This window comes from Eleutherodactylus coqui, chromosome 8 (assembly GCF_035609145.1).
Source record: "Eleutherodactylus coqui strain aEleCoq1 chromosome 8, aEleCoq1.hap1, whole genome shotgun sequence".
NCBI classification, from domain to species: domain Eukaryota; kingdom Metazoa; phylum Chordata; class Amphibia; order Anura; family Eleutherodactylidae; genus Eleutherodactylus; species Eleutherodactylus coqui.
Window position 1 is genome coordinate 178,126,295 of NC_089844.1, and position 144,179 is coordinate 178,270,473.

A 144,179-nucleotide genomic window follows, 5' to 3' on the forward strand; every position below is an offset into this window, starting at 1 on the left:
TGATATACAAAAATGCTTGAGTTGCCCATTGACTTCAATGGGGTTCGTTACTAGAAATGAACTCTCGAGCATCGCAGAAAGTTTGACTCGAGCAATGAGCACCCGAGCATTTTGGTGCTCGCTCATCTCTAATCAGGATCATATATAAATCCAGAATTTTTCTTTTTACTCCGAAATTTTTACGTTGAAGTCGTTTTTCATTGCGTGGATCATATCTGGAAACAGTGGCTCAATTAACATGTGGATGGGCCTGGACATATTTTGCTGCAGCATCTTGATGAACCTTAGGATTTGACCCAGTGTACTTTTTAACACAGGCTCTATTTACATCAGGGTGTTGTTTGGTGTATTTAGCAACTGCCTTCATATTTACATCAGGGTGTTGTTGGGTGTATTTAGCAACTGCCTTCCTATTTACATCAGGGTGTTGTTGGGTGTATTTAGCTACTGCCTTCACGTGTACATCAGGGTGTTGTTGGGTGTATTTAGCTGCTGCCTTCACGTGTACATCAGGGTGTTGCTGGGTGTATTTAGCTGCTGCCATCACATGTACATCAGGGTGTTGTTGGTTGTATTTAGGACCTGGGTCTCTATGAGCTTGTGGATTTTTTTCAGTGTACTTTGCTACAGATTTGCAATGGACTTCTGGGTGAGTTTTTGCATATTTTGATGCAGCGTCTCGTTGCTGTTTTTTCCTGGAAGCACCTGAAAATTTCCCTTTGTACCTTTGACATTTTAGTTTAAGGGACCTGTCTTCATCTGAACTGTTTTCATGACCTGTTCTCATGTTTACTTTATATTTTTGTGTCTTAGCAGGTGTTGCCACACTTAGTGTGTGTTCTTTGACAGTTTCAGGTAAGGCTACAACTTCTTCATAAACGTCAAAGTGACCATTGCTAAACTCCTCACCGCTGAATCGAAGTCTTTTGACAGGCCTCCCTTCTTGACCAAAAGCATGACACAGTTTGTTTTTATTGTAATAAATTTCAAAGTAAAAAGGAAATATTTCTCCTGCTGCCACCAACTTGCAAGCACAACCATAGGTAGTGGGTTTTAGCATTTCCTCCCTATAATCTTCTTCTGTAAAATACTTACTACCTCTCCCATCATCCGTCCAGACTTTTAACCTCTGCCAACAGCACAGTACATGGTTGACAATAAGACAGTGGATGTAGTTGCTTCAAGATAAAGCGTGTAAAAGACATGAACCATCCGGAGGAATATTTACCACTTTGTGTGGGGTAGCATGCCCATCAACAATAATGAATTCAATAGACATTTTGTTTACAAATAAATTCAGATAAGATAGAATTAATAGTTTAATGGGTAATAAATTACATTTTTTTCAAGATTCACAATTTTATTGTAAATTATCCTGGTTGGACAATGAGTTTCTCAAAAGCGCCTGACTATTACCTGAAGTTAAAGGCCTAAAGGTAGCGTGTGTGCCAAAAAGAACTTACCTAGGCTTTATATATTTTTGAAAATAAACCCTCTCTCATAAATTGTATTTCTTGCTGATTTTCAGCACATAGGCAGATAGAAGAGAGATTTTTTTCATTACATACAGGCCAATTAGATTCTTTCAGTGTATAGGCAGATAGAAGAGAGATTTTTCTCAAACTGTATGTAAAAATTTCCCTCCACAAAATGTGCCACCTCTCACACGCTGCTCATAACACACAGATCAGATAGATTTCTCTCAGTGTATAGTCAGATAGGAGAGAGATTTATCTCAGACTGTATGTGATAATGTCACCCCACAGAATGTGCCACCTCTCACACTCTTCTCATTTTTACCCTGGAAGGTAACGCCCCTTTTTATTCAAATTTCCTACTCAGACTGAAGGTTGCAGCCACTTGTTATACTTAAAGGCATACTCCATCCCAGCAGTCCATGTCCACTTCCTTTTGTACTTTACAGCCTTCCAATACATACGACAGTCAGTTTTATTCCTGTCAGTATATACTCATATTTCTAAATGCATTTTGTTTTGCTGAGAAGATAACTGTCTCATATATTACAGGGTACAGATATGTTATTAGTTACATAACATAGGAATGGTCATGCCAAATTTCACGTTTGTGCAGTACAGATGTGTGTTATTAGTTACATTACATAGGGGGTCACTTACTTTTATGCATAGGATTGAATAATCAAGTTGCAACCCTTTAAATTTCCAATATTTAGTACGCAAAGAATGGTCATGGCAAATATCACAATTGTGCAATAAAAATTTGTGTCATTATTTGTTGCATCGGGAAGTGAGAGAATTAGATTCCGTATGTAAAATTTGGATGCTAATTCTTTTGCGCTAGAATTGAATTAAACACCATTACCAAATTAACACGGGCCAAGTCGGGTATATCAGCTAGTCTATATATATAAAGACGAAAGCCCTTACTGACTTACTTACTCACTGACTGACTGACGGACTCGCCACTAATTCTCCAACTTCTCAATGTCGTGGAAAGAGGAAATTTGGTTTGAGCATAGATTATGTCCAAAATAGAAAAAGCTAATGGGTCCCAACTAGAGATGAGCGAACGTGTTCGGCCCCGCCCCTTTTCGCCCGAACACCGAACTTTGCGAGGACTTCCGTGCTCGGGCGAAAAAAGTTCGGGGGTCGCCGTGGCAGCGCGGGGGGTTGCGGTGGGGAGTGGGGGGGGGGGGAGGGAGAGAGAGAGGGCTCCCCCCTGTTCCCCGCTGCTGCCGCCCGCGCCGCCGCGCCTCTCCCCGCCCCCCGGCGCCCCCCGAATCTTTACGCGAGAACACTGAAGTCCTCGGAAAAGCCGGTGTTCGGGTGCGTAAGTCCTCGTTAAGAACACGTTCGCTCATCTCTAGTCCCAACTCGATTATTCAGTTCTAGTGTAAAAGAACTGGCGTCCAAATTTTGCGTACGGAATCTAATTCTCTCACTTCCCACTGTCATAGAAACTTGAAATTTGGCGCGGGCATTGATTATGTCATAAATAGGAAAAGCTAATGGGTCCCAACTCAATTATTAAATTGTAAGCGCAATAGAATTAGCGTCCAAATTTTATGTACGGAATCTAATTCTCTCACTTCCCAATGTTATAGAAATTTGAAATTTGGCACGGTCATTGATCATGTCATAAATAGGAAAAGCTAATGGGTCCCACCTCGATTATTCAATTCTAAGCGCAAAAGAACTAGCGTCCAAATTTTACATACAGAATATAATTCACTTTCTAATGTTAAAGAAATTTGAAATTTGTCACGAGCATTGATTATGTCATAATTAGGAAAAGCTAATGGGTCCCAACTCGATTATCCAATTCAAAGCACAAAAGAACCAGCGTCCAAGTTTTACATACAGAATCTAATTCTCTCACTTTCCAATGTTATAGAAATTTGAAATTTGGCAAGGGCATTGATTATTTCATAAATTGGAAAAGCTAATGGGTCCCAATCCGATTATTCAATTCTAAGCGCAAAATAATTAGCATCCTAATTTTACGTACGTAATTTAATCCTCTCACTTCCTGATGTAAAAAAAAACTTGAAATTTGGCACGGGCATTATTTCATAAATAGGAAAAGCTCATTGGTCCCAACTCAATTATTCAATTGTAAGCGCAAAAGAATTAGCATTCAAATTTTACGTACGTAATCTAATTCTCACACTTACTGATGTTATAGAAACTTGAAATTGGGCACGATCATTGGTTATGTCATAAATAGGAAAAGCTAATGGGTCCCAATTCGATTATTCAATTCTAGCGCAAAAAAACTAGCGTCCAAATTTTATGTACAGAATCTAATTTACTTTCTGATGTCATAGAATCTTGAAAATTGACACGAGCATTGATTATGTCATAAATAGGAAAAGCTAATGGGTCCCAACTCGATTATTCATTTCAAAGCGCAAAAGAATTAGCGTCCAAATTTTACGTACGGAATGTAATTCTCTCACTTCCGATGTCATAGAAACTTGAAATTTGGCACAAGCATTGATTATTTCATAAATAGGAAAAGCTAATGGGTCCCAACTCAATTATTCAATTCTAAGCGCCAAAGAATTAGCGTCCAAATTTTACGTATGGAAACTAATTCTCTCACTTCCCAATGTCATAGAAACCTGAAATTTGGCAAGAGCATTGATTATGTCATAAATAGGAAAAGCTAATGGGTCCCAACTCGATTATTCAATTCCAAGCGCAAAAGAATTAGCGTCCGAATTTTATGTATGGAATCTAATTCTCTCACTTAACAATGTCATAGAAATTTGAAATTTGGCACGGGCATTGATTATGTCATAAATAGGAAAAGCTAATGGGTCCCAACTCGATTATTTAATTCTAAGCACAAAAGAATTAGCGTCCACATTTTACATACGGAATTTAATTCTCTCACTTGAAATTTGGCACGAGCATTGATTATGTCATAAATAGGAAAAGCTAATGGGTCCCAACTCGATTATTTAATTCTAAGCACAAAAGAATTAGCGTCCACATTTTACGTACATAATCTAATTCTCTCACTTCCCGATGCAACAAATAATTACACAAATTTTTACCGCACAAATGTGAAATTTGCCATGACCATTCTTTGCGTACTAAATATTGGAAATGTAAAGTGTTGGAACTTGATTATTCAATCCTATGCATAAAAGTAAGTGACCCCCTATGTAATGTAACTAATAACACACATCTGTACTGCACAAACGTGAAATTTGGCATGACCATTCCTATGTTATGTAACTAATAACATATCTGTACCTAACAATATATATGAGACAGTTATCTTCTCAGCAAAACAAAACGCATTTATCTAAAGTAACCACAACTTCATATGATTTTCAGTGTGAACACCAGATAAACGCCAGTACCAAATTAACTCGGGCCAAGTCGGGTATATCAGCTAGTAAATTATATATATATATATATATATATATATATATATATATATATATATATATATATATATATATATATATATATATATATATATAAAAGCACTCTTCAATCTCTATTTACATGGTAATCGATCTCCTCTCTCTGTATAGTTATGTGGTCACACTTCTTACTATAAATAGTTTTGGGATTGTTCTTTTCTGCATATATATAGTTATGAGATTGCTGTACTCTCTATATTTAGTTAGGGGATCACTCTCCTCTCTACATATCGTTATGGGTTCACTCTCTCCTATCTATACATAGCTAGGGGATCACTCTCCTCTAGAGATGAGCGAGCACCAATATGCTCAGGTGCTCGGTAGTCAAGTTGAACTTTTCGTAATGCTCGAGAGCTCGTTTTGAGAACCCCATTGAAGTCAATAGGAGACTCGGGAATTTTTCAAGGAGACCGATGCTCTGCATGGGGGAGGTTGTGTGAATCTCCTGAAAACATGAGAAAGTGATGGAAACACCACAGAAACAGATAGAAAACGTCAGGGGCAGCATGCATGGATGCATCTGAGGCTCCCAGGTCGCATTTGTTAGCCAAATTGGGGGCAAAAGCCTGGTGGTCACCCCTCTAACAATTTACTTGGGACAAACCCTCATTAGCAGGGCACAAGCGCTGGCATATTTTAGCTAAGCCCCACACTACCTGCAACCAAGGCCAATCACCCATTTTGGGTGACACCGCTGCCTCTTCTCCTGGGTTACATGTTGGCATTGCTGTTCAACCCCCCGCACGACCCTGCATTCACAGCGCACAAACAATTTTTCCTGCTCAGCGTTCAGCTGCCCTCATGCCACACGCTGACTTGATAGCCACAACACCCTCATGTCGATTTATAAGTGCGTCTGCGATGAAGAAGAACCGGAAACACACTGCAGAGGGTTGGCAGGGCCAGGCAGCAACCCTCTTTGAAAGTGTGGGCAATAGTCCACAATGCTGTTGAGAATTGATGATAATTCGAATCCTATGCCACCTTCGTCACAAAATTGTCAGGAGCCGCAAACATGGGCATAAAGTGGACTCAGATGCCAGTACTTCTACACATCACCACAATGCAGCAGCAAATACTAACACTAAAGATTGGTTTGAAGAAGGAGGTGTCGCAAACATAGCCACCACAGCTATACAGTGACCCTGTGAAAGTCTCATGAAATCAGTTTTGCTTCCTGTAAACGCTCCAATCCAGTATCTCGGATAACTGTGGTAATTTGTAGCATGAGAGGTAATACATGCCGACCAACGCTGATCCCCAGACCCCAAGGAGGAGGTGGCATAATAAGCCTGAGAATTCGTGATGGAGGTAGGACCCACAATACTCTGTGTGGGAAGCACTTGAGCGGGCCCAGGGTCAGGCTCGGTCCCAGTCTCCACCTTGTTTGACCCAAGGTGCAATGAGTTACATAGCTATGGGAAATCTACGTGTCCCCACACAATTCATTCTGTGTATGTGTCAGATAGCTGAACAACGCAATGGGAAAGCCGTCTGCACTCTGCACCCTACCCAAGTAATTCAGTATATTTGTGCCAGATAGCTAAAACACTGCAATGGGAAATCTTTGTGCACCCACAGTATAGGTGAATCTCTGAAACATTTCTATAGCAAGAGTATAGGCAAACCCCTCAAAACTTTCTGTAGCAAGAGTATAGGCGAACCCCTGAAACATTTCTGTAGCAAGAGTACAGGCGAACCCCTGAAACATTGGTGTACCTAGAGTATAGGCCAGTGGTGGTGAACCTATGGTACGCATGCCAGAGGCGGCACGCATAGCCCTCCCTACTGGCACGCGCCCCATCGGCCGCTCACCACTTGTGAATACTAGCAGGGGCCGCGGCTTCCCTGTCGGCATTCACAAACGGGACTGCTAGCCGCGCTGATCCCGGCACACACTGACTACAGTGTGCAGCTGGAATCCCCCTCCCCCCTGCCCTGACGTCTTTTACTACTTGGTTCCGCAGGGAGGGAGGAGGCGTCCGGCAGCACACTGAAGTCAGAGTGTGTGCCTGGAGCATATTAACTCTTTCTTCCCCACTTCTGCCGCAATCAGCAATTCCCAGAAACCTCATTGGTTGTTTGGGTTGGCTGATTCACCAAGCAACCAATCAGGTTGCTGGGAATTACCTATTGAGGCAGAAGTGGGTAAAAAAAAGTTAATATGCATGCCGGGACCAGCGCTGACCAGAAGAGGAGCTGAGCTTCCAGGAGGAGGAGGTAAGTATGTGGGTCTTGGGAGGGGCACTGTGGGGTGTCACTACTGCACTGGGGGCCGCTGTGGGGTGTCACTACTGCACTGGGGGCCGCTGAGGGGTGTCACTGCTGCACTGGGGGGTGTCACTACTAAACTGGGGGCCCCTGGGGGTGTCCCTAATGCACTGGGGGCTGCTGTGAAGTGGGGGGTCACTATTACCGCTGGGGCCGCTGTGGGGTGTCCCTAATGCACTGGGGGCCGCTGTGGGGTGGGGTCACTATTATCTCTGGGGCCGATGTGGGGGTCACTATTATCTCTGGGACCGCTGTGGGGTGGGGGGTCACTATTACCTCTGGTGCCGCTGTGGCGTAGGGGTCACTATTACCTCTGGGGCCGCTGTGGGGTGGGGGTCAAAATTACCTCTTGGGCCGCTGTGGGGGTCACTATTACCGCTGGGGCCGCTGTGGGGTGGGGGTCACTATTACTGCTGGGCCGCTGTGGGGTGGGGGTCACTATTACCTCTGGGGCCGCTGTGGGGTGGGGGTCTCTATTACCTCTGGGGCCACTGTGGGGTGGGGGTCACTATTGCCACTGGGGCCGCTGTGGGGTGGGGGTAACTATTACCGTTGGGGCTGCTGTGGCATGGGTGTCACTATCACTGCTGGGGCCGCTGTGGGGGGTGTCACTATCACCGCTGGGGCCGCTGTGGGGGTGTCACTATCACTGTTGGGGCCGCTGTGGGGGTCATTATTACCGCTGGGGCGCTGTGATGTGGGGGTCACTATTATCGCTGGGGGTCACTATTATTGCTGGGTGGGGGTCACTATTATCGCTGGGGCTGCTGGGGGGGGTGTCACTATTACCGCTGGGGGGTGGGGGTTACTATTACCGCTGGGGCTGCTGTGTGTTGGAGGTCACTATTATCGCTGTGGGGGGTCACTATTACTACTGGGGCCGCTGTGGGGTGGGGGTCACTATTATCGCTGTGGTGGGGCACTATTACCGCTGGGGCCGCTGTGATGTGAGGGTCACTATTACCGCTGGGGCTTCTGGGGGGGGTTTCACTATTACCGCTGGGGTATATTTACAGGTGGCTGAAATGGGCAGGGCTGTTTCAAAATAGACAGGTTGCAGATTTTGACTACTTTTTGGATGCAGAAATGCTGCAGAATTTTCCACAGTATTTTCCGCTGAGGACATTCTGCAGTATTTCCGCATTCAAAAAGCACTCACAATGTGCTCCCTGTCTTTTTTGAAGCAGCCCTATCCTTTTTAGAACGACGGGGGTAAAATCATAGGTCGTGATAAGCCCCGCCCCCTGACGTGTTGGCACTTTGCGATAAATAAGTGGGTTTTAGGTTGCAGTTTGGGCACTCGGTCTCTAAAAGGTTTGCCATCACTGGTATAGGCAGACCCCTGAAAAAATTGGTGTACCAAGAGTACAAGTGTACTTTACTCCGAGGGCAGGTGGAACCAATAAACATTTTTTTAAAGATACAGGTCGTTGTTGCTTAATTTCTAACAGAGCCTGGAGGCAGCCCTCCGAATAATTGTTTTTTTTAGAGCCTTTTGGCCCGCAGAAAAATTGGCAGTTCAGCGTGATGACTTGCTGTTTTAGGAGGAGGAGGAGGAGGAGTAAGATCCGAGAGGGATAGACCAAGCTACTTCTCCCCTTTTTTGGGGTTAGGGAGTGAATGCATATTTCTCCTGTTGCAGCTAAAAGAATCCTTATAATCCGCTGCTTTCCACCTGTGGAGAAGAGTCTGGAAAGAGAAGTCTGGAAAATCCAGCATTTGTTCATCTTAATCAGTGTAAGCATGCAGGCACTTCTTAATTGAGAGGTGAAGGTGGCGGAGGAGGAGGAGGGGGAGTTTTGGAGGAGGTGGCATAATACAAGGCAGAAACCATCACCGAGGCAGGACCCGCTATCCTCGGTGTGGGTAGTATGTGAGTGGTCCCAGGGTCTGACTCGGTCCCAGCCTCCACCAAGTTCACCCAATGTGCCGTCAGGGAGATGTAGTGGCCCTGCCCGCCAGCACTTGTGCACGTGTCCGTTGTTAAGTGGACCTTCCCGTGAGGGCACGGTTTATTTTGCGGGAGACGTGTTGCTGTAGGGTGGGGGCGGCGCACGGGGAAAAATAGTGGCAACTGGGGAATGAGTAGCAAGGGACTGCTGCTGCCATCATGTTTTTGAAAGCCTCTGTTTCCACTAGTCTGTATGGCAGCATCTACAGGCTCAGTAATTTGGCAATGTGCACGTTTAAAGATTGTACATGTGGGTGGCAGCGTATTTCCGCTGTCGCTCCAATGCTTGTGTTAGTGACAGCTAAACGATGCACTGAGAGACATTGCTGGAGGCAGTGGAGGACCGTGGAGGCAATGGTGTGCGTGCAGGCCAGGAGGCACTCGTGCCTGCATCCTGGGAGGGGGATTGGATCTATGTGGCTGGTTGTGGCACAGGCGAAGAGGAAGTGGTGTGACCTGGAGGCGGTGAATGGCCTTCTTCCATATCGTGGGGTGCTTGGCCATCATATACCTGCCCATGCTGGTGGTGAGGCTGGTAGTGGTGGCTCCCCGGCTAATCTTGGTGCGGCACAGGTTGCACACCACTGTTCGTCGGTCGTCCACGCTCTCACTAAAATATCCACACCTTTGAACACCTGGCCCTCTGCACGGAGGCTTGCTACGAGGGGGTGCTGTGGGAAACAGTTGGGGGATTCTTTGCTCTGGCCCTGCCTCTACCCCTGGCCACCCTACTGCCTCTTCCAACCTGTCCTGCTGCTGCACTTGCCTCCCCGTCTGAAGCCCTGTCTTCAGTAGGCCTAGCAAGCCAGGTGGGGTCAGTCACCTCATCTTCCAGCAGCTCTTCCTCCGAATCCTCTGTGCGCTCCTCCCTCGGACTTCCTGCTCTTACAACGACCTCACTGAGAGACAACTCTGTCTCACCATCGTCATCCACAAAAAGCTGTTGAGACAGTTACCAGAAGTCCCCAGCCTCATCACCCGGACTCTAGAAACTTTCCAAATATTGGGCATCGGTCACGCCAAACTCCTCAGGTGAGAGAGGGACCATTTTTTTCCACTCAGGGCAGGGACACGAGAACAGTTCCTGGGAGTCTGCCTGCTCAGAATCTGTCATTTTCATGGAGTGAGGAGGGTGGGAGGAAGGAGGAGCAGCCAGAGGATTCAGGAGTGGTGGACTGCGTAGAAGACTGGGGGTTCGATACATTGCTGGATGCGTTATCTGCGATCCACGACAGGACTTGCTCGCACTGCTCTGCTTGTAATAAAGGTCTACCACGCGGTCCCGTAAATTGTGATATGAAGCTGGGGAGCGTAGAGACTTGGCGCTTTCCTTATCCTCAGCACCCGGCTGTGATTCACCCTGCCCAGGAACTCGGCCTGTGCCCACACCCTCACTTGGACGTCCGTGTCCACGACCATTACCCCTACTCCTCATCATGTGGGATTAAGGATAGAGCAGGGCCCAAATAAATTACCCCACTGTATAGCGCTGAGAACTTACAAGTCTCTGTGCGCTAATTCCCCACGCACAGAGACTTGTAGATACCAGATGCTCTATGCTGTGACAGGAAAAAATTAAACCGCTGTCTTGCGCTGATACCTAGGGGTAATTTACCGCTCACAGAGATTTGTAGATAAGAGAGGCTGTATGGAGTGGCAGAAAACTATAAAGCCAGTGGATAGTGCTGATAACTGCGGCTATCTCAACCCCCCCCCCATCCCTAGGAAAGTGTATTGTGAGATGCTCTGCAGAGGGGCAGAAAATTATAAAGCCAGTGGATAGTGCTGATAACTGCCGCTACCTCCGACTCCCCCCTAGGAAAGGGTATTGTGAGATTCTCTGCAGAGGGGCAGAAAACTATAAAGCCAGTGGATAGTGCTGATAACTGTGGCTACCTCATCCCCCACCAGAGAAAGGGTATTGTGAGACACTCTTCACAGGGGCAGAAAACTATAAAGCCAGTGGGTAGTGCTAATAACTGCGGCTACTTCACTGCACCCAAGGAAAGGGTATTGTGAGATGCTCTGCACAGGGACAGAAAACTATAAAGCCAGTGGGTAGTGCTAATAACTGCGGCTACTTCCTCGCACCCGAGGAAAGGTTATTGTTAGATGCTCTGCACAGGGGCAGAAAACTATAAAGCCAGTGGATAGTGCTAATAACTGTGGCTACTTCACTACATCCAAGGAAAGAGTATTGTGAGATGCTCTGCACAAGGGCACAAAACTATAAAGCCAGTGGGTAGTGCTAATAACTGCAGCTACTTCACTGCACCCAAGGAAAGGGTATTGTGATACGCTCTGCACAGGGGCAGAAAACTATAAAGCCAGTGGATAGTGCTGATAACTGCGGCTACTCCAACCCCTCCAAGGAAAGGGTATTGTGAGATGCTCTGCACAGGGGCAGATAAATATAAAGCCAGAGGATAGTGCTAATAACTGCGGCTACTTCACCGCACCCAAGGAAAGGGTATTGTGAGATGCTCTGCACAGGAGCAGAAAACTATAAAGCCAGTGGATAGTGCTGATAACTGTGGCTGCCTCACCGCACCCAAGGAAAGCTTATTGTGAGACGCTCTGCACAGGGGCAGAAAATTATAAAGCCAGTGGATAGTGCTGATAACTGCCGCTACCTCAACCTCCCCCCCTAGGAAAGGGTATTGTGAGATGCTCTGCACAGGGGCAGAAAACTATAAAGCCAGTGGATAGTGCTGATAACTGCGGCTACTTCAAACCCCGCAAGAAAAAGGTATTGTGAGACGCTCTGCACAGGGGTAGAAAATTATAAAGCCAATGGATAGTGCTGATAAGCGCGGCTACTTCGCCCAACACAGAGAATGGCTGCTGTGAAATGCTCTGCATGGGCCCAGGAAATATTAGCATACTGTTTAGTGATGAGAACTCTACCTAATGCACTGCACACAGAGAATGGTAGCTGTGAAATGCTCTGTACAGGCCTAGATGCTTGGAAATAAAAATTGGAGCACCCAGCCAGCCACAACAGTGATGCACACAATAAGGAGTACGCTAACACTTTCCCTATATCAGCAGCAGCGCTTTCCCTAACCGCTTCCAGCATGCGTCTGAAGCGAGCCACGGGCGATTCCAGTTTAAGTACTCGGCGGTCACCTGATCCCGCCAGCGACTCACTGCTGTTGGCGTGCAGAGGGCTGGCACGTCTCAGCAGGAAGTGGTAATGCCTTCCCCACATGTTTATTGGCTAAAAATGGCACTAAACATGCGGGGAAGGGAAATGAAAGTGGCTCAAGTACCGCATGTTGCTCGACTTGAGTAACAAGCATCTCGAGTAGCCTAATACTCGAACGAGCATCAAAGCTCGGACAAGTGTACTCACTCATCTCTACTCTCCTCTCTATATATAGCTATGGGATCGCTCTCTTTTCTACATACAGTTATGGGATCACTCTCCTCTCTATATACAGTTATGTTATCTATATAGTTGTGGGATCACTCTTCTCTCTCTCTATATAGTTATGGTATCACATATATATATATATATATATATATATATATATATATATATATATATATATATATATATATGCACTCTTCACTCCCTATTTACATGGTTGTGTGATCGATCTCCTCTTTGTATAGTTATGTGATCCCATTTCTTACTATATATAGTTTTGGGATTGCTCTTTTCTGCATATATACAGTTATAGGATCATTCTGCTCTCTATATACAGTTATGAAGTCACTTTCTCCTCTCTGTATATAGTTATGAGATCACTCTTTTCTGTATAGATAGATAAATACATGGATAATGTTATCGCTTGTTTCTCTCTCTATATGAAAACTACAGGAAAAAAAAAACTATAGACCTGCGCTACTTTATATAAAAGATCAATAATGCATGTCTCAATAACCAATGTTTAGATAGAGACAGAAAAAAGTTTTTTATTTGATTCCGCAAGTATTATTTTACTACTATATGAGGCTGAGACCTCCCTCTTTTATTTGTATAAATAAAAAAAAATTTTCTGTCTCTATCTAAACATTGGTTATTGAGACATGCATTATTGATCTTTTATATAAAGTAGCGCAGGTCTATAGTTTTTTTCCTGTAGTTTTCTTTTGATTCTATCCGACCTCTGATTAGGAACGGAGCTTTGCTGTGACCTGCAGCTCTCCAGCAAGTTGGATTTTATCGTTTATTTGATTCTGGTATATCCTGGATAAAGCAACTGCTACGAGCACACCAGGATGTTGGGTGCAGGCATAATCACCTCAGGGTGATATGCCTTGCACCAGGTGAGTTACCACACGACTATTATTGTGGTCTACGTATAAAGTGTTTGGCGCTCTCCGTGACCCCTATTTTTTCTCTCTCTATATATAATTATGAGACTCACATCAGAATCACTATTTGAAGCCTCCTGCTCAGATCCATCACAAAATCCTGAAGAAAATAGTACAACATGAAGGTTCTGCTGCTCAACAACAGGCCTAAGATTTGAAGTAAGTTACAATTCTGTGTGCTCTGGTGTAGAAGTATTTTAATATTTAGTGTTATACAGCGTATTCGTTTTTATTTTTCCACAAATTAGCTCATAAATGCCTCATTTCCAAATTCAATTCACTGTAGCTGCATTCTCCATACGCATCACTGGAGAAGAAATTGCATTTACAGTATTTTCAGACTTTCCTCTCATCAGCTACAACTAACTTCTTACAAAATGCGACATGAGCCGGACTTCTCTTTCCTCATTTCTTCGTCTCTCCTATTTATTTCCTCTATTCTCCATTGTTTCTCTTTCTTCTCCTGGTCAGCATTGTATATGTACTCGAGCAAGAACTTCTTCTGTTGCACCCTGTCATCCACTGAGTTTCTTTTCTCTCGCAGGCGGGATCTGACCTCTTCTAGGGCCTTGTGGATAATTGTCAGGATTTTTTCTGTCTTCCCCTGAGTTTTGTCATGGTCTTCCATGGTGAAGTTCTCTATGGGTATAATAACCTTGGATCCCATGAGATTAAACATCTTTTTGATATTTTTGACAACTCCGCTCTCCTTTTTGCTGATGACAATGATGGGAAATATTCCTACAAAAGACACAGAGGCGATCAGCTGTCATATCAGTAACATGTTTGATACAAGCTCACAACTTACTGTCATTTATCACATGAACTGCAGCACTTCAAATGATGAATACTTTATACATCCAAGGACAAAGCTTGAGCGAAAGCGAACGATAACACAGGTCTGCGATGAAAAAATTGTATCATATTTAATTAGTGGGTTTAACAGTATTTTTTGTGCTGATTACGGTAAAAATAGTGAAAAAATTCCATCACCCCTAGATAAGTCACAAATTTCACCTGAAATTTTCTTATTTTCAGGGTTTTTCCGGTTCGGTACGCGTACGACAACGAATCTAAACTGTCTGCTAGGCGTGACCTTGACTGCAGTCAGTGACTCAGTGTGGAGCCAGCCACTGTGGTGTACGCATCAAACAGTTTTGTGATACGGTATTTAGAAGAAATGGCTACTAGAAGATGTGTCAACTCTCCTAACTGTTTCTGTTATATTTGTGGGTCTTATACCGTCAAGAAGCAACAAAGGAACATTTCTAATTTTGTTCAGAAGGTGTATTTTGCATACTTTGGTATGAAATTAGGGGACCAAGATAAATCTTGGGCTCCCCATATAGTGTGTTCTGTGTGTGTTGAAGAACTGAGACAATGGTTTCAAGGTAAGAAGAAATCATTTCGTTTTGGAGTACCCATGGTTTGGAGAGAGCCTAAAAATCACAGTGATGACTGCTATTTTTTTTCTTGTTCAGTGCAAGGTTTCAATTTAAAAAACAGGAAGGACATTTCATACCCAACCAACATACGTTCGGCTATTCGCCCTGTTCCTCATGGACCTGACTTGCCTATTCCTTCACCTCCGGATACCCTGGACAATATTTTAGACGATTTAGACCAAATGTCACATAGTAGCAGCGATAATGATGACAGCTATGATCCAGGTACCAATGACCCTGAACGTTTCTCTCAATCAGACTTGAACGATTTAGTACGAGATCTGGGCCTACCAAAGGATTCAGCGGAAGTGTTAGGGTCTAGACCCCCACCGCCCCCCCAGTATTTGCTCAGACGAGTATGCAGTTACTCGAGAAGAGTGATGCTCACTCGAATAACTGCCTTATCCTAGCATGCTCGCTCATCTCTAAATATTTTCCCTTAAATAGGTAAAATTGGCTTCTATCTCATTGTAGTTTTTTTTCCCTTCCTCTGGATCAGCATTAGGCTGAACTGGATGGACATGTGTCCTTTTTCGGCCTAATATACTATGTTACTGGTGGTAGAGATCTCCATATTATCCCCTGATGCATTTATACATAGTTATTAGAGCGCCCCCTTGTTACAGTCCTGGGTATAAATAGATGATGAGAGAGATCTCTGTATTGACTTCAGATATCTCTATACATAGTTATTACAGCGCCCCCTTTTTAACATCCTGAGAATAAGTAGATGATGGGAAAGGTCCCTTACTGTCCCCTGATATATTTATACATAGTTATTAGAGTGCCCTCTTGCTACAGTCCTGGGAATAAATGGCAACAAGATGCAACAACCTAGATGCACACCCCATGCTATATATGGTATAAGTATGTTCAGTTATTTAGCATTGTAACATGTGACAGCTATTATTATATTTTGATATGATGCTTATTATACATTGTAACACACATATGGGACATCAACCATTATGCTAATGCATATCTGACTGATGGTGTACTGTTTTTGTATGAAGGCTGCACTCTCTTGTGAAACTTGCAAATTTTAAATAGAAATATTTTAATATGATTGGTAAATAAATATATTTTTATATATTCCTTATCTGTGTATTGAGACTTTCTTTTTGGGGTTTATATGATAATATATATAGCTGTACACATATGTATGCCCATTGTTATTTTGGAGTACAGTCCTGGGTATAAATAGATGATGGGAGAGCTCCCTGTAGTGACCCCTGATATATTTATACATAGTTATTAGAACGCTCCCTTGTTACAGTCCTGAGTATTAATAGATGATGGGAGAGATCTCTCTATTGTGCCCTGATATATTTATACATAGTTATTAGAGTGCCACTGAGATGTTTTTTCTAAACTATATAACCCTAGGTTTGCTAACCTCTCTGGGCATTATAGTCCACATATTCCATTTATTACTTTTGTTGCCCCCTTTGTACCCGCTCAAGCTCTGATATGACCTACTTGAGTACCGGTGCCCAAAACTGTCCACAATATTCCATGTGTGGTCTGACCAGTGACTTGTAAACAGGAAGAACAATGTTCTCATCATGCGCCCCTAGAGCTCTTCTGATGCATCTCATGATCATATTTGCCTTGGCAGCAGCTGCCTGACATGGTTTGCTCCAGTTAAGCTTACAGTTAATTAAAATCCTTTTCCATGTTGTTGTTTGTTTCTTAATATATTTATATTAAATAATCCCAATTTTGGTAACCTCTTTGGATATTGTAGTCCACCCATTCTCTTTTCTTACTCTAATTACCCACCTTTGTAATCGCTCAAGCTCTGATATGTTCTTTTTGAATACCGTTGACAAAAACTGTTCACAATATTCTATATGTTGTCTGACCAGTGTCTTGTAAAGAGGAAGTGCAATGTCCTTGTCATGTGCTCCTAGACCAGTTTGGATACACCCCATGATCCTATTTGCCTTGCCAGCAGCTAACTGACACTGGTTGCTCCAGTTAAGCTTACAGTTAATTAAAATCCCCAATTTCTTTTCCATGTCACTGTTCCCCAATGGTTTCCCATCTAGTGTGTAATGGTGACATGTTTTTTTCTCTGCCCATGTGCAGAACCTAACATTTATCAGTGCTAAACCTCATTTGTCACTCCTCTACCCAAGCCCCAACTTACCTAAATCTACTTGTAACCCGCATTCTGTCCTCTCTTGTTGTAATTACTTTATATGGTTGGGTAGCAACTGTAAATATTTATATTTTATTATACAATACTTCTACCAGCTCCTTAACAAATATATTAAAAAGAACAGGGCCTAATATTTCCCCTGTGGTATCCAACTAATAACAGTGTCAATTGATAATAGCCCTCTGTTTTCTTTCACTGAGCCAGTTACTTACCCACTTGCACACACTCTCACCCAGACCAAACATTCTCATTTTATACCAACCTTTTACGTGGCACATTATCTAGAACTTACCACCTCATAGAAGATGATCGTATTGGTTTGGAGCGACCCCTTATAAGCCCATGCTGATACTAAGTTATACAACTATTTTCCTTGCGGTACTCCAGGATAGCATCTCTTAGAAACCCTTTAAATATTTTACCCCAAAAGGAAGTAAGCCATACCGCCTGCAGTTTCCAGGTTCACTTTTTTACCCCTTTTTGAATATCAGTACCACATTGGCTATGCACCAATCCAGTGGGACAGACTCCATCACTATTGAGTCCTTAAATATAAGAAACAAGGATCAGTCTATCACACTACTTAACTATCTTAGAACCCAGGGAAGTATGCCATTGGGACCCAGCAATTTGTCTATTTTAAACTTTTTAAGGCAGCTCTGCACTTTCTCCTGGTTTAGACTGATGACATTTAGTGGAGAGTTTACTTTATTACTCTGAATCTCATCTGACATTTTATTTTCCTCTGTAAATACACTGGAGAAGAAACTTTTTTAACAGATTAGTTTTCTCCTCATCACCCTCTACAATATTTCCTACATTATTAAATTAAAGGGTTAGTAATAGCTTTCATCCAACCAGGTCTATGTTACTCTTGCTTTGTCGTGTTTTTCCTCAGACATTAACCCTTTCCAATCCACTGTCTGACCTCTGAAGACTTTATGATTTAAAGCTGTACAGCTCCGATGTTGGAAGACATCCAGCGGGGTTCTCTTACTGTATATTGCCAGCCTTTCTGCTGTTGGAGCCTATCCAATGCGTCTCCTAATGCAGTACTGGCTTTGGCCAGCATATAGTGCCGTTATATAACAGCAGAAAAAGAGTAAGCCCCCTAGGAAAACCAGGATACAAATTGGATTGGAAGGGGTTAATACTTCCATTTTGACAACCTTATTGGTCATACTTCTAGGATTAGTCACCATACAGTTTAGAAAGTTTTGGTTAATATTTATTTTAAGTGTATCCCTATTAACTATTCTGTCTGTTCTAACTGTACTAACCCCTCCCACCACTCCACCATATTCCCATTATTTAGTCCCAGGTCACTGTCTATACTGTTTTCCCCCTATCTTTCTGGTTTCCCTTTCCCCAAGTCCCTAGTTTTAACACTCCTCCAACCTTCTAACCATCTTCTCCCTCAGCACAGTTGTACCCTCCCTATTGAGATGCAGCCCATCCTTATGGTAGAAGCTGTAGCCAACAGCAAAGTAGGCCCAGTACTCCAGGAACCCAAACCCCTTCTTCCTATACCAACTCGGAAGTCACCTGTTTACCTCCCTAATCCACTGCTGCCTTTCTGCTGTGGCATGTGGTACAGGTAGTATTTCAGAAAATACTACTTTGGAGGTCCTCGCCCTAAGCTTACATCCAAGTTCCCTTAAATCATTTTTAAGGACCTTCCACCTGCCTGTAACTTTGTCATTGCTGCCAATGTGTAACATGACCACTGGATCCTCACCAGCCCCTCCCAGTAACCTGTCAACCTGATCCACTATGTGTTAAACTCGAGCACCAGGAAGACAACACATTGTTTGACAATTCTAGTCTTTGTGGCAGATTGCCCTATATGTCCCTCTAATAATTGAGTATCCCACTACCAGAACCTGTCTAGCCTGCCCTGTGCTTATATTCCCCTTCTTACTAGAGCAGACATCCCCCTTGTGGTCAGAGGGCATGTTGTGCTGCAGCATTGTGAATCCTGTAACGGCATCCCCCTCATCTGCCAACTTTGCATACTTGTTGGGGTGTGCCAGTTCAGGACTAGCCTCCCTGGATCTCTTCCCTTTACCCCTCCTGTCACCCAGTCATCTGCCTGCTCATCCTGCTCCCCATATTACCATCTACCATTGCAAAAAATGAAATGAGAATGTACCCATTGAAATCAATGAATTCTATTCTTTGCATATAGCACGCATAAATTTTACATGTGCAAATACGCCTGTATGAAGTAGCCCTTATTGTGAGTTCAGAATTCAAACATGGATTTAGGTAAGTGAAAAAACACAATCTCATTTATAGAGTGTCTAACTAAGAGGGAACAGTGTCTCCCACACCCCCAGTCCCTGCTGTCCTACCCAAAAAATAATATTTTATGCTATAACTTTATAATATGGCGGCCTTAAAGGGGTTTTCCGGTTTTTACAAGTTATGCCCTATCCATTAGGTAGGAAATAACTAGCTGATTGGTGGGGATCCAACCACTGTGATCACAGCAATGGGGTCCTGTTAAGACTGCCGAAGATTTCTGAGTGCTTGACTAGGGAATCTTCAAGGCTCTCACTGAATTGAATGGAGTGCAGCGTGTCTGTCCAACCTGCACTTCATTCATTCCAAGTCTCACCAAGACCTCATTCAGTGGGGTCCAAGTGTTCAGACTCCTACTGATTATCTAGTTCTCCTCTATCCTGTGGATAGGAGGTAACTAATAATAACTAGAGATGAGCGAGCACCAAAATGCCCAGGTGCTCGTTACTCAAGCCGAACTTTTTGTAATGCTCGAGAGCTCGGTTCAAGTAACAAACCCCAGTGAAGTCAATGGGAAACTCAAGCATTTTTCAAGGTGACTCATGCTCTGCATAGGGGAGGTTGTGTGATTCACCTGAAAACATCTGAAAGTCATGGAAACACCACAGAAACGGATAGGGAACAGCAGGGGCAGCATGCATGGGTGCATCTGAGGCTCTCAGGTCGCTATATTAAGCCAAACTGTGAGCAAGAGCCTGGCAGTCACCCCCCTAAGAATTTACTTGGGCCAGTCCATAATCAGCAAGGCACATGAGCTGGCACATCTTAGCCAAGCACCACACTAGGTGGAAAGGAGGATTATCACCACCTGTGGGAGACACCACTGCCTCTTCTCCTGTGTTACATGCTGGCATCGCTGTCCACATTTCCCCAGGATGCAGGCACAAGTCTGCATCCACAGCGTACTGAAATTTTTTCTCAGCGAAACGTCCAGCTGTCTCCAGCGTGTGTGTGTGTATATATATGTATGTATGTATGTATGTATGTATGTATGTATATTTATTTATTTATTTTTTTTTTTTTGCACGGGACCCACCTCTCCTGTCTTGTATGTATGTGTACATTGCACGGTACCCCTTCTCCTGTAGCCGTACATTGTCCTCCGTTGCATTGATTATATTTAGAGATAAGCAAGCACTAAAATGCTGAGGTGCTCGTTGCTCGAGTTGAACTTTTCGTGATGCTCGGGAGCACGTTTCGAGTAACGAACCCCATTGAAGTCAATGGGCCACTCGAGCATTTTTGTATAGGACCGATGCTCCGCATAGCTGATGACTTGTGAAACACCAGAAAACATCCGAAAGTCATGGAAACACCACAGAAACGGATAGGGGCAAGAGTCTGGCATCACCCCCCTACCAATTTTTACTTCCGACAAACTCTCATTAGCAAGGCACACCTTAGCTAAGCACCACACTACCTGCAACCAAGGACAATCCCTGCCTGTGGGTGAGACCCCTGCCTCTTCTCCTGGGTTACATGCTGCCCAACCCCCCGCACGGCCCTGCGTCCACAGCGCACACAAAAGTTTTCTTGTGCAGCGTTCAGCTGCCCTCATGCCACACGCTTGCTTCATAGCCACACCACCCTCATGTCTATTTCTAAGTGCATCTGCGATGAGGAGGAACCGGAGGCACACACTGCAGAGGGTTGGCAGGGCCAAGCAGCGACCCTCTTTGAAAGGGGCGGGGCGATAGCCCACAATGCTGTTGAGAATTGATGATAAATTGACGTACGATCATAATTCCAATCCCGTGACACCTCCATCACAAAATTGTCAGGAGCCGCAAACGTGGGCATAAAGGGGACTAAGGTGCCAGCCCAGTACTTCTACACATCTCCACAATGCAGCAATACCCGGGTCAGGCTCGGTCCCAGCCTCCATCTTGTGTGACCCAAGGTGCTGAGAGTCACATAGCAATAGGAAATCCATGTGTCCCCACACTTTATTCTGTGTAGGTGTTAGATAGCTCAACACCGCAATGGGAAGTCTTTGAGTTCCTTGGGCTCGCCTATGCTGTCGGTGCACAAAGATGGTATTACACAAGAAGAAATCAGAGTGCCCAAACATGGCAGAGTTTCACCCTGCGAAGGGCCTCGGCCTACTTTTCTGCCCTAGTCAGTCAGTGTATTAGTGTCAAACAGGTAAAACACCGCTATGGGAAGTCTTTGTGCACTGACAGCATAGGCAAGCCAAAGGAAACCAAGGAAAGTATTAAACATGAACACGTAATCCTGACTCTTTTGGAGTTTGTTCTCACTAAGAGTTACTTCGTATTTGGTGGTAGATATTACAGACAGTGCCAGGGGACCGCCATGGGGGCCAATATGGCACTGAGTTATGCCAACATATACATGGGCATCTTTGAAGATCAGCACGTGTATACTTCGGCGTATTGGCCCCTGGCGGTCTCCTGGCTTCGCTACATCGACGATATTTTTGTTGTCTGGTCTGGCATGGTTGATGAACTGAATCTCTTTCATCATGAATTAAACAGTATAAGACCAGAGCTACAATTCACTTTGAAATATTCCAACAGTAGCATTGAATTTTTGGATGTGGTAGTTACTAAAACTAGAACAGGATTTTCCACCGACCTATACACCAAACCAACCGATCGCAATAACCTATTGGATTACATGAGTTTTCACCCTCAAACTACTATTAACTCCTTACCATGGAGTCAGTTCTTGAGGGTGAGACGCATCATCAATGATGAGAAAGTGGGGGAGCGCTTCACCCAGATGTGTCAAAAATTCCTCAGTAGGGGTTATCCTAAAAGATTGGTCTTTGAGAAAATGGAACAAGCAAAAAACGCTCGCACGAGATACACTCTTAACACCACAAAATAGAGGGGCTAAAAAGGAACGTATACCTTTTATACCTACATATACTCCTGTTAGTAGACATATATCATCTATTCTACATACACATTGGCCAATCCTACAGCTAGCTTCAAAGGTGAAAGATTTTTGTGAACAACCCATCATGTCTTACAGACGGTGTTGGATTTGCGCGACAAATTAGTCCATTCTACTTATGAAAAAAAACATTTAGTAAGATCTAAAACCTTTCTTCCTACCAGAATGGGCAACTACCCATGTTTGAGCTGTTCCAGCTGTTCAAAATTAGTTAAAGGTGACAAATTTTTCCACTCGCAAACAGGAAAGTGTTATCAAATTAAGGGCCGCTACACATGCTCTTTGACATATGTTATTTATTTACTTACCTGTCCTTGCGGCCTACAATATGTCAGGGAAACCATTCAGGAAGTGAGAAATAGAATTTCTAGCCACAAGAGTTCAATTCGCACTAAGAAACTAGATTTACCGATACCGCGTCACTTTAATGACAGCGGTCACTCAGTGAGCCAGTTCAAATTTCAGATTATCGATTCCGTCCCTGAAATGCCTAGGGGTGGTGATAGATTGCGACTATTGCTAAAAAAGAGTTGGATATTTACTCTGGACACTATGGCCCCGAAAGGCCTGAATCATGAATATGACGCCCATATGTGCCTGTGATTGTTCTTGCTGTTATTCACATTGGTTACTAGAGATGAGCGAGCGTACTCGTCCGAGCTTGATACTTGTTCGAGCATTAGGGTACTCGAGATGCTCGTTACTCGAGATGAGCACCACGCAGTGTTCAAGTCACTTCCGTTTTCTTCCCAGAAAAGTTTGCTCCGTTTTCTGGCCAATAGAAACACAGGGAAAGCATTACAACTTCCTCCTGTGAAGTTCCAGCCCTATCCCACCCCCCTGCAGTGAGTGGCTGGGGAGATCAGGTGACACCCGAGTATATAAACTGGGGCCGGCCGCGGCTCGCCACAGATGCACGCTGAGAGACATTAGGGAAAGTGCCGTCCTGCTGTAGCTGCTATAGGGAGAGTGTTAGCCTGTTATCTTCGTCTTCAAGAACCCCTAACGGTCCTTCTTAGGGCCACATCTGACCGTGTGCAGTACTGTTGAGGCTGCTGGGAGCAGTTTTGCACATTTTTTTTTTGTATATCGGGCGTGCAGACCATAGCGTCCTCAGTCTGCAGTCATTTTACTGAGTATAGGGGCAGTACTGGTGAGGCAGGGACAGTGGTACGGGGAAAGAGATATACTGGCTATATAGGCAGTGGGCTTTTTCAAAAAAATTGGAAAAAAAAATCTTTGGGCTGCCTGTAACCGTGTTCAGTTTACCGCGTGTCTGCTGGGGGTAGTAGTCGCTTAGTATTACCCAGCTAGGTGTTACTGCAGCCTTGCGCATAATTTTTTCTGGCTGCACTGTGCTTTCAATAACCCCAGTCATCCTCCAACAGGGAAATCCATATACAGGCTATATAGGCAGTGGGCTTTTTCCCAAAAATTGGAAAAAAATACAATATTTGGGCTGCCTGTGACCATCTTCAGTTTACTGCGTGTGTGCTGGGGGTAGTAGTCGCTCATTATTACCCAGCTAAGCCTGTGACCGTCTACAGTTTACTGCGTGTCTGCTGGGGGTAGTAGTCGCTCATTAATACCCAGCCTTGCGCATAATTTATTTCTATACTGCTGCTAGTGATATGTTACTGGGGCCTGTCCAGACTGCTACTACTACTGAAATGGAACTAATACTGTGCTCCCCCTATACTGCTGCTAGTGATATGTTACTGGGGCCTGTCCAGACTGCTACTACTACTGAAATGGAACTAATACTGTGCTCCCCCTATACTGCTGCTAGTGATAGGTTACTGGGACCTGTCTAGACTGCTACTACCACTGAAATGGAACTAATACTGTGCTCCCCCTATACTGCTGCTTTGGAATTGTTACTGGGGCCTGTCTTGACTGCTACTATTACTGAAATGGGCGGTTGCACAGCATGTTACCCAGGAGAAGTGGCAGTGGAGTGTCATGCGGGCAGTGATTGTGCTTTGTTGGAGGTAGTGTGGTGCTTAGCTAAGGTATGCATTGCTAATGAGGGTTTTTCAGAAGTAAAAATTGTTGGGAGGGGGGGGCACTCTTGCCGCTATTGTGGCTTAATAGTGGGACCTGGGAACTTGAGATGCAGCCCAACATGTAGCCCCTCGCCTGCCCTATCCGTTTCTGTGTCGTTCCCATCACTTTCTTGAATTTCCCAGATTTTCACAAATGAAAACCTTAGCGGAGCATAGGTCCCATACAAAAATGCTCTGGTCGCCCATTGACTTCAATGGGGTTTGTTACTCGAAACGAACCCTCGAGCATCGCGGGAAGTTCGACTCGAGTAACGAGCACCCGAGCATTTTGGTGCTCGCTCATCTCTATTGGTTACGCCATTTTGTTATGGATTTTAACCCACACATATGTCCTTTTTGTCTTCACAGCGCAATCGTGAGGTCATCAAGGCACGAATAAAAAGTCATATTGGGACCTATATTTATGCAGATTGACATATTTTGTGATAATATACATGTACGGCTGGATAAGTATATTTCGATCATCTTATTTCATTTACTGAAATTTTGGATCTCCTGCAGTAATTCCCTCATTGCTTCTTTTTTGCAAGCCTCTATTGTTGGCTGCAACTGTTGTCTGCACCTTAATTAAAAATATAAGGTTGTTATATATGATTGACTCCTTTTAGGGCAACATGTTGATGACAACTATTAATATTAATGATTAATTATCACTGTACATGTTGATTTCTGCATATGTTTTATGAAGTACCCATTATTGTTTACATATGATACCTTTATATATGTCCAGATGCGAGTGTAGCATTTCTGGTGAATGTATATTTACAGTGGTGTCCGCAATACTTTGGGCATATATGTCCATGGAATAAAGATGGTATAGCAAAGGTATAGGAAGACCCCTGTAACATTTCTGTAGCAGAAGTATAGGCAGACTCCAGTAACATTTCTGTAGCAAATGTATAGGCAGACACCTGTAACATTTCTGTAGTAAAATTAGAGGCGGACTACTGTAACATTTCTGTAGTAAAGGTATAGGCAGACCCCTGTAACATTTCTGTAGTAAAAGTATAGGCAGACCCCTGTAGCATTTTTGTAGCAGAAATAAAGACAGACCCCAGTAACATTCCTGTAGCAAAGGTATAGGCAGACCCCTGTAATATTTCTGTAGCAGAAGTATAGGCAGACCCCAGTAACATTTCTGTAGCAAGAGTATAGGCGAACCCCTGAAACATTGGTGTACCATGAGTGTAGGCAAAGGCGGGAAATATTAGTTAGATAACGGTATAGGCGAGGGCCAGAAAAATTAGTGTACCAAAAGTACAAGTGTACCCCTGAAAATTTGCTCAACCGTGAGGGCAGGTGAAACCCATAAATATTTTTTAAAGATACAGCTTGCTGTTGCTTAATTTGTAACAGACCATGGAGGCAGCCCTATGAAAAAAATTGGGTTCTGTTAAAGTAGCAATACTTTTAAAACTTTGAAAAATTGTAAAAAAATTGTAAGTAGAGCCTTTTGGGCCGCAGAAAAATTGACAGTTCAGTGTGATGACATACTGTTTTAGGAGGAGGACTAATATCCGAGAGTGATTGACAAAGATAATTCCCGCTTTTTTTCCGGTAATAGAGAATGCTTTCTCTGGTTGCAGCGAAAAGAATCTTTAGGTTTCGCTGCTCTCCGCTGGTGGAGAAGAGGAGTCTGGGGAAATCCAGCCTTTGTTCATCTTTATGAGTGTAAGCATGTCGGCACTGGCAGTTGACAGGCAGGTACGCTTATCCATGATGATTCCCCAGCTGCACTAAACACCCTCTCTTACAAGATGCTAGCGGCAGGGCAGGCCAGCACCTCCAGGGCGTACAGCGCAAGTTCGTGCCACGTATCCAGCTTTGACACCCAATAGTTGTATGGAGCAGAGGCATCACGGAGGACGGTGGTATGATTGGCTACGTACTCCCTCACCATCTTTTTACAGTGCTCCCTCCGACTCAGCCTTGACTGGGGAGTGGTGACACAGTCATGCTGGGGAGCCATAAAGCTGTCAAAGGCTTTGGAGAGTGTTCCCCTGCCTGCGCTGAGCATGCTGCCTGATCTCCGCGCCTCCCCTGCTACTTGGCCCTCGGAACTGCATCTTCTGCCACTAGCGCTGTCAGATAGGAAGTTTAGCATCCCTTTTTCCACCAGGGCCCTGTGGTATTGCATCACTCTTGTACCCCTTTCCTCTTCGGGAATGAGAATAGAAAGGTTCTTTTTATACCGTGGGTAGAGAAGGGTGTACACCCAGTAATCCATGTTGGCCACAATGCGTCTAATGCGAGGGTCACGAGAAAGGCAGCCTAACATGAAGTCAGCCATGTGTGCCAGGGTACCAGTATGCAAAACATCGCTGTCCTCACTAGGCAGATGACTTTCGGCATCCTCCTCCTCCTCCACAACCCATACACGCTGAACAGATGACAGGCAAGCAGCATAGGTAGCCTCTGCAGTGTGCCCAGCTGTCTCTTCCCCCTCCTCCTCCTCCAAAATGCGCTGAGATATAGACATGAGGGTGGTCTGGCTATCAAGCAACATACTGTCATTCCCCGTCTCCTGTTCCAACCGCAAAGTGTCGGCTTTTATGCTTAGCAGCGAACTTCTCAGCAGGCAAAGCAGCGGGATGGTAATGCTAATGATTTCAGCATCGCCGCTCACCTTCTGGGTAGACTCCTCAAAGTTTCCAAGGACCTGGCAGATATCTGCCATCCAGGCCCACTCCTCAGTAAAGAATTGGGGAGGCTGACTACCACTACGCCGCCCATGTTGGAGTTGGTATTTCACTATTGCTCTACGCTGCTCATACAGCCTGGCCAACATGTGAAGCATAGAATTCCACCGTGTGGGCACGTCACACAGCAGTCGATGCTCTGGCAGCTGACACCGATATTGCAGGGTCTGCAGGGTGGCAGCGTCCATGGTGGACTTGCGGAAATGTGCGCTGACGCGGCGCACCTTGCCGAGCAGGTCAGACAATTGTGGGTAGTTTTTCAGAAACCGCTGAACCACCAAATTGAAGACGTGGGCCAGGCATGGCACGTGTGTGAGGCTGCCGAGCTGCAGAGCTGCCACCAGGTTACGGCCGTTGTCACACATGACCATGCCCAGTTGGAGGTTCAGCGGTGAAACATAGAGGTCAGTCTGCTCTGTCAGACCCTGCAACAGTTCAGTGGCCATGTGCCTCTTGTTACCTAAGCTGATTAGTTTAAGCATGGCCTGCTGACGCTTGCCCACCGCTGTGCTGCCATGCGATACCGACTGCTGGCGACGTGCTGCTCACACTTCTTAATTGAGAGGTAAAGGTTGCAAAGGAGGAGGTGGAGGGTTTGGAGGAGGTGGCATAAAACACTGCAGATACCAGCACCGAGCTAGGACCCGCTATTCTGGGTGTGGGTAGGACATGAGCAGACCCAGGCCCTGACTCGGTCCTAGCCTCAATCAAATTCGCCCAATGCACCGTCAGGGAGATATAGTGGCCCTGCCCGCCAGTACTTGTCCACGTGTCTGTGGTTAAGTGGACCTTCCCAGTAACCTTGTTGGTGAGGGCACGAATAATGTTGCAGGAGACGTGCTGGTGTAGGGTTGGGACGGTACACCAGGAAAAATAGTGGCGACTGGGGACCGAGTAGCGCAGGACCGCCGCTACCATCATGTTTTTGAAAGCCTCCGTTTCCACAAGCCTGTATGGCAGCATCTCCAAGCCAATTAATTTGGCATTGTGCACGTTTAAAGCTTGTGAGTGTGGGTGCGTGGTGGCGTATTTGTGCTTTCGCTCCAACGCTTGTGTTAGTGACAGCTGAACGCTACGCTGAGAGACATTGCTGGATTGGGTGGAGGACAGTGGAGGTGAGGGTGGGGGTGCAGGCCGGGAGGCGCTCGTGCCTGTGTCCTGAGTGGGGGGTTGGATCTGAGTGGCAGGTTGGGGCACAGGGGAAGAGGCACTGGTGTGACCCGGAGGCGGTGAACGGCCTTCATCCCACCTTGTGGGGTGCTTGGCCATCATATACCTGCGCATGCTGGTGGTGGTGAGGCTGGTAGTGGTGGCTCCCCGGCTGATCTTGATGCGACACAGGTTGCACACCACTGTTCGTCTGTCGTCCGTGCTCTCACTGAAAAGCATCCACACCTTTGAACACCTAGCCCTATGCACAGAGGCTTGCCGCAAGGTGGTGCTTTGGGAAACAGTTGGGGGATTCTTCGCTCTGGCCCTGCCTCTACCCCTGGCCACTCCACTGCCTCTTCCAATCTGTCCTGCTGCTGCACTTGCCTCCCCCTCTGAAGACCTGTCCTCAGTTGGCTTAGCAAACCAGGTGGGGTCAGTCACCTCATCATTCAGCTGCTCTTCCTCCAAATCCTTTGTGCGCTCCTCCCTCGGACTTACTGCCCTTACTACTACCTCACTGACAGACAACTGTGTCTCATCATCATCATCATCCCCACCCACTAAAAGCTCTTGAGACAGTTGCCGGAAGTCCCCAGCCTAATCACCCGGACTCCGGGAACTTTCCAAAGGTTGGGCATCGGTCACGACAAACTCCTCAGATGAGAGAGGAAGCAGTTTTTCTCACTCATGGCAGGGACCCGAGAACAGTTCCTGGGAGTCTGCCTGCTCAGAATATGTCATTTTCATGGAGTGAGGAGGCTGGGAGGAAGGAGGAGCAGCAGCCAGAGGATTCAGAGTTGCAGTCCCTAAGCCGGGAGTAGTGGACTGCATAGAAGACTGGGTGGTCGATACATTGCTGGATGCATTTTCTGCCATCCACGACAGGACCTGCTCACACTGATCTGTTTGTAATAATGGTCTACCACGTGGACCAATAATTTGTGATATGAAGCTGGGGAGCCCAGAAACTTGCCTGTCTCCTAATCCCGCAGCAGCCGGCTGTGATTCACCTGGACCTACAACTCGGCCTGTGCCCACACTCTCCCTTGGACATCCGCATCCACGTCCTCGACCCTTACCCCTACTCCTCATCATGGCGAATTAAGAATAGAGCAGGGCCCAAATAAATTACCCCACTGTATAGCACTGACAACTGGGCCTTTATTCACAGCATACAGAGACTTGTAGATAGCGGAGGCTCTATGCTGTGACTTGAAAAAAGTAACCCACTGTCTTGTGCTGATACCTAGGGGTAATTTACTGCTCACAGAGTCTTGTAGATAATAGAGGCTGTGTGGAGTGGGAGAAGACTCTAAAGCCAGTGGATAGTGCTGGTAACTGCAGCTATCTGAACCCCACCAACGGAAATGGTATTGTGAGACGCTCTGCACAGCGGCTGGGCTGAAATACTTTGCAGTGGCCCCGGTAATATTACAGCACTGTTTAGCAGTGAGACCGCTGTCTAATTCACTGCAGACAGAGAACGGTATAAATGAGGTAGTTCGCAGCAGGCTAGGAATCATTTGAGTGCACTTTCCTGGTGAGAGTGGTATTGTATGGCACTGCAGCCAGAAAAATGTATAACTGCAAGGCTGCAAACAGGCCTAGCTGCGTTATACAAAAATGGAAGAACTACTGCTCCCAGCAGGCCCCAAGTAAAATGCACACGATCAGATGTAGCCCAACGAAGGAGCTTTGGGGTTTTTGCACGGAGGATACGGACTGTATCGTGTATATTATTTTCCCTATAGAAGTGGCTGCGCCCCAACACTCTGCGTCTAATTCACTGCAGACAGAGAACGGTAAAAATGAGGTAGTTCGCAGCAGGCTAGGAATTATTGGAGTGCACTTTCACAATGAGAGCGGTATTGTACAGCACTGCAGCCAAAAAAAGAGGATTACTGAAAGGCTTCAAACAGGCCTAGCTGCATTATTCAATAATGGAAGCACTACTACTACTCCCAGCAGGCCCCACGTAAAATGCACACGGTCAGATGTAGCCCTAAGAAGGACCATTGGGGTTTTTGAAGACAGGACCTATGCTAGCACTTTCCCTATATTTGCATCAGCACTTTCCCTATACTCTGTATAATACACTGCAGACTGAGAACGCTATAGCTGTAATGGCCTGCACAGCCCGAGATACAAAAAAAAAAAAAAGTGCTTCTGCTCCCAGCCAGCCACAACAGTAATGCACACGGTCAGATGTAGCCCTAAGAAGGACCATTGGGGTTCTTGAAGACACGACCTACGCTAACACTTTCCTATAGCAGCAGCAGCACTTTCCCTAATCTCTGCCAGCATGTGTCTGAGGCGAGCCGCGTGCGGGACCACTTTATGTACTCGTCGGTCACTTGATCTCGCCAGCCACTCACTGCTGGGGGGTGGGATAGGGCTGGCACATCACAGGAGGAAGTGGTAATGCCTTCCTCGCATGTCTATTGGCTAAAAAATGGCGCTAAACATGCGGGGAAGGAAATGCAATTACCGCGTGGTGTTTGACTCGAGTAACGAGCATCTCGAGTACCCTAATGCTCGAACCAGTGTGCTCGCTCATCTCTAATTATATTGTATAATTCTGTATCATCTGCAAATATTGATATTTTACTGTACAGTCCATCTATCAGGTCGTTGATAAATATATTGAACAGAATGGGGCCTAATACTGAACCCTGTGGCACCCTGCTAGCAACAGTGGCCCAATCAGAGTATGAATCATTTATTACCACCCTCTGCTTTCTATCTCCAAGAAAGTTCTTCACCCAGATACACACGTTTTCACCCAATCCGAGCTATCTCATTTTATATACTGTATATACTCAAGTATAAGCCTAGTTTTTCAGCACATTTTTTTGCGCTGAAAAAGCCCCCCTCAGCTTATACTCAAGTCAGGAAACGCTTAAAAAAACCCCTCCATACTCACCTTCCAGCCGGTGTCTGTGTCTCCAGCGGTGGTGCAGGAGGCTGCTTAAATTCTCTCCGCTGTCATCTCCCACCGTCCTCTTTGCTCGGCTCTGTCATACCCTGCCGTCAGTGCTGTGTACGTAAGAGCTGCGTCAGCCAATCACAACCGGGGTAATCAAGCTGCTTTAGAATTCTCCCCGCTGTCATCTCCCTGCTCGGCTTTCAAATCCCCCGCCGTCAGTGCTGTGTAAGTAAGCGCTGTGATTGGATCGAGCGCCAGCTGTGATTGGCTGGCGCTCAATCCAGTCACATCGCTTACTTACACAGCACTGACAGAGCCAAGCAGAGATGATAGCGGGGGATGACAGTGGGGAGAATTCAAGCAGCTTGTTGCACAGACACAGACGCTGGCTGGAATGTGAGTATGGAGGTTTTTTTTTTTTTTCACCTAGTATGTACTCGAGTGTAGCTCGGCTTATACTCGAGTCAATAAGTTTTTCCATTTTTTTGTGGTAAAACTTATTGTCTTGACTTATACTCGAGTAGGCTAATACTCGAGTATATACGGTATCAACCTATGCGGCATGGTGTCAAAGCTTTAGAGAAGTCCTGATATACGAGATCAATAAACTCTCCCAGGTCCAGCCTAGAGCTTACTTCATCGTAGAAGCTGATCAGATTGGTCTAACACGATCGACCCTTCATGAATCCATGCTGGTAAGGAGTTATCCTGTTGTTCTCCTTGAGGTATTCTTCGATGGCATCTCTCAGAAAGCACCACACTAGGTGGAAAGAAGACCAATCACTGCCTGCGGGTGACACCACTGCCTCTTCTCCTGTGTTACATGCTGACATTGCTGTCCAATTCCCCCCACAGCGTACTGTAATTTTTCTCAGCGCAGCGTCCAGCTCTCGCCCGTCATTTATTCGGGGAGAGCTACCTGTGATTGGCTGAGCAACTCAGCCAATCACATTTAGCTCTTTCAGCAGGCGGGGATTTTAAATCCCCGCCTGCTGATAGATCAGCACCACAGTGCAGGGGACAGCAGGAGAAGACGCGCCTGAGCCCCGGCACCTGAAGCAAGGGAAGTATCTATTTTTTTGTTTTTTAACCCACTTTTACTTGGTTTTCAGGGAAGGGCTTATATTTAAAGCCCTTTCCTGAAATCGATTGCCAGCAGCAGAATCCTCTACCGCAGCTGACATGTGTGACAGCTGCGGTAAAGAATTGAAGAATTCTTCTGCTGCATCTGTCACAGATGTGACAGATGTAGCAGCAGGGAATTCTTTTAACTAGCAAGGATGAAGGAAACATCTGCCACATGCGGCAGATGTGTTCTTCATCCCCGTGAGGGTCATAGGTAAGTGGTGGTCATGGTGGACAGGTAAGTATATTTTTTATATATATTTTTTTTTTACACTTATATTTTTCTTTTTCAAGGAAGAGCTTATATGTAAACCCCTTCCCTGTAAAAGAATGCAGGGGTGTTGGCAGACCATTGTTTTCAATGAAGCCGCTGGCAGCAGCCGCCTGTTAAGCACGGGCATGTGAACACACCATAACGAATGCATTGTCGCAAATACAAGCGTGTTTTTGTGCGTGCGTATGCACGCAGAAAAACACGCTTGTGTGAAGCTATCCCAAGGATATTTTTCGTATGCTTTAAGCCAAAAATAGACAGTGAAAAAGGAGTACAGTCTGGTTATATAGTGCGGATCGACAGGACACACACTTGGGCCTATTATGCAAATGCTTTCAGCCAAAAAGAAAATAAAAAAATGAAAAATGAGAGGAGTTTTGTTAGTTCCTATATAGTTTGTGTACACCAGTAGCATTATACCGTATAGAACCGGTAACAGTATGCAGTATACAGCCGGGATGCTTGTGAATGCTTTGTACCACTGGTCCCAGGCAGCCAAACTGATGAGGCACAAAAGTGGAGTTGTAGTAGTAAAAAGGACTGTTGGGTTCTTTGAAGATGGATCCCTGCCTGAACACTCCTTCTAACCTACACTAACACGCTCCCTCATTCACAGCAGCTCTGTCCCTCAGCTAATCCAGCCTGCGCGTGAGGCGAGCATCAGGTCACCTAAGTCTTTATGATCCTAGGTCACCTGATCCGGCCAACCAGTCACTGCTATAGACGTGCACAGGGTTGGCACGTCATAGCAGGAGGTGCCAAAGCCTTTAATTGCATGTTCACCGGCTAAAAAAGCCACTAAATATGTGGGGAGGAGAGGGTGACATTTTCTCGAACACCGCGTGGTGCTCGCTCCAGTAACGAGTACTTTTGCATATGCTAATGCTCGAACGAGCATCAAGCTTGGACGAGCATGCTAGCTCATTTCTAATAATAACTAGAAAAACACTTTTAATATAACTGAGCTCTAGTATACATCTAAATAAAGCAGTCACCATATAATAGATACCAGTTCTATACAGTGATAGTAATAATAGTGCCGTTACCTCCAGTGATAATGATTACAGTGTGGTTACTTCCAGTAATCACAGGTGACATGTTCCGTCTAATTATAATCTTCAGCTTTTCTTTACTATCTGGGCGCAGACTACCATGAAGACTTTCCAGCCATAACTAATCTCTACAAATTCTCCCCCTTCCTTCTGCTACCCCCAATGCCCCTTCCAGTACTCCCCATTATACAAGTTCCCTCTCTGTGACCCCATTTAAACTGTCCTCGCTGTGCCCCTACTTAGTCTCTTTTCTGTGGCCCCATTTATTTATAGCATGGCCCCATAATCCCCTCCATCTCATCCCACTGCCAAATCAGTAAAACTAAAAGTATCTTCATCATACAACACACTACATGTACAGCATATACTGTACACAGCCTGACTACTACCATAGTCACCATCTTTCAGTAGTGTGTTTAGGGGGAGGAGTCAGGTTGTGTATAGATCAGGGTGTAGCTAGGGAACAGGCAGGGCATCTAGCCTGGGCACTATTTGGTGGGAAGGCAAGGCAGGTGGTGCCAGCTCATACGCAAAAGAAGAAGAAACACTGTCCAAAACATCTGAATGCTACTGCAAGCACTAAGAATCAGGTGTTTAACTTAATTTCAGATGAACTGTGTGCCGGTTTCTGTGTAAGGGGGAAGTGCTGATCCCCTATTTACACAACGCAGAGAAAAGTCCTGAAAAACGTACTAGGGACTGTGAGAAAGCTGGGTTCTGCACAGTAGGCAGAAGGGCTGCTGGTGCCTGCAAGCAAAAATGTGAGAGGGAGTTCTGTGCTGGGGAGAGCACAGTCCAGGAGTGATGGAATCACACTGGAGATAGAGTTTTTTGGTTTTGAAGAAAGCTGGAAAAAAAGGACCACATCGCTGTTTGAAAGGTGCTTATTCTGGTTAGTTCTGTTGTTGGAGAAGGAATAAAGGTTAAAAGCACAGGAAATGCTTTAGAAGTGGATCCAGGTGGATAACATCACTGCCTGAAGACTTACCCCATACAGACAACAGGGCTGGGTCATGCCTAGGTCACTCCTACCTTCCAGAATCTGAAGGGACATTCTCAGGCTCCTGCTATATGGGGTTAAGGGTCTGCATTACAGCTCCTGAGCAGAGCAGCAGCCCAGACAGCAGAAAGCAACAGTAGGCCTTTAAGTGCAGAGGCCTACTCCAGGGCAGTGCATGCTGGGGTGCTGCCAGGAGACTAGCTCAGCAAGCCCTGATGACTAGGTGCAGAAGCGATGCCACCAGACCAGAGAGTCCTAATGAACCTTAGTTAACGCAAGACCTTGCAGAGTAGTTATGAGTCTATGATGTTCTGTTTTTGATGCTATGAAAAATGTTTGTGTAGTCACACAGTTATAAGGTGACCAGATTTTCCCAAGATCAAGGCAGAGCAGAGGGGTGTGGTCAGGGGTGGGGCTTATAACAGCATATAATTTTATCTCCGTTGTAATAAAAAGTACATTGGTGGTTCAAAAAAGATGGAGCAAATTCTGCAGTATTTCTGCATCCAAAAAAAAACTGTCAAAATCCGTACCATTGGTGCAAATTTTGACTGAAAATCAGCCGCGTATCACCAGTTGATTTTATACTATGTGGTGTTCCCCCTAAACTCCTCCAAAGGCTTCCCGCTGTCAGCAATTCCTGGCTAACGGTTTCCAGCATCTTGTGGAGGCCACATCTGACCAGCATCACCTGACCAATTTCCAATTAAAATGTTTTCTGGATGCTGAAATGTTGCAGAATTTGGCGGCAAAATTTCCACTCCAGACATTCCACAGCATTTCTATTACATGTAAACATATTCTAAGTCAGATTGAGGTATGCTGCCATCTGCAGAGTGGCCTCAGTTGTAATAGTGCCCCCCATATCGGCCTCAGTAGTAATAGTAACCCTCACAGTGGCCATGGTAGTAATAGTAACCCCCACAGTGGCCCCAGTAATAATACTATTACTACTTTGGCTGATATAGGGAAAACTATTACTAATTGTGTCCCCTATATAGGCCCCAGTATTTATAGTGACCCCCACAGTAACCCCCCTGATACCAATATACTTACCTCCTCACCTTCTCAGTGCTGTTGCAGGTGGAAGAGTGTGCGCCTGCAACAGCACCTCCTCCCCTCTCCTCCTGTGGAACTAAGGGGAAGAGATCAGGGTAGGAGGGTAAGAAAGTGCTGCCTCAACATCTGTTTGTTGCGCCACTGGGCATATACCATTCACCTCCTATTACACTCTGGGTGTCAGACAGACGCAAATATTATACCTTATTAATTATTCTTAAAGCTTGCCAACAAATTATCTTATATCTGATTGGTGGGGTGGGGTTATACCTGGTCTGGTTGAGCCAGATGTATGAGGGGTGCACTGGGTGAGGCACAATATTGTTGGCACTGTGTGAGGGGTTTGCTGTCACACCGATTGCACTGTGACTGGCACTGTATAGGAAGTTCAATATTGTAGGTACTGTGTGAGGGGTACACAGCAGCTGGCAGTGTGGTTGGGGTGCACTGTGGCTGGCATTATCAGGATTCAAACCTGTGACCTCCTGTACTCCAAGCAACAGCCCTTCATACTGAGCTATTCAGCATGCTGGATAGTTCCTCTGGTTCCTAGCCTGTGTTTCCCTGTCTAACCCCTCACATTTTTTGTATCTTCCCCAATTAGTTCCCTATATAAACCTGGCCCTGCCACTTCCTCATTGTGAGTTTATATTGTTCATTGTACCAAGATGCTTCCCTTCATACCTGCCTCTCTAAAATTAGATCGTCCTCCTGCATTACCAGACCTCATCTACCTCTTGACTACTCTACTGCTTGAACCCTCTGTACTGCCATCTTGTGTACCAGACTTTGGCTACTCCTTAATAATGCTACACTCCTGTAGTGGCTACAACAAGAGACTCCAGTCCCACACCAGAAGTTGTGACAGCTGCAATGTGTGAGGGGTGCACTGTGTCAGGTACCCTCTTAGTTACACTGTTAGTACAAAGTTCACCTGCTGCAGAGTTATGGGTTAGACTGTGACTGACATGAAGTTCTCAGCTGATGTCACCTTCTGCTGTCATTACCAGATACTTATTACATATGTTTGATGGATAACAGAGTATTATGTTCCACAGATGGGTTGTTCTGTATGATTCTCCTGTCTTCCACCTGTCACATTTCCCTCAGATAAGTCTAGTTTTGTATATCTCTCTGCAGCTTTCTACTTATTCTCTATACACGGAGCAGTCATTGTATGGTACCTGTCATCCTCTCGCAGTTCTCCAGAAATGTCTTCAGTTCTTCTCTTTGAGTGCCTTTCAGATCATAATCAGCACTGGAAAATAAATATAAAATTATCATTAACAAATAACAAAAGCCCTCCAGGAATTCACCTGTGTGACGGGGAGGATAAGTTACATGAGGAATGTCTACCTGAGAAAGAGTATTGTAATATTGTATGTCCGGGACCTCAATGTCTCCACCTCTCACCCTCAGGCAGTCACATACACAGGACGGAGAGCAATGGCTGACTCACTTCACAAAGTATCTGTTGTGCAGCAGCGGCTCCCTGTGGCCAGGAGCGTAACCATAAGGGTTAAAGCTGCAACTGGACCCCTAAACTAGGGGTGCCCAAAGGAACCGCTACCCACTGTGGTAGCCTGGCAATGAGCTATGGAGCTGTGGTGCTATGATGCAGGTTCAGGATGGCATAGCAGCACAGACTAATACGGAGACTATAATTTTTTTAATAAAAATGAACTTCATTGAATAGCAATCAAATGAAAATGTCTGCTCTGTAGGAAGTCAGAGAACTTGAATATTGCATAAGTTTAACCAGAAGTCACACTTCCGAAATCTAGCGTTTTTTTGAATGGCAAGCCACTTGAACTCCAACTGAATCATTACGTCTCCATCATCATATTACATACTAATCTTTTCCAGGTCCGTGGCATTACAACATCCTCACGGCTTCAGGCACTGTAGCTGCAAAACATCTCCACATAATATATCCTGAATTATCAATAATTCCGAAGCTCCGCAGCCTATGGGCTCACTGCACCCGTAGGAGAATCGGGCTTGATCAAAGTCAGCTAAACTGTTCTCAGATATTCACCTTATTAAGTATATTGTAACTAAGGGCCCTTTTGGTGAGCTCATTTGAATGAGCGAATGATGTCATCGCTATCTTCTTCACTCAAGCAGCCTGTTTAGACAGACAGATACATCACTGGCTCATTCAAACAAGAATCGCTCATAATTATTCAGTCTTTCCTATCTACTATATAAGCAAATGAGAAGGGTTAAACAATTGCTGTCTTAACCAAACAATAAGTGAATGAGCCAACAATAGTTTTTAAGCCTGCATAAAATGAATGATGACCGAAAAGCCAGCAATTATTATTCATTGTTGGGTCATTTGCTCGCATTTAAACTAAATGATTGCTTATTTGAATGATATTTTTAAAAGATAATAATTCCATCTAAAAGCACCCTCTTACATCTAACCAGGATGCGCTGCACCCATAAACCTGAAATACACATACTACTGCACACCAAACAATAAAGCCAACTACAACAAAGGAAAAACACTGTCCCTAATGAACCTTACCCAGGTAAGGTACCTACCTAAATGCAAGTAACCCGACCTGACAAGGACGAACCTGACCACATACCTTGGCCACTAGTAGAACCTGCATAGGATAGGGGAAGAACACAGAAAACAATATGAAAATCATAGCAAGCGCAGTACTTAGTTTTGAAATGCCACAGGTAAATAGGAAATGCAGAACCAAGCTCTGACTGCTAGAACAGTCAGAGTGAGACTGAAGATTGACAAATACCCACAGGTGAGACCAAGCATGTCTCATCTAATACTACTCCCACCAGTGCCAGAAGATGGAGAAACACGTACAAAACCTGTAGCAGACTATCAGAAAATAAGTGATTCTGCAACCACCACATTTATCTAAGGCAGAGGAGACTCAGACCTGCATCTACTTCTTCAATAGCAAGACGTTTGGGTGTCTACTGGACATCATATATGTATTCTCTCTTCGCTATATGATTATGTTAACCCAGGATACGCCTCAGTCATGGCATAATCAATTGTAAACCCTATAATTACACAAATATATATTTAACCAATCATGAGAGATTTATAGCTTTCCACTGAGTCAGGGTGTGGGCAGACGAGCGTAGGCGTATTTACGTTCGCATGAGCGCAACGTATAATCGCCCGAGCGATCGTTTTTCACCGATCACGACCAGAGCTAGAAAGCGTATTTTCGTTTGTTCCTACTTTGCAAACGGTCTTTTCGGCGATCGAATATGCGTTGGCGCGTATTTCGGTCGCATATGTTCCGTTTTTTTTCGAATTGCCGTTTTTACGCGCCGTAAAATCGCCCATGTGAACGAATACATTCGAAACCATTGCCTCAGATGGTCACGTATATATACGTTTGGTCGCAAAAACGCGCCGTTTATGCGCTCGTCTGCCCGCACCCTCAGAAAAGGGAGAACCTTGACAGGGATGGACGGGGATTCATGTTTTAGTCTGAGACACCCAAAAAATATCTGGTGTCTCCAGCGGAAGTTGTGATCCACATAGAGGGGAGGGCAGGATATATGTGTGATTTCTGTGTGTGATGTAATTGCTTATGTGGAGAGAAATATTTAACAATAATGAAAAAATTATCTCACCTATAGAAGAGCTTTGCGGTACTTGTAGTTTGTCTGCCCAAAGGAAAAACAACCTTAGATCCGTTGAGCCATCCGGTCCTATGGCTTGTTCATTAGCAAAAAAAGGTGTGGGAATCCGGACACATGGATAAAATTTTTCCTTTGCTTTATTTCCATATCAGGCTTGCATAGTCAGGTACATGGTTTCACAGGTACATGGTTTCACAGGTACATGGTTTCACAGGTACATGGTTTCACAGGTACATGGTTTCACAGGTACATGGTTTCACAGGTACATGGTTTCACAGGTACATGGTTTCACAGGTACATGGTTTCACAGGTACATGGTTTCACAGGTACATGGTTTCACAGGTACATGGTTTCACAGGTACATGGTTTCACAGGTACATGGTTTCACAGGTACATGGTTTCACAAGAACGCGTATCGGCATAAAGCCTTGTTCACCTCAATGTACAAAACATAAGACTGCTTATTTATAGGTTAAAAACAATCACTGCTGATACCAAATGTCTGACATGTTAACTCCTTCGTTACTTGCTGGTTATCTGCTGGTTTCCTTCCCTCAGACCTGCAGCTCAAACCATATTCATTCATAGACTTTTACAAATTGTTATTAAACCTTATGGTACTAGTTAAACTGGGACTTTTAGGCATGTCATAATCTTAAAAAGATTCCTTTTATATGATATAATAGTGAGAGAAGTATCTTTCAAACATAATTACCAACGTTATGACAACATCATTGTATGGCTTTAATCATGATTAGAGATGAGCGAACGCGTTCGTCCGAGCTTGATATTCGTGCGAATATTAGGGTGTTCGGGATGTTCGTTATTCGTGACGAACACCATGCGGTGTTCTGGTTACTTTCACTTCCTTCCCTGAGACGTTAGCGCGCTTTTCTGGCCAATTGAAAGACAGGGAAGGCATTACAACTTCCCCCTGCAACGTTTAAGCCCTATACCACCCCCCTGCTGTGAGTGGCTGGCGAGATCAGGTGTTCGCCTAATATAAAAGTCGGCCCCTCCCGCGGTTCGCCTCAGATGCGGTGTGAGTTAGATGAGGGACAGTGCTGTTTATACCGGAGCTGCTGTAGGGAAAGAATTGGTAGTTAGTGTAGGCTTCAAGACCCCCCAAAGGTCCTTATTAGGGCCACTGATAGCTGTGTGTTGGCTGCTGTTAGCAGTGGGATTTTTTTTTTCTCAAAATCGCCTCTGCAGACCGTTGCACCTGGCATTAGGGACAGAAGTGCTGCATAGGCAGGGAGAGTGTTAGGAGTGAGTGTAGCCTTCAAGAACCTCAACGGTCCTTTCTAGGGCCATATTTATCCGTGTGCAGTACTGTCCAGGCTGCTGTTGGCTGTGCTGCATTTTTTTTGGGCTTCTCAAAATCGCCTCTGCAGAGCATTGCACCCTCCATTGATACTGCAGGGAAAGAATTGTATAGGCAGGGCCACAACACCGTTATTATTCATAGAATATACGCAGTGCTGCCTGTTGGTGGGAAAAAACTGAAAACAAATCTATTTGTCCAGCCTCTGTCCGTCCTTACGGGCGGTGGACACGTGTGAGCTGCGTGAAAAACATTGCTAAATCATACGCAGCCAGCTACGCTTTACTGCTGGGTTCGCCATTTGCTTTCCTTAATTGGGAAAAAAAATACCTGCTCTCCAAGAGTTATAATAACTCTGCTACCCTCACGTTCTGTGACACATAAGCAGGGACACAGCGCAGTTATTAAACTTCGCAGGTTCATTGAATATACGCAGTGCTGCCTGTTGGTGGGAAAAAACTGAAAACAAATCTATTTGTCCAGCCTGTATCCGTCCTTACGCCTGTGGAGACGTGTGAGCTGCGTGAAAAACATTGCTAAATCATACGCAGCCAGCTACGCTTTACTGCTGGGTTCGCCATTTGCTTTCCTTAATTGGGAAAAAAAATACCTGCTCTCCAAGAGTTATAATAACTCTGCTACCCTCACGTTCTGTGACACATAAGCAGGGACACAGCACAGTTATTAAACTTCTCAGGTTCATAGAATATACGCAGTGCTGCCTGTTGGTGGGAAAAAACTGAAAACAAATCTATTTGTCCAGCCTCTGTCCGTCCTTACGGGCGGTGGACACGTGTGAGCTGTGTGAAAAACATTGCTAAATCATACGCAGCCAGCTACGCTTTACTGCTGGCTTCGCCATTTGCTTTCCTTAATTGGGAAAAAAAATACCTGCTCTCCAAGAGTTATAATAACTCTGCTACCCTCACGTTCTGTGACACATAAGCAGGGACACAGCACAGTTATTAAACTTCTCAGGTTCATAGAATATACGCAGTGCTGCCTGTTGGTGGGAAAAAACTGAAAACAAATCTATTTGTCCAGCCTCTGTCCGTCCTTACGGGCGGTGGACACGTGTGAGCTGTGTGAAAAACATTGCTAAATCATACGCAGCCAGCTACGCTTTACTGCTGGCTTCGCCATTTGCTTTCCTTAATTGGGAAAAAAAATACCTGCTCTCCAAGAGTTATAATAACTCTGCTACCCTCACGTTCTGTGACACATAAGCAGGGACACAGCACAGTTATTAAACTTAGATAATTCATTCACTAGAGGCAGTGGGGCCTTTCGTTTTCCAAAAAGGGCAAAAATTATATTTGCCCTGCAGTCTTGCGCCAATTTATTTCCTGCCTGGGAAATCTAATCACTGGTAATACAGCATGCTGAGGGGTAGGGGTAAGCCTAGAGGACGTGGACGTGGACGTGGCCGAGGACGCGGAGGGCCAAGTGAGGGTGTGGGCACAGGCCAAGCTCCTGATCCAGGTGTGTCGCAGCTGTCTGCTGCGCGATTAGGAGAGAGGCACGTTTCTGGCGTCCCCACATTCATCGCCCAATTAATGGGTCCACGTGGGAGACGGTTATTAGAAAATGAGCAGTGTGAGCAGGTCCTGTCCTGGATGGCAGAAAGTGCTTCGAGCAACCTATCGTCTACCCGCAGTTCTGCGCCGTCCACTGCTGCCAATCCGAATCCTCTGTCTGCTGCTCCTCCTTCCTCCCAGCCTCCTCACTCCACTACAATGACACCTGCTCAGGAGCGGGAACACTCCCAGGAACTGTTCTCGGGCCCCTGCTTAGATTGGGCAGCAGCGGTTCCTCTCCCACCAGAGGAGTTTATCGTCACTGATGCCCAACCATTCGAAAGTTCCCGGGGTCCGGGGGAAGAGGCTGGGGACTTCCGCCAACTGTCTCAACAACTTTCTGTGGGTGAGGAGGACGATGACGATCAGACACAGTTGTCTTGCAGTGAGGTAGTAGTAAGGGCAGTAAGTCCCAGGGAGCAGCGCACAGAGGATTCGGAGGAAGAGCAGCAGGACGATGAGGTGACTGACCCCACCTGGTGTGCAACGCTTACTCAGGAGGACAGGTCTTCAGAGGGGGAGTCAAGGGCATCAGCAGGGCAGGTTGCAAGAGGCAGTGCAGTGGCCAGGGGTAGAGGCAGGGCCAGACCGAATAATCCACCAAGTGTTTCCCAAAGCGCCCCCTCGCGCCATGCCACCCTGCGGAGGCCGAGGTGCTCTAAGGTCTGGCAGTTTTTCACAGAGACGCCTGACGACCGACGAACAGTGGTGTGCAACCTTTGTCGCGCAAAGCTCAGCCGGGGAGCCAACACCAACAGCCTCACCACCACCACCATGCGCAGACATATGATGGCCAAGCACCCCGCAAGGTGGGACAAAGGCCGTTCACCGCCTCCGGTTTGCACCCCTGCCTCTCCCCCTGTGCCCCAACCTGCCACTGAGATGCAACCCCCCTCTCAGGACACAGGCACTACCGCCTCATGGCCTGCACCCACACCCTCATCTCCGCTGTCCTCGGCCCCATCCAGCAGTGTAGTTCAGCGCACCGTTCAGCCGTCGCTTGCGCAAGTGTTCGAGCGCAAGCGCAAGTACGCCGCCACGCACCCGCACGCTCAAACGTTAACCGTCCGCATCGCAAAATTCATCAGCCTTGAGATGCTGCCGTATAGGGTTGTGGAAACGGAGTCCTTCAAAAGTATCATGGAGGCGGCGGCCCCGCGCTACTCAGTTCCCAGTCGCCACTACTTTTCCCGATGTGCCGTCCCAGCCCTGCACGACCACGTCTCCCGCAACATTGTGCGCGCCCTCACCAACGCGGTTACTGCCACGGTCCACTTAACTACGGACACGTGGACAAGCACAGGCGGGCAGGGCCACTACATCTCCCTGACGGCACATTGGGTGAATTTAGTGGAGGCTGGGACAGAGTCAGAGCCTGGGACCGCTCACGTCCTACCCACCCCCAGAATTGCGGGCCCCAGCTCGGTGGTGGTATCTGCGGAGGTGTATGCTTCCTCCACTAAAGCACCCTCCTCCTCCTCCTCCTCCTCCTCTGTCTCACAATCAAGATGTGTTAGCAGCAGCATGTCGCCAGCAGTCGGTGTCGCGCGGTGTGGCAGCACAGCGGTGGGCAAGCGTCAGCAGGCCGTGCTGAAACTACTCAGCTTAGGCGATAAGAGGCACACGGCCCACGAACTGCTGCAGGGTCTGACACAGCAGACCGACCGCTGGCTTGCGCCGCTGAGCCTCCAACCGGGCATGGTCGTGTGTGACAACGGCCGTAACCTGGTGGCGGCTCTGCAGCTCGGCAGCCTCACGCACGTGCCATGCCTGGCCCACGTCTTTAATTTGGTGGTTCAGCGGTTTCTGAAAAGCTACCCACGCTTGTCAGACCTGCTCGTAAAGGCGCGCCGGCTCTGCGCACATTTCCGCAAGTCCCACACGGACGCTGCCACCCTGCGCACCCTGCAACATCACTTTAAGCTGCCAGTGCACCGACTGCTGTGCGACGTGCCCACACGGTGGAACTCTACGCTCCACATGTTGGCCAGGCTCTATGAACAGCGTAGAGCTATAGTCGAATACCAACTCCAACATGGGCGGCGCAGTGGGAGTCAGCCTCCTCAATTCCTTTCAGAAGAGTGGGCCTGGTTGGCAGACATCTGCCATGTCCTTGGTAATTTTGAGGAGTCTACCCAGGTGGTGAGCGGCGATGCTACAATCATTAGCGTCACCATTCCTCTGCTATGCATCTTGAGAAATTCCCTGCAAACCATAAAGGCAGCTGCTTTGCGCTCGGAAACGGGGGCGGGGGAAGACAGTATGCCGCTGGATAGTCAGGGCACCCTCCTGTCTATTTCTCAGCGCGTACAGGAGGAGGAGGAGGAGCATGAGGAGGATGAGGAGGAGGGGGAAGAGACAGCTTGGCCCGCTGCTGACGGTACACCGGCTGATTGCCTGTCATCCTTTCAGCGTGTATGGCCTGAGGAGGAGGAGGAGGAGGAGGATCCTGAAAGTGATCTTCCTAGTGAAGACAGCCATGTGTTGCGTACAGGTACCCTGGCACACATGGCTGACTTCATGTTAGGATGCCTTTCTCGTGACCCTCGCGTTGCACGCATTCTGGCCACTACGGATTACTGGGTGTACACACTGCTCGATCCACGGTATAAGGAGAACCTGCCCACTCTGATTCCCGAAGAGGAAAGGGGTTCGAGAGTGTTGCTATACCACAGGACCCTTGCGGACAAGCTGATGGTAAAATTCCCAGCCGACAGCGCTAGTGGCAGAAGGCGCAGTTCCGAGGGCCATGTTGCAGGGGATGTGCGTAGATCGAGCAGCATGTACATCCCAGGCAGTGCAACAGTCTTTAAGGGCCTGGCCAGCTTTATGGCTCCCCACCAAGACTGTGTCACCGCTCCCCAGTCACGGCTGAGTCGGCGGGAGCACTGCAAAAGGATGGTGAGGGAGTACGTAGCGGATCGCACGACCATCCTTGGTGACGCCTCTGCCCCCTACAACTACTGGGTGTCGAAGCTGGACACGTGGCCTGAACTAGCCCTGTATGCCCTTGAGGTGCTTGCTTGTCCTGCGGCTAGCGTGTTGTCGGAGAGGGTGTTTAGTGCGGCTGGGGGAATCATCACCGATAAGCGTAGCCGCTTGTCAACCGACAGTGCCGACAGGCTAACACTCATCAAGATGAACAAAGGCTGGATTTCGCCAGACTTCTGTTCTCCACCAGCGGACAGCAGCGATACGTAAGCAATACGTAGGCTGCACCCGCGGATGGAAGCTACGTTCTCTCTCACCATCCAAAACGGGGACATTTGTGCTTCATCAATCTGTGTCTAATATTCCTCCTCCTCCTCCTCCTGTTCCTCCTCGTGAAACCTCACGTAATCACGCTGAACGGGCAATTTTTCTTAGGGCCACAAGGCTCACTCAAATAATTTTTCTGAACAATTTTTATAAGTTTCAATGCGCTTAAAAGCATTGGAACTTTAACTTGAACCAATTTTTCGTTACACTGGGCTGCCTCCAGGCCTAGTTACCACTTAAGCCACATTAACCAAAGCGATTAATGGGTTTCACCTGCCCTCTTGGCTGGCCATGGCCAATTTTTGGGATGTACATTAGTACTGTTGATACAGCAATTTTTGTGGGCCCTCGCCTACAGTGTAATCAAATTAATTTTTAGCCCACCTGCATTACAGCTGACGTTACCTCAGCTGTGTTGGGCAATGCAATGGGATATTTTTGTGTACCGCCGGTGGGTTCCAGGGAGCCACCCATGCTGTAGGTGCACACTGAGTTTTTAATACTTCTGTACACTTCTAAAAAACCCGTCTGACTGGGGCATGCAGTGTGGGCCGAAGCCCACCTGTATTACGCACGACATTACTACCTCAGCTGTGTTGGGCAATGCAATGGGATATTTCTATGTACCGCCGGTGGCTTCCTGGCACCCACCCAGGCAGTGGGTCCACAGGGAGTTAAACCTACATGTGTCCACTTGTAAAGAACCCCAGTCTGACTGGGGCATGCAGTGTGGGCCGAAACCCACCTGCATTAACCCTTTCCAGTCCACTGTGTGACCTGTGAAGACATTAGGGTTTAAGGCTGTACAGCTCCGTTGTTGGTAGACGTCCGTCGGGGTTCTCTTACTGTATATTGCCAGCCTCTCTGCTGTCGGAGCCTATCCTACGTGTCAGCTCATGCAGTACTGGCTTTAGCCAGCATATAGCGCCGTTGTATAACAGCAGAAAAAGAGTAAGCCCCCTAGGAAAACCATATACAAATTGGATTGGAAAGGGTTAAGCACAACATTACTACCTCAGCTGTGTTGGGCAATGCAATGGGATATTTCTATGTACCGCCGGTGGCTTCCTGGCACCCACCCATGCTGTAGGTGCACACGGAGTTTTTACTACATCTGTACACTTATAAAGAACCCCAGTCAGACTGGGGCATGCAGTGTGGGCCGAAGCCCACCTGCATTAAGCACGACATTACTACCTCAGCTGTGTTGGGCAATGCAATGGGATATTTCTGTGTACCGCCGGTGGGTTCCAGGGAGCCACCCATGCTGTGGGTCGACAGGGACTTCACAATAGGGAGTTGTACCTGCCTGTGTCTATGAATTAAAAAGCCCGGTCTGACTGGGGCATGCAGACACCTTGACAGAATGAATAGTGTGTGGCACATAGGTTCCCCATTGCTATGCCCACGTGTGCAGCTCCTGATGGCGGTGGCACAGGATTCTATTTATCATTGCTTCTGTACAGCATTGTGGGCTATCGCTCCGCCACTTTTAAAGAGGGTCGCTGCCTAGCCGTGCCAACCTCTGCAGTGTGTGCCTGCGGTCCCTCGTCATGGCAGACGCAATTCTAAATAGACATGAGCGTGGTGTGGCATGAGGGCAGCTGAAGGCTGCGCAGGGACACTTTGGTGTGCGCTGTGGGGGGGAGGGGGGCCGTTTGGGCAGCATGTAACCCAGGAGAAGTGTCAGTGGAGTGTCATGCAGGCAGTGATTGTGCTTTGTTGGAGGTAGTGTGGTGCTTAGCAAAGGTATGCCATGCTAATGAGGGCTTTTCAGAAGTAAAAGTTGTTGGGAGGGGGGGGGGCCCACTCTTGCCGGTATTGTGGCTTAATAGTGGGACCTGGGAACTTGAGATGCAGCCCAACATGTAGCCCCTCGCCTGCCCTATCCGTCACTGTGTCATTCCCATCACTTTCCTGAATTGCCCAGATTTTCACACATGAAAACCTTAGCGAGCATCGGCGAAATACAAAAATGTTCTGGTCGCCCATTGACTTCAATGGGGTTCGTTGTTCGAAACGAACCCTCGAGCACCACGGGAAGTTCGTTACGAATAACGAACACCCGAACATTTTGGTGTTCGCTCATCTCTAATCATGATAGAAATAGTATAATCACTGCAGCATAAAGTGGCATAACATATAAGCGAGCATTTACTTACTATAACTCATGTGTGTCTTTATATGACATATGCAAAACCGCATACTAATATGGAAACATTCTACTTGCGGTGACACAATGCACAATATTGTACATAAGTTGCTCCTATTGTTCAAATATCATGGCTTTCATTATTTATATATGATTAGATGTAACACCCACAAGAAAAAACGCATGCAAACTGCATGCTGGTATTAATGCATAATATGAACAGATATTTCTTATCTTTTTACAGAATGCTATTATATATCTGTTACCTAATGACCCACGTTGTGAACGTATGGAATAATCTTTATATTAGGAAGACATAAATCTTATGAATAGACATTTTCTTCAAGTTAAACACTGAAGAAACATACAAATTACAAGCCAGCATCAAAAAGTCACATGAAAAAAGATATATGTACATATATCCTTAACCTATTTTTCTCTATATTAATGGAATATTAAATCTTCGTAAATAAACGCTTCAACATTGTGTGTGCCATATCTTTTGTATCATACTTATGTTGCAGATGCATAAAAATCATATGCTGCCTATTATAGTATAGCTGTTGTGAATGCATTATGTTTGTCTAGAAATGAAAAAAAAAAAATAAAAAATTCTTTTTTTTTTTGTGTATTCTTAACATAATAAACGCATTGAAAACGCATTGAAACCGCATGTTACCATAATAATAGCCTTGAAAACGCATTTGGTATCAGCAGTGATTGTTTTTAACTAGAGATGAGCGAGCACCAAAATGCTCGGGTGCTCATTACTCGAGACGAACTTTTTGCGATGCTCGAGGGTTCGTTTCGAGTAACGAACCCCATTGAAGTCAATGGGCGACCCGAGCATTTTTGTATATCGCCGATGCTCGCTAAGGTTTCCTTGTGTGAAAATCTGGGCAATTCAAGAAAGTGATGGGAACGACACAGCAACGGATAGGGCAGGCGAGGGGCTACATGTTGGGCTGCATCTCAAGTTCACAGGTCCCACTATTAAGCCACAATAGCGGCAAGAGTGCCCCCCCCCCCCCCCCTCCCAACAACTTTTACTTCTGAAAAGCCCTCATTAGCATGGCATACCTTTGCTAAGCACCACACAACCTCCAACAAAGCACAATCACTGCCTGCATGACACTCCACTGCCACTTCTCCTGGGTTACATGCTGCCCAACCGCCCCCCTCCCCCCCACAGCGCACACCAAAGTGTCCCTGCGCAGCCTTCAGCTGCCCTCATGCCACACCACCCTCATGTCTATTTATAAGTGCGTCTGCCATGAGGAGGAACCGCAGGAACACACTGCAGAGGGTTGGCACGGCTAGGCAGCGACCCTCTTTAAAAGGGGTGGGGCGATAGCCCACAAGGCTGTACAGAAGCAATGAGAAATATAATTCTGTGCCACCACCATCAGGAGCTGCACACGTGGGCATAGCAATGGGGAACCTATGAGCCACACACTATTCATTCTGTCAAGGTGTCTCTGCATGCCCCAGTCAGACCGGGCTTTTTAATTCATAGACACAGGCAGGTACAACTCCCTATTGTGAAGTCCCTGTCGACCGACAGCATGGGTGGCTCCCTGGAACCCACCGGCGATACACAAAAATATCCCATTGCATTGCCCAACACAGCTGAGGTAGTAATGTCATGTTTAATGCAGGTGGGCTTCGGCCCACACTGCATGCCCAAGTCTGACTGGGGTTCTTTACAAGTGGAAACAGATGCATTTATAATTCCCTGTGGACCCACAGCATGGGTGGGTGCCAGGAAGCCACCGGCGGTACATAAAAATATCCCATTGCATTGCCCAACACAGCTGAGGTAGTAATGTCGTGCTTAAGGGCGCCCACCCACTGGCGATTTTTTTTCCCTGCTCATAGAGCCTAGCCAACATGTGGAGCGTAGAGTTCCACCGTGTGGGCACGTCGCACAGCAGTCGGTGCACTGGCAGATTAAACCGATGTTGCAGGGTGCGCAGGGTGGCAGCGTCCGTGTGGGACTTGCGGAAATGTGCGCAGAGCCGGCGCACCTTTACGAGCAGGTCTGACAAGCGTGGGTAGCTTTTCAGAAAGCGCTGAACCACCAAATTAAAGACGTGGGCCAGGCATGGCACGTGCGTGAGGCTGCCGAGCTGCAGAGCCGCCACCAGGTTACGGCCGTTGTCACACACGACCATGCCCGGTTGGAGGCTCAGCGGCGCAAGCCAACGGTCGGTCTGCTCTGTCAGACCCTGCAGCAGTTCGTGGGCCGTGTGCCTCCTATCTCCTAAGCTGAGTAGTTTTAGCACGGCCTGCTGACGCTTGCCCACCGCTGTGCTGCCACGCCGCGCGACACCGACTGCTGGCGACGTCCTGCTGCTGCTGACACATCTAGATTGCGAGACAGAGGTTGAGGAGGAGGAGGAGGAGGAGGGTGCTTTAGTGGAAGAAGCATACACCGCCGAACATACCACCACCGAGCTGGGGCCCGCAATTCTGGGGGTGGGTAGGACGTGAGCGGTCCCAGGCTCTGACTCTGTCCCAGCCTCCACTAAATTCACCCAATGTGCCGTCAGGGAGATGTAGTGGCCCTGCCCGCCTGTGCTTGTCCACGTGTCCGTAGTTAAGTGGACCTTGCCACTAACCGCATTGGTGAGGGCGCGTACAATGTTGCGGGAGACGAGGTCGTGCAGGGCTGGGACGGCACATCGGGAAAAGTAGTGGCGACTGGGAACTGAGTAGCGCGGGGCCGCCGCCGCCATCATAGCTTTGAAAGCCTCCGTTTCCACAACCCTATACGGCAGCATCTCAAGGCTGATAAATTTGGCTATGTGGACGGTTAACGATTGAGCGTGCGGGTGCGTGGCGGCGTACTTGCGCTTGCGCTCCAACACTTTCGCTAGCGACGGCTGGACTGTGCGGTGCGAGACATTGGTGGATGGGGCCGAGGACAGCGGAGGTGAGGGTGTGGGTGCAGGCCATGAGACGGTAGTGCCTGTGTCCTGAGAGGGGGGTTGGATCTCAGTGGCAGGTTGGGGCACAGGGGGAGAGGCAGCGGTGCAAACCGGAGGCGGTGAACGGCCTTCGTCCCACCTTGTGGGGTGCTTGGCCATCATATGTCTGCGCATGCTGATGGTGGTGAGGCTGTTGGTGGTGGCTCCCCGGCTGATCTTGGCGCGACAAAGGTTGCACACCACTGTTCGTCGGTCGTCAGGCATCTCGGTGAAAAACTGCCAGACCTTAGAGCACCTCGGCCTCTGCAGGGTGGCATGGCGCGAGGGTGTGCTTTGGGAAACAGTTGGTGGATTATTTGGTCTGGCCCTGCCTCTACCCCTGGACACTGAACTGCCTCTTGCAACCTGCCCTGCTGCTGCCCGTGCCTCCCCCTCTGAAGACCTGTCCTGTGTAGGCGTTGCACACCAGGTGGGGTCAGTCACCTCATCGTCCTGCTGCTCTTCCTCCGAATCCTCTGTGCACTCCTCCCTCGGACTTACTGCCCTTACTACTACCTCACTGATAGACAACTGTGTCTCATCGTCATCGTCCTCCTCACCCACTGAAAGGTCTTGAGACAGTTGCCGGAAGTCCCCAGCCTCATCCACCGGACCCCGGGAACTTTCCAATGGTTGTGCATCAGTGACGATAAACTCATCTGGTGGGAGAGGAACCACTGCTGCCCAATCTGAGCAGGGGCCCGAGAACAGTTCCTGGGAGTCTTCCCGCTCCTGAGCATGTGTCATTGTAGTGGAGTGAGGAGGCTGGGAGGAAGGAGGAGCAGCAGACAGAGGATTCGGATTTGCAGCACTGGACGGCGCAGAACTCTGGGTGGATGATAGCTTGCTCGAAGCACTTTCTGCCATCCACGACAGGACCTGCTCACACTGCTCATTTTCTAATAAAGGTCTCCCGCGTGGACCCATTAATTGGGCGATGAATGTGGGGACGCCAGAAACGTGCCTCTCTCCTAATCGCGCAGCAGTCGGCTGCGACACACCTGGATCAGGAGCTCGGCCTGTGCCCACACCCTCACTTGGGCCTACGCGTCCTCGGCCGCGTCCACGTCCTCTCGGCCTACCCCTACCCCTCAGCATGCTGTATTACCAGTGATTTCCAAGCCAGGAAAGAAATTGGCGCAAGCCTGCAGCCAAAATAGAATTTTTTCCCTAGTTTTTCAGAGGACAAGCCACACTGCGTGTATTCAATGAATACTACTAAGTTTAATAACTGTGTTGTGGCCCTGCAAATGTGTCAGAGAACTGCAGTGATGCAAAGTTATTGGCTACAGCAGATCAGGGATTTCCCATGCAGGAAAAAAATTGGCGCAAGCCTGCAGTAAAACGTAGCTGGCTGCGTCTGATTTTTTTTTACGTTCTGCACGCAGCACACACGTACCCAGAGCCCTGAGGACTGTCAGAGGCAGGCGAAATAGAATTTTTTCCCTTGTTTTTCAAAGGAAAAGCCACACTGCGTCTATTCAATGAATAATGTATGTCTTCTGGCCCTGCCTACACAATTCTATCCCTGTAGTATTAATGCCGGGTGCAATGGTCTGCACAGCCGGTTTTGAGAAAAAAAAAAAATGCAACACTGCTAACAGCAGCCTGGACAGTACTGCACATGGATAGAAGTGGCCCTAGAAAGGACCGTTGGGGTTCTTGAAGCCTACACTCACTGCTAACACTCTCCCTGCCTAACCACCACTTCTGTCCCTATTGCAGGGCGCAATGCTCTGCAGATCCAATTTTGAAAAAAAAAAAATTTATACAGTGCTAACACAGTACTGCACACTTTAAGATGTGGCCCTGAGAAGGACCGTTGGGGTTCTTGAAGCCTACACTCACTCCTAACGCTCTCCCTACAGCAGCTCCAGCACGATACCACTGTCCCTCAGCTAACTAACAAGACATCTGAGGCGAGCCGCGGGAGGGGCCGATTTTTATACTCGGGTGACACCTGATCGCCCCAGCCTCTCACAGCAGGGGGGTGGTATAGGGCTTGAACGTCACAGGGGGAAGTTGTAATGCCTTCCCTGTCTTTCAATTGGCCAGAAAAGCGCGCTAACGTCTCAGAGAGGAAACTGAAAGTAACCGGAACACCGCGTGGTACTCGTTACGAGTAACGAGCATCCCGAACACCCTAATATTTGCACGAATATCAAGCTCGGACGAGTACGTTCGCTCATCTCTATTTTTAACCTATAAATAAGCAGTCTTATGTTTTGTACATTGAGGTGAACAAGGCTTTACGCCGATACGCGTTCTTGTACTTGTAAAACCATGTACCTGTGAAACCATGTACCTGACTATGCAAGCCTGATATGGAAATAAAGCAAAGGAAAGAAATATTTAACATCTGAGTATCCCCTATGTGATAAGCAAAAAAGAGGTCAGCACGCAAAAGCTTCAATAAAAACACTTTATTAAATAGAATTATTTTAAAATACCAAATAACAATATTCCCATACAAAAACAAATAATGCATAAAAAAGGCAATATAGCATGTCATGTTAATAGAGAAATTTAGAGATCTACTCTTGATCCATAGGTTCTTTCACAGTGGGGACATTGGTTTGCAAGTGGAAGACGGTCCTGACAATGCTTGACTTGTCATGCTCTTCTCTTGATACATTTATCCTTTTCACCCTCCGTCCATGCTGCTTCGAAATTCACAGCACTGCTGGTAACAGCTGATCCCCAAATTGAGCACTCGAGGGCCAGGGCTTCCCAGTTTTCAATATCTATGCCACAGTTTTTAAGGTTAGCTTTAAATCCATCTTTAAATCTCTTCTGCTGTACCCCAACATTCCATTTTCCGTTCTCGAGTTGAGAGTATAATAATTGCTTTGGGAGACAGTGATCAGGCACTTGCACAACGTTGTCAATCCAGCATAGTTAATGATGAAGGATCATTGCTTCAATGTTGGTGGCCTGTCTTCCCAAGAAATTTGCAGGATTTTTCAAAGTCAACGCTGATGGAATCGTTCCTGAAGTTGAAAGTGATGTTTGAAGATCATCCACATTTTGCAGGCATATACCAGGGTTGGAAGGGGAATAGCTTTATAAACAAGCATTCCAGGTATCCCTACGAATGTCCCGGTCCTCAAACACTCTCTGCTTCATTAAAAAAAAAAAATGCTGCACTCACAGAGCTCAGACGGTGTTGTATTTCAGCATCGATGTTAGCTTTTGTGGAGTGGTTGCTTTCAAGGTAGCGTAAATGGTCAACATTTTCCAGTGTTACATCATTAACCTGGCATTGCAGTAGGATTACTTGCGGCCTGCTGATAGAGCACTTTGGTTTTCTCGAAGTGAGAGGCCAAGCTTTCCATATGCTTCTGCAAAGATGCTTTAAATGGCTTGTAGGTCTTCTTTTTAATGAGCACAGACTACATTATCTTCAGCATATTGGAGTTCTGTAACAGACTTTGTTGTGACCTTGGTTTTGGCTTTTAATCTGTTAAGGTTAAATAGTTTCAGTAATGAAGAAAGAATAGTGGCAGCAGATATGGTTCAAGCTCGAGCTTGATAAAGATTGGTAAAGTCAAAACGTTGCTGCTGATTTTAACATGGAGGAATACAATGGACTTTTAAATTCTTTGCACTATATCTGCTGCCACTATTCTTTCTTGAAGAAAATCGTGGAGAGGGTGGCAGCATAAGATGATGCAAAGACTTTGTTTAAAGGAACATATTTATTGTATCAAAGTTAAAAGCTAGGCGACGTTTCGACCTATATTAAGGTCTTTTTCAAGCCAAATAACATAAGAAACAAGGTATGTAGTCCATGTTCCGCATATGCTCTCCACGATTTTCTTCTGCATGTTTAAAGGGGCTCATGTCCATAGCCTCGACGGTGGCTTTGCATTATCTTGACTGTTAAAAGTCTATTTTTCCTCCTCCCACTTGAATTGATTCTTTGTTTTTTTGTGAGTGCCGTGGTCCCTTCTTTCTACTATTCTTTCTTGATTACTGGGATTATCTACACAGAAGTATGGTTTGTGACTTCTGAGTGGTATTTGGCAGAAAGATACAAGGGCCTCAGCAAGTGTTCTGCTTGGAATTGGTGTGCTGCTAGCTATACAGATTGAAGGTTAAGTAGTTTGCCATCTGTCTGATAGATGATTTCCATACCGGTGGGAAGCTTCCCATCAACAAAGTGCAATATCATAGATATAATAATGGAAAACATGGGAAGGAGGCTAGAAAAGGTGCCTTAAACATAATCTGCCTCTCTCTCTTTCCTGACTGGACTATCGCATCCAGAGCGGTCACCACCTTGTGGTCAAAAAAGAAGAATGAACTTCGGAACATGGAACATTCGGACACTATTGGACAATGCAGGCAATGAATGCCCTGAGCGCAAGACTGCTATTGTAGCAAGGGAGCTGAGGTGCTTTAACATCGATATAGCAACACTTCAAGAAACCCGGAGAGCAGGAGAGGGACAGCTGAAGGAAGAAAAAGGAGGCCCACCTGCTGAAAGGGCTGCCTCTGATTGGCTGAGCACTGTGACCAATCAGCGGCAGCACTAAGCCATTGAATGACAGGTGAACGCTGCCTGTGATTCGTCCCTGCACTCAGCCAATCAGAAGCAGCGCTCAGCTATTCATTAAATTCAATGAATGGCTGAGTGCTGCCTCTAATTCATAACAGTGCTCAGCCAATCAGAGGCAGCCCTTTCAGCAGGTCGGCATTTAAAATCCTCGCCTGCTGAAAACACTTCAGAGCTGTTCAGGAGGACAAGCTGCTGGACTCACCTGAGCCCCGGCAGCATCGGAGAGGTGAGTATATATTTTTTTACACATTCTAGGGATGATTTTCAGGGAAGGGCTTAAATCACCGCAGGGGTTGCCAGCAGCCTATTGCTTTCAATGGGGCTGCAGATGCGCCGGCACTATTAAAAGCAATGGGAGAACATCGTGCTCCTGTGCCACAGCTGTGAGAGCTGTGGCAGGGGAATTTTTCATCCCTGCGGGGCGTCCCCTTATCCCTGGACACTATTACAATGCTGTCCCAGTGTTTAGTGATGAGGGGACTCCCCGAGGAGATAAAGAAATCGCGATCTTCACGGTATGTTCTCAGTGGGGGCGCCGCTGCTGCCGCCGGCCCCTTTGACCACAAGGTAAAACCCCTGGATGTGACAGCATCCAGGTGTGTCACAGCCGCAGCGGGGGATAGTGGGAAGCGCACTTTATGTGCACATTTTGAACACAGCCAAGTACATTTTTTTCAGCGTGATGTCCTGTTCGGTCACGCAAATTTCTGTGCGCATGCATTTTGCGCAAAATAATTGTGCAGCAAACAAACGCCTATCTGACTGAGCCCTTAAGGTGGAGTCAGGGGTCAAACAGGGCTTTCTTATTGCCCCAACTTTATTTTCCATCTTTATATGCTTGTTGTATTATATTCATCATTGGTAACATGATTGTTATAGCATTGGATATCTTTTGCATAGACATTTCTCTATTAACATAATATACTATATGCCTTCCTTTTTTGATGAATTATTTCTTTTTGTTTGGGAAATCATCTCTTCTTTTATGTGATATTATAATATAATTCCATTTAATAAAATTTAATTATTTTTATTACGGCTTTTGCATGCTGACCTCTTTGCTGCTTATCCATTATACAGCTGAGCGTGTGTTTATGGTTCTAATATATGTATCTTTCATTTACTGAACCCCTATATGATGTAACCATTTGCTGTCTGACTTCTGCCTTGTATGAACCCCAAGAAGTTTTAATCTGTCTTCTGTGCCTCATCTAATAATTATTAGCTTAAAAGGATTTGTTCTCAGGATTGGTGATTTCCAACAGACCCTAGGTAAAAGCTACATCATAGCAGCCACACTATATGCATTACATCACTTTTGTCTACCATAACTTCTCTGGTATTATTGTATCTTGTCACCACCAGCAGAATGAGTGGAGAGCTAGTGATGGGCTATATCTGCTCAGTGCACGCCCACATGCTGCTGATTGGCTGTGTGCATCCAGGCCCTCAAAGGTCCTAGCAGCGTGGGGATTAAATTCATGCTGGAATGACGGGTTAGGGTAAGTGGTTGTTTCAGTGTTAGGGATTACATTAGTAGCTGTTAATGCTTCCATGTCAGAGCCAGCTTCATGAACATGGAAGTATTTCCAGCTAATAATATAACCCCCAACACTGAAACCAACCCTCATCCTAGCCCTCCATGCCAGGCACACTGTAACCCAGCGCTGGACCCATTCCCCTACAGCCTCCCCATACCCATCCCTCCCCCACTCTTACCCAGCACTGTGCTGCTGCCGATACTCCGCTCATGCTGTGTCCCCGCCACCCTGCAGCCTTCTACACAGCCTCCCTGTCCCCCTCACTCCTTCCCTCACCCACCCACTATCACCCAGTGCTGTCCTGCCGCCGATCCCCCGCTGACGCTGTGTCCCCGCTCACCTGCAGTCTTCTGCACAGCCTCTGCTCCCTCCCTCACTCAGTCACTGTCAAGCAACACTGTGCTGGCGCCGTTCCCCCCGTGTCCGCCGCTGCCCAGTCCACGGAGAAGGCGCTGTGCCGCCGGGGAAGCCGCTGGAGCGCCGGGTAAGCCATTCTTTGTGACTGCCAGGACCTGAGAGGGGGTGTGTGGCCGGCCTGTCAAGCAGACAGTATCTTGTCACCACCCACACTTCTGGTGGTGACAAGATACAAGAATACCATGGAAAGTGGCAGGGGAGAGCGAGGAGAGAAATCTCCTGCAGCCTCCCCACAGCACGGGAGTGAGTATATGTGGGGACAAGTGTCAGATATCGTTCGCCTGACATTCGTCCAATCTAAATGGGCCTTTACTCTATCTTGACCCCTCACGTCACTTCTGAATATAATGAAACTACTAGATAACATTTGCAAGCATTTTTGGTTTGGACATAACAGAAGCTCTGTGTCTTACTGTCTCATCACACATGCAGAAACTTATAGAACTCAACTTTGGGTTCCAAGTCCACCTTTATCAACATCTCCTTCAATGGAAGTGTTCAAACAGAGGCTGAACAAATATCTGTCTGGAATGATTTAGTGATTCTGCACTGAGCAGTGGGTTGGACCTGATGACCCTGGAGGTGTCTTCCAACTTCACCAGTCTAGGATTCTATGAACTATTTCGATATTAAAAGAAACCCTAGCTGAAGCTTGTTATATCAACGGAAGTACCCACCTCTAATTTCCGCCCTTAAAAATGACATGAAGAAATGGGAACAGCTCAACAACTCCTGGACTGGTTAAATTAATTCTATAAGGATGACTTTGCTACCTAAAATTTTATATTTTTTCAGATGTCTACCTATCAATGTTCCTGTGCCAGACATGAAAGACCTACAGCTTAGTATCTTTGATTCTTTTGTAAAAGTAAAAGATCTAGCATTAAGCAAAAATGTATGTACTATTGCAGAAGTGCTGGAGTGCTTTCAGTTCCCAACCTACGAAAATACTTTATAGCCGTCCAATTGGCACAACTCCGATCTGTCTTTGTGGAAAGTGAATCACCACTTTGGGTAAACATAGCAGCCTACTTTGTAAAGCAAAGATCCTTTAATTCCATTTTCTGGCACAACAATCCTAAAATCTTAAACCTCCATCAAATAGCACCCCTTACCTGTCCTCTGTTCCTAATCTGGAGGTAAGATAGGTTTAAATATTCATTAATGTTGAATTTCAGCAACCAACAGCACAAATTGTCCTAATACATCTGCATGGCAGCCAGAATTTAAATTGCCTCACAATATCCACCTCTCTCCAAATAAAATCTGTTATAGACAGAATTTCCAAGATGATGATATATGAAAAGCTATCAGCAATGAGAGATGATAAAATAGATGGGTTCCTTTAAAACCTGGCCTGGGCCCTATGGTCTTCGTATCTTGACATCCCAAGTTTACCACATCTTCTATCGACTTAGTACTTGCTAGCCACAAATTGCCCCGGCAGGTGAGGAACTCCAGTAGAATTTCCCGACTGAGACAATTAGACTTCAACAGCTAGCTTATATACGTTTAAACAGTTTGATTCAACATGCCTGACATCCTATGTCCGAATGCCCACAGATGGATTATCGCTGCGGAATTTGTGGCCAGATGCTTGCCACGAATTCCGCAGCAATCTCTGTCCATAGAAATGCTGTTAAAAGATTCTCCCCAGCCCACGAGCGGAAATCAACTGCAATTTTCCGCTCGCAGGGAAGAATTGCAGCATGTTCTATTCTGTGCGGAAAATTGCACGGACGGCTTCCATTGCAGTCAATGAAGCCGTCTGTCCCGAGATACTTCAGGCGAGACACTCGCAGTGGATCCGGACAGGGGAATATAGGGTCTCTGGGGGGCGCCGGGTCTGATTCCACTGCGATATTTCGCAGTCGGATTCCGACCGGGTTGTGGGCATAAGGCCCATGTGGATGCTTTCAATTTATTTATTTTTTTATGTTTTCTTCTTTATGTTATTGCTTGTTCCTGAATATGTTTTTACAAGTATATTAATGTTCCCTCTGTGTGAGGAAATTACGGCATATTAGCATCACCCTATTGCTTTAATACAGATAAAGAAAAAAGTAGAAACAAAATACAGTCGTGTGAAGCCATAGATTTCTGCCATGGTTTTAGAAGCTGAATCCACACGGAATAATCAGTTTTGGATCCCACCATGTGTCCGTGGAGCCGCCTGCTGTACACCTGTCTCCATTATGTGTGTTTTGCAGAAACATTTTTATTTACTGGCAATGATATTTATAGCTATAGTTTATATCTGGAGCCAGAATTCGGCAGCTCAGTGATATAATGGTTTGACGTGCTAAATAAAGAATATCAAGTGCACCATTCACATATTTTTATGTTTGTACATCATGACCCTTATCAATAATGACCATCCCTAACATTGTCCTCCATAGATTTCTGCCGTGGTTGTTCAGTTGAATACCCACATGCAGAATTCCTGATTTAAAGGGGGCCCAAGCTGAACTTTTGCACCCGGGTCCATGAGCCTGTAGCTATGGCCCAGGATGTGGCTCTATCACTCAGAATCTGTGTATCTGTGACCCCCTCACCTGTATATTAGGATGGGCACGATGAAGTCGAAGTAGTTTGGGTTCAATTCCGCATCTTCCAATCTGTTCATCATAGCTATGTAGTTATCCGTCCAGGTCACCTTCTCACCGATGGGGATGAAATTTCCTGTAAAGAGTCAAATACACAGTAGGTGAATATGTCCCGGTTATGTTCTTAGTCCAGGCTTCTACTAGGTTCAGTTCTGGCTGAGCGGCTGCAGGCGAAAGTGAAAAGGTTTAACCCTCAAATGTAGATGGGAAAGAGGAAAAACATAGTGATACTCCACTGATGTTATAAGTAAGAACTGTTTAACAGGTTCACTAAAAGGCTCTTGGATTTGGAGTGCTGCCTAAGCCTTCTATGTGTGTGATACAATGGACTTGGGAACAAGTCTAATCAGGTGTATGACAACCTATACTAAGGCCCCTTGTACACAGGCGGAAATTCCGCGGTGGGATTTCCCGCAGAATTTCCGCCCGAGGAAGCTGCCATAGGATTGCGTTACGTCCGTGATTTGTCCGCGTGAAATCTTGCGGGGAAAACAAATCGCGGCATGCTCTGTTTCGCTCCCCGGCCGTTGGCTCTGCTCTACGCATGCACCAGCTGGGCGGGAGCTAGCACATCACAGAGCCGGGGCCGCGAGAGCAGGTGAGTGCCATGCTGGTCCCTGCAGGGGCTTGGGTCGGGTACCGCTGCGAGAATTCTCTCAGCGGGATCTGACCCGGCCGTCTGCAGGTGGCCTAATGAATTATCCAGTGCTACCTTTCTCTATATATTCTATACATGACAATATCTCCACTTCTGATAAGGAAAATTCTGAATTTCTGTTTTAGATAATGTTTTCTCATGAAAAGGTTCTATATTCATCATTTATACCTGTGGTCAATAGTTCCTCCATGTACCATCACCACATCTTATGCTTGTCACCTTTTTGATATAATGCATTGCAGGGTGTAATAAGGTAAACTTTACAATTCTGTACTCCTACTAATGTCTTTAGTGTTTACTCACCCAATTGAGCATAAATTTCTGCTCTCTGAAAGCTGTCCGTGGCCGAGAAGCCCCTGTTGTCCACGATGGTGATGCTCTTGGTGAGGACATAGGCTTCTCTTATCATAGTCTTGCCTCCTTTACTCTGAATGTTTTCAGGCTCAGCATGTTCTTTGAATTTTTCTCCATCATCAATGATGTACTTACAGGAGTTGATGAAGGAGGATTTTCCATGACCGGCGTAACCAAAGAGCTGCAGGAGAACCCGGTTGTATCCCTGATTGCTGTGAGGCCCATCATCCAGGCTGAAGTTAAGAATATATTGTCGTAGCTCAGCGTTGTCCATTTCTTATCGGCAGTTCTCTCTTCTTCCCTCCTGTCTTTATATTCAGTGTCTTTGGGTACAAAGTATCAGCTTTCAGCCACGTACTTGTTTATTCCTCTACAGCTGAAATGCTTTCACTTTTACATTCATCAAGGGCGTTTATAGGAAGCTGAAAACATATTTTTCAGCAATAGCAGCATTTCATAAATCTGGCCAATTTTCAGGATGTGAGTGATTCTTTTACTTGTGTATGCTAAAAAAAATAAATCTTGTTATTTGTATAGTACCAACTTATTCCAAAGCTCTTTGAAGTACTTTATTTACTACCCCTCAACACCCTGGGCACTCCTTTTATCAGTCTTGAAAGGATGGAAGACTGCTAAGTCAACCCTGAGCCGGCCACCTGAACCATTCAGGGATTGAACTTGCAATCTTCGGTTCATGAGTGAGAGCTTATGCAATGCCCCAAAGAGTGACTCAGGATACAAGGCTCATGCTGAAAAGCTGTGAGGGTAAAGCTTTCACTTGTCACAGGGGCACTTACCAGACTCCTTCTCAGAGGGACTCACGCAGCCTCGGCAAGAGTATCACTGGGCTTCTTCCGGACACCCCTCGGAGAGGGATGGCCAATATACATGCCGTAAAACTTTAGATTGTCACGTGTCACGTTAGCTGAACAACTGATTGGTAGATTAAATGCTTTTGCCTTGTACATGCTGCAGATATATACAGGACTGTGCTAAAGTTCAAAAATAGCAGGTATCTGATTGGCTCCAAATTAATTCTGCAGCTGAACAACAACCCCAACATCCAGCAATGTCATTAAGAAAGAAAACACACGCAATCAGGCTAGTAATGGCTTTTCATGAAGCTGGAGGAAAAAACTTTCTTCACTGAATGAGTATAGGTGAGAACAAATAACTCACCTGGTGTCCCTGAGGGGGATACATTTAAGTACCCCACCCCACCCCATACATTTAAGTACCCCACTCTACCCCTCGATGAGTACACCCAACGGCCAAGAAAGCTCTTCACTCATCTTGAACCAGGCCTTCCCCACTCCAAACAGTATCCCGACTCAGGAGAGCTGCAGCCTTCACACCGGTTCCAGAATCGCTGTCGGTGACATACATATAGGAAATAAACATGGACTCAGGGGGCACCTGTCTGCAAGTGTAGTGTGAATAAACTCATATGTGCCTGACAGCCTGTATCTACTTTTTTGTGCAGAAATAGGCACTAAGCAGCCACCTACCTCAGTTTAAGAATGGTTTGTGAATGCTTACTCATCAGTGCCTTACACATGTGTTACTTGCTCGGCTGTCTGCATGTTGAGAGATGTGATGTTTTTACCTGCTCTCTTTTATTAGTATATCAGTAAATATATGGCCATTTTCTGTGACTTTTTTTTTTGTCTGTTCACCTTTCCCTCACAAGAAGCAAGGACCCTTGATGTGGGTTGTGAGCTGGTGTATTTTGGACAAAATATTAAACAATACCTCTTATTTATCAGTAACATGCAGTGCGGCTGTGAATACTGGAGGAGCCCAGGCTGTCAGTGCCAGTGTGGTTCACTGCGGTATGCAGGGCAGCCTGCTAGCTTTAGATATAGTGTCATTAATGGTTGTAAGCGTGCATGGTGCACTACACGTATCGTGGCTTGGCACCCTGTATTTACTTTTTTGTGCAGGAATAAACATTAAGCAGCCGCCCCCTTAGTATAAGGAGGGTGTGTGAGTGGCTGTTCATCAGTGTCCTGCACATGTGTTACTTGCTCCTCCGTTTAGCATTCCAGCTGTCTGCATGCTGGGGGATGTGGTGCTTCTACCTGCCCTCTTGTATCAGTATATCAGTAAGTATATGGCCGCTTTCTGTGATTTTGTTTGTCTGTTTGGATTCTGAGGGGGGTTTAGATGTGGGATGCACACCTTTTCCCACAACCAAGTGGCATTTTTCTACTATGTTTCTAATATGTATTACATGAGGTCCCCCTGAGCACATCCTATTTTTTGTTTATTTCCTATACCAATGTCATTAAGAACTATCTTTAGTGTAAAGAAGAACAAGGAGTCCTGGAAGTGATAATATGGCCTCCATAGAGCCCTAATCTCATCATCATCCTGTCTGTCTTCATAAACTGTGTGCAAGTGTATCAAGGAGATTTGATGCTGAAGGCAAACAGTGGTCATTTTGCATATTCAAACCCCTCAGTTTCTTGTGACATGAGGGTAATGCAGTCAGGTGACAGGAGTGCATTCTATTACACTAACTGCTGTAACAATCTAAAAAAATTAAAAATATTCTCAATCTTCCTCCCCTCTAAATCCAGCTACATTGCGCCGCCGAATTTAGAATTACACCCCACCCAAAGCCAACATTTTCAAAATAAATACCACAATACTGCCCTGTTACATATACTGGGTATGTGCATGTCTTAAAAAAAACCCAAAACTATCAATCCTATATATTTATTTATTCATCTCTCCTCCCATTAGGAATACCAGACAAACCTGCAAGTCTGATTGTAATACACCTGTACGGACTGTATAGCACTTGAAATAAGCGGAACCAATATATATATTTTCAATTTATATATCTTACACAGCCTAAGGGTGGATTCAGACGACCTATATCGGCTCGGTTTTCATGCCGAGCCAATATACGGTGTCCTCATCTGCAGGGGGGGAGGATGAAAGAGCTAGGAGCAGGAACTGAGCTCCCGCCCCCTCTCTGCCTCCTCTCCGCCCATCAGCACTATTTGCAATGAAAAGGGGGCGGGGGTGGGCCTGAGTTTCACGAATTAGCCCCCGCCCGCATCCCGCCTCTCCCCATTGCAAATAGTGCAGAGGGTCGGAGAGGAGGCAGAGAGGGGGCTGGAGCTCAGAGCACTGCTCCCGGCTCTTCCAGCCTCCTCCCCCTGCAGAGAGAGACTCTATATATCGGCTGGGTGTGAAAACCCAGCCGATATACGTTCGTCTGAATCCAGCCTGAGCTATATATTGTCTACGTATATTATAATTATTTAGTACACACATTTACAATAATTTCTAGCACAGGTGAAATACTAATTTACCAAGGGCGGTTATAAGCATCAGTCTGTCTGGTCAGCTAAAACTAAGTGCCTATATTGTAATGCCGACATTTTGTTCTTACCGAAACCGTCACTACCCAGTAGTGGCCACCTACTGGTTGTGAGAGAGACAGAATCACAAAATATATATAAACAATATACAAATATTATACAGATATGCAGTTATTAAATATAAAGGGAAATCCTATCAACAAAATATATAATACTGCCTTCTGAACGCATTATGTGAGGGGGCAGTGTGGAGGGCTCCTATACTCTTTATGCAGATGTCTCACCAGTACAGCAGTGTAACAAGCTAGTGATATTAACCCTTTATGCTGGACCGTAAGCTGTTCATACAGCGTCCTATATCTTCGCCCAATCTGTTTCAGCTGTGTTATAGTCCTTGTCTTTTCCTGGATGTCTATTGTCTGAGCATAAAGTTGCTTGCGAAGATGTTTATTTTCAATGTTAACTTGTATAAACTATAAAATGTTCCGTCATCTGTCACTACTATGTCTGTATAGTGTAAGTTATCGAGACTCTTACAAGTCAATCTATTGCAATCAGCACATCTGACAGGGGTGCTGCCTGCCTCCTGGACTATCTGCCTAGTGAGCATTTGAACACATACTTCCCCTTCCCCTCACTTCCCAGTGAGCCTTCCATGATCCACCTGGTTATTACTAAGCCTCAGGTGTATTTTGCAAAATCATGTACAAATGTCATCACATAGGTGGATGCTCCTCCCCCCCTTATCTATGTACAGCCGTCTGGGGCTGATACCACACCAAAGTGACCAAGGGTGATGATACAAATCTTATTGGTAATACGGTTTTATTATAATGGCTCACTTCATCGTCATACCCAGGACACGGTGGTGAATAATCTGAATCCCACCTATCTAAGGACCAAAAAAAAACTTTTTATCACTAAGAGAAACAATATATATATATATATATATATATATATATATATATATATATATATATATATATATATATATATATTTAAAATAGAATATAATTGATGCCTCTTAGTTATATCTTGATATTCTTAGTACAGCTTCTAAGATGAAATGTAGAACCTTCTTGATACCCTTATCTTATCTTGACATATGTCTCTCGGTATATACAGAAATTAGACAAGTTGTTTTCTGCTATAGTTGACGGTGTCTGCTACTGCATACTTTAAATAATACTTCCCCTTCCCCTCATTTCCCAGTGAGCCTTCCATGATCCACCTGGTTATTACTAAGCCTCAGGTGTATCTTGCAAAATCATGTACAAATGTCATCACATAGGTTGATGCTCCCCCCCCCTTATCTATGTACTGCCGTCTGGGGCTGATACCACCCCAGTGCCGCCACTGAATCTGAATCCCACCTATCTCAGGACCAAAAAAAAAAACTTTTTATCACTTAGAGAAACAATAAAATTTTAGCTGGCCGGCATCCATACTTTCCATTTCTAACTGGCAGTTCTCTCCTCTTGTCTTTTATATTCAGTGTCTTTGGGTACAAAGTATCAGCTTTCATCCACGTACTTGTTTATTCCTCTACAGCTGAAATGCTTTCACTTTTACATTCATCGAGGGCGTTTATAGGAAGCTGAAAACAAATTTTTCAGCAATAGCAGCATTTCATAAATCTGGCCAATTTTCAGGATTTGAGTGATTCTTTTACTTGTGTATACTAAAAAAAATATAAATCTTGTTATTTGTATAGTACCAACTTATTCCATAGCTCTTTGAAGTACTTTATTTACTACCCCTCAACACCCTGGGCGCTCATTTTATCGGTCTTGAAAGGATGGAAGACTGCTAAGTCAACCCTGAGCCGGCCACCTGAACCATGCAGGGATTGAACTTGCAATCTTCGGTTCATGAGTGAGAGCTTATGCAATGCCCCAAAGAGTGACTCAGGATACAGGGCTCATACTGAGAAGCTGTGAGGGTAAAGCTGTCACTTGTCACAGGGGCACTTACCAGACTCCTTCTCAGAGGGACTCACGCAGCCTCAGCAAGAGTATCACTGGGCTTCTTCCGGACACCCCTCGGAGAGGGATGGCCAATATACATGCCGTAAAACTTTAGATTGTCACGTGTCACGTTAGCTGAACAACTGATTGGTAGATTAAATGCTTTTGCCTTGTACATGCTGCAGATATATACAGGACTGTGCTAAAGTTCAAAAATAGCAGGTATCTGATTGGCTTTAAATTAATTCTGCAGCAGAGCAACAACCCCAACATCCAGCAATGTCATTAAGAAAGAAAACACACGCAATCAGGCTAGTAATGGTTTTTCATGAAGCTGGAGGAAAAAACTTTCTTCACTGAATGAGTATAGGTGAGAACAAATAACTCACCTGGTGTCCCTGAGGGGGATACATTTAAGTACCCCACCCCACCCCATACATTTAAGTACCCCACTCTTCCCCTCGATGAGTACACCCAACGGCCAAGAAAGCTCTTCACTCATCTTGAACCAGGCCTTCCCCACTCCAAACAGTATCCCGACTCAGGAGAGCTGCAGCCTTCACACCGGTTCCAGAATCGCTGTCGGTGACATACATATAGGAAATAAACATGGACTCAGGGGGCACCTGTCTGCAAGTGTAGTGTGAATAAACTCATATGTGCCTGACAGCCTGTATCTACTTTTTTGTGCAGAAATAGGCACTAAGCAGCCACCTACCTCAGTTTAAGAATGGTTTGTGAATGCTTACTCATCAGTGCCTTACACATGTGTTACTTGCTCGGCTGTCTGCATGTTGAGAGATGTGATGTTTTTACCTGCTCTCTTTTATTAGTGTATCAGTAAATATATGGCCATTTTCTGTGACTTTTTTTTGTCTGTTCACCTTTCCCTCACAAGAAGCAAGGACCCTTGATGTGGGTTGTGAGCTGGTGTATTTTGGACAAAATATTAAACAATACCTCTTATTTATCAGTAACATGCAGTGCGGCTGTGAATACTGGAGGAGCCCAGGCTGTCAGTGCCAGTGTGGTTCACTGTGGTATGCAGGGCAGCCTGCTAGCTTTAGATATAGTGTCATTAATGGTTGTAAGCGTGCATGGTGCACTACACGTATCGTGGCTTGGCACCCTGTATTTACTTTTTTGTGCAGGAATAAACATTAAGCAGCCGCCCCCTTAGTATAAGGAGGGTGTGTGAGTGGCTGTTCATCAGTGTCCTGCACATGTGTTACTTGCTCCTCCGTTTAGCATTCTAGCTGTCTGCATGCTGGGGGATGTGGTGCTTCTACCTGCCCTCTTGTATCAGTATATCAGTAAGTATATGGCCGCGTTCTGTGATTTTGTTTGTCTGTTTGGATTTTGAGGGGGGTTTAGATGTGGGATGCACACCTTTTCCCACAACCAAGTGGCATTTTTCTACTATGTTTCTAATATGTATTACATGAGGTCCCCCTGAGCACATCCTGGGTTTTGCTTATTTCCTATACCAATGTCATTAAGAACTATCTTTAGTGTAAAGAAGAACAAGGAGTCCTGGAAGTGATAATATGGCCTCCATAGGGCCCTGATCTCATCATCATCCTGTCTGTCTTCATAAACTGTGTGCAAGTGTATCAAGGAGAATTGATGCTGAAGGCAAACAGTGGTCATTTTACATATTCAAACCCCTCAGTTTCTTGTGACATGAGGGTAATGCAGTCAGGTGACAGGAGTGCATTCTATTACACTAACTGCTCTAACAATCTAAAAAAATTAAAAATATTCTCAATCTTCCTCCCCTCTAAATCCAGCTACATTGCGCCGCCGAATTTAGAATTACACCCCACCCAAAGCCAACATTTTCAAAATAAATACCACAATACTGCCCTGTTACATATACTGGGTATGTGCATGACTTAAAAAAAACAAAAAACTATCAATCCTATATATTTATTTATTCATCTCTCCTCCCATTAGGAATGCCAGACAAACCTGCAAGTCTGATTGTAATACACCTGTACGGACTGTATAGCACTTGAAATAAGCGGAACCAATATATATATTTTCAATTTATATATCTTACACAGCCTAAGGGTGGATTCAGACGACCTATATCGGCTCGGTTTTCATGCCGAGCCAATATACGGTGTCCTCATCTGCAGGGGGGGAGGATGAAAGAGCTAGGAGCAGGAACTGAGCTCCCGCCCCCTCTCTGCCTCCTCTCCGCCCCTCAGCACTATTTGCAATGAAAAGGGGGCGGGGGTGGGGCTGAGTTTCACGAATTAGCCCCCGCCCGCATCCCGCCTCTCCCCATTGCAAATAGTGCAGAGGGTCGGAGAGGAGGCAGAGAGGGGGCGGGAGCTCAGAGCACTGCTCCCAGCTCTTCCAGCCTCCTCCCCCTGCAGAGAGAGACTCTGTATATCGGCTGGGTGTGAAAACCCAGCCAATATACGTTCGTCTGAATCCAGCCTGAGCTATATATTGTCTACGTATATTATAATTATTTAGTACACACATTTACAATAATTTCTAGCACAGGTGAAATACTAATTTACCAAGGGCGGTTATAAGCATCAGTCTGTCTGGTCAGCTAAAACTAAGTGCCTATATTGTAATGCCGACATTTTGTTCTTACCGAAACCGTCACTACCCAGTAGTGGCCACCTACTGGTTGTGAGAGAGACAGAATCACAAAATATATATAAACAATATACAGATATTATACAGATATGCAGTTATTAAATATAAAGGGAAATCCTATCAACAAAATATATAATACTGCCTTCTGAACGCATTATGTGAGAGGGCAGTGTGGAGGGCTCCTATACTCTTTATGCAGATGTCTCACCAGTACAGCAGTGTAACAAGCTAGTGATATTAACCCTTTATGCTGGACCGTAAGCTGTTCATTCAGCGACCTATATCTTCGCCCAATCTGTTTCAGCTGTGTTATAGTCCTTGTCTTTTCCTGGATGTCTATTGTCTGAGCATAAAGTTGCTTGCGAAGATGTTTATTTTCAATGTTAACTTGTATAAACTATAAAATGTTCCGTCATCTGTCACTACTATGTCTGTATAGTGTAAGTTATCGAGACTCTTACAAGTCAATCTATTGCAAGCAGCGCATCTGACAGGGGTGCTGCCTGCCTCCTGGACTATCTGCCTAGTGAGCATTTGAACACATACTTCCCCTTCCCCTCACTTCCCAGTGAGCCTCCCATGATCCACCTGGTTATTACTAAGCCTCAGGTGTATCTTGCAAAATCATGTACAAATGTCATCACATAGGTGGATAACCCCCCCTTATCTATGTACAGCCGTCTGGGGCTGATACCACCCCAGTGCCGCCACGACGGGTCACTAGGCGAAAAAATCCATCTCCGTCTTGTACCCTCTGCGGCTGATAGCACCTCAAAGTGACCAAGATGGGTGATGATACAGATCTTATTGGTAATATGGTTTTATTATAATGGCTCACTTCGTCGTCATACCCAGATCATGCATACCCAGGACACGGTGGTGAATAATCTGAATCCCACCTATCTCAGGACCAAAAAAAAAAAACTTTTTATCACTTAGAGAAACAATAAAATTTTAGCTGGCCGACATCCATACTTTCCATTTCTAATTGGCAGTTCTCTCCTCTTGTCTTTTATATTCAGTGTCTTTGGGTACAAAGTATCAGCTTTCAGCCACGTACTTGTTTATGCCTCTACAGCTGAAATGTTTTCACTTTTATATTCATCGAGGGCGTTTATAGGAAGCTGAAAACAAATTTTTCAGCAATAGCAGCATTTCATAAATCTGGCCAATTTTCAGGATTTGAGTGATTCTTTTACTTGTGTATACTAAAAAAAATATAAATCTTGTTATTTGTATAGTACCAACTTATTCCAAAGCTCTTTGAAGTACTTTATTTACTACCCAGTAGTGGCCACCTACTGGTTGTGAGAGAGACAGAATCACAAAATATATATAAACAATATACAAATATTATACAGATATGCAGTTATTAAATATAAAGGGAAATCCTATCAACAAAATATATAATACTGCCTTCTGAACGCATTATGTGAGAGGGCAGTGTGGAGGGCTCCTACACTCTTTATGCAGATGTCTCACCAGTACAGCAGTGTAACAAGCTAGTGATATTAACCCTTTATGCTGGACCGTAAGCTGTTCATTCAGCGACCTATATCTTCGCCCAATCTGTTTCAGCTGTGTTATAGTCCTTCTCTTTTCCTGGATGTCTATTGTCTGAGCATAAAGTTGCTTGCAAAGATTGTCATTGTCAATGTTAACTTGTATAAACTATAAAATGTTCCGTCATCTGTCACTACTATGTCTGTATAGTGTAAGTTATCGAGACTCTTACAAATCAATCTATTGCAATCAGCGCATCTGACAGGGGTGCTGCCTGCCTCCTGGACTATCTGCCTAGTGAGCATTTGAACACATACTTCCCCTTCCCCTCACTTCCCAGTGAGCCTTCCATGATCCACCTGGTTATTACTAAGCCTCAGGTGTATATTGCAAAATCATGTACAAATGTCATCACATAGGTGGATGCTCCCCCCCCCCCCCCCCTTATCTATGTACAGCCGTCTGGGGCTGATACCACACCAAAGTGACCAAGGGTGATGATACAAATCTTATTGGTAATACGGTTTTATTATAATGGCTCACTTCATCGTCATACCCAGGACACGGTGGTGAATAATCTGAATCCCACCTATCTAAGGACCAAAAAAAACCTTTTTATCACTAAGAGAAACAATATATATATATATATATATATATATATATATATATATATATATATATATATATTTAAAATAGAATATAATTGATGCCTCTTAGTTATATCTTGATATTCTTAGTACAGCTTCTAAGATAAAATGTAGAACCTTCTTGATACCCTTATCTTATCTTGACATATGTCTCTCGGTATATACAGAAATTAGACAAGTTGTTTTCTGCTATAGTTGATGGTGTCTGCTACTGCATACTTTAAATAATACTTCCCCTTCCCCTCATTTCCCAGTAAGCCTTCCATGATCCACCTGGTTATTACTAAGCCTCAGGTGTATCTTGCAAAATCATGTACAAATGTCATCACATAGGTGGATGCTCCCCCCCCCCTTATCTATGTACAGCCGTCTGGGGCTGATACCACCCCAGTGCCGCCACTGAATCTGAATCCCACCTATCTCAGGACCAAAAAAAAAAACTTTTTATCACTTAGAGAAACAATAAAACTTTAGCTGGCCGGCATCCATACTTTCCATTTCTAATTGGCAGTTCTCTCCTCTTGTCTTTTATATTCAGTGTCTTTGGGTACAAAGTATCAGCTTTCATCCACGTACTTGTTTATGCCTCTACAGCTGAAATGCTTTCACTTTTATATTCATCGAGGGCGTTTATAGGAAGCTGAAAACAAATTTTTCAGCAATAGCAGCATTTCATAAATCTGGCCAATTTTCAGGATTTGAGTGATTCTTTTACTTGTGTATACTAAAAAAAATATAAATCTTGTTATTTGTATAGTACCAACTTATTCCAAAGCTCTTTGAAGTACTTTATTTACTACCCCTCAACACCCTGGGCGCTCATTTTATCGGTGTCGAAAGGATGGAAGACTGCTAAGTCAACCCTGAGCCGGCCACCTGAACCATGCAGGGATTGAACTTGCAATCTTCGGTTCATGAGTGAGAGCTTATGCAATGCCCCAAAGAGTGACTCATGATACAGGGCTCATACTGAGAAGCTGTGAGGGTAAAGCTGTCACTTGTCACAGGGGCACTTACCAGACTCCTTCTCAGAGGGACTCACACAGCCTCAGCAAGAGTATCACTGGGCTTCTTCCGGACACCCCTCGGAGAGGGATGGCCAATATACATGCCGTAAAACTTTAGATTGTCACGTGTCACGTTAGCTGAACAACTGATTGGTAGATTAAATGCTTTTGCCTTGTACATGCTGCAGATATATACAGGACTGTGCTAAAGTTCAAAAATAGCAGGTATCTGATTGGCTCCAAATTAATTCTGCAGCAGAACAACAACCCCAACATCCAGCAATGTCATTAAGAAAGAAAACACACGCAATCAGGCTAGTAATGGCTTTTCATGAAGCTGGAGGAAAAAACTTTCTTCACTGAATGAGTATAGGTGAGAACAAATAACTCACCTGGTGTCCCTGAGGGGGATACATTTAAGTACCCCACCCCATACATTTAAGTACCCCACTCTACCCCTCGATGAGTACACCCAACGGCCAAGAAAGCTCTTCACTCATCTTGAACCAGGCCTTCCCCACTACAAACAGTATCCCGACTCAGGAGAGCTGCAGCCTTCACACCGGTTCCAGAATCGCTGTCGGTGACATACATATAGGAAATAAACATGGACTCAGGGGGCACCTGTCTGCAAGTGTAGTGTGAATAAACTCATATGTGCCTGACAGCCTGTATCTACTTTTTTGTGCAGAAATAGGCACTAAGCAGCCACCTACCTCAGTTTAAGAATGGTTTGTGAATGCTTACTCATCAGTGCCTTACACATGTGTTACTTGCTCGGCTGTCTGCATGTTGAGAGATGTGATGTTTTTACCTGCTCTCTTTTATTAGTATATCAGTAAATATATGGCCATTTTCTGTGACTTTTTTTTTTGTCTGTTCACCTTTCCCTCACAAGAAGCAAGGACCCTTGATGTGGGCTGTGAGCTGGTGTATTTTGGACAAAATATTAAACAATACCTCTTATTTATCAGTAACATGCAGTGCGGCTGTGAATACTGGAGGAGCCCAGGCTGTCAGTGCCAGTGTGGTTCACTGTGGTATGCAGGGCAGCCTGCTAGATTTAGATATAGTGTCATTAACGGTTGTAAGCTTGCATGGCGCACTACACTTATCGTGGCTTGGCACCCTGTATTTACTTTTTTGTGCAGGAATAAACATTAAGCAGCCGTATCAAGGAGAATTGATGCTGAAAGCAAACAGTGGTCACACTAAATGCTGATGGGATTTACATTTCTCTTGTTCACTCACTTTGGATTTTGTTAATTGACAAAAATAAACTATTAGCAATTCTGTATTTGGAAGCATTCTTACTCTGTAGCATTTTGACACACCTGCCTAAACATTCTGCACAGTACTGTATGGGATTGCATATACTGCACATACACTGGATGGCTTTAATCTGCTCAAACAATAACCACCGAATTTCCATGGAGATCCACCTAAGAAGGATATCTCAGCAAATAACTCATGATCATCACTCTGTGTAAAAGCAAACGAATGACTGTTGTCCATATGTCTCAACAACTTATGTGAGTAACTTATCTGCACGATATTTGCCCATGTAAAGGTACCTTTCATCTATTTCTTCGCCTACACTCATGACAATGTGTACACTACTTGTGCAGACTTTGCACAAATTCGGATGCAGATTCGATGCAGTGTAACCTGAAAAATCTGGGGACAACCTCTGATGGAACAAAGCTGGCAATTACTGCAGATTAATTCTGTAAGGGCTTCTTCAAAATGGCAGGGACGAATATCGGGCCATGAATCACCCATGTGAAATGGATGTGAGGTGTTTTGATGTAACTTGAAATCTGGGTTAGCCGTCAGTTCATCATTTTTCATATTCAAACCCCTCAGTTTCCTGTAACATGAGGGTAATGCAGTCAGGTGACAGGAGTGCATCCTGTTATACCAATTGCTTTAATAATCTATATATATAAAATTGAATGTATGTCTGTCTGTGTGTCTGTGTCTGTCTGTTTGTCCTTTATGCGCTACTACACCATTCATCCGATCGCCATGAAACTTTGGGAAGTTGTTGAGTACACTCCTGGGAAGATTATAGGCATAGTACATTTATGCTATGATAAATGGAGCGTGTGCGAGCGTCGTCGACAGATACGCCCCCCCCCCCCCACACACACACATAGATCGTTTGATTTCCATCATTGCCACTAATTTTCTCACTTCCCAATGTCATAGAAACTTGAAATTCGGCACAAGTATTGATATGTCATAAATAGGAAAAGCTAATGGGTCCCAACTCGATTATTAAATTCTAAGCGCCAAAGAATTAGCGTCCAAATTTTACGTACGGGATCTAATTCTCTCACTTCCTGATGTCATCTATATATATATATATAAATGAATGTCTGTCTATCTGTCCTTTATGCATTACTACACCATTCATCTAATCGCCATGAAACTTTGGGAAGTTGTTGAGTACACTCCTGGGAAGATTACTGGCATAGTACATCTATCCTACGATAGGTGGTGCGCGTGCGAACATCGTCGACAGTTATGCCCCCCTGACAAAGATCGTTTGATTTCCATCTCAAGCACAAAAGCAAAAGGCATTACCGTATATACCGGCGTATAAGACGACTTTTGAACCCCGAAAAATCTGCTCTGCAGTCGGGGGTCGTCTTATGCGCCGGTAATACAAAAAAAAAAAAGTGTAAAAAAAAAAAATTTTATTACTCACCTCCCACGGCGTTCTGTCGCGCTCCGGCAGGATGTCGCTCGCTCCGGCAGGATGTCGCTCGCTCCGGCAGGATGTCGCTCGCTCCTCGTCCCCGCCGCAGCATAGCTTTCTGAATGCGGGGCTTGAAATCCCCGCTTCCAGAAAGCTAATACACACGCCGGCAGCCATGACAGCATTGAATGGCTGTGATTGGCTAAAGCACACGTGGCTTCAGCCAATCACACTATTCAATGACATCATTGAATGGCTGTGATTGGCTGAAGGCGCACGTGTTAGCAATCACACCCATTCAATGATGTCATTGAATAGTGTGATTGGCTGAAGCCACGTGTGCTTTAGCCAATCACAGCCATTCAATGATGTCATGGCTGCCGGCGTGTGTATTAGCTTTCTGGAAGCGGGGATTTCAAGCCCCACATTCAGAAAGCTATGCTGCGGCGGGGACGAGGAGCGAGCGACAGCCTGCCGGAGCGAGCGACATCCTGCCGGAGCGCGACAGAACGCCGTGGGAGGTGAGTAATAAAATTTTTTTTTTTTTCTCCACTAAATACCGGCGTATAAGGTGACAGTTGGGGGGTCGTCTTATACGCCCCGTCGCCTTATACGCCGGTATATACGGTAAGCGCAACGGGATGAGTGTTCAACTACAAAATGATGCATCCGCTGAACGTTTCGCAAGACAATTGCTGGATATTGAGAATGCTGAGGTAAAATGAAAGCTGTGCTGTGATTGGTTGCTATTTCTTATACTGCTGAGGTAACATGAAAGCTGTGCTGTGATTGGTTGCTATATATTATACTGCTGAGGCAACATGAAACCTGTGCTGTGATTGGTTGCTATTAGAGATGAGCGAGCACCAAAATGCTCGGGTGCTCGTTAGTCGAGTCGAACTTCCGGCGATGCTCGAGGGTTTGTTTCGAGTAACGAACCCCATTGAAATCAATGGGCGACTCGAGCATTTTTGTATATCGCCGATGCTCGCTAAGGTTTTCATTTGTGAATATCTGGGAAATTCAAGAAAGTGATGGGAACGACACAGCAACGGATAGGGCAGGCGAGAGGCTACATGTTGGGCTGCCCCCCCCCCCCCCAGCCAACAATTTTTACTTCTGAAAAACCCTCATTAGCAAGGCATACCTTAGCTAAGCACCACACTACCTCCAACAAAGCACAATCACTGCCTGCATGAAACTCCGCTGCCAGTTCTCCTGGGTTACATGCTGCCCAACCCCCCCGCATGACCCAGTGTCCACCGCGCACACCAAGGTGTCCCTGCGCAGCCTTCAGCTGCCCTCATGCCACACGCTGGCCTCATAACCACACTGCCCTCATGTCTATTTATAAGTGCATCTGCCATGAGGAGGAACCGGAGGCACACACTGCAGAGGGTTGGCAGGGTCAGGCAGTGACCCTCTTTAAAAGGGGCAGGGCGATAGCCCACAATGCTGTACAGAAGCAATGAGAACTCCAATCCTGTGCCACCTCCGTCAGGAGCTGCAAACGTGGGCATAGCAATGGAGAATCCATGTGCCACACAGTATTCATTCTGTCAAGGTGTCGCATAGCTCAATCCACACTGCAAGGGGAAAACCGTCAGCGCTCTGCCCCCTACCCAAGTCAGTCAGTGCCTTTGTGCCAAACAGGTCAAAAAACTCAATGGGAACTAAGTTTGCACCAACAGCATAGGTGGGTCCTAGGAAACCCAAAACATGAACAAAAAATTGATCTGAGCAGCCAAACATGGCAGACTTGCACCGCGTCCACGGCATAGGCCTCGGCCCACAGATTCAGCAATCCTAGGCTGGAAGCGGACTTTCACTGCACCCAGGACATAGGCCTCTGCACAAACCCTCAGCAATCGCGTGCCTACAGCGGACTCCAATGCTAGCGTAGCTGTGCACATCTCATTAGCGCTGTATTGCTCCTGTAGTTTGTCCCAATGCAGTGCCCCGGATAGTAGAGCTAATGTCAGATTAAATACAGGTGGGCTTCAGCCCACACTGCATGCCCCAGTCAGACTGGGATTCTTTATAAGTAGACACAGGCAGGTACAACTCCGTGTGGACAGACAGCATGGGTGGGTCCCAGGAAGCCACCGGCGTTACATAAATAAATCCCATTGCATTGCCCAGCACGGCTGAGGTAACGTCAGATTAAACACAGGTGTGCTTCGGCCCACACTGCATGCCCCAGTCAGACTGGGTTTTTTTTATAAGTATACACAGGCAGGTACAACTCCCTAATGTGAAGTCCGTGTGGACCCAAAGCATGGGTGGCTCCCTGGAACCCACCGGCGGTATATAAACAAACCCCATTGCAGTGCCCAGCACAGCTGAGGTAACATCAGATTAAATGCAGGTGGGCTTCGGTCCACACTGCATGCCCCAGTCTGACCGGGGTTTTTAATACAGAGACACTGGCAGGTACAAATCCGTAATGTGAAGTCCCTGTAGACCCACAGCATGGGTGGCTCCCTGGAACCCATCTGTGGTACATAAATGTATCCCATTGCAGTGCCCTGCTCAGCAGAGCTAACGTCAGATACAATACAGGTGGGCTTCGGCCCACAGTGCATGCCCCAGTCAGACTGGTAATATGTACTTTAACAGTAACCGAGTTGGTGGGAATGTGGTCGCGACTGCGGACCTAGTAGCGCGGTTTTATTTAGTTGGTTTTCGGAATGTGGCCATGATTAAGTGGGCCATGGCGGGGGGATGGTGGGGGGGCTCTCTTGTTGTGTCGGTAAAGGTGAAATTCATGGACTGCCACCAGACGGACCAATGCAAAGTTATTTGCCAAGAATGTTTTCATTGTTGGAGGAGGAGGGGGATGTTTTTGAGGCATTACGTGTCCTCTCCACGCGTCCGTGGTTATATGCACCTTAACAGTAACCGCGTTGGTGGGAAATGGCCTCGCCGCCATCATGTCTTTGGAAAGCCTCCGTTTCCACACCCCAGTGACATAGCATTAGCAGCGGTATAGGCAGAGCCCAGAATTAGTAGCATTTCAGCTGTAGCATTAGGGACAGGCCCCAGTAACATATCACTAGCAGCAGTATAGGGGGAGAACAGTATTAGTTCCATTTCAGTAATAGTAGCAGTCAAGACAGGCCCCAGTAACATATCACTAGCAGCAGTATAGGGGGAGCACAGTATTAGTTCCATTTCAGTAATAGTAGCAGTCAAGACAGGCCCCAGTAACATATCACTAGCAGCAGTACAGGGGGAGCACAGTATTAGTTCCATTTCAGTAGTAGTAGCAGTCAAGACAGGCCCCAGTAACAATTCCGAAGCAGCAGTATAGGGGGAGCACAGTCTTAGTTCCATTTCAGTAGTAGTAGCAGTCTGGACAGGCCCCAGTAACATATCACTAGCAGCAGTATAGGGGGAGCACAGTATTAGTTCCATTTCAGTAGTAGTAGCAGTCTGGACAGGCCCCAGTAACAATTCCGAAGAAGCAGTATAGGGGGAGCACAGTATTAGTTCCATTTCAGTAGTAGTAGCAGTCCAGACAGGCCCCAGTAACATATCACTAGCAGCAGTATAGGGGGAGCACATTATTAGTTCCATTTCAGTAGTAGTAGCAGTCTGGACAGGCCCCAGTAACATATCACTAGCAGCAGTATAGGGGGAGCACAGTATTAATTCCATTTCAGGAGTAGTAGCAGTCAAGACAGGCCCCAGTAACAATTCCGAAGCAGCAGTATAGGGGGAGCACAGTCTTAGTTCCATTTCCGTAGTAGTAGCAGTTTGGACAGGCCCCAGTAACAATTCCGAAGCAGCAGTATAGGGGGAGCACAGTATTAGTTCCATTTCAGTAATAGTAGCAGTCAAGACAGGCTCCAGTAACATATCACTAGCAGCAGTATAGGGGGAGCACAGTATTAGTTCCATTTCAGGAGTAGTAGCAGTCTGGACAGGCCCCAGTAACATATCACTAGCAGCAGTATAGGGGGAGCACAGTCTTAGTTCCATTTCCGTAGTAGTAGCAGTCTGGACAGGCCCCAGTAACAATTCCGAAGCAGCAGTATAGGGGGAGCACAGTCTTAGTTCCATTTCAGTAGTAGTAGCAGTCAAGACAGGCCACAGTAACATTCCTGTTGCAGCAGTTTAGGGAGATAACAGTCTCTTTCACATTTCAGTAGTTGCAGTATAGACAAGGCCCCAGTTACATTTATGTAGCAAAGGTGTAGGCCAACCCCACACACCTTGCTGTACCATGAGTGCAGGCGAAGCCCATAAAAATTACTAGGATTACACTGTAGGCGAGGGCCCAAAAAAATTGGTGTACCAACAGTACTAATGTACCTCAGAAAAATTGCCCATGCCCAACCAAGAGGGCAGGTGAAACCCATTAATCGCTTTGGTAATGGGGCTTAATTTGTAACTAGGCCTGGAGGCAGCCCAGTTAAAATAAAAATTGGTTCAGGTGCAAGTTTCAATGCTTTAATGAGAATTGAAACGTAAAAACATTGTTTACAAAAGTAATATGACTGAGCCTTGTGGGCCTAAGAAAAATTGCCCGTTCAGCGTGATTATGTGAGGTTTCAGGAGGAGGAGCAGGAGGAGGAGGATGAATATAATACACAGATTGATGAAGCTAAAAGGTCCCCATTTTTTTATGGTGATAGAGAACGATGCTTCCATCCGCGGGTGCAGCCTACGTATTGTTTAGGTACCACTGCTGTCCGCTGGTGGAGAAGAGAAGTCTGGGGAAATCCAGGCTTTGTTCATCTTTATGAGTGTAAGCCTGTCGGCACTGTCAGTTGACAGGCGGTTACGCTTATCCGTGATGATTTCCCCAGCCGCACTAGACACCCTCTCTGACAATACGGTAGCCGCAGGACAAGCAAGCACCTCCAGGGCATACAGCGCGAGTTCAGGCCACGTGTCCAGCTTAGACACCCAGTAGTTGTACGGAGCAGAGGCATCACAGAGGACGGTCGTGCAATCGGTTGCGTACTCCCTCACCATCCTTTTACAGTGCTCCCGCTGACTCAGCCTTGACTGGGGAGCGGTGACAGTCTTGCTGGGGAGCCATAAAGCTGGCAAAGGCCTTGAAGAGTGTTCCCCTGCCTGCGCTGTACATGCTGCCTGATCTCCGCGCCTCCCCTGCTACCTGGCCCTCGGAACTGCGCCTTCTGCCAGTAATCCGTAGTGGCCAGAATGCGTGTAACGCGAGGGTCACGAGAAAGGCATCCTGACATGAAGTCCGCCATGTGTGCCAGGGTACCTGTACGCAACACATGGCTGTCCTCACTAGGAAGATCACTTTCTGGATCCTCCTCCTCAGGCCATACACGCTGAAAGGATAAGAGGCAAGCAGCATGGGTACCCTCAGCAGTGGGCCAAGCTGTCTCTTCCCCCTCCTCCTCATGCTCCTCCCCCTCCTCCTCCTCCAAAACACGCTGAGATATAGACATGAGGGTGCTCTGACTATCCAGCGACATACTGTCTTCCCCCGCCTCCGTTTCCGAGCACAAAGCATCTGCCTTTATGCTTTGCAGGGAACTTCTCAAGAGGCATAGCAGAGAAATGGTGACGCTAATGATTGCAGCATCGCCGCTCACCATCTGGGTAGACTCCTCAAAGTTTCCAAGGACCTGGCAGATGTCTGCCAACCAGGCCCACTCTTCTGTAAAGAATTGAGGAGGCTGACTCCCACTACGCCGCCCATGTTGGAGTTGGTATTCCACTATAGCTCTACGTTGCTCATAGAGCCTGGCCAACATGTGGAGCGTAGAGTTCCACCATATGGGCACGTCGCACAGCAGTCGGTGCACTGGCAGATTAAACCGATGTTGCAGGGTCCGCAGGGTGGCAGCGTCCGTGTTTGACTTGCGGAAATGTGCGCTGACCCGGCGCACCTTTCCGAGCAGGTCTGACAAGCGTGGGTAGCTTTTTAGAAACCGCTGAACCACCAAATTAAAGACGTGGGCCAGGCATGACAATTGCGTGAGGCTGCAGAGCCGCCACCAGGTTACGGCCGTTGTCACACACGACCATGCCCGGTTGGAGGCTCAGCGGCGAAAGCCAGCGGTCGGTCTTCTTTGTCAGACCCTGCAGCAGTTCGTGGGCCGTGTGTCTCTTCTCTCCTAAGCTGAGTAGTTTCAGCACGGCCTGCTGACGCTTGCCCACCGCTGTGCTGCCACGCCGCGCGACACCGACTGCTGGCGACGTGCTGCTGCTGACACATCTTGATTGCGAGACAGAGGTTGCGTAGGAGGGGGAGGGTGGTTTAGTGGAGGAAGCATACACCGCCGCAGATACCAGCACCGAGCTGGGGCCCGCAATTCTGAGGGTGGGTAGGACGTGAGCGGTCCCAGGCTCTGACTCGGTCCCAGCCTCCATTAAATTCACCCAATGTGCCGTCAGAGAGATATAGTGGCCCTGCCCGCCTGTGCTTGTCCACGTGTCCGTTGTTAAGTGGACCTTGGCAGTAACCGCGTTGGTGAGGGCGCGTACAAGGTTGCGGGAGACGTGGTCGTGCAGGGCTGGGACGGCACATCGTGAAAAGTAGTGGCGACTGGGAACCGAGTAGCGCGGGGCCGCCGCCGCCATCATGTTTTTGAAAGCCTCCATTTCCACAAGCCTATACGGCAGCATCTCAAGGCTGATAAATTTGGCTATGTGCACGTTTAACGCTTGAGCGTGCGGGTGCGTGGCGGTGTACTTGCGCTTGCGCTCAAACAGTTGCGCTAGCGATGGCTGGACGCTGCGCTGAGAGACATTGCTGGATGGGGCTGAGGACAGCGGAGGTGAGCGTGTGGGTGCAGGGCGGGAGACGGTCGTGCCTGTGTCCTGAGAGGGGGGTTGGATCTCAGTGGCAGGTTGGGGCACAGGGGGAGAGGCAGTGGTGCAAACCGGAGGCAGTGAACGGCCTTCGTCCCACCTTGTGGGGTGCTTGGCCATCATATGCCTGCGCATGCTGGTGGTGGTGAGGCTGGTGGTGGTGGCTCCCCGGCTAATCTTGGCACGACAAACCTTGCACACCACAGTTTGTCGGTCGTCTGCACTCTCAGTGAAAAACTGCTACACCTTTGAACACCTCGGCCTTTGCAGGGTGGCATGGCGCGAGGGGGGGCTTTGGGAAACAGTTGGTGGATTATTCGGTCTGGCCCTGCCTCTACCCCTGGCCACCGCACTGCCTCTTTCAACCTGCCCTGCTGCTGCACTTGCCTCCCCGTCTGAAGGAACCAGAAAAGCGCGCAAATTTCTCAGGGAAGGAAATGTAATGGAGTCCACCGTGTGGTGCTCGTCACGAGTAACGAGCATCTCGAACACCCTAATACTCGAACGAGTATCAAGCTCGGACGAGTACGCTCGCTCATCTCTAGTTGCTATATATTATACCGCTGAGGTAACATGAAAGCTGCTGTGCTGTGATTGGTTGTTATATATTATACCGCTGAGGCAACTTGAAAGGTAAATTTTACGTATGGAATCTAATTCTCTCACTTTTCAATGTCATAGATCCTTGAATTTTGGCACGAGCATTGATTATGTCATAAATAGGAAAAGTTAATGGGTCCCAACTCGATTATTTAATTCTAAGCACTAAACAATTAGCGGCCATATTTTACGTACGGGATCTAATTCTCTTACTTCCTGATGTAATTTGGCACGAGCATTGATTATGTCATAAATAGGAAAAGTTAATGGGTCCCAACTCGATTATTCAATTCTAAACACAAAAGAATTAGCGTCCAAATTTTACGTACGGGATCTAATTCTCTCACTTCCTGATGTCATCTATATATATATATATGAATGACTGTCTGTCTGTTCTTTATGCATTACTACATCATTCATATAATCGCCATGAGATTTTGGGAAGTTGCTGAGTACACTCCTGGGAAGATTACTGGCATAGTACATCTATCCTACGATAGGTGGCGCGCGTGCGAGCATCGTCGACAGTTATGCCCCCCAGACAAAGATTGTTTGATTTCCATCTCAAGCACGAAAGCAAAAGGCATTACGAGCAACGGGATGCGTGTTCAACTACAAAATGATGCATCCGCCGAACGTTTTGCAAGACAATTGCTGGATATTGAGAATGCTGAGGTAAAATGAAAGCTGTGCTGTGATTGGTTGCTATTTCTTATACTGCTGAGGTAACATGAAAGCTGTGCTGTGATTGGTTGCTATTTCTTATACTGCTGAGGTAACATGAAAGCTGTGCTGTGATTGGTTGCTATATGTTTTACTGCTGAGGTAACATGAAAGCTGCGCTGTGATTGGTTGTTATATATTATAACGCTGAGGTAACTTGAAAGCTGTGCTGCGATTGGTTGTTATATATTATAAAGCTGAGGTAACATGAAAGCTGTGCTGTGATTGGTTGTTATCTAGATATATGAAAACAAATGTATGTATGTATGTCTGTCTTCGCAGCAACGCGCGACAGGTAAGCTAGTCTAAAATACAAAATATTCTCAATCTTCCTCTCGCCTCTAAATCCAGCTACATTGCTGCTGCCGGATTTAGAATTACACACCACCCAAAGCCAACATTTGGGGGTAGAATTAACTGCACAAATGTTTCAAAATAAACATACCACAATACTGCCCTGATACATACATATACTGGGTATGTGCATGACATAAAAAAAAAAACTTTCAATCCTATATATTTAGCTGTACATTTGCTATGTATATTATAATTATTTAGTAAAAACATTTACAATATTTTCTAGCACACGTGAAATACTTATTTACCAAGGGCAGTGACAAGCATCATTCTGTCTGGTCAGCTGAATCTATGTGTCTATATTGTAATGCTGAGATTTTGTTCTTACCAAAACCGTCACTACCCAGCAACGGCCACCTACTGGTTGTGAGAGAGACAGAATCACAAAATATATATAAACAATATACAAATATTATACAGATATGCAGTTATTAGAGATGAGCGAGCACCAAAATGCTCGGGTGCTCGAGTCGAACTTCCTGCGATGCTCGAGGGTTCGTTTCGAGTAACGAACCCCATTGAAGTCAATGGGCGACTCGAGCATTTTTGTATATCACCCATGCTCCGCTAAGGTTTTCACTGGTGAAAATCTGCAAAACCCAAGAAAGTGATGGAAACGACACAGAAACAGATAGGGCAGGCGAGGGGCAACATGCTGGGCTGCATTTCAGGTTCCCAGGTCCCACTATTAAGCCGCAATAGCGGCAAGAGTGCCCCCCCCCCCCTAACAATTTTTACTTTGGACAAACCCTCATTAGTAAGCCACACCTTAGCTAAGCACCACACTACCTCCAACTAAGCACAAGCACTGCCTGTGGGACACACCGCTGCCTCTTCTCCAGGGTTACATGCTGCCCAACCCCCCCGCACGACCCTGCGTCCACAGCGCATACAAAAGTGTCCCTGCGCAGCCTTCAGCTGCCCTCATGCCACACGTTGGCCTCATAGCCACACCACCCTCATGTCTATTTATAAGTACATCTGCGATGAGGAGGAACCGGAGGCACACACTGCAGAGGGTTGGCAGGGCCAGGCAGCGACCCTCTTTAAAAGGGGCGGGGCGATAGCCCACAATGCTGTACAGAAGCAATGAGAAATCCAATCCTGTGCCACCTCCGTCAGGAGCTGCAAACGTGGGCATAGCAATGGGAAATCCATGTGCCACACAGTATTCATTCTGTCAAGGTGTTGCATAGCTCAATCGACACTGCAAGGTGAAAGCCGTCTGCGCTCTGCCCCCTACCCAAGTCAGTCAGTGTCTTTGTGCCAGACAGGTCAAACACCGAGATGGGAACTAAGTTTGCACCAACAGCATAGGTGGGTCCTAGGAAACCCAAGACATGAACAAAAAATTGATCTGAGCAGCCAAACATGGCAGACTTGCACCGCGCCCACGACATAGGCCTCGGCCCACAGCTTCAGCAATCCTAGGCAGGAAGCGGACTTTCACTGCACCCAGAACATAGGCCTCTGCACAAACCCTCAGCAATCACGGGCCTACAGCGGACTCCAATGCTAGCGTAGCTGTGCACGTCTCATTAGCGCTGTATTGCTCCTGTAGTTTGTCCCAATGCAGTGCCCCGGATAGTAGAGCTAACGACAGATTAAATACAGGTGGGCTTTGGCCCACACTGCATGCCTCAGTCTGACCGGGGTTCTTTATAAATAGTCACAGGCAGGTACAACTCCGCAATGGGAATTCCGTGTGCACCCACAGCATGGGTGGCTCCCTGGAACCCACCGGCGGTACATAAATATATCCCATTGCATTGCCCAGCACAGCTGAGGTAACGTCAGATTAAATGCAGGTGGGCTTCGGCCCACACTGCATGCCCCAGTCTGACCGGGTTTTTTTATAAATAGTCACAGGCAGGTACAACTCCCTAATGTGCAGTCCGTGTGGACCGACAGCATGGGTGGCTCCCTGGAACCCACCGGTGGTACAAAAATATATTTCATTGCAGTGCCCAGGACAGCAGAGCTAACGTCTGATTAAATACAGGTGGGCTTTGGCCCAAACTGCATGCTCCAGTCAGACGAGAGTTTTTTATGAGTATACACAGGCAGGTACATCTCCCTAATGTGAAGTCCGTGCGGACCGACAGCATAGGTGGGTCCCAGGAAGCCACCGGCAGTACATAAATAAATCCCATTGCATTGCCCAGCACTGCTGAGGTAACGTCAGATTAAATGCAGGTAGGCTTCGGCCCACACTGCATGCCCCAGTCTGACCGGGGTTTTTAATACATAGACACAGGCAGGTACAAATCCCCTATGTGAAGTCCGTGTGGAGTGGCAGCATGGGTGGCTCCCTGGAACCCACCGGCGGTACATAAATATATCCCATTGCAGTGCCCTGGACAGCAGAGCTAACGACAGATTAAATACAGGTGGGCTTCAGCCAAGTATGTTTTTATTGTTGGAGGAGGAGGACGGGGAAGTTTTTGAGGCAGTACGTGTCCTGTCCCCGTGTCCGTGCTTATATGCACCTTCCCAGTGACCGCGTCGCTGAAAAGTAGTCGCGCCTGTGGAACCTAGTAGCGCGGCCTCGCCACCATCATGTCTTTGGGAAGCCTCCGTTTCCACTACCCTGTAACATAGCAGTAGCAGCAGTATAGGCAGAGCCGAGAATTAGTAACATTTCAGCGGTAAGAGTATGCACAAACCCCTGTAACATTTCATTGGCAGCAGTGAGGACAGACCCCACTAACATTTCATTTGCAGCAGTATACACAGACCCCAGTAACATATCAGTATAGACAGACCCCAGTAACAGTTCAGTAGTATAAGTCTAGACAGACCCCAGTAAGGGCGAGCACCCACTGGCGTTTTTTTACCTGTGTTTTGCGTTTTGCGTTTTGCGTTTTTCCTGCACAGGCATAGAGATAACATGTGTTCCTGTCCACTGGCGTTTTTTTTGCGTTGCGTTTGCGTTTTTAACATAGGAACTGTCAGTTGCATATGTGTCCTTATTTTTCTCCTAATGCACCCATGAAAGTCAATGGAAATTAATGGAAAAGCCGCGAAAACGCCGCGAAAAACGCGCAGAAAAATCGCGGGAAACGCGGCGAAAACGCTGCGTTTTTTTCCCGCGGAAAACGCAAACGCCAGTGGGTGCTCGCCCTAACATTTCAGTTCCAGCAGTATTGACAGACCCCAGTAACATTTCAGTAGTATCAGTTGCGACATGCCCCAGTCACATTTCAGTTCCAGCAGTGCAGACAGACCCCAGTAACAGTAACGTTGAAGCAGTATGGGCAAAGCAGCAGATTCACATTTCCCTTGCAGCAGTGTACTGAAAGCACTGCATTTGTAACATTTCAGTAGTAGCAGTATAGTCAGACCCCAGTAACACTTACATAGAAGCAGTATGGGCAAAGCAGCAGATTCACATTTCCCTGGCAGCAGTGTAGGGAGAGCATTGTATTGGTAAGATTTCAGTAGTAGCAGTAAAGACAGGCCCCAGTAACATTAACATAGAAGCAGTAGGGACAAAGCAGCAGATTCACATTTCCCAGGCAGCAGTGTAGGGAGAGCACAGCATTTGTAACATTTCAGTAGTAGCAGTATAGTCAGACCCCAGTAACAGTAACGTAGAAGCAGTATGGGCAAAGCAGCAGATTCACATTTCCCTGGCAACAGTGTAGGGAGAGCATAGTATTGATAAGATTTCAGTAGTAGCAGTAAAAACAGTCTCCAGTAACATGAACGTAGAAGCAGTATGGGCAGAGCCCACTATTAGTTACATTTCTGTTATAGCAGTATAGACTTGCCCCAGCAACATTTCCGTTGAAGCATTATGGGCAGAGCCCAGTATTAGTAAAATTACAGTAGTAACAGTATACAACAAACAAGGTAACATTTCAGGAGCAGAAGCATCGGCAGACCGAAGTTACATTTCTGTTGCAGAAGTATAGTCAGACCCCTGTAGCATTAATGTGGCAGAAGTATAGGTAGGCAGAACAGAGTTACATTTCTGTAGCAAAAGTGTAGGCCAACCCCAGACACAGTGGTGTACCATGAGTGGAGGTGAAGCCCATAAAAATTACTTGGATTACATTGTAGGCGAGGGCCCGAAAAATTGGTGTACCGACAGTACAAATGTACCCCAGAAAAATTGCCCATGCCCAACCCAGAGGGCAGGTGAAACCCATTAATTGCTTAGCGTACTGTGGCTTAATTTTTAACTAGGCCTGGAGGCAGCCCAGTCTAAAAAACAATTTGTTCAGGTGGAAGTTTTAATGCTTTAATGAGAATTTAAACAGATAAATATTATTTGGAAAAGTTATATTAGCCTTTTGGCCCACAGAAAAATTGCCCATTCGCGGTGGTTACGAGAAGTTTCAGGAGGAGGAGCCGGAGGAGGAGGACGAATATCATACACAGATAGACAAAGGTCTTTAGGTAGCGCTGCTGTCCGCTGGTGGAGAAGAGAAGTCTGGGGAAATCCAGGCTTTGTTCATCTTTATGAGTGTAAGCCTGTCGGCGCTGTCAGTTGACAGGCAGGTACGCTTGTCTGTGATGATTCCCCCAGCTGCACTAAACACCCTCTCTGACAAGACGCTAGGCGCAGTGCACTGCAACACCTCCAGGGCATACAGCGCGAGTTCGGGCCACGTGTCCAGCTTTGACACCCAGTAGTTGTACGGAGCAGAGGCGTCACGGAGGACGGTGGTATGATCTGCTGCGTACTCCCTCACCATCTTCTTACAGTGCTCCCTCCGACTCAGCCTGGACTAGGGAGGTGTGAGACAGTCTTGCTGGGGAGCCATAAAGCTGGCAAAGGCCTTGGAGAGTGTTCCCCTGCCTGCGCTGAACATGCTGCCTGATCTCCCCTTCTACTTGGCCCTCAGAACTGCGCCTTCTGCCACTAGCACTGTCGGATGGGAAGTTTACCATCAGTTTGTCCACCAGGGCCCTGTGGTATTGCATCACTCTCAAACCCCTTTCCTCTTCGGGAATAAGAGTGGAAAGGTTCTCCTTATACCGTGGGTCGAGCAGTGTGTACACCCAGTAATCGGTAGTGGCCAGAATGCGTCTAATGCGAGGGTCACGAGAAAGGCATGCTAACATAAAGTCAGCCATGTGTGCCAGGGTACCTGTACGCAACATATGGCTGTCCTCACTAGCAAGATCACTTTGAGGATCCTGCTCCTCCTCCTCCTCAGGCCATACATGCTGAATGGATGAGAGGCAAGCAGCATGGATAGCCTCTGCAGTGGGCCCAGATGTCTCTTCCTCCTTAGGCTCCTCCCCCTCCTCCTCCACGCGCTGAGATATAGACATGAGGGTGCTCTGACTATCCAGCGACATACTGTCTTCCCCCGCCTCCGTTTCCGCCCGCAAAGCATCAGCCTTTATGCTTTGCAGGGAACTTCTCAACAGGCATAGCAGGGGAATGGTGACGCTAATGATTGCAGCATCGCTGCTCACCATCAGGGTGGACTCCTCAAAGTTTCCAAGGACCTGGCAGATATCTGCCATCCAGGCCCACTCCTCTGTAAAGAATTGAGGAAGCTGACTCCCACTTCGCTGCCCATGTTGGAGTTGGTATTCCACTATAGCTCTGCCCTGCTCATACAGCCGGGACAACATGTGAAGCGTAGAGTTCCACCGTGTGGGCACGTCGGAAAGCGGTCGGTGCACTGGCAGATTAAACCGATGTTGCAGGGTGCGCAGGGTGGCAGCGTCCATGTTGGACTTGCGGAAATGTGCGCAGAGCCGGCGCACCTTGCCAAAGAGGTCTGACAAGTGTGGGTAGCCTTTCAGAAACCGCTGAACCACCAAATTAAAGACATGGGCCAGGCATGGCACATGCGTGAGGCTGCCAAGCTGCAGAGCCGCCACCAGGTTACGGCCGTTGTCACACACGACCATGCCCGGTTGGAGGCTCAGTGGCGAAAGCCAGCGGTCGGTCTGCTCTGTCAGACTGTGCAACAGTTCATGGGCCATGGGCCTCTTCTCTCCTAACCTGAGTAGTTTCAGCACGACCTGCTGACGCTTGCCCACCGCTGTGCTGCCGCGCCGCGAGACACCGACTGCTGGTGACGTGCTGCTGCTGACAAGTCTTGATTGCGAGGTAGAGGTTGCGTTGGAGGAGGAGGAGGAGGAGGAAGGTTTAGTGGAGGTGGCATACACCACCGCAGATACCAGCACCGATCTGGGGGTGGGTAGTACATGAGCGGTCCCAGGCTCTGACTCTGTCCCAGCCTCCACTAAATTCACCCAATGTGCCATCAGGGAGATATAGTGGCCCTGCCTGCCTGTGCTTGTCCACGTGTCCGTTGTTAAGTCGACCTTGCCAGTAACCGAGTTGGTGAGGGCGCGCACGATGTTTCGTGAGACATGGTCGTGCAGGGCTGGGACGGCACACCGTGAAAAATTGTGGCGACTGGCGACAGAGTAGCGCGGGGCTGCTGCCGCCATCATGTTTTTGAATGCCTCAGTTTCCACCAGCCTGTAGGGGAGCATCTCCAGGCTGATCAATGTGGCTATGTGGACATTTAAAGCTTGAGCGTGCGGGTGCATGGCGGCGTATTTGCGCTTGCACTCCAACGATTCTCTTAGCAACAGCTGGACGCTGCGCTGAGAGACATTGCTGGATGGGGCCGAGGACAGCGGAGGTGAGGGTGTGGGTCCAGGCCAGGAGATGGTCGTGCCTGTGTCGTGAGAGGTGGGCTGGATCTCAGTGGCAGGTTGGGGCCCAGGGGGAGAGGCAGTGGCACAAGCTCGAGGCGGTGAACGGCCTTCGTCCCACCTTGTGGGGTGCTTGGCCATCATATGCCTGCGCATACTGGTGGTGGTGAGGCTGCTGACGGTGGCTCCCCGGCTGATCTTAGCGCGAGAAAGGTTGCACACCACTGTTCGTCAGTCGTCCGTGGTCTCCCTGAAAAACTGCCACACCTTAGAGCACCTTGGCCTCTGCACGGTGGCTTGGCACGAGGGGGTGCTTTGGGAAACAGCTGGGGGATTATTCGCTCTGGCCCTGCCTCTACCCCTGGCCACCCCACTGCCTCTTCCAACCTGTCCTGCGGCTGCAATTGCCTCCCCCTCTGAAGACCTGTCCTCAATTGGCTTATCACACCAGGTGGGGTCAGTCACCTCATCGTCCAGCGGCCCTTCCTCCGAATCCTCTGTGCGCTCTTCCCTCGGACTTACTGCCCTCACTACTACCTCACTGATAGACAACTGTGTCTTATCGTCATTGTCCTCCTCACCCACTGAAAGCTCTTGAGACAGTTGCCGGAAGTCCCCAGCCTCATCCCCCGGACCCCGGGAACTTTCCAAAGGTTGGGCATCGGTCACGTCAAACTCCTCAGGTGGGAGAGGAACCATTGTTGCCCAATCTGGGCAGGGGCCCGAAAACAGTTCCTGGGAGTCTGCCTGCTCCTCAGAATGTGTCATTTTCATGGAGTGAGGAGGCTGGGAGGAAGGAGGAGCAGCAGCCAGAGGATTCAGAGTTGTAGCAGTGGACGGCGTAGAAGACTGGGTGGTCTTCTACAGGACCTGCTCACACTGCTCATTTTTTAATAAAGGTCTACGACGTGGACCCAAAAATTGCGATATGAAGCTGGGGACCCCAGAAACTGTCCTCTCTCCTACTCCCGCAGCAGCTGGCTGCGATTCACCTGGACCAGGAACTCGTCCTATGCCCACACCCTCACTTAGGACTCCGCGTCCTCGACCGCAACCGCGTCCTCTGCCCCTACCCCTACCCCTCAGCATGCTGGATTAAGAATCGAGCAGAGACAGAGCGGTGTAAAAACGTTTGTGAATTATTGCCGCGCAGTTGGTGGCTGCCAGCGGTAATATAACGCAAAATGAAGCCAGAGAGAAATTATAAGGAAGGCTGCGCTTAGGCCTTGCTGTGAACTATGCAGTTTGGATGGACGTGAAGTCCCACAGGTCATGCAGGCAAATGCACTGGGTCACCGGTAGCCGTAAAAAGGAATTTTTTTTTAAATCCCCTTATTTTTCTATGCAATGCAGGCTGAGGCTATGCGGTGTGTATTGCACTTTCAATCTATGGGCGTCGGGCACACCGTGCACTTGTGAGACAGCACACGTATAACACAGTGTTGTAGAAAATGTGTGGTTTCTTGGCGTACACTTAGAGGCAGACTGAACTGAGGCAACGCAAAGTGCGGACAGAAAAATGTTTAAATGAAGGCTGCACTTAGGCCTAGCTGTGAACTATGCAGTTTGGATGGACGTGAAGTCCCACAGGCCACGCAGGCAAATGCACTGGGTCACCGGTAGCCGTAAAAAGGATTTTCTTTTAAATCTTGGCGTACACTTAGAGGCAGACTGAACTGAGGCAACGCAAAGTGCGGACAGAAAAATGTTTAAATGAAGGCTGCACGCTGGCTCTGCTGTGCAATACAGAGGTACTACAACTCCCAGCAACCATGGAGTTAAATGCACACGGTCACAGGTTGCCCTAAGAAGAACCATTGGGGTTCTTGTAGACAGGATTCTACACTACCACTGTCCCTGCCTGACCAAAACTGCCCCTATACTCAAGTACAGACTGCAGCCTGAGAACGCTATAGCCTGCATGCCCGATATACATAAAAAAATAAAAATAGTGCAAAACTGCTCACAGCAGCCACAACAGTAATGCACTAGGTGAACTGTGGCCCTAAGAAGGACTGTTGTGGTTCTTGAAGACGCTAACACTGTCCCTATAGCAGCAGCAGGACTGTCCCTGATCTCTCTTAGCGTGTGTCTGTGGTGAGCCGCGGGTGGGGCAGATTTAAATACTCTGGGGTCACTTGATCTTGCCAGCCACTCACTGCAGGGGGGAGGGATAGGGCTGGAATGTCACAGGAGGAAGTTGTAATGCCTTCCCTGTGTTTCTATTGGCCAGAAAAGGGCGCAAATTTCTCAGGGAAGGAAATGTAATGGAGTCGAGTGCCGCGTGGTGCTCGTCTCGAGTAATGAGCATCTCAAACACCCTAATACTCGAACGAGCATCAAGCTCGGACGAGTGCGCTCGCTCATCTCTAGCAGTTATTAAATGTAAAAGGAAATTCTATCAACAAAATATATAATACTGCATTCTGAACGCATTATGTGAGAGGGCAGTGTGGAGGGCTCCTACACTCTTTATGCAGATGTCTCACCAGTACAGCAGTGTAACAAGCTAGTGATATTAACCCTTTATGCTGGACCGTAAGCTGTTCATTCAGCGACCTATATCTTCACCCAATCTGTTTCAGCTGTGTTATAGTCCTTCTCTTTTCCTGGATGTCTATTGTCTGAGCATAAAGTTGCTTGCGAAGATGTTTATTTTCAATGTTAACTTGTATAAACTATAAAATGTTCCGTCATCTGTCACTACTATGTCTGTATAGTGTAAGTTATCGAGACTCTTACAAGTCAATCTATTGCAATCAGCGCATCTGACAGGGGTGCTGCCTGCCTCCTGGACTATCTGCCTAGTGAGCATTTGAACACATACTTCCCCTTCCCCTCACTTCCCAGTGAGCCTTCCATGATCCACCTGGTTCTTACTAAGCCTCAGGTGTATATTGCAAAATCATGTACAAATGTCATCACATAGGTGGATGCTCCTCCCCCCCTTATCTATGTACAGCCGTCTGGGGCTGATACCACACCAAAGTGACCAAGGGTGATGATACAAATCTTATTGGTAATACGGTTTTATTATAATGGCTCACTTCATCGTCATACCCAGGACACGGTGGTGAATAATCTGAATCCCACCTATCTAAGGACCAAAAAAAACTTTTTATCACTAAGAGAAACAATATATATATAATATATAATATATATATATTTAAAATAGAATATAATTGATGCCTCTTAGTTATATCTTGATATTCTTAGTACAGCTTCTAAGATAAAATGTAGAACCTTCTTGATATCCTTATCTTATCTTGACATATGTCTCTCGGTATATACAGAAATTAGACAAGTTGTTTTCTGCTATATTTGACGGTGTCTGCTACTGCATACTTTAAATTCATACAGTATATCAATATAAATTATCGAATATTTTCCATTACAAAAGAGAAGAGCGTTTTTGCTGATTTTGTATTTAATAGGTCTTTTAATTTGTTTCTGAGGATGTGTCATCTTGCATCGATAATTTATAACGTTTTTTGAGACTGGATATTTGGGCTAATAGCGAGTCTAGTTCTTTATCCCTCAATTTCTCCAAGCTCCAAGCACAATTAATTCTCCTCTTATAAATATGTTATGGATTTCTCAGTGTGTGGAAGGAGAAATCTCTGGGGATACATTAAGTCCAAAAAATTATTCGGAGTGTGTCTATTGTCTTCTAGTTTAAGTGCCATGTCCATTCTCCAATAGGGAGGCTCATTATGGAAATTGTTAGAGTGATAGGGGTGTGCTCTGACACTGTGATTGGGCTAATCTCCATGTCTACTAGGGCCTGAATGTGTTTGCCTGAGATCAAGAAATAGTCAATTCTATGTAGCGTGGCGTGGACTTTGGAGTGATAAGTAAAATCTTTTGTGTAGGGGTGGAGAGTTTTCCATGAATCTCTAAGGCTTAGGTCTGTAAGTAGGTTCCCAACTTTGCTTAGGCGCTTTTTCATACATTGCAACAATAGTCATAAAGCATGAAGTGAAGGAAAGTGAAGTGAAAATGTGAGCCGGGGATCCACCAAGGGTCCAACCCCACAGCTGGCCATGAGCAACTGCTTATATGCAAGGGGCCAACTGCAAAGGCGGGAGTCAGGGGGACCCTCAGTTAGGCAAACAATCCACTGCATAGAGCAAAGGGTGAGGAATGAAGGTGTGTTCTGGGAATCCACCCCGGGCCCACCACCAACCACGAGCAAGTTAGAACACATTTAACAGTTAATGTTTTTGAGTTGTAGTTGACTTTGTTCTTTAGAGTCTTGAACTTGGAGTGAAGCTTCCAGTCTTATGGTGCTGGGAGTGCTGGAAATTTATTATTGAGGTGGATTGGCATCCACGATGTAAGATGTCCAGCTTCTCCCAGGATTTGAATAAGTCAGCAGGTGTTCTAATACTGATTTAGTTGCCATTTTTGATGATTGCCAGACCAAAGGGAAATAGGCATCTTATGAGAATCGTTTTGGCTTTGAGTGTGTCCATTAGAGGATTGAGGATGTGCCTTTTGCTTATTGTCCTTTGGGACAAATCTTGGAATAAAGCAATTTTGGTGCCTTATTGGAGAGGAATCTGCATAACTTAAAAGGCCACAAATTACATCACTGGGTGTCTCCGCATCACTGGGTGTCTCCGAGGCAGAGGATTGAGGGCACAAGGCTCTATGAATGCATTCGATGACTATGATTTCTTTCCTTGTGTCCCCCAGCAGGGATTGGAAAATGTGGAGTGCTGCAATACAAAGTGCCTCATTTGCCATGGATTCTAGGAGGTCATGGAACCTGATGGTTTTGTGTCGGCTCTTGTTCTCCTGGTCTTCTAACATAAGTGGGCCTTAGTTCAGATGCTCTTACTGAGTGATTAGATTTGCTTTTGTGGCACTGCTGTGCTGGAGCAGGGTGTGCTGCATATTTTTCAGAGTTTCTCCTCAGTAGCCTATTTGCCTCACATCAGATTTTATGTCTGGCAGCTATTACATTACTGGAGATAGAGAGAATGTGTGAGGATCTTTTTTTATAAAGGAACATGAAATTGGGTTATGGTCTTTGGTCTGTCCTGTTCCAAGCTGATTGATGCACACTCTATATCTGAGTCGCCTAGATCTTGCTCTTGCAGGTTGTTGTGTGAAGGTTTTTATGTTAAATATTTTTAAATAAAAACCTAATGTATATGATAGGTTGTTTTCTGATGACACTTTCCCTTTTGCAGGAGGTGAAGTGTGTTTTTTCTTTAGATATTTGTCTAAGTCTGCTTGGCTCTTGGAGGGTTTTGGTGTATCAAGGAGGTTTTTGTTTCTTCCTCTAAACAAAATCAGTATAAATGTCAGCCGGAATCTGGTGTACAAGTTACAAAATCCTTTATTCTTCCATCTTGATGTTCATGGGTTAAAGGGGTTGTCCCGAGGCAGCAAGTGGGTCTATACACTTCTGTATGGCCATAATAATGCACTTTGTAATGTACATTGTGCATTAATTATGAGCCATACAGAAGTTATCAAAAGTTTTATACTTACCTGCTCCGTTGCTAGCGTCCTCGTCTCCATGGAGCCGACTAATTTTTGGCCTCCGATGGCCAAATTAGCCGCGCTTGCGCAGTCCGGGTCTTCAGCAGTCTTCTATGGAGCCGCTCGTGCCAGAGAGCGGCTCCGTGTAGCTCCGCCCCGTCACGTGCCGATTCCAGCCAATCAGGAGGCTGGAATCGGCAGTGGACCGCACAGAAGAGCTGCGGTCCACGAAGGTAGAAGATCCCGGCGGCCATCTTCAGCAGGTGAGTATGAAGACGCCGGACCGCCGGGATTCAGGTAAGCGCTGTGCGGGTGGTTTTTTTAACCCCTGCATCGGGGTTGTCTCGCGCCGAACGGGGGGGGGGGTTAAAAAAAAAAAAAACCCGTTTCGGCGCGGGACATCTCCTTTAATTGAAGCTCCTGGGGCCTATGCAGGCCTTGCACGATAGAGTGCTTCCAGGCCAGCAAGCCTGCTTTCTCCTGTGTGTCCCCTGGACTTTTTATGGGATAAGGGGGCCTTCTGTGGAGAGTCCTCTCTGCTAATGTGCTCTTCAAGGCCCCTGCTTGGGCCAGTGAAGTAGGTTCAGGCTGGAAATATCAGGGCTTGGGCTTGTTCAAGACGGGTGTTTACCTTTTTTTATGGCTCCTAGGGACCCTGCATCCATGCTGGGTAAAGCTATTCAACCACTGGGAAGCCCGCTGTTTTGCCAGAATTTGGCCCTGCTGGACCTCCTGCTAATTTAGTCCCTGGCTTCTCCGGTCATGCTAGGCCGCAACTTTAAATGGGAGCCGACCAGGCCACTGGACCTTTCATTTTGTTCCTCTCAGCTCAGGAAAGACACCGGTGATGATGGAGAGAGGCTCAGAGGTTCAGATAAAGCTCCCATGTGCAGAGTTCTCCTTCTGACTGTCATTCTGCCTTGCTAGCTAGACACACCGCCAACTATTGGACTTTATACTCCATTACAATTAGTTTTGATTCAAGTGAAACATACCAGCCATGTATAGGAAGTGCCATGGTATTGTTGCCACAACATGCCAATCTTTTCATTGCCAAGCTAGAGGAGGAGTTTTTATTAACCTGTATGATTAGACCTCTAGCATATTCCCATTACACAGATGACCTGCTAATAATGTGGACTCTAAAGATGCACTGCTCAGAAGTTTGCTCTACAGAACAGGAAGTCTCAGACTATTATATGGCTTAGTGGTCAGTATGAAAACTGCGGGATTTTAGGATATTTTAAAAAATATACATAGTGATATAGAACATTAAAAATATTTTTAACATAAAAACCTTATTCATATGATAAGTTGTTTTCTGATGACTATTTTCCTTTAAATACCTCTACTGATTACCTGCTTTTCAATCAACAGGAAAAATACATTACAGTTTTGATCAAACAGAGCTCATTCTATTTCAAATAGCTGGATCTCTGTTTCTATAATCTCTACAGCTCACTGTGAGTGACGTGTTCCAGAAGTGACTGGAAGCGACAACAGATATGAGCCTGGAGCAGGGCAGAGGGGAACATCGCACACAGCATCACAGCCGCCGCCACAAGGAGACTGCGAAGGAGACTCTGGAAGAACCGTTCAGCGGGGTGAAGAAGAGGAGCAGGTCCCGGAGCGACAGGAGCCTGGAGGGTGAGCTCACCGAAGAAGAGGTCCCGATGCTTTGCTGCTGATATCATCGGCTGCTGGAGAGGAGACTGCTGCTGCTGACAAGGGCTGTTAAGTATATTCTCTGTGTGTGTAAGTAAGTAACTGTGGGTAAGTGCCTGCGTGTAAGTGTTTGTCGGTGAGTGTCAGTTTGTAAATGCCTGCTTGTAAGTGTCAGTAAGTGTCTGTGGGTAAGTGTCTGTGTAAATGCCTGTGTGTAAGTGTTAGTAAGTGTCTGTGTGTAAGTGCATGCATGTAAGTGTCAGTAAATGTCTGCGTGTAAGTGTCAGTAAGTGCCTGCATGTAAATGCCTGTGTGTGTCAGTAAGTGCCTGCTAGTAAGTGTCAATAAGTGTCTGTGCGTAAGTGCCTACATAATTGTCAGTAAGTGTCTGTATGTAAGTATCAGCAAGAGTTTGTGTGTCAGTGCCTGCTTCTAAGTGTCAGTGTGTAAGTGCCTGCGTGTAAGTGTCAATAAGTGCATGTGTGTAAATGTCAGTAAATGTCTGTGTGTAAGTGCCAGTGTTGAAGTATCTGCGTGTAAGTGCCTGCATGTAAATGTCAGTACGTGTCTGCGTGTAATTGTCAGTAAGTGTCTGCAAGTAAGTACCTGAATGTAAGTGTATGTCTGTAAGTTTCAGTAAGTGTCTGCATAAGTGTCAGTGTCTTTGTGTACACGCCTACATAATTGTCAGTAAGTGTCTGCGTGTAAGTGTCAGTAAGTCTCTGCGTATAAGTACCTGCGTGTAGATGTCAGTAAGTGTCTGCCTGTAAATGTAAGTGTCTGCATGTAAGGCCTTAGTCACACAGGCGCATCGGCACCCGTACACCGGCGCCGATGCGTCCGTCTGACTGTCAGTGAGAAGACGGACGTACCTGCAGACGGTCACATGTTCTTTCCTCCAGCGCTGCAGAGAGACGGCCGTCTGCAGGTACGTCCGTCTTCTCACTGACAGTCAGACGGGCGCATCGGCGCCGGTGTACGGGTGCCGATGCGCCCGTGTGACTAAGGCCTAAGTGTCAGTAAGTGCCTGTGTGTAATTGTCAGTAAGAGTCTGCGTATAAGTGTCAGTAAGTGCCTGCGTGAAAGTGTCAGTAAGTGCCTGCGTGAAAGTGTCAGTAAGAGTCTGTGCGTAAGTGCCTGCTTGTGTCAGTGTGTAAGTGTCAATAAGTGCCAGTGTGTAAGTGTCAGTAAGTGCCAGTGTGTAAGTGTCAGTAAGTGCCAGTGTGTAAGTGCCTGCGTGAATGGGTCAGTAAGTACCTGCGTGTGTCAGTGGGTGTCTGTGCCTACGTGTAAGTGCCTGCATGTAAGTGTTAGTAGGTGTCTGTGTGTAAGTGCCTTTAAGTATCTGAGGGAAAGGTGCAAGTGAAGCAGAATTATGTGACTGAGTTAGAAAAAGCTGTAAGTGTGTGAGCTTTAAAAAAAACTAAAAAACGTGAGCAGTTGCGAACGGGCGGAGGCATGTTTGTAATGTGATCTAGTTAATCTTTACTACTTCTGTAAGTAAATTGTAGATCCCCCATTAGGATAAGCTCCATGCTTGTCAATGCTACTTGTGCAATGCATGCGGTCCTTGATCAGGCGATCGAGGGTGCATAGTGTTGCGCAAGATGCATGCTCGTCGCACATTTAGAAGCCCAAATCCTGACTTTAAATGAGCGACTGGCAAGACTGAGAGCCACTGACAACATGTCAAGGAGTTTGCTGCTCACTGAGCAGGCACTTGCTGGGGTAGAAGCAGGGGTGGATGGTAGTTTGGAAGAGCAGGATGAGCAGGCAGCTAGCTGGGTGACAGAAGTGGTAGAGGGAAGAGTACCAGGAAGGCTAGTCCTGAACTGGCACAACCCAACAAGTTTGCAAAGTTGGCAGATGAGGGGGATGCCATTACAGAGCCACAACAGCTGCAGCATGACATGCCCTCTGAACACCAGGGAGATGACTGCTCTAGTGAGAAGGGGAGCACAGGGCAGGTTACACAGGTCCTAGTGATGGGGAATTCAATTATAAGGGGAAAAGATAGGGCAATCTGCCATAAAGACCAGGATCGTCGAACGGTGTGTTGTCTTTCAGGCGGTCAAGTTCAACACTTTGTGGATCAGATTGACAGATTACTGGGAGGGGCTGGTGAGGATCCAGCGGTCATGGTGCACATTGGCACCAATGAACAAATTAGAGGTCAATGGAAGGCCCTCAAAAATGATTTCAGGGACCTAGGATCCAAACTTAGGGCGAGGACCTCCAAGGTAGTTTTCTCTGAAATACTACCCTCACCACAAGCCACACTAGAAGTGCAGCAGGAAATCCGTCTGCGGGCATTCGGCCTAACACAGGAGGAAGTGCAGAGCCAGTTAAAGAGGATCAAAATCGATAAATAGCCAGGCCCGGATGAAATACACCAGAGAGTTCTAAGGGAACTAAGTGACATGGTAGCTAGACCGCTATTTCTTATATTTATGAACACTATTGAGACTGGGTTTGTACCACTGGATTGACGCATTGCCAATGTGTTTCCAATGTAAAAAAAAGGGTCTAAAAGAGAGCCTGGTAAGTACAGTCCGGTAAGTCTCACTTCAATAATTGGAAAAATATTTCAGGGGTTTCTGAGAGATGCCATTCTGGAATACCTCAAGGAGAACAATGGCATAACTCCTTATCAGTATGGGTTCATGAAGGGCCGATCATGTCAGACCAATTTGATCAGCTTCTACAATGAAGTAAGTTCTAGGCTGGACCTGGGAGAGTCTATTGAACTTGTATACCTAGATTTCTCTAAAGCATTTGACACCGTGCCACATAATAGGTTGATATATTAAATGAGACAGCTCGGTTTGGGTGAAAACATATGTATCTGGGTAAGGAACTGGCTCATTGCTAGTGGGTTGCCACAGGGTTCAGTATTGGGCCCCATTCTGTTCAATATATTTATCAATGACCTGATAGAGGGACTGCACAGTAAAATATAAATATTTGCAGATGATACAAAATTATGCAAGATAATACAACGGAGGACAATGTACGGCTACAAACGGACCTAGATAAGCTGGGGGATTGGGTAGAAAAATGGCAAATGACGTTCAATATTGATAAATGCAAGGTTATGTACATGGGCAGGAGAAGCGGATGTCACCAATATACACTAACTGGAAAACTACTAGGAAAAAGTGATCTGGAAAAATATCTGGGGATACTAGTTGACTGTAGGCTTAACTGGAGCAATCAATGCCAATCAGCTGCTGCATAAGCTAATATGGGGTGCATTAAAAAGGTATAGGGGCGAGGGACGAGCACATTATTCTTCCACTATATAAGGCACTTGTCAGGTCTCACATGGAAAACTGTGTAGAGTTCTGGACACTGGTGCTCAGGAAAGATGTTGCAATGCTTGAGGGAGTTCAAAGAAGGGCAATTAAGTTAATAAATGGAATGGGAGGACTGGAATACCCAGAGAGGCATCAAAACTGGGATTATTTACCCTGGAAAAAATACGGCTAAGGGGTGATCAAATAACTCTGTATAAATACATGAGGGGAGAATACAAGGATCTCTTCCATGATCTGTTTATACCCAGGACTGTGACGGTAACAAGAGGGCATCCGCTACGTCTAGAAGAAAGCAGATTTCATTACCAACAAAGAAGGGGGTTCTTTACTGTAAGAGCAGTGAGACTGTGGAACTCTCTGCCTGAGGACGTGCTGATGGCAAAATCCCTATAGGGGTTTACGTGGGAACTAGATGTCTTTCTAGAGCGCTATTATATTACAGGATATAGACATTAGGTGGGGTTGTTGATCTCAAATGTTGATCCAGGGATTAGTCTGGCTGCCATTATGGAGTCAGGAAGGTATTTTTTTTTCCCAGAGGAGCTAATTGACTTGCTGTTTTTTATCCCTTCCTCTGGACCATCAAGGGGGACGTTAAAACAGGCTGAACTAGATAGACATTGTCTTCATTTAGCCCCAAAGACTATGTTACTATGTTTTAGGTCTCATTTTAAAGCCAAGAATCTTGACTATTAAGGGGTTGTACCAGAATTCTATACCTATAAGATAAGGTAATAAAAGTCTGATTGGTGAAAGTCTGACTGCTAACGCCCCCACCAATACAAAAAATGGGGAAATTGTGTCCCCTTCTCATCACTTGTGGGATGCTTTTCCTATCCACAGTGACATCACACTTATTAAAACAATGGTCACCACTTTGTTGATTTCAATGGGGGTGATGGGTTTGTACTCGGCTATCTCCGAGGGGAGTGACGCCATGTCTGTTCTGCCATCGCTCCAGTCAATCTCCTCTTCACTGCAGGGGGCAAAGAGATGTAAGTCCACGGTGAGCAGGAGGAGAGAAAAGGGACCTTCTGTTTTGTGATTGCTGGGGTTCTCCGTGGTGAGATCTACAGCGATCAGATTTTTATCACCAACAACTCTAAATGAAAGTGTTTCTGTAGCTTCAATGTAACCAGAGCTACAGCTGTTTGAAGTGAGAGCAGAAATACTGAATTTACAGTTAGAGCTGTTGCTTCAGAGCAGAGAGGTGAGGGGAGGAGAAAGGGATCTGTAATACTCCTGTCGGTTCTCCTGTCCGAGTGACATGGACTTTTTTCATGTTATCACCCTCCCTACCCTCTCCCCTTATTAATAAAAGAACATATTTGCTCACATGTGAAGAGAACTGCAAAAATGATCACTTGCTAATGTAATTGTATGCCGTTTAACCCAAAGATGCTGCAGTCATTGCTGACTGTGGCATTTAATTGATTTACACAAAAAAAGTAAAAATAAAAATCTCCCCTTACGCAATTAGTTAAATATTGAAAAACAACTATACATAATCCACAAAAGCTGAACTGTTAAACAAAAAATTTCAAAAGTGCAAAGTCACCTCACAGTTTGAAATGTACCTTGCCCAGACTTTCCATGTGAGGCATGCAACGAGCAGCTGCCGGTAATCAGCTTGGAAATCACATGTAACAAGGAAGAGGAAAGTCCAGCACTTACATGGACTTCTTCATGGAGGTACTGGACTTTCCTCTTCTTTGTTGCATATAAAACATTACAGCATGTATCCAAAGCAGTAAATTCTTTAAAAAATAAGCTAAAAAAAAAATGACCGCTGGAACAAAAGGGGGAAAATTTACTGATTGCTATGGCTAAAATTTGTTATGCCATCAAGAGGTTAAAATGCACTTAAGGCAAGTGATGCTCTAAATATATTTAGAAAACAAAAAAATATAAAGAATACAATAAATAAAAGTTACAGTTTCGGGAGAGTTTTTCCAATTTTTTTTTTTAAACAATTAGTTTTTATTGAAGTTTTCATGTAGTATATAAGTAACACAATCAAAGAGTGTCTCAGATGAACGGTACAATCATGTAACTTACAGTGCAGACAAGAAAGATAGCATTTGAAATTATTATTATCTACCCATTATGCGTCTTCCTGGCTCTATTAGACCGAGCCATCCGGGATCACTCTACCTTTAAAGAAATAACGAACGGTAAAAAACCTTGAAGAAAGAGAGAGAAAAAAAAGGGGGCGAGAGAGGGAGAAAAGGGGGGAGGGGAAGAGGGATAGGGAAGAAAGGTAGGAAAATAAGAGAAGAACGTGTTCCACGCTGATGGATGTTCTGTTGCCATCTCGGACTCGAGGGCTCCCTTTTGATATGAAATTAGCGGGGTCCATTCTTATTCGTGTTCGTGTCCGTATCCGTGTCCACGCCAGGGGTCTTGTCCTTGTCCTGTAGCTAGGAATCCTCTTCAAAACTATTTGGCCGTTCCAAAGCAGAACCGTCAAGTTGGTTTACTTATGGTGTATCGATTTCCCAAACTTAATGGTTATTATTATCTTTATCTCCATGGGGTTGGCTTTTAGGCTATCCGCTTCCAAAGGGTCCACTTCTGTATAAACCATCATGCGTACCCATTTTCCAACTAGATAGTTCCCTTTAAATTATATAGCAGATCAACTTTTTCCTTCCATTGCGAGAGTGATGGAGGAGTCTTTTGAAGCCACAGGAAGGGGATTAACGCCTTAGCCGTATCAATTAGGGAGGCCACCAGCTTGTCTTTAAGCGGGTGGAAATCGTTAGAGGGTCTCCATAGGAAACTTTTGTCTGCTGTTAGTTTGAAATCTAGTTTTATATTTCTTAATACCTTTTCTACTTCCTTCCAGAAAGTGGAGAGTGCAGAACACTCGCACCAGATGTGTCGGTAAGATCCGACTGCCATGCCGCATCTCCAACATCTATCGTGTGGGGCTAATTTATATGCAAATAGCCATTGTGGAGTTTTATACCATCTGACTAATAATTTATAATGGCTTTTCTGGGTCAGAACGCATGGGGACAAGCCAAAAGCTACCTGAAGGATAAGTTTCGTATCCGCCGGAGTGAGGGAGATATCCAGTTCCTTCTCCCAGGAGCTAAGGAATCTGGGTTTTATAGCTAGAAGGGGGAATATGAATTTCTTGTGGAGTTGAGTGATCAGCTTGTGTTTTGGTGCTCCTTCATGTAACATTTTTTCAAATAGTGTGCTAGGTCTGGTGAATTTAAATAATTTAAGGAAGGTATCTAGGGCCTCAATGATATGGGCTTTTTGTAAAAAAGATAAGGACATCCCGGGTCTCAACGCCTGTAGGATATCCTCAGCCTTCCTATCTGCCAGCTTCTGGATGTCCCCCCACCGTTAATCCCGAAAATTTTTCCCAGATGCTTCTAATTGTAGGGTCCGTGGGGATGTCTATTAGTTTGCATAAGGTGCGTATAGGGGCTTCCGGAGATGGATCCGGTGCCAGGAAATTCCTCAGTTTGTCCCAGGTCTCACAGGGGCCCCTAACCAATGGATTACATTTATTTGAATTATATGCGGTCTTGGCAGGAAACAACGTATGTAAGAATGAACCGGGTATGAAGATCAGGAGCATGTAAAATTTATATAGTATAATTGGGAGGACATATGATTTTAAGATATTCTTTCTTCCAAACCATGAAATATATGGGAGATCGTATGCGCAGAGTAGATTTTTAACATAAGGAAGAAGCGGTAGAAAATTTATGGCAAACAGGTCCTCTGTCTTTTTTGTGATCTTCACACCCAAGTAATCTATTGACGACTCCAACCATGTATAAAGGGATTGTGTTTTTAATGTTTTACTACGGCCGTGGGGAACAGAGACGTTTAGAATGGTAGATTTTGGGAAATTGATTTTAAAACCCGATGAAGAGCCAAAGAAGTCTATGTACTCTGTTAATTTTGGCACTCCCCTCTCTGATACTGACACTATGAACATAATGTCGTCAGCAAATGCGGCTAGAGAAAGTGAGTGAGAGCCAAAAGTAATTCCTTTGATTTCGGGGTGTTGTCTCCCTCTCTGGAGAAGAGGTTCCAGGGCTAAGACAAAAAGAGTCGGAGAGAACGGGCATCCCTGGCGAGTTCCGTTCCGTACTTCAAAAGCAGGGGACAGAATGTTATTGATCCTCAGTCTCGCGAATGGACTATTATAAAGAGAGAAGATTGCTAAAATAAATGGCGTAGGGAAGTTAAAGTGCAGCAGAACCCTCTTCATATAGAACCAGTTAATGTGGTCAAATGCTTTTTCTGCATCTCTTCTTATCAAGACTGCTGGAATTCTATGAAGTTGTGCAAATCTCGTAGCGTGCAATAGTCTGAGGCAATTATCCCTCCCTTCCCTCCCCTTGATGAAACCCGTTTATTCTCTATTAATCAGGGAGGGGATGAAGTCCTCCATTCTTTTAGCGAGTTTAGTATCGAGATTTATAAGGGAAATTGGTTTGTAGTTGGTACATAATTCCGAGTCTTTGCCCTCTTTGTGGATAAGGGTAATGTGGACTTCTTGGGAGTATTTGGTTAAGTTTGCTCCTTGTAATAACGCATTAAAATATTCCTTTAGTCTCAGGGTTATTACTGTTTTAGTAGGCAGAGGAGAACCCGTCCGGCCCTGGACTTTTACCTGTGGGAATAGAGTCAATCAGGTCTTCAACCTCTTGATCTGTCACAGGGGTTGTTAGAGACTGTGCAGCATCCTCCCCCAATTTCAGGAGAGTCAATTTACTCAAGAAGAGGTCAATTTTCTCGTTCAATGTTTGTATCTCCTCAGTTCCCGGGTGCTCTTTCAAATTATACAGTTGTGTATAGAAACAGCGAAAGACTTCGGCTATTTCTTGGGAGGAGGAAACCAGTTTCCCTGACTGGTCTTTGATAGAGTTTATAAAGTTTTTGAAGCGGGATTTTTTAAGAAGTGCTGACATGAATTTACTTCCCTTATTTCCTTGGAGAAAGACTGTCTGTTTCCAAGAAATATGTTTTTTATTAAATCTAGTTTTTGTTGGTCCTGGATCCCAATGCAATGAGCAGACTCTGCATGTAGGCCTTATGTGCTTTTCAGATTACTCTTACTTAGGTCCACTCTACAATTTAGTTTGAAATATTCCTCCATCATATCTGAAAGTTTATCTTTCTCATCTTGAGAATCTAGTAGGAAATCATTGAGGCGCCACCTTCACTCTTTAGGGTCGCTCCTGCCAATTTTGATATTAACGTGTAAGGGGGCGTGATCTGAGATTGAGATTACATCGATATCAGTCCTTACTACCTGTGTTAAAAGGCCAGAAGAAACAAATATGTAGTTGAGTCTCTGATATGATGCATGTGGCAGAGAGAAGTGGGTATAGTCTCTTGTATAAGGGTTTAGTAGTCGCCAAACGTCCACTACATCCAGATCTTTGAGAATTTTAATTAGTTTATTTAATTGCCTTTGCGAGACCTGGGATCTTCCCCTTTAGGAATCTAGTAGAGGATTAATAGTTATGTTCCAGTCTCCTTCCACAATGATAGGGCCCACAGCAAATTCTTTGAGGATTTTAATCTGTTTAATAAGCCATTCAATTTGGTTGGTATTTGGAGCGCATAGGTTGGCTATGGTTAGTTTAGTATTATTAATTGTGCCTTTTATAAAGAGAACTCTCCCCATCTCATCCGAATATTCAGCATTGGAGATGAAGTTGATGGAACTATGAAAAAAGATAGATGCTCCCTTGGAAGCGGATAGGGGGTGAGCATTGTGGAAGCTCTATGTAAATAATTTCCCTGGAAGGGCTAGGCATTTGTTTCCCTTATAGTGTGTTTCTTTTAGTAATACAATTTTGGTGTCATACCTCTTCTGCGGTGAATTGGGGCCCCAGACGTTAAAGGACATGAATCAAATTGCATCTGTGGACATTTCCAGGAGACCGTGATGGACAACAGTGAATGCAAGTTCGACCCTATTGGTAGGTACAAGAGAGAGTCAAAAAGCAGGTAATGCAAGGTTCAACTTATACACTTAAAGACATTAAACTTTACAAAAAAGCGAGATTGTTTTTGAAAGTATCTAAGCGTAGAATCTGATAGTTCAAGAGAAGAGAAGAAAGGTAGGAAAAGGGAAGAGGGGGGAAGAAAGGTATTGGTTGGGTCAAGGGGTGTAGCAAGGAGGGGAAAATAAGGGAAAACTAATAAAATACAGATAAACAATTGAGTATTATTTGACAATGATAAAGTGATTGTCCCGCGTATTGGGGGAAAAAGCAGGCGATCTCAATATTAACTATCGAGAATGTCTGCGAAGGTTGAGGCAGGAATTAAACTGTAGCAAGGAAAATACTTAAACTTTCAAGTCCTGATCAGAACAACACAAACAGGCACCCCAATTACCAGGGGGGTGTAAAGAAACGGCCTCTGAGGGCAATTGGAAGAAAGTTCTTCTGAAGAAAGTTCTTTACTCTAGAAAAAAGACAGCTAAGGGGTGATCAAATAACTATGTATAAATAAATGAGGGGACAATGCAAGGATCTCTCCCATAATCTGTTTACACCGCGACGGTAACAAGAGGACATCCGCTACGATTAGAGGAAAGTAGGTTTCATCACCAACATAGAAGGGGATTCTTTACTGTAAGAGCAGTTAGACTGTGGAACTCTCTACCGGAGGACGTGGTGATGGCAAAATCCATAGAGGAGTTTAAAAGGGGACTTGATGTCTTTCTGTAGAGGAAGGACATTATCTATATATACTGTATAAAGCTGAAAGCCCTCACTGACTCACTCACTGACTGACTGACTGAGTCACTGACTGACTCGCCAAAAGTTCTCCAACTTCCCAATGTCGTAGAAACATGAAATTTGGCGCAAGCATAGATTATTTCCAAAATAGGAAAAGAAATTGGGTCCCAACTCGATTATTCAATTCTAGCGCAAAAGAATTGGCGTCGAAATTTAACGTACATAATCTAAATCACTCACTTCCCAATGTCATAGAAACGGGAAATTTGGCACGAGCATTGAATATGTCATAAATAGGAAAAGTTAATAGGTCCCAATTCGATTATTCAATTCTATGCGCAAAAGAATTGGCGTCGAAATGTTACGTGCGGAATGTAATTTTCTCACTTTCCGGTGTCATAGAAACAGGAAATTTGGCACGAGCATTGATTATGTCATAAATAGGAAAAGCTAATGGGTCCCAACTCGATTATTCAATTCTATGCGCAAAAGAATTAGCGTCCACATTTTACGTACGGAATCTAATTTTCTCACTTTCTGGTGTCATAGAAACATGAAATTTGGCACGAGCATTGATTATGTCATAAATAGGAAAAATTAATAGGTTCCAACTTGATTATTCAATTTTAGCGCAAAAGAATTGGCGTCGAAATTTTACGTGTGGAATGTAATTTCTTCACTTTCCAGTGTCATAGAAACGGGAAATTTGTCACGAGCATTGATTATGTCATAAATAGGAAAAGCGAATGGGTCCAAACTCGATTATTCAATTCTAGCGCAAAAGAATTAGCGTCAAAATTTTACGTGCGGAATGTAATTTTCTTACTTTCCGGTGTCATAGAAACGTGAAATTTGGCATGAGCATTGATTATGTCATAAGTAGGAAAAGATAATGGGTCCCAACTCGATTATTCAATTCTATGCGCAAAAGAATTAGCGTCCAAATTTTACGTGTGGAATGTAATTTTCTCCCTTTCCGGTGTCATAGAAACGGGAAATTTGGCACGAGCATTATGTCATAAATAGGAAAAGTTAATAGGTGCCAACTCTATAATTCAATTCTAGCGCAAAAGAATTGGCGTCGAAATTTTACGTGCGGAATGTAATTTTTTCACTTTCCGGTGTCATAGAAGCAGGAAATTTGGCACGAGCATTGATTATGTCATAAATAGGAAAAGCTAATGGGTCCCAACTCCATTATTCAATTCTATGCACAAAAGAATTAGCATCCAAATTTTACGTGCGGAATGTAATTTTTTTCTCTTTCCGGTGTCATAGAAACAGGAAATTTGGCACGAGCATTGATTATGTCATAAATAAGAAAAGCTAATGGGTCCCAACTCCATTATTCAATTCTATGTGCAAAAGAATTAGCGTCCAAATTTTACGTGCGGAATGTAATTTCTTCACTTTCCAGTGTCATAGAAACGGGAAATTTGGCCCGAGCATTGATTATGTCATAAATAGGAAAAGCTAATGGGTCCCAACTCGATTATTCAATTCTATGCGCAAAAGAATTAGCGTCCAAATTTTACGTGCGGAATGTAATTTTCTCAGTTTCCGGTGTCATAGAAACGGGAAATTTGGCACGAGCATTGATTATGTCATAAATAGGGAAAGCTAATGGGTCCCAACTCCATTATTCAATTCTATGCGCAAAAGAATTAGCGTCCAAATTTTACGTACATAATCTAAATCACTCACTTCCCAATGTCATAGAAACATGAAAGTTGGCACAAGCATTGATTGTGTCATAAATATGAAAAGTTAATGGGTCCCAACTCGATTATTCAATTCTAAGCGCAACAGAATTAGTGTCCAAATTTTATGTACGTAATCTAATTCTCTCACTTCCTGATGTCATTTTATATGAAGGAAACGTTGCATGGTTACCTCCACGTGGTGTTTCCTGGGTAACGCAGAGAACTATGCAAAATGGTGAACATATCTTTTTTCTCAGTATCTCTAAAGTAACCACGACTTCATAAGATTTTCCGTGTGAACACCAGATAAACACCAGTACCAAATTAACTCGGGCGAAGCCGGGTATATCAGCTAGTAGGATATAAATCTTAGGTTAATTGTCAATCCGGGTATACAGGCAGGTAGGAACTATTAGGGGTTGATCCAGGGAACAGTCTGATTGCCATTAGGGAGTCGGGAAGGAATTTTTTTCCCCAAAAGGGCTAATTGGCTTCTGCCCTTGGGGTTTTTTGCCTTCCTCTGGATCAACACAGGAGAATAGACAGGCTGGACTAGATGGACATTGTCTTCATTCAGCCTTACATACTATGTTACTATGTTACTATGAGTCCCGTAAGGAACGTGTTTAAGCCTTCTAATGGGAGGACCAGTAACATTAAAAAAAAAAAAGAACAGAGAATGTTATTTATGAATTGCAGCTCACGTCTACTCTTCAGAGAGAGGGTCGGTGTCCATTTTGTTATTTTTATGTCCCATTGTATAGAAGACAGTGAGTCAGGTGTCTTCGGTTACATCTTCCTCTCTGATCTTCTTTCTCTGTTTGTTTTTAGGTGATTTTGAATGATTCACTACTCGCCAGTTATCAGGTGCTGGCAATTGAGGTAGATTTGGGAGCTCAGGTAGAGGTTGCCAGTTGGGGATTTCTATTGGTTCCAGCTCCAAGTATTGCCAGCAGTTTTGGAGGTCTTCTGGTGTACGTACGTTGAGCCTCTTTCCTTTGTAGGTGATGCCCAGGCCGAAGGAGAACAACCATGCATATTTGATATTTCTGGCTTTTAGTATGTCCAGTAATGGGCATAGAGGACGGTGTATGGCCAGCGTTGTGGGAGCTAAATCTTGGAAGAGTTGGATTGGTGCCCCTGCGTATTGGACATCTCTGCGATTTCTAGCAGGTTCCAAGATGTCTACTGCATCAGGGAAGGCGAGTAGCTTGCATATAATGTCTCTCGGTGGGTCGGATGTGGCAGGTTGTGGCCTTAGAGCTCTGTGGGCACGTTCAATTCGTATTGAGGCTGCTCTGTCTGGACCCAAAAGTGAGGAAAAAATTTCCATTATTACCTTTGGAAGGGCCTCTGCCGCCCACGTCCCCAGAATTACTTTTATGCGAACGTCGCTGCGGCAGTTGCGGTTTTCAAGATCCTCTTGCATGAGGAGTGTTCTGTGTAGCTGAAGGTGTTGCTCTTTAGGAGCCTGCGCCATTCCCATTGCATGTGCCACCATTACCGCAGATGAGCCCTCAAGGTCCTCCACTCGTCTCCCCATATGCCTGACATCTTCTTTAATCTCCGTTAGATCAGCTAATACTGGTCGCATGGCTTGGGAGAGAAGATCCTTCATAAATCCTATTGAGATCTGTTCTCCGTCTTCACCTTCCGAGGAGGACTCACCTTCCCGCATGCAATAGTCACAGCCGCTGGCTCCATCTTGCCTGGAGCGTGGGGCGAGCGGACGCTCTGTTATTCAAGGTATTTTTGTAGATCTGATTGTCCCTGAGCCGGCCGCGGCATCCCCAGGTGTTCTCCTCCTTTTTCCCTGTTCAGTTTCCCCATCTTAGTGTGAGATTGCAGCTATTAGGTGCCTGTAATTGTGGCACAGCGATGGAGCGTGCAGATCAAGCGGCCATCTCTCTCCGCACTCAGGCTCCGCCCCTCAGTTTTTCCAATTTTTATGTGACTATTGAAGGTTAAATCTGGGTTACAATCTCAGATACATTTCCTGAACTTGACCATGTACATCAAAAACAATATCATATCAGAGGGCGTGGCTTGGAGAGGCACCGAGACGGCAGCATTTTCTCAAGCTCCTCTCGGCAGAAGTAACTTCTTGCTACATAAAGCAATCACCGGAGAATAACTGCTAAATAGAGATGAGCGAGCACCAAAATGCTCGGGTGCTCGTTACTCGAGACGAACTTTTCGCGATGCTCGAGGGTTCGTTTCGAATAACGAACCCCATTGAAGTCAATGGGCGACCCGAGCATTTTTGCATATCGCCAATGCTTGCTAAGGTTTCCATTTGTGAAAAATCTGGGCAATTCAAGAAAGTGATGGGAACGACACAGCAACGGATAGGGCAGGCGAGGGGCTACATGTTGGGCTGCATGTCAAGTTCACAGGTCCCACTATTAAGCCACAATAGCGGCAAGAGTGGCCCCCCCAACAACTTTTACTTCTGAAAAGCCCTCATTAGCAATGCATAACTTAGCTAAGCACCACACTACCTCCAACAAAGCACAATCACTGCCTGCATGACACTCCGCTGCCACTTCTCCTGGGTTACATGCTGCCCAACCCCCCCCCCCCCCCCCCTGCATGATTCAGTGTCCACAGCGCACAACAAATTGTCCCTGCGCAGCCTTCAGCTGCCCTCATGCCACGCCACACTCATGTCTAATTTTAAGTGCGTCTGCCAGAGGAACCGCAGGCACACACTGCAGAGGGTTGGCACGGGTAGGCAGTGACCCTCTTTAAAAGGGGCGGGGCGATAGTCCACAATGCTGTACAGATGCAATGAGAAATCCAATCCTGTGCCACCTCCATCTGGAGCTGCACACGTGGGCATAGCAATGGGGAACCTATGTGCCACACACTATTCATTCTGTCAAGGTGTCTGCATGCCCCAGACCGCGTTTTTTTTATAAATAGTCACAGGCAGGTACAACTCCGCAATGGGAATTCCGTGTGCACCCACAGCATGGGTGGCTCCCTGGAACCCACCGGCTGTACATAAATGTATCCCATTGCAGTGCCCTGGACAGCAGAGCTAACGTCAGATTAAATGCAGGTGGGCTTCAGCCCACACTGCATGCCCCAACCGGAGCAGGGTTTTTAATTCATAGACACAGGCAGGTACAACTCCCTATTGTGAAGTCCCTGTGGACCAACAACATGGGTGGGGGCCAGGAAGCCACCGGCGGTACATAAATATATCCCATTGCATTGCCCATCACAGCTCAGGTAATAAATTCATGTTTAATGCAGGTGGGCTTCGGCCCACACTGCATGCCCCAGTCAGACTGGGGTTCTTTAGAAGTGGACACATGCAGTTACAACTCCCTGTGGACCCACAGCATGGGTGGCTCCCTGGAACCCACCGGCGGTACATAAATATATCCCATTGCATTGCCCATCACAGCTGAGGTAATGTCGTGCTTAATGCAGGTGGGCTTCGGCCCACACTGCATGCCCCAGTCAGACTGGGGTTCTTTAGAAGTGGACACATGCAGTTACAACTCCCTGTGGACCCACAGCATGGGTGGGTGCCAGGAAGCCACTAGCGGTACATAAATACATCCCATTGCAGTGCCCAACACAGCTGATGTAACGTCAGCTGTAATGCAGGTGGGCTAAAAATTTATTTGATTACACTGTAGGCGAGGGCCCCCAAAAATTGGTGTACCAACAGTACTAATGTACCTCAGAAAAATTGCCCATGCCCAACCAAGAGGGCAGGTGAAACCCATTAATCGCTTTGGTTAATGTGGCTTAATTGGTAACTAGGCCTGGAGGCAGCCCAGTTAAAATAAAAATTGGTTGAGGTGAAAGTTTCAACGCTTTAATGAGCATTGAAACGTCTAAAAATTGTTTATAAAAATTATATGACTGAGCCTTGTGGGCCTAAGAAAAATTGCCCGTTCGGCGTGATTATGTGAGGTTTCAGGAGGAGGAGCAGGAGGAGGAGGAGGAATATTATACACAGATTGATGAAGCAAAAGGGTCCCGGTTTTTGATGGGGATAGAGAACGATGCTTCCATCCGCGGGTGCAGCCTACGTATTGCTTAGGTATCGCTGCTGTCCGCTGGTGGAGAAGAGAATTCTGGGGAAATCCAGGCTTTGTTCATCTTGATGAGTGTTAGCCTGTCGGCACTGTCGGTTGACAGGCGGGTACGCTTATCTGTGATGATTCCCCCAGCCGTACTAAACACCCTCTCTGACAAGACGCTAGCCGCAGGACAAGCAAGCACCTCCAGGGCATACAGCGCGAGTTCAGGCCACGTGTCCAGCTTCGACACCCAGTAGTTGTAGGGGGCAGAGGCGTCACGGATGACGGTCGTGCGATCGGCTACGTACTCCCTCACCATCCTTTTACAGTGCTCCCGCCAACTCAGCCTTGACTGGGGAGCGGTGACACAGTCATGCTGGGGAGCCATAAAGCTGGCAAAGGCCTGGGAGAATGTTCCCCTGCCTGCACTGTACATGCTGCCGGATCTCTGCGCCTCCCCTGCTACCTGGCCCTCGGAACTACGCCTTCGGCCACTAGCGCTGTCGTATGGGAATTTTACCATCAGTTTGTCCGCCAGGGTCCTGTGGTATAGCAACACTCTCGAACCCCTTTCCTCTTCGGGAATGAGAGTGGAAAGGTTCTCCTTATACCGTGGGTCAAGCAGTGTGTACACCCAGTAATCCGTAGTGGCCAGAATGCGTGTAACGCGAGGGTCACGAGAAAGGCATCCTAACATGAAGTCAGCCATGTGTGCCAGGGTACCTGTACGCAACACATAGCTGTCCTCACTAGGAAGATCACTTTCAGGATCCTCCTCCTCCTCCTCCTCAGGCCATACACGCTGAAAGGATGACAGGCAAGCAGCATGGGTACCCTCAGCAGTGGGCCAAGCTGTCTCTTCCCCCTCCTCCTCATCTTCCTCCTCCTCCTCACCGCGCTGAGATATAGACAGGAGGGTGCTCTGACTATCCAGCGACATACTGTCTTCCCCCGGCTCTGTTTCCGAGCGCAAAGCGTCTGCCTTTATGCTTTGCAGGGAACTTCTCAAGAGGCATAGCAGAGGAATGGTGACGCTAATGATTGCAGCATCGCCGCTCACCACCTGGGTAGACTCCTCAAAGTTTCCAAGGACCTGGCAGATGTCTGCCAACCAGGCCCACTCTTCTGAAAAGAATTGAGGAGGCTGACTCCCACTACGCCGCCCATGTTGGAGTTGGTATTCCACTATAGCTCTACGCTGCTCATAGAGCCTGGCCAACATGTGGAGCGTAGAGTTCCACCGTGTGGGCACGTCGCACAGCAGTCGGTGCACTGGCAGATGAACCGATGTTGCAGGGTGCGCAGAGTGGCAGCGTCCGTGTGGGACTTGCGGAAATGTGCGCAGAGCCGGCGCACCTTTCCGAGCAGGTCTGACAAGCGTGGGTAGCTTTTCAGAAAGCGCTGAACCACCAAATTAAAGACGTGGGCCAGGCATGGCACGTGCGTGAGGCTGCCGAGCTGCAGAGCCGCCACCAGGTTATGGCCGTTGTCACACACGACCATGCCCGGTTGGAGGCTCAGCGGCGCAAGCCAGCGGTCGGTCTGCTGTGTCAGACCCTGCAGCAGTTTGTGGGCCGTGTGCCTCTTATCTCCTAAGCTGAGTAGTTTCAGCACGGCCTGCTGACGCTTGCCCACCGCTGTGCTGCCACGCCGCGCGACACCGACTGCTGGCGACATGCTGCTGCTGCTGACACATCTTGATTGCGAGACAGAGGTTGCGTTGGAGGAGGAGGAGGGTGCTTTAGTGGAGGAAGCATACACCGCCGCAGATACCACCACCGAGCTGGGGCCCGCAATTCTGGGGGTGGGTAGGACGTGAGCGGTCCCAGGCTCTGACTCTGTCCCAGCCTCCACTAAATTCACCCAATGTGCCGTCAGAGAGATATAGTGGCCCTGCCCGCCTGTGCTTGTCCACGTGTCCGTTGTTAAGTGGACCTTGGCAGTAACCGCGTTGGTGAGAGCGCATACAATGTTGCTGGAGACGTGGTCGTGCAGGGCTGGGACGGCACATCGGGAAAAGTAGTGGCGACTGGGAACTGAGTAGCGCGGGGCCGCCGCCGCCATCATACTTTTGAAGGACTCCGTTTCCACAACCCTATACGGCAGCATCTCCAGGCTGATAAATTTGGCTATGTGCACGTTTAACGCTTGAGCGTGCGGGTGCGTGGCGGCGTACTTGCACTTGCGCTCAAACACTTGCGCTAGCGACGGCTGGAAGCTGCGCTGACAGACATTGCTGGATGTGGCCGAGGACAGCGGAGGTGAGGGTGTGGGTGCAGGCCATGAGACGGTAGTGCCTGTGTCCTCAGAGCGGGGTTGGATCTCAGTGGCAGGTTGGGGCGCAGGGGGAGAGGCAGCGGTGCAAACTGGAGGCGGTGAACGGCCTTCGTCCCACCTTGTGGGGTGCTTGGCCAATATATGTCTGCGCATGCTGGTGGTGGTGGCTCCCCAGCTGATCTTGGCGCGACAAAGGTTGCGCACCACTGTTCGTCGGTCGTCTGCACTCTCAGTGAAAAACTGCCAGACCTTTGAGCACCTCGGCCTCTGCAGGGTGGCATGGCGCGAGGGGGCGCTTTGGGAAACAGTTGGTGGATTATTCGGTCTGGCCCTGCCTCTACCCCTGGACACCGCACTGCCTCTTGCAACCTGCCCTGCTGCTGCCCTTGCCTCCCCCTCTGAAGACCTGTCCTCAGTAGGCGTAGCAAACCAGGTGGGGTCAGTCACCTCATTGTCCTGCTGCTCTTCCTCTGAATCCTCTGTGCGCTCATCCCTCGGACTTACTGCCCTTACTATTACCTCACTGATGTAATAGACAACTGTGTCTCATCGTCATCGGCCTCCTCACCCACTGAAAGGTCTTGAGACAGTTGCCGAAAGTCCCCAGCCTCATCCCCCGGACCCCGGGAACTTTCCAATGGTTGGGCATCAGTCACGATAAACTCCTCTGGTGGGAGAGGAACCACTGCTGCCCAATCTGAGCAGGGGCCCGAGAACAGTTCCTGGGAGTCTGCCCGCTCCTCAGAATGTGTCATTTTCATGGAGTGAGGAGGCTGGGAGGAAGGAGGAGCAGCAGCCAGAGGATTGTGAGTTGCAGCAGTGGACGGCGCAGAACTGTGGGTGGACGATAGATTGCTGGAAGCACTTTCTGCCATCCACGACAGGACCTGCTCACACTGCTCATTTTCTAATAAAGGTCTACCGCGTGGACCCATTAAATGTGCGATGAATGTGGGGACGCCAGAAACGTGCCTCTCTCCTAATCCCGCAGCAGTCGGCTGCGATACACCTGGATCAGGAGCTCGGCCTGTGCCCACACCCGGACTTGGGCCTCCGCGTCCTCGGCCGCGCCCACGTCCTCTAGGCCTACCCCTACCCCTCAGCATGCTCTATTACAAGTAATGCAGAAACAGAACGCTGTAATTAAATGTGCTGCTTATTGGCCTGTGGTTGGAGGCTGACTTCGCTTACGGAACGCCAGGAAATAATTTGGCACAAGCCTGCTGTAACACTTAGCTGGCTGCGTATGATTTTGTAGAACTACTACACCCAGCACACACAGACCCAGAACACTGAGCACAGTGACAGGCAGGCCAAATAGATTTTTTGCCCAAATTTTTTTAGCAAAGGCCCACTGCCTATATTCAATCAATAATATTAATATGTCTTCTGTCCCTGCCTACGCACTTCTGTCCCTGGAGTATTATTGCAGGGCGCAATGCTCTGCACGGCCGATATACCAAAAAAAAAAAAAAAAGTGCAACACTGCAAAAAGCAGCCTCCACAGTACTGCACACGGTTAGATGTGGCCCTAAGAAGGACCGTTGGGGTTCTTGAAGCCTACAATAACTCCTAACACTCTCCCTATAGCAGCTCCAACACAATAGCACTTTCCCTCAGCTATGTCAGAATGCATCTGTGGCGAGCTACGGGAGGGGCCGATTTTTATACTCGGGTGACACCTGATCTCGCCAGCCACTCACTGCAGGGGGGTGGTATAGGGCTTGAACGTCGCAGGGGGAAGTTGTAATGCCTTCCCTGTCTTTCAATTGGCCAGAAAAGCGCGCTAACGTCTCAGAGATGAAAGTGAAAGTAACCCGAACATCGCGTGGTACTCGTTACGAGTAACGAGCATCTCGAACACGCTAATACTCGAACGAGTATCAAGCTCGGACGAGTAAGTTCGCTCATCTCTACTGCTAAACAAATAGCTCTGGGAACTTACCTGAGCTACAGCGATGTCCAGGAGGAAAGCTTCCAAACCTGTCCCGGCAAGACTGGAGTCTTTTTTCGCAATGCGCGGGTTCCCCTCTGTAATGGCCGTGGAGGAGACACTGACTTCGGTCCCCTCAGACAGAGCGTGGTGTCTGCAGTTGGGCTGCGCTAGACGGGGAAATGAAGGAAAACACCTCTGGAGGCACTGATAGAGCCAGCAGCAGCGCTCAGCGGGACCTGACTCCAGTAGGACCTGAGAAAGAAAGGTCGGTGCATAAAGGGGATGATGGTCAGGGGGCTCCTGTACCTACGATGGCGCCGACCATGCTTTCACAAAAATGCAGGTCACCTACCAGAAGCCCAGAAAAGCAAAGACAGAAAATGTCTATGGCTGAGGGAGGTGAATTTGAAACTGAGCACATATATGAGAAAGGTGGGGAAGGAGGTCTGAACAACCTTGCAGCTTCTAATAAAGCAGTGACTGAGCTATGCATAAAAGAAGCAGTAATGGCCCTGAGAGACACCATACAGGCCGATATTTTGGTACTGACTTCTTCAAAAGTAAATTTCTCAGTTCTAGACATCAACAATAAAATAGAAAAAAGTGAAAAGAAAATGGAAGAAATAGTCAGTTCGCATAACTCACTAATTGACGCTCATTATGAGCTGGAGGAAAAAGTTGCCAAATTACAGCTTAAACTAACAGATTTAGAAGATAGGAACAGATGCAATAATATCAAAATAAGAGGAATACCCGAAAAAATATCAAATGCAGAAATCACAAAATACATTACACGTTTCATGCAGACTCTTCTCCCTAATACGCCGGACCAAAAACTTAAAATAGATAGGGCTCACAGACTACCACGTCCGAAGTTTCCTAAAGAAGACAACCCCAGAGACGTTATTGCAAGAATCCACTATTTCAGCACCAAGGAGGCTCTTATGAATACAACCAGAAAATTAAAACCTCTACCGAGCCCATATTCTGACCTGCGTCTCTTCACTGACCTATCACAAGCTACTTTAGAGGCAAGAAGGAGCTTTGCAGCAATTACCGCTACCTTAAGGAAAGCGAATATCCCCTATAAGTGGGGATTCCCAACAAAGGTGATAGCTACTAAAGTTGGCATCCACCACATTCTCCAAGACCCAAAATCTGCAATCGGCATCCTGAAATCCTGGGGAATAACACCTCAATAAATACCTTCTCCGCATGTAAACACTGAAGCAAGAAATCACCAACAAAATGCGAATCGTGAACCCTCCTCCCTGAAATTATCCACAAAAGATCTTCTCCGCTGATTATGTAATACTACTAAATGAAGTGCCTGCCTGATATAGCTGGACCTTTCACCCCCATTGAATATGCAAGTATCATCTTGCCTTGTCCTTTTCAAATTGTCTGTTATTTCTATCCTCCAAAAATTGAATCTCGTGTCTGACGTACTTCTGCCTAGCAGAATAACATGAAAGGAGGATCTTGTTTGGTTTTTCTGTTGTTTTGTTCCTACAGGCATCTACGCATACCAAGTTCCCTCAAGTCTACAGTATTATCTCCACCTACCATCGATATGGCTGTGAAACTCCTATCACTCAACACCAACCGCTTGAACTCGCCATTCAAGAGGCGTTCCGCATGGAGAGAGGCGACCCTACACAACGCAGATATAGTATGTATGCAGCAGACTCATCTGTTGGAGGCGGATAGTAGTAGAATGTCTCATAGATCATTTCCACAGATTGTGTTTGCATGTGCTAAAAAAACCATGCAGGAGTAATGGTAGCATTTAGGGACAATGTTGCATTCACAATTGACAAACAAGTATGTGACCCAAAGGGGCGATTTATAATTTTAATTGGTTCCCTGAAGAACAAAAAAAATAACAATAGTTAATACATATGTGCCAAACACAAAACAAATAAACTTCCAAAACAAACTAATGAAAAAAAATAAACCGGGTAGCGCAGGGTCCAATATTGATGAACGGCGACTTTAACCTAGTCTCTGATAGAAACCTTGACACCACTAACCCAAAAATTAAAAGAAAAGCCACTCTGGGGGAATGGATACATAGAAACGCATTATACGACACTTGTCGGTGTGTCAACGCCTCTGCAAAAGAATATTCATATTACTCTCTGAGGCATAGAACCTTCTCACGCATAGACTTATGCTTGATGGAAAAAAAGCTTCTCGCCTCGATCTCGAAAGTGGAGATTGGCACTGCCACCTGGTCGGACCACGCTCCAATCATTACATCTCTAAACCTCGGAGGCCTTGACCAACCGAATAAAACATGGAGGAACAATACCTATCTAATGGGCCTACCAAAATATAGAGAGGAAATACAAAATGTCCTACGGGAATATTTTAAATTCAACGACACCCCACAGGTAGATCCAATAACTTTATGCAACGCCCACAAAGCATATATGAGAGGTATCCTGATAAAACTGGGTTCTAAATATAAAAAAGATAAAACAAACAAAAAAAAAATAGACGATATTCTTACCCAGATACGCCTTAAAGAAACTGAACTCAAACAAATTCCACTTAAAAATACACATGACGAGCTACATAAACTGAGATTAGACCTACAAAAAATACTACTAGGTGACTTTGATAAAGAAGTAAACGCCCAATGCGCAAACATTTACTCGTCAATTAACAAACCCTCAAAGTGGATGGCCAAACTAATAAAAAAGAAAACTATAAAAGCAAACATACATTACCTTTGGAACCACCAAGATAAAAAACAAAAAAATACCACAGCCAAAACAAATAGCAGATAATTTTTGCTCTTACTACAGCAACCTATACAACCTGAAAAACGATTCCCAATTAAAACAACCAAACTGTGATTCAATCCAGACATTTCTACGATCAGTTAACCTACCATAACTAGAAAGGTCACAGGCTGATCTTATAGATGCACCGTTGTCCACTTCTGAAATAGCTGACACAGTGTCATCCTTAAAAAAAAACAAAAAGCTCCAGGCCCTGATGGGTATTTGGCAGAATATTATAAATCTTTCATAACAACACACGTAGCCAACATGTTTAACACCACCATGCAGAGAGGTAATTTTCCCAAAGAGATGTTACAAGCAACAATTGTAGTACTACCTAAACCTGGGAAAGAACCAAATACCCTGGCAAATTTCAGACCCATATCTTTACTCAACACTGATGTTAAGATTTATGACAAAACACTCGCCCATAGAATGCTAGAAATTCTTCCAGGCATAATACACTCCGATCAAATGGGGATTGTTAAGGGGAGACGAGCCTCGGATGGCACGCGAAAAATTTTGAATTTATTACACTCAATAGAAATCTCTAAGATGCCAACAGTCATGTTGGCCTTAGATGCCGAAAAAGCATTTGATAGGGTTCATTGGGGCTAGGTCTTTGAAACACTAAATAAAATTGGTTTTGGCGAGGGGATGATCCGTAGCCAAGGTGCTGGTGGATGGTACTTTGTCAGACCCTCTAACAATTACTAATGGTACAAGGCAAGGCTGTCCACTATCACCAATCCTATACGTCTTAGCAATACAACCATTAACGGAACTAATTCGCACAGCTCCCAATATAAGAGGTGTCCCGGTAAATTACATACAAAATAAAATAGGACTCTTTGCAGACAATGTGATTCTTACACTATCCCAACCTTTGGAGTCTCTAAGATCTGCCTGTATGTTACTGGACCACTTGAGCAAAGTGTCCCTGTACAAACTGAATGTGGAAAAGTCGCTCATTCTTGGTCTGAACATCCCCAAAAGCCTAGAAAATGCAATACGATCGGAGTTCCCTTTCTGGTGGAAGAAAAAAAGCATACCATATTTAGGAATAGCCTTGAACCATCTATTAAGAATATAGAACATGAAAACTACCCTAAACTACTTAACTCTGCCCAGAGGGAGGTTGATCATTTGTCAAAACTAAACTTATCGTGGTTCGGCAAGATTATGTCCTATAAAATGAAAATCCTCCCACTAATCCTCTACTATTTTAGAGCCCTACCGATCTTAATCTCTAACTCCACTATCAACAAACTTCAGAAACAAATGAACAGCTTTATATAGGGTGGGAAAAAAACAAGACTAGCGCTATCAATACTAGCGCTACACCGCAAAAACGGAGGGGCTGATGTCCCCAACCTAAAAGCATATCATAAAGCCATCTTACTAAACCAAACCAGGCAACTAATCACCAGGGACAATGCAGTAGGCTGGTCCAACATAGAAAAGAACTACCTGAAAGATATATCTGGGCAAGCATTACTATTTGCAATATCTATAGAAAGCCTATGATATCCAAAAACTGCAGACCCTCATCTTATAAATACCCCCCCCCCCCCCCACTATGCGTGCCTCAGTGAGCACTTGGAATGAATTTTCAAAAAAAGTAGGCCTACTCACAAAATTACACAATATAATTAATGCAACGGAGGACAATGTACGGCTACAAACGGACCTAGATAAGCTGGGGGCTTGGGTAGAAAAACGGTAAATGAAGTTCAACGTTGATAAATGTAAGGTTATGCACATGGGCAGCAAAAACGGATATTACCAATATATACTTAATGGGGTACTGTAAGGGAAAAGTGATATGGAAAAAGACCTGGGGGTACTAGTGGATTGTAGACTAAACTGGAGTAACCAATGCCAGTCAGCTGCTGCAAAGGCAAATAAAGTCTTGGGGTGCATTAAAAGAGGTATAGGGGCGAGGGATGAGAACATTATCCTTCCATTATATAAGGCACTTGTCAGGCCTCACATGGAATACTGTGCACAGTTCTGGTCACCGGTACTCAGGAAAGATGTTACAGTGCTGGAGGGGGTTCAAAGAAGGGCAACTAAACTAATACATGGAATGACAGGACTGGAATACCCAGAGCGGCATCAAAACTGGGACTATTTACTCTAGAAAAAAGAAGGTTAAGGGGCGACCAAATAACTATGTATAAATACATGAGGGGACAATACAAGGATCTCTTGCGGGATCTGTTTATACCCAGGACTGCGACGGTAACAAGAGGGCATCCGCTATGTTTAGAGGAAAGCAGGTTTCATCAACAACATAGAAAAGGGTTCTTTACTGTAAGAGCAGTTAGACTGTGGAACTCTCTGCCTAAGGAAGTGGTGATGGCAAAATCCATAGATGAGTTTAAAAGGGGATTTGATGTCTTTCTGGAGAGGAAGGATATTATAAGTTATAAATCCTAGGTTATTCATTAATCCGAGTTTGCAGGTAGGTAGGAACTATTAGGGGTTGATCCAGGGAACAGTCTGATTGCCATTAGGGAGTCGGAAAATAATTTTTTCCCCAAAAGGGCTAGTTGGCTTCTGCTCTTGGTTTTTTTTTTGCCTTTCTCTGGATCAACAACAAAGCAGGAGGATAAACAGGCTGGATTAGATGGACATTGTCTTCATTCGGCCTTACGAACTATGTTACTATGTTACTTGGAGGGCTGAGCAAACCCCCATTACCTATCGAGACACTGAACCTCTTCCTACCAAACTAAGACCTGTGTATATGAAGGAGCGGGGGTGTGAGATGGTTAGACGAATTGCGCCTTAAATACAATCTCCCTCAAAGTGAAATATTTAAATATTTCAGAATCGGCTCCTTTCTAAAAGAAACACCTATCCACAAATCAATGCTCCCTATCATACTCATTAATAAGATCACCATATCCCCACCCGGGGGTAAATCTGAGACAAGATCCTATTACAATATTTTAACTAATAACGTAGTATTGTCAAAGAAATCATATATGTCAAGCTGGGAATTTGAACTGAAAGAAAAAATGCCTATAGACGCTTGGTCCAGATCATTCACTCTAATGTCAAAATCCACCACGGGGCTTAACATATTGGAAGCCCAGACAAAAATGCATCTGAGATGGTACTATACCCACTTGCTGTTATACAATAGATCAAACTTAGGAGATGGACTTTGCTGGAGAGAATGTGGCCAAAGAGGCACACTATCACACATTTTCTGGTCTTGCCCAAGATTAAAACAATTTTGGGGAAAAAGGCTCAACCTTCTACAAATTATACTAAAATGCCATATACCCAAAGAAGCTAAACTGATCTTATTACTAATAGGCATTGAAAACCTGCCGAAACAGACAAAATACTTACTAGCACATTCCCTAATGACAGCCAAATCCATAATAGCAAAACACTGGAAAAACCCAACACCACCAGATATAGATGAGTTCAGGGGCCGTATGGAAGAGCAATACGTATTTGAGAAATGTTTGGAGTTTCGCAGCAAAAATACTAAACGTTTCGAGGAGATTTGGGACATGTGGAGAGAATTTTCTCAAAAATGATACAAACTAATTATATATGTAGATGCCATGTTATACTGTTATACTGTTGTAACTTTCTTTCATATTACACTACTAGAAACCAATATGTCATTAACAAGATCTCAGCAGATCACCTTAAAAATTGATGTTAAAGGGGTTGTCCCGCGCCGAAAAGTTTTTGTGTTTTTTTTCAATAGCCCCCCCGTTCGGCGCGAGACAAACCCGATGCAGGGCTTAAAAAAGAAAACCGGATAGTGCTTACCTGAATCCCCGCGCTCCGGTGACTTCTTACTTACCTTGTGAAGATGGCCGCCGGGATCTTCACCCTCGGTGGACCGCAGGTCTTCTGTGTGGTCCATTGCCGATTCCAGTCTCCTGATTGGCTGGAATCGGCACGTGACGGGGCGGAGCTACGAGGAGCCGCTCTCCAGCACGAGCGGCCCCATTCAGAAAAGAAGAAGACCGGACTGCGCAAGCGCGTCTAATCCGGCGATTATACGCTGAAAATTAGACGGCACCATGGAGACAAGGACGCTAGCAACGGAACAGGTAAGTGAATAACTTCTGTATGGCTCATAATTAATGCACAATGTACATTACAAAGTGCATTAATATGGCCATACAGAAGTGTATACCCCCACTTTGTTTCGCGGGACAACCCCTTTAAGCATAATATTTTACAAGTGCGATGATGATAAATGTTTTTGAATGTAACCAAAGTTTTAATTACACGAAATATGTAATATTGCCAAAAAGAACATCAAGCCACACACCTGGCTTTTACTGTATAGATGTTATATGGTGTCCTGCTTTGATGCTATGTAAACCTGTCTTAAATCAATAAAAAAAATCTAATGAAGTAAAAAAAAAAACAACAATATCATATCAATATGCATCTACGACAGGCCTGCACAACATATGGGCCGAGGACCACAAGCTTCCCGCAGAGAATTTCTGGTGGCCCGCTGACTATGACATGACTATCGTGTCAAAAGTCATGCTAGTGAATCATAGAATGGTAGAGTTGGAAGGGACGTGCAGAGTCATCTGGTCCAACCCCCTGCTCAGTGCAAGAGTCACTAAATCATCCCAGACAGATATTTGTCCAGCCTTTGTTTGTACACTTCCATTAACCCCTTAATGACGCGGCCATTTTTCTTTTTTAATTTTCGTTTTTTCCTCCCCCCTTTAAAAAAATCGTAACTCCTTTATTTATCCATCGATGTCACTGTATGAGGGCTTGTTTTTTGCGGGATGCGTTGTATTTTTCAATGGTGCTATTTAAAGTACCATATAATGTACTGAAAAACTTTTAAAAAATTGTAAGTGGAGTAAAATGAAAAAAAACCCGACATTTTGCCATATTTTAGTGTGTCTTGCTTCTATGGCGCACAAACGGCAACAAAAACTACATGATAACTTTATTCTATGGGTCAGTACGATTACTACGATACCAAACTTGTATAGTTTTTTTTTACTACACTACTCTTTTTTTTTTTTTTCAAAGACGTTAAATTTTTTTCAATTATTTTCTGCCGTCATTTTGTGTGCGCGATAACTTTTTTATTTTTCCGTCGACGTAGTTGAGCAAGGGCTCATTTTTTGCGGGATGTGCTGTAGTTTCTGATCGTACCACTTTGGAATACATACGACTTTTTGATCGCTTTTTATTGCGTTTTTTCTGGGAAACAGGGTAACTAAAAAAGTGCATTTCTGGCGTTCTTCATTTTTTTTTCCGGAAGATGTTCACCGTGTGGGAAAAATAATGTGCTACTTTGATAGTTCGGACTTTTACGGATGCGGCGATACCAAATACATACTTTTAATTTATTATTTAGATTTTTTTAATAATAGATATGGCAAAAGGGAAGTGATTTAAACTTTTTTACAACTTTTTTTTTTTTCAATTAAAAAAAACTTTATTGATTGTTTTTTTTACATTACTTTGAAGTCCCCCTGGGGGACTTTAAGATGCGATGCTTTGATCGCTCCTGCAGTATGACGTAATGCTATAGCATTACGTCATACTACTTTTTGACAGGCAGTCTCTCAAGCCACCCTGTGTGGATGGCTTGACAGGCAGTCTGTTAAGGCAGCCCTGGGGCCTTTCATTAGGCCCCCGGCTGCCATGACACCTGCACGGCTTCCCCGATCTCACCACGGGGGGGGGGGGAGGGGCGTGCGGGACCCCCAAACAGTGTTCGGGGGATTTAAATGCCGCTGTCTGAATTGACAGCGGCATTTAAATGGTTAATAGCCGCGATCGGCCGCGCGGCCGCTCGCGGCTATTGCCCGCAGGTGTCAGCTGTTATAAACAGCTGATGCCCACACTGTATGAAGAGAGGTTGCATCGCAACCTCTTTTCATACATACCCCGCGGCCACAGGACGTACCGGTACGTCCTTGGTCGTTAAGGGGTTAAAGGAGAACTCACCACCTCCTGTTGTAACCTGTTCCACTTATTGATCACCCTCACTGTCAGAAAGTTTTTTCTAATATCTAATCTGCGTCTCCTCCCTTTCAGTTTCATCCCATTGCTTCTAGTCTTTCCTTGTACAAACGAGAATAGGGCTGATCCCTCTACCAACCCTTCACATATTTGTAGACAGCTATTTTTAGTTTGGATGCCTGTGCCCTCAGGCACAATTTGTAGTAGTGGGGTACTGAATAACACACAGAGCCAGATATCCTGCCTAATTTAGTAAACACAGTGTTATTATTCAATCAAGAAGGGAAATGAGGTAATTCTCTTCAACACACAGAGTGTGTAACAAATGATATACAAATTGCAACAATGACAATACTTGTGTATAACACGTTTATATACTGGGGGCTTACTATCTCCCTCTCTTCATCTCAGCTCTCACTTATCTCTCCTCTACTTACTCACTGTCACAGCTGACTTTCCTTCTCTGTTTCTCTCTTGTTTCTCTGCTTTCTCTCTCTCTCTCTCTCTCTCTCTCTCTCTCTCTCTCTCTCTCTCTCTCTCGTTTCTCTCCTCTCTTGCTTCTCACTGGCTTCTCTCTTTCCTTCTATTAGCTTCTCTCTGGCTTCTCTCTCCTGCCCTCCTTGTGCCTAGCTATTTATCGCCTCTGTCACCTGACCAGTCTGTCTGCACCCAATCACAACCTATTTGGTTGCAAGGCTACCTGCAGCATATGAATGTCTAGGCATGTTTTCTATCCGGTGCATCTGAATAAAAACGACCTAACTGGTTGCTAGGTTACCTGCATCCTTTGTGCAAAATGACTCAGATTAAACCCCTAGGGCCGGTTATTATATTACCGGTCCACACAGCTAAATAGCGCTATGTAGAGCCCTTTTTCAGGTCAATACACTTCTTTTTTGCAAGTTAAATATTTCCGATCTTTTAACCATTCCTCATAGGACATGATTTGCAGATCGCTCACCTTATCTGAACTTGCTCCAGTTCGTCTATGTCTTTTTTAAAGAGGGGTGACCAGAACTTGACACAGTATTTTAGATGAGGTCTGACTAAGGACTCCTGCACACTTGCTTTTTTTTTCACGCGTTATTGCTGCCTTTTTTCACGCAATATCGCTCCTTTCTTTTTACGCGATTGTGAATGGGACTTTCTAATGTTAAAAACGCACCAACTTGCAAAGCGTTTTTTACTTAATAAGTTTTTATTGAAACGATTGGTAGAAATTTAAGTACATCCATTGTACATCCATCCAGTTTTTCCATTTTGTACAGTATATTCATAAAAGCATGAAGGTACAAATATAGGAATCAGTAAATGAAGAGAAAAAATATAACAGAAAAAGTGACATCACGACGGGAACATTTTGTTCCAGCTGCTCCACATCAGCTCGTATTTACCTAAGGTATTATTTCTTATAGCGAAGATTTTCTCATATATGCTGTGTTCTGAAGTCATGTGGATAAGGTCTCGTATTTCAGGGGCCACGTTAGTTCTCCACCTTCTAGCAACCAACACTTTGGCGCTCATCAGAATGTGGGCAATCATTTTTCTGTGACTTGCTCTTACTTCCTCCAGATTTAGGAGCAAGAGGGCTACTGCTGGGTTTTTTGGAATTGGGTAACTTAGTAATTTATTTAGAAGAGTAAACACCTCTCACCAAAATTTTAAAATTAAGGAACATGACCAGAAGATGTGTACTAGTGTTCCTTCGTGCCCACATCCTCTCCAACAAGAGGCATCAGGGGATATATGTCTTATCTTGTAGAGGGGTGAGCTACCACCTAGTTAATACTTTCAGGTGAACCTCTAACAGATTAGCCGATTTCGAGGCTTGTTTTGCCCATCTGAAGGAGTTACGCCATTTATTGGATGTGAATTTGGAAGACCGCTCTTTCTCCCAGTTTAGGAGATGGCATTTTTTTCCTTCTTTCATGTCACCTGTTATCATATTATAGGTGGTCTTTGTTTCGAGGTTTTTGTTTTGTGTGGTGTTGTTTAAACTTGCAGCTATTATTTTAGGAAATTTGATTAAGTTGATGGGATTTTTCTGGAGAAAAAAACTTATATGGAGGTACTTAAGTACTTCCGAGATTGTTAGGTTATAATTTTGAGCTAAGGTCTCGAATGGTCTAAGAGTATCATTGTCATATAAATCTGAAATGAATTTAATTCCTGCGTTGGACCATGTGGTGGTTCGTATACCATGGATGAAAACTTCTAAGGTTTCCAAGGGGATTTGTTTTAAATGGCAGGATATTTTATTATCCGCTGTTTTTAAGAAATTGCCCCAGGCCTCTAAGGTTGCTACTTAAGATGAAGAAGATTTAGTTGACATATCTGTAGCCATGGAAAGTTTAGTGCTTATTAGTTTTGCATATATCAGAAAGATAGGGAACGCCCCTCTCCTATTTCTGATTCTAAGGTAGGCCAGCTGATCCCCAAGACACGGGAAAGCCAGGGTAAGGATTGTTTTATAAGTATCGCGTTGCGGTATGCTTCTAAGTTAGGTAGATCCACTCCTCCTTGAGTCCTATGAAGGAACAGGATTGAACGAGCCACTCTAGGCGGCTTTCCCAACCAATTTGTTAGTTGCTTCTGAAAACTTGCAAGAATGGCATGAGGGATTGGTATCGGTAAAGTACGGAAGTAATGTAATATTTTGGGAAGTATAAGCATTTTATATAATATTATACGGCCTAGCCACGAGTTTTGTTGTTGTTTGAGAGTGTCAAGTTCTTTTTGTAGTTCTTCTAATAGCGGAAGAAAGTTGTTAGGGACCAATTCTGAGAGGGGGAAGCAAAGGTTTATCCCCCAGATAGGGAATGCTTTTTATTTGCATTGGAAAGGAAATTCTCGTTGAATCTCATCTCTCTGCTCCTTATTGACAAATATACCCAAAATTTGCAATTTTGATACGTTTAGTTTGTAGTATGAGATTGCAGAAAATTGAGATATCAAAGAACAGACATTACGGAAAGAGACTGGGGGGTTTGTTAAAGTAGAATGTCGTCCGCAAATAAACTTATTTTATGGGTTCTTTTACTGGCATGTATACCAAATATTGTGGGGTGTGGTCTGATATATTCTGCCAGAGGTTCCATTATTAAGGTGAATATTAATGGAGATAATGGGCAGCCCTGGCGAGTTCCATTTGAGATTTGAAATGGGTCAGAGAGGGTACCATCTAGAACCCTTGCTGAAGGGGAAGAGTACAGCACTCTAATTGCTTTAACCCATTTAAGACCAGCCACTGTATATATACGGCAGCTGGTGCTGGGCTTAAAGGACCACCGATCGTAAAAATATGGCGGTGCTCTAAGCCTCCTGCCTCTGCAATCAGTCAGAGGAAGGAACGAGTTATCAGCTGTCAGTGACAGCTGATAACCTGGATCAGAAGGCAGGAGGGGTTTTTAACCCTTCCTGCCTTCTGCTTCCCCGATATACAGTGCTCAATGAGCACTGTCGAGGCAAAGTGAAGGTAAGAAGTACTTTCACTACGGGAGCCTCGGGGGGTCATCTGACCTCCCGGGATTCCCTGCTACTGCAGAGCTGGAGGGTCAGACTTAGACCCTGGCAGCTCTGCAGGTGACTAATGTCACCACAGGGGTTGCTATCCCCTGCAACTGGGGATCCTATGGACGCCCCAGCTACAGTGGGAAAATGTCAAATAAAGTTAAAAAAAAAAAGTGAGTATCCCCCAGAGGTCTTATATGACGTCATGGGGGACATAGATAGTAAAAAAACACAATTACATACCATACATAAGTAAAACAAAATAACAGAATAAAACAACAATACATACATAAGAAAGAGAATAACACAAAGCAGACGCCACCAAAACCGTCGCCGTATGCGCCCTGTAAACCAAAACCATACATACTATATGTCAAAACGGCAGAAATAAATAGAGGAACCCATTTCCATACTTTATTTTAGTGTAAATATAAAAATAATTTTTTTAAAAACTATAAATGTTAAAAAAATCATTTTTTTTAGCATTTTACCCCCAATAAAACTAAAAAATGGGAAAAAAAAGTCAGTGAAAAAGATATTTAAAAAAATAGTCCTATATGTCACGGAAAAAAAAACACAGCAAAAATAATTTTGGTAGCTAAAGGAAAAAAAATAGAGCAGTAAAACCGCCACATGGGTAAAATCCCTAAAAAGTGTCTGGTCTTTAAGGTACAAAACAACCTGGTCCTTAAGGGGTTAAAGGGGTTGTCCCGCGCCGAAACGTTTTTTTTTTTTTTTCAACCCCCCTCCCCCCCCCCGTTCGGCACGAGACAACCCCGATGCAGGGGTTAAAATAGAACACCGGACAGCGCTTACCTTAATCCCAGCACTCCGGTGACTTCTTACTTACCCGGTGAAGATGGCCGCCGGGATCTTCTACCTCCGTGGACCGCAGCTCTTCTGTGCGGTCCATTGCCGATTCCAGCCTCCTGATTGGCTGGAATCGGCACGTGACGGGGCGGAGCTACACCGAGCCCCATTGAGAAGAGCAGAAGACCCGGACTGCGCAAGCGCGTCTAATTTGGCCATTAGACGGCAAAAATTAGACGGCAACCATGGAGACGAGGACGCCAGCAACGGAACAGGTAAGTGAAAAACTTTTGATAACTTCTGTATGGCTCATAATTAATGCACAATGTACATTACAAAGTGCATTAATATGGCCATACAGAAGTGTATAGACCCACTTGCTGCCGCGGGACAACCCCTTTAAGTATGTTTCCACCGAAGCCGAATTTTTCTAAGACCGAGAAGGCATATCCCCAATGGAGCCTATCAAAGGCTTTTTCAGCGTCTAGGGCTAAGAGAATGGCGGATGTATGTGAGGATTCTAGCTTTGATAAAAGATTTAAGACCCTTCTAGTACCATCTGGTGCCTGCCTCCCCTTGGTAAATCCTACTTGGTCTGAATGGATAATGTCAGGTAAAATTTTTAGCAATCGTTGGGCCAGGATTTTTGAATAAAGTTTTGCATCACAATTTAGTAGGGAAATGGGTCGATAATTAGATATGGTAGAGGGGTCCTTACCTGGCTTGGGTATAGTGATTATTGTTGCTTCCAGCATTTCTGATGGTAACTTACTTTGTGCTATGATTTGGTTAAATGCTAGGGACAAGTGGGGAGTCAGGGTTTCTGCAAAGTGTTTGTAATACTCGTTTGAGAATCCATCTGGAGCAGGGGATTTTTGAGATTTTAGTAGCTTGATAGAGTCTAAGATTTCTTTGTGAGATATGGGTTTGTTCAAGGATCTACTCTGTGTTTCCGAAATAGATGGGCGGTTTACTTTAGATAGAAAATTCTGAATCTCTTTTTGTGTCGGTTAAGGGGTAGTGGAGTCTTTCTTGAGAATGTATAGTTTCTCATAGAATTTTTGAAAAGCGTTAGCTATTTGTTTTGGGTGGAACGTCTTTCCTCACGGAGTATCTGTGCATTGTATATAAGGGATCTTAGCCTTTATAATTTTCTTTTTCGTAATTTTTGCCATCAAGCGTGAAGGTTTGTTTAACGAAGTATAGAAATTAGCCCGAGAGAACTTTAAAGATTTTTTCAAAACTTTCCAACATGAGATTGCGCAATTTCTGTCTCAACAAGAAAAGTTGGGCATGGTCAGAATCAGATGTCGAGGACCGGAGAATTTTTTCTTTTTCAGAAATCTGTAAGAGAATCTCAGATATTTGAGCCTCCTTTGCTTTTTTGTGTTTGGCTCTCATCTTGATGAGGACCCCCCTTATATAGGCCTTATGTGTGTTCCAGATTGTAAGAGGAGGGACATCCGGTGTGGAATTAATCAAGAAAAACTCTGACAGGGTCTCAGATATTTTCTTCAAATTTTGTGGGATCCCTATCAAGAAGAGGTTGTTTCTCCAAGACCTCGCTCCCCCCACGCCATGACCCCATGTAAAAGTGGCTGAAACCGGCGCATGGTCAGACCAAGTCGCGGTACCTATTTGTGCATCTGTAACAAAAGACAAGGACCCTCTGTCCGCTAGTACTAAATCTATTCATGAGAAAGATTTATGGGCGAGTGGAGTAGAAAGTGTACTCTCTTGATGAGGCGTTTAAACACCTAAATACATCATATAACGCTTCCTTCTGGATCAAGGGCTGTAGAACAGGAGTTCTTCTAGGGTGACTACCGGATGTGTCTAAGGAGCTATCTGGGATGAGGTTAAAATCTCCACATATTATTAATCTGCCTTTTTCGTGTCTCCGCAGCTTCCTAATGGTTTTGTTTAGAAATCTTATTTGTGCGGATTTAGGCGCAAAAACATTAAGTATAGTGAAGGGAATTGAGTTTAAAGTACCAGAGAGGAGTATGAACCTTCCCTTGGGGTCTTGTTCTATAAATGAGATTTCCGTGGACACGGTATCTCTGAATGCAATCATAACATCTGCTTTCTTTTCGGAGGCGCAGGCCATATAGATGTTAGGAAATTTATTGTGGAGCATTTTTGGGCGAGCGGAGGCATCAAAGTGCGTCTCCTGGACACAGAGTATATCTGTTTTGGATGTAAGGACCTCTCTCCACACTGCGGACCTTTTAAATGGGGAGTTCAGCCCATTTGCATTTATAGAAAAAAGCTTAACAGCCATTTTATCATGAAGTGGGTATTATGTGCTACTGTGGATGCAGTCGGATGTCTGAAACGAACAAAATAGTCGAACATTTTTAAGAACATAAAACAAGATTATAGTAAAGAATCTCCAAAAGGGTAGATTGGAAACAACAAGTCTGTGAAGTGTAAATTGGGCTTGTGCTTGGGGAAGGGCAAAGTTCCAACGTATTTGAGAGCTCACTGCGATGGATCCAAAAACCACCTCAGACGTCGAAGTTGAATTATTCAGCGCTCCAAATTCCCGGCAGAAGGGATCTTCTCGTGGACTCTGGGACGCCTGGTAGGAGCCATTGGAGTGGTCTCGCTCAGTTGTAGATTCCATGAAGTTAGTAGGTCAGCTGCTTCCTCTGGTTTGGAAAGAACATGGGTTATTCCATCTTTTTGAACAATCAATTTGGGAGGAAAACCCCATTTATATTGAATTTTTTCCTGCCTGAGGGTGTTGGTAATAGCAGCATATTTTCTTCTCTCCTGCAGAGTGGTTTGAGACAAGTCAATATATAGACGCACGTCTCCGAAGGGCGCTGGTAGTTGGTTTGTTTTCCGAACTGACTGCATTACGGCCTCTTTAATATGAAAGTAATGGATACGTGCAATGACATCCCTTGGTATATTTTCTGCCAGAAATTTAGGTTTAGGTAATCTGTGTGCTCTGTCGATAATTAACTCTGTGGCTGTCACATCAGGGAGGATGGATTTTATCAGCTGTTGTAGATATTTAGTCAGTTCCGCAGGGGAGACCGTTTCTGGAATCCCTCTAAATTTAACATTATTACGGCGATTTCTGTCTTCCATGTCGGCTAGCTTAGATTTTAATTTATCCACCTCGTCTGACAGAGCATAGTGAGAGTCGATAAGATCATTATGTGAATGAGCTAGTTCACCTATTTTGTTTTCAGTATGTGTAACTCTCTCATCAAATTCCGCTAGATTAGCTTTCAGTGTAGATGTTAGCAAATCAAAGTTGGCTTGCAATTAATTCTTTAAAGCAACTACCATTTCTTTCATAAAGGTTTCTGTAACCAGTTTTTCAGAAGTAGGCATATCAGTTATCATGTCTTCCATATTAGAAATTGGTAGATCTTCTGGTAGATCCATCATATGTTTTTGTCTTTGTTTAAGCGGACTTGCCGAGGGAGAAATATGCGCCTGTTTCTGAGTTTTAGAGTTCGCTTTAGATGTCTGTTGCGCCCCTCTGTGTGCTGCTTTCCCTCTGGAAGACATTGTATTTCCCTTAAAGTTGTAATAGGAGTTGTTAGATTGGCGCTTTCCTATATTTTGTTGGGAGAGAGTTTCTGCAGAGGGATTTAAAGATAAGGGGTTAAAGGGAGACTGAGTATTTTCCTCAAAATACGTGGAAATCAAGCCTTCGGATCTGGTTGTATGTACACTACCGTTCAAAAGTTTGGGGTCACCCAAACAATTTTGTGTTTTCCATGAAAAGTCCCACTTATTCACCACCATGCGTTGTGAAATGAATAGACAATAGAGCCAAGACATTGACGAGGTTAGAAATAATGATTTGTATTTGAAATAACATTGTTTTTACATCAAACTTTGCTTTCGTCAAAGAATCCTCCTTTTGCAGCAATTCCAGCATTGCACACCTTTGACATTCTAGCTGTTAATTTGTTGAGGTAAGCTTGTGAAATTGCACCCCACGCTTCTAGAAGCATCTCCCACAAGTTGGATTGGTTGGATGGGCACTTCTGGCGTACCATACGGTCAAGCTGCTCCCACAACAGCTCAATGGGGTTCAGATCTGGTGACTGCGCTGGCCACTCCATTACCGATAGAATACCAGCTGCCTGCTTCTGCTGTAAATAGTTCTTGCACAATTTGGAGGTGTGTTTAGGGTCATTGTCCTGTTGTAGGATGAAATTGGTTCCAATCAAGCGCTGTCCACTGGGTATGGCATGGCGTTGCAAAATGGAGTGATAGCCTTCCTTATTCAGAATCCCTTTTACCCTGTACAAATCTCCCTCCTTACCAGCACCAAAGCAACCCCAGACCATCACATTACCTCCACCATGCTTAACAGATGGCGTCAGGCATTCTTCCAGCATCTTTTCATTTGTTCTGCGTCTCACAAACGTTCTTCTTTGTGATCCAAACACCTCAAACTTGGATTCATCCGTCCACAACACTTTTTTCCAGTCTTCCTCTGTCCAATGTCTGTGTTCTTTTGCCCATCTTAATCTTTTTCTTTTATTGGCCAGTCTCAGATATGGCTTTTTCTTTGCCACTCTGCCCTGAAGCCCAAAATCCCGCAGCCGCCTCTTCACTGTAGATGTTGACACTGGTGTTTTGCGGGTACTATTTAATGAAGATGCCAGTTGGGTACCTGTGAGGCGTCTGTTTCTCAAACTAGAGACTCTAATGTGCTTATCTTCTTGCTTAGTTGTGCAACGCGGCCTCCCACTTCTTTTTCTACTCTGGTTAGAGCCTGTTTGTGCTGTCCTCTGAAGGGAGTAGTACACACCGTTGTAGGAAATCTTCAATTTCTTAGCAATTTCTCGCATGGAATAGCCTTCATTTCTAAGAACAAGAATAGACTGTCGAGTTTCAGATGAAAGTTCTCTTTTTCTGGCCATTTTGAGCGTTTAATTGACCCCACAAATGTGATGCTCCAGAAACTCAATCTGCTCACAGGAAGGTCAGTTTTGTAGCTTCTGTAACGAGCTAGACTGTTTTCAGATGTGTGGACATGATTGCACAAGGGTTTTCTAATCATCAATTAGCCTTCTGAGCCAATGAGCAAACACATTGTACCATTAGAACACTGGAGTGATAGTTGCTGGAAATGGGCCTCTATTCACCTTTGTAGATATTGCACAAAAAAACAGACATTTGCAGCTAGAATAGTCATTTACCACATTAGCAATGTATAGAGTGCATTTGTTTACAGTTAGGACTAGTTTAAAGTTATCTTCATTGAAAAGTACAGTGCTTTTCCTTCAAAAATAAGGACATTTCAATGTGACCCCAAACTTTTGAACGGTAGTGTATATTGTGATTAGGTGGTGTATAGATCTCCCTCTCAGAATTTCTTGTAGCAGGGTCACAGTTACGAGACACTTGAGCAGGAATTGCAGGCAGCGAGGGGTTAATAATTTGTATGCACTCACCTCTACTTTCCTCCTGGTGAGATATCTTGAGCTGCTCCCTCAAAATGGTGGACGTCAGAGGCGGGAAATTCTCCGCTAATGTGGGGACTCTTCTCCACCCTGATGGAGCAGAGAGTTCGGTTGAAGAGATCGGAGCAAGAAGAAACGTTGGTATGGGACCTGTAGGGGAGACAATCCCCCCACCAAACTTCAGTGTAGCTGGGAGCTTAATCTGGACCTCCGGATCTGCAACACTTAGAGCACTTTCAGCACTAAGTGCCTGCAGCACAGAGAGCCTTCCCTCAGTCTCCGGGGAGGCAGCGGTCAGCGCCCCGGGAACCTCTGAAGAGGTAGGCTCCTCATCAACTGTCGGCAAAGCAGAGGAGCCGAATGGGCAGTCAGATATGGCGGCGGGCGGCAATGAGATTTCAGTCAGCGTGTCAGGCTCACCTTCTCTCTCCTTTCCAGCCGGCACCGACAGCGAGTCTCCGGTCGTTGGTGTGATGACAGCGGACCTGAGGGAGCCTCTTCCTTTCTCCGATGAAGCAGGCAGCGAGGACCGGACCTCAGAATCGAAGGAGCGCTTGATGACATGTGGCGAGAAGAAGTCCTCCCAACGGCCAGACAACTGACGAGCCGATCTACGGCGATTCATCTGCCGGTAAGAGGGATCTATGGAGCCCAGTAGAGTGGGTGGTGAGTCCTCGGTGTTGCTTTTTGTCGCTTTTAGGAGTGAGATTTCTCAGAGCTCCGGGATCAAACGTCCGTCTTGGGGCTCAGTTAGGCCACGCCCCCCTTGCAAAGCGTTTTTGACATTAGAAAGTCCAATTGACAATCGCGTGAAAAAAACAAACAACGAGAACGCGTGAAAAAAACACAAGTGTGAAGGAGCCCTAAGGAAGAGTAGAGGGGGATAATTACCTGACGTGTTCTAGACTCTATGCTTCTCTTAATACATCCCAGAATTAAGTTTGCCTTTTTGGCTGCTGCATCACATTGTTGAGACATGTTCAGTCTATGATCTATTAGTATACCCAAGTCTTTATCAGATGTGCTGCTTAGCCAAATTCCTCCTATTTTGTATGTGCGTTTTTCATTTTTCTTGTCCAGATGTGGGACTTTGCACTTCTCCTTGCTTAGTACAATTCTGTTATAAAAATGTTGAGCAACACTGGGCCTAGCACAAAGCCTTGTGGTACCCCACTTGATACATTCTTCCACTTGGATGTGCAGCCATTTATGACCACTCTTTGAGTACGATGACTCAGCCAGTTGTGAATCCACCTAACAGTTGCCTTGTCAATCCCATATTTTGCCATTTTTTCAATACATATGGTATGAGATACTTTGTCAAATGCTTTACTAAGGTCAAGATTAACTATATCAACCACATTTCCCTGATCAACCCAGTTGGTAATTAAGTCATAGAAGAAAATTAGATTAGTCTGGCAACTTGTAACTTGTTTGTTACAAACCCATGCTGGCTCTGGTTAGTTACTCCTTTTTTATCCAAGTGCTTACATACAGGCTATTTAATAATTTGTTGAAAGATCTTTCCCAGTCCCGATCACATGACCGCACTACCACACGTACATAGAATAGCCTGAGCTCCTGCCCTGTGTCATCACGTCAAGTCACATCACCGGGTTCGATCACATGACCGCGGCTAACACATGATCAAGGCATCACAAGTACACAGCCATGCCCTCGAACCGGAACTAGGATGGGGCGCCCTCAAAGTAGACTTCACTGATGTGAGTCAAGGTATGAATGCACGTTCCTTCATATACAGATCTTGCTGCACACATTCTTTTAGTGCTTGATGGAGGATCTATTTATGTGGATGACTGCTATGCCGCCCTAATGGGTGGAGCTACACGTCCCAATGAATATCATTGGTGTAAAGGTCCCATACCCCCAAGAGGGGAGGGTTTACATGACTATATTAAATTCACAAAGACACAGAGCTGGTCATTAGCCGCCAGCCTACCACTGAGGCTGGTGCTGCTATTTTATTTATTTTGTTCCTGATATATTGGGGGAAACTGGGTTATTTTATTTGTTATCTAGTGATAGGATCGTCTACCTCCCGCTTTCCTTGCTTATACCTTTATACTTAGGAGTTCATTTTTTCAAGGTCTTTATTATCCTGACCTTTTTATGGTTCCTAATGAGGCTACACCATCCGTAGCTGAAACGCGTAGAACCTTTTTGAATCTTTTTTGGAAATTGAACGTCTTTTTTGATCTCTTTAAATTATGGAACTTGTTTATCTAGACCTTTTCTCTTGTGGTTGATATTTTCACCAGTAATGCATTGGCCCCTAGTCACCCTTGTGATATAATTCAAGGTGGCGCTGGACCATTTGCTCTCTGATCCCCTGTCGCCCATGTGATACAATTCAAGGCGACACTGGACCATCTGTCCTTTTGCTAAGACCTAGATTATACCTTTTTAAAAGAAGTTCCTCAGCCATAGTCACCTTTATATGTTCAAATAGTGTGACACATTAGACTGCCGCTCATTAGGAGAATCGTGCATCAGAATCGAGATCACGAGCTCCTATTTTTTGACTACGACACTAACGGCTGTCTTTATGCATAGGGCGCCTATAAGAGATAGGAACAACATTCTTATTAAGAAACCCGGGCTGTCCACAGCATATACACTTAATCTTCGACGCTGAGGATAACGGGTTACATACTTGACCTTGTTGGCATAAGAACCTTGTCCTATATATGGTTCTTTAAATAATTCTACCTTCCCCCCTTATAAGACGGGGGTCGTGTTTTGAATTATATATGTTTGTTTGTCTGTGTCTAAGGAGGATTTGATTGCATAAAATCCCCCCTTTTTTAGCTTTTTCTTTGATTAAAAGTTATGTTTTAGAATTTAGTGGAACCCATTCTGTGACAACCAGTATAGAAGTCAGGCTCACAGGCCTGTAGTTTCCTGGATCCACCTTTTTCCCTTTTTTGAAGATAGGGACAACATTTGCCCTTTTCCAATTTTCTGGGACTTCTCCTGTTCTCCAGGAATTTTCAAAGATTATGGCGAGTGGTTCAGCAATTATCTCTGCTGCTTTCTTTTGTATCCTAGGATGTAATTCATCTGGACCTGGAGACTTGAATTTATTTAAGTTAGTTAAGTGTTCCCTCACCATCTCTCTGCTTATAGATAACCTGCATTCTTTTATCCCCCAATAGCACAGGAAAGATCAGCTGATGTTACATCTACTTTCTGAGAGAAAACAGATGCAAAATAGAAATTTAAAAGTTTGGACTTCTCAACATCATTCTTAACCAATTGACCATTTTCATCTTGTAAGCATCCAATAGCATCTTTGACTTTTCTTTTGCTTTTGACATAGCCCCAAAATCCTTATTTACTTATTTTGGCCTCTGTTGCAAGCCTCAATTCATTATTAGCTTTAGCTTTTCTGACTCTTGCCCTACAGTTTTTGCAGACCACATTATACTCTTCTTTATCTAGTCCCCCCTCTTTTTATTTGATAAACATATTTTTCTTCCTTTTTAACATGTGTGCAAGTTCTGTGTTCATTCATTTTTTCTTCTTTTAGGGATTGTTAATGATGGTTAGAGATGAGCGAGCACACTTCCCCCCCACAAACCTACTAAAAATCAAGTGGGCATGCAGCGCTACCTGAAGAAGCGCGGTTCCCGCTCCCCGCACCCGTCCTCCAAGATGGCACCGGCACATGAAGCTGCTGCTTCCTACAGTAAGGCAGGGGAGGGAGAGCCCTCCTCAGATGAAGAGGACTCAGAGAATGTCTCACGGAGGTTCATGAAAGAGCTTATTATGAACGCTCTTAATCCCATTATAGCTGACCTCACCGAAATAAAAGAGGACATTAAGCTTATGGGGCGCAGGGTTGAGGACCTGGAGTCTGCCTCGGCTTCTGTCACCTCACATGCTCTGGTCATGGCAAAAATCTTAAAGGACCAGCACAACAATTTAAATCGAGCCCTCATTCTTTAAGAGGACCTTGAAAACCGCAACAGGCGGTGTAACCTGAGGTTCAAAGGTTTTCCCGAGTCCTGGGCTACAGAGTCCCTCAATAAGGTAGCCATGGAAATATTTCAGTAGTTGCTGGGAGCAGAGAGAGCACCTCGATAACTATAGAACAAATCCACAGGGCTCTTAGACTGACACCTGCACCTACTGAGCCCCCTAGGGACGTTATCTGCAAATTGCTATCTTTTCAGGACACTTCTATTATTCTATAAACAGTTAGAACCTGTAAAGAACTCAAATATGGAGAATCTCCCATCCAGATTTTTCAGGATCTCTCCCCTGCTACCCTGGGGAAGCGCCGCATATTTCGCCCTTTTTTGGAGGCGTTGAGAGCAAGAGACATTCGCTACACTTGGCTATTTCCCTTTGGCATTAGCATATTCTATGGTTCGCTCCCCAGAGGATCTCCACAGCTGCTGGGAACACCTGGAGATGGACCCCATAGAATTGCCTTGCTGGCTGCCATTTCCCGAATTTCCCAAACTCGCCAAGCTAACATGGCAGCTAGCCAGCAATCTCAAGTCCCCGAAAGCAAAAAAGAAAAAGGCAAAAGAGCTTATCGCTAATATGGACACTTGACTAAAGAGTAGTACTTGTGCTCCCCTGCGGAACCCACAGGACTGATTCCAATAGTGTATCCGGTGAAATACGGAGAGATACCCCGAGAGGACACAACCTCCTCCTGTTTTCGGTTAACTTCCCTTTCAAGGATCTCTTCCTCCTCCTACACCTAATGGTCTGGAGATAGACATTGCGATCCAATGTTCTCATATTGTTGATGCGTTGAACTATTTTCATGTTACGCCTCTCATCTACAAGGACTTCTTCTCCCTTAGGCTGGGACATGTGTAGATTTATGCTATAAGTTTATGATTCAGTGACCCGGTGGGCGCCTGACTGATCAGGCTGATTTCATAGTTGTCTACCCCTCAGTGTTGGAGGACTAGACAACTCGCTAAAGTCCGGAAAGTCCAGGCCCGTGAGCCCTGGACTTGTGGACACGAAAGTTATATTTACAACACATCTACATTTCTTTGTTTGATTCATATTTGCATTTAATCACCCCCTTTGTCTTACCCCTCCTGCTCCCACCCTTCCACCCTATTCCTACCCCACCTACCCACCCTCAGCCTCCCCCCTGTCTCGGCTCGCTTCCAATCTTAAAGAGCAGCAGATTAGATTACGTCTCTAGAGCCTAACGCTATTTCTATTACTCCCTCCTCTCGCCCTTGAATAGAGAGAGAGACCAGTTCAGCTATCCTGCAGCGGCAACATGGAGGAGCTACTCCGAGTCCCCACTCTCAATGTAAATGGCTTGAACTCCCCGTCAAAGAGACATCACATTGCATTATTACTAAAAAGGTACGGATCGAAAGTTGTTTTCTTACAGGAGACCTACTACAGGGGAGATAGGTGCATATCCCTACCGGGTAGGCAGTTCCCACTCGCATTTCACAGCTCTTACCCCTCGTCTGCCTCGTAGAGGGTATCCATCTTGCTCCACAAATCTCTTATTTTTTCCTGTGAGGGACGCTATTCGGACGAGGAAGGTAGGGCTCTATTTCTAAAAGGCGTACTGAACAACAACAAAATTACCCTTGCAAACCTTTACGCTCCCAATACTAACCAGATACCATGGTTGGTTAAGCAAATAAAAGCTTTAAAGCATTTCGCCACTGGCCAGATAATACTAGGAGGAGATCTTAACCTCACGCTCTGTCCCCTATTAGACTCTTCTGCGGGAAAATCCCAGATATCCCAGAGAAAACTCAATAAACTCATAAGTTCCTTATCGGAAGCTAATGTAGTTGACGATTGGAGATGCTTAAACCCAAATACTAAAGATTACACATTTCTCTCGCAGGTTCACTCCTCTTTTCAGCGCCTCGATTATATTTTCGTGTCCTCCTCCCTTCTACAGCACATAGTAAAAGCATCCATAGTCCCCATCATAATTACAGACCATGCCCCGGTCCACCTAAACCTCCGCCTACCCAACCCCTCTCCTAGAGAGTGGCGCTGGAGACTCAACCCTTCCCTTCTAGACCCTGAGGAAGAGAAAGCACAATTGAAGGAGTCAATAGAAGAATATTTCCAGCTAAACAAATCTGAAGACCTCTCGGTCCCACTAATCTGGGGGGCCCATAAGGCCTTTGTAAGAGGTCTCCTAATCGCTGCGGGATCCAGAGCTAAAAAGAAACAGCAAAGAGAAATAGATAACAAACTCCTACAAATTGCTAAGCTTGAACGCGTCTCAAAACTCTCGATAAGCATGACCTCCTCAGAGGAATTAACCTCGCTAGAAAGGAACTCAAGCTCCTACTTGAGTCCAAATACAATAAAAAACATTTATATTTAAAACACATTACTTATGCCCAAAGGAACAAGGGGAGAAAATATATGTCCGCCGTTATAAAAAAAAGCCAGGACCAGAAATCATGTAAAATCTATTAAAACCCCCAACGGCCAACGAGTCTCATCCACACCTGAGATTGCTGCTGAATTTCAAAGTTTCTACTCCTCCCTTTATAACCTTCAAGACCCTTTAACCCCATAAGCCACCATTAACACCAAAAAGCAGATCGACCTCTTCCTCAATGAACTAAACCTCCCAAAACTAGAAGACGAAGAAACTGACACCTTCATGGCCCTTATTACCGACCAAGAAATCGAAGACCTTATAAATGCCTCCCCACCCGGTAAAAGTCTGGGCCCTGACGGCCTTCCCCTTATTTACTATAAAACATTTAAAAACACCCTCATCCCCCACTTAACTGAACTCTTTAACGTGTTACTACAGGGAACCCCCCTCCCTAGACAGGCACAAGAAGCCCACATCACCCTAGTCTATAAAGAAAACAAAGACCCTGAATCCTGCGGCAGCTATCGCCCAATTTTTCCTGATAAACTTTGATATGAAGCTCTGGGCAAAAATTTTAATGAAACGATTGGAAAAACATATCACAAAACTGATCAACTTCGAACAATCGGGCTTTGTCATGGGAAGAGAGGGTAGAGATGACTGCCTAAGGGTGCTCCACGCCGCAAGATACGCTCAAACGCACAACATCCCCCTAGCTCTTGTGGGCACGGATGCGGAAAAAGCGTTTGACCGCATCAACTGGGTCTATATGGAACAGGTCCTTCTGCACTTCAATATCCCCCTAAATTTGTAACAGCGATCTTCTCTCTTTATGCAACGCCCCATGCAAGACTTAAAATCAACAACTCCCTCTCCCCCCCGTTCAACATAAATAACGGCACAAGACAGGGCTGCCCCCTGTCCCCCTCTCTCTTTATCCTTGCTCTTGAACCTTTCCTACAAAAAATAAGATTAGACCCCCTGATACAGGGTCTGAGAGTAGGAGGGGAGACTCTCTCAGCCACAGCTTACGCCGACGACATAACATTCCTCATAACGAACCCTGAGATGGGCCTCCCCCACCTTGTCTACCTTCTTAAAAGCTTTGGAACAATTTCAAACTTCAAAATTAACCTATCAAAATCGATAGCTTTAAACATATCCATACCACTTAATAGATTTAAGACGATTAAAAACAATTCCCCCTTCACCTGGTCCGACTCAGCCATTGATTTCTTAGGCATTAAAATCACTAAAAAAGCCGAAGACCTGTATATGACTAATTTCCTCCCCTTATTAGCAAAGGTTAAAAATTTACTGCGAACCTATGATTTACACTTTATATCCTGGCTGGGAAGAAAAAATGTATTAAAATCCTACATTATTCCCATTGTACTATATAAAATCAGGCTCCTACCAGTATTTATCCCATCCAGCTTCTTTAAGACACTATGCACCATCTTTCTAAGATATCTGTGGATGGGGAGGAGGCCGAGGCTTGCGCATTGCTTGCTAATTCGGACGGAGGGGTGGATCTGCCATGCCCCAAAGAATTCTACCTGGCTGCACAATTAAACCACTGGATGGAACTGACACATCCAATCAAAGACCCCTTGCTACAACTCCTTGCCAGAAGAGCTCACGGCCCTCACCTCCTTGAAGAACTATGGTTCCCGAGAGGTAGATGCAATAAGAAACAGGGCAATAACCCCCTTACAAGAGGTGCAATCGAGACCTGGGCCGCGCTGGGAGCGACCCTAGCACCGAACCCCTCCCCCTGTGCCCCCTTGTCCGCCTTGCATAGGTTTATGGGAGCCATTGGCAAACAAAAACTTTCAAGACGTCATAGCCCTTGCACATAAATACCCCCTTACCTCATTGGAGGATCTACTACCCAACCATCCCCTCCCTCTCCTCACCTCCGCCCATTTACTAAAAGTCATAAATGAATTTCTAAAAATTCACAAAACCATTAGACCACGACCTCATTCGAGACAACAATTACAGGAGGCAGCGCTCTAGCTAGAAAAGTATCCCATATACATAAACACTTTATATCCCCACCATCAAATACGAGCCCTGCCTTCCTCGTCCCATGGGAGAGAGAGCTCCGTATCGCTCTATCCCCAAGTGAGACCAAACTCATACTGAAGACCCCCTTCGGACACTCCCAATGCGTCACCTCACAGGAATCTCATTATAAGCTTTTGGCGAGGTGGTACAGGACCCCCCAGAGGCTGTATGATCATAAACTAATGGCACAAGACACCTGCTGGAGATGCGAGGGGGCAACTGGATCCTTCCTACATATATAGTGGGAATGCCCTCTCTTGACTTTTTTCTGGGAAAAGGTGGGAGAAGTATTGAAGAAGCTCTCCCCTGAACTAACCCTCTCCCCTGAGTTGGTACTCCTCTGGAAACCGACACCTGCATTCCATCCGTTACGGCATAAATTGATCGCCCTACTGATAGATTCTGCTAAAGCCCTCATCCCCCTGATGTG

General features: G+C 45.6%; 1 protein-coding gene across 1 annotated transcript; it reads right to left on the reverse strand.

Moving 5' to 3' along the window:
* Positions 1-13,805: 13,805 nt before the first annotated feature.
* LOC136577709 (uncharacterized) lies at positions 13,806-61,059 on the reverse strand. The gene is made up of 4 exons (XM_066577626.1): positions 60,651-61,059; positions 59,639-59,765; positions 36,836-36,909; positions 13,806-14,204 (listed from the first exon to the last, which is right to left on the reverse strand). Exons 1-4 carry the CDS (start codon positions 60,973-60,975, stop codon positions 13,834-13,836), a joined length of 897 nt encoding a protein of 298 aa, XP_066433723.1. The 5' UTR covers positions 60,976-61,059; the 3' UTR covers positions 13,806-13,833.
* Positions 61,060-144,179: the final 83,120 nt, after the last annotated feature.

Bases quoted from the DNA above. Each gene is read 5' to 3' on its own strand.
- LOC136577709 (XM_066577626.1), bottom strand. From the start codon at position 60,975: ATGGACAACGCTGAGCTACGACAATATATTCTTAACTTCAGCCTGGAT. The intron at 59,766-60,650 runs GTGAGTAAACAC...GACTCTTTACAG, and splicing joins AGAAATTTATGCTCAATTGG to GAAATTTCATCCCCATCGGT. The intron at 14,205-36,835 runs GTACCATACAAT...TGTCTTTTGTAG, and splicing joins GAACTGCGAGAGGATGACAG to GAATATTTCCCATCATTGTC.